Source organism: Nelusetta ayraudi, unplaced genomic scaffold, assembly GCF_046127955.1.
Source record: "Nelusetta ayraudi isolate G7.1 ecotype Tasmania unplaced genomic scaffold, CSIRO-AGI_Nayr_v1 ptg000059l, whole genome shotgun sequence".
Taxonomy (NCBI): Eukaryota; Metazoa; Chordata; class Actinopteri; order Tetraodontiformes; family Monacanthidae; genus Nelusetta; species Nelusetta ayraudi.
This window is the reverse complement of record NW_027466109.1, coordinates 2,933,141-3,072,713: the sequence shown is the minus strand read 5'-3', so window position 1 is coordinate 3,072,713 and position 139,573 is coordinate 2,933,141. Positions and strand designations below refer to the sequence as shown.

The 139,573-nt window shown below is 45.2% G+C and overlaps 10 protein-coding genes and 1 non-coding gene across 35 annotated transcripts in view; 5 read left to right on the top strand and 6 right to left on the bottom strand.

Moving 5' to 3' along the window:
- Positions 1–9,691, top strand: part of tcf3b (transcription factor 3b) — a 24,414-nt gene extending 14,723 nt beyond the window's left edge. For 3 of the 5 annotated variants that reach the window (XM_076039417.1, XM_076039420.1, XM_076039416.1), the window contains 13 exons: positions 3,269–3,368; positions 3,451–3,548; positions 3,729–3,822; positions 3,949–4,007; positions 4,099–4,174; positions 4,389–4,450; positions 4,636–4,833; positions 5,240–5,348; positions 5,543–5,690; positions 6,017–6,073; positions 6,425–6,660; positions 6,776–6,927; positions 7,205–9,691. In XM_076039417.1, coding sequence (XP_075895532.1) covers positions 3,269–3,368; positions 3,451–3,548; positions 3,729–3,822; positions 3,949–4,007; positions 4,099–4,174; positions 4,389–4,450; positions 4,636–4,833; positions 5,240–5,348; positions 5,543–5,690; positions 6,017–6,073; positions 6,425–6,660; positions 6,776–6,921 — 1,383 coding nt within the window. In that variant the 3' untranslated portion in view covers positions 6,922–6,927; positions 7,205–9,691. The remainder of the gene's footprint in view (positions 1–3,268; positions 3,369–3,450; positions 3,549–3,728; positions 3,823–3,948; positions 4,008–4,098; positions 4,175–4,388; positions 4,451–4,635; positions 4,834–5,239; positions 5,349–5,542; positions 5,691–6,016; positions 6,074–6,424; positions 6,661–6,775; positions 6,928–7,204) is intronic. The other 2 variants (XM_076039419.1, XM_076039418.1) reach the window with 2 other exon arrangements.
- Positions 9,692–10,756: 1,065 nt separating this feature from the next.
- Positions 10,757–13,018, top strand: LOC142897251 (cytochrome b-c1 complex subunit 10-like). Its single transcript, XM_076039426.1, has 3 exons — positions 10,757–10,910; positions 11,767–11,906; positions 12,584–13,018. The coding sequence occupies exons 1-2, from the start codon at positions 10,849–10,851 to the stop codon at positions 11,885–11,887; spliced, it is 183 nt and encodes a 60-aa protein (XP_075895541.1). The 5' UTR covers positions 10,757–10,848; the 3' UTR covers positions 11,888–11,906; positions 12,584–13,018.
- Positions 13,019–13,106: 88 nt separating this feature from the next.
- On the top strand, positions 13,107–20,738 carry mbd3b (methyl-CpG binding domain protein 3b). 5 transcript variants are annotated; one of them, XM_076039423.1, is made up of 8 exons: positions 13,217–13,245; positions 15,737–15,802; positions 16,622–16,781; positions 17,281–17,418; positions 17,629–17,719; positions 17,804–17,981; positions 19,511–19,663; positions 19,746–20,738. In XM_076039423.1, the coding sequence occupies exons 1-7, from the start codon at positions 13,232–13,234 to the stop codon at positions 19,656–19,658; spliced, it is 795 nt and encodes a 264-aa protein (XP_075895538.1). In that variant the 5' UTR covers positions 13,217–13,231; the 3' UTR covers positions 19,659–19,663; positions 19,746–20,738. The 5 variants fall into 5 exon arrangements, with proteins under 5 accessions (XP_075895540.1, XP_075895538.1, XP_075895537.1 ...); XM_076039422.1 differs by having other exon boundaries at positions 15,734–15,802; XM_076039425.1 differs by lacking the exon at positions 15,737–15,802 and having other exon boundaries at positions 13,107–13,245.
- Positions 20,739–21,148: 410 nt separating this feature from the next.
- Positions 21,149–34,770, top strand: LOC142897247 (unconventional myosin-Va). The gene is made up of 35 exons (XM_076039415.1): positions 21,149–21,390; positions 21,894–22,004; positions 22,092–22,260; positions 23,023–23,167; positions 23,257–23,413; positions 23,506–23,649; positions 23,725–23,806; positions 23,880–23,987; positions 24,107–24,219; positions 24,343–24,611; positions 24,700–24,781; positions 25,542–25,682; positions 25,792–25,923; positions 26,197–26,280; positions 26,378–26,494; positions 26,594–26,691; positions 26,777–26,863; positions 27,228–27,548; positions 27,789–27,945; positions 28,064–28,303; positions 28,778–28,987; positions 29,104–29,197; positions 29,970–30,118; positions 30,230–30,436; positions 30,869–30,969; positions 31,063–31,180; positions 31,296–31,401; positions 31,489–31,614; positions 32,179–32,327; positions 32,754–32,840; positions 32,933–33,065; positions 33,152–33,437; positions 33,763–33,937; positions 34,030–34,110; positions 34,208–34,770. Exons 1-35 carry the CDS (start codon positions 21,364–21,366, stop codon positions 34,367–34,369), a joined length of 4,968 nt encoding a protein of 1,655 aa, XP_075895530.1. The 5' UTR covers positions 21,149–21,363; the 3' UTR covers positions 34,370–34,770.
- A 3,885-nt stretch (positions 34,771–38,655) lies between these two features.
- On the bottom strand, positions 38,656–79,014 carry unc13a (unc-13 homolog A (C. elegans)). Of its 7 annotated transcripts, XM_076039473.1 has the most exons (43): positions 78,612–79,014; positions 72,835–72,864; positions 72,609–72,708; positions 71,097–71,214; positions 70,229–70,352; positions 70,064–70,134; positions 69,856–69,910; positions 69,114–69,143; positions 68,500–68,692; positions 67,232–67,351; positions 64,781–65,593; positions 64,125–64,218; positions 63,170–63,216; positions 62,957–63,035; positions 62,166–62,240; positions 61,849–62,068; positions 61,180–61,407; positions 60,807–60,948; positions 60,189–60,358; positions 59,960–60,075; positions 58,590–58,753; positions 58,328–58,481; positions 57,742–57,810; positions 57,475–57,564; positions 57,252–57,386; positions 55,866–55,999; positions 55,565–55,650; positions 54,991–55,117; positions 54,790–54,886; positions 53,591–53,734; positions 53,347–53,424; positions 53,103–53,180; positions 52,849–52,937; positions 52,613–52,759; positions 51,672–51,795; positions 48,810–48,839; positions 47,559–47,615; positions 46,756–46,836; positions 46,529–46,676; positions 45,644–45,700; positions 41,293–41,385; positions 40,981–41,140; positions 38,656–39,107 (listed from the first exon to the last, which is right to left on the bottom strand). In XM_076039473.1, the coding sequence occupies exons 1-43, from the start codon at positions 78,631–78,633 to the stop codon at positions 38,819–38,821; spliced, it is 5,478 nt and encodes a 1,825-aa protein (XP_075895588.1). In that variant the 5' UTR covers positions 78,634–79,014; the 3' UTR covers positions 38,656–38,818. The 7 variants fall into 7 exon arrangements, with proteins under 7 accessions (XP_075895588.1, XP_075895589.1, XP_075895590.1 ...); XM_076039474.1 differs by lacking the exon at positions 48,810–48,839; XM_076039475.1 differs by lacking the exon at positions 45,644–45,700 and having other exon boundaries at positions 78,612–79,012.
- A 177-nt stretch (positions 79,015–79,191) lies between these two features.
- hmg20b (high mobility group 20B) lies at positions 79,192–83,944 on the bottom strand. Of its 4 annotated transcripts, none has more exons than XM_076039490.1 (9): positions 83,819–83,944; positions 83,359–83,461; positions 82,491–82,691; positions 82,097–82,217; positions 81,771–81,820; positions 81,621–81,687; positions 81,251–81,466; positions 80,875–81,007; positions 79,192–80,375 (listed from the first exon to the last, which is right to left on the bottom strand). In XM_076039490.1, the coding sequence occupies exons 1-9, from the start codon at positions 83,857–83,859 to the stop codon at positions 80,363–80,365; spliced, it is 945 nt and encodes a 314-aa protein (XP_075895605.1). In that variant the 5' UTR covers positions 83,860–83,944; the 3' UTR covers positions 79,192–80,362. The 4 variants fall into 4 exon arrangements, with proteins under 4 accessions (XP_075895605.1, XP_075895604.1, XP_075895606.1 ...); XM_076039489.1 differs by having other exon boundaries at positions 81,771–81,823; positions 83,819–83,943; XM_076039491.1 differs by having other exon boundaries at positions 81,771–81,823; positions 83,359–83,457; positions 83,819–83,927.
- Positions 83,945–85,387: 1,443 nt separating this feature from the next.
- LOC142897338 (elongation factor 2b) lies at positions 85,388–92,087 on the bottom strand. Its single transcript, XM_076039582.1, has 13 exons — positions 91,937–92,087; positions 90,493–90,707; positions 90,143–90,324; positions 89,695–89,903; positions 89,255–89,433; positions 89,051–89,156; positions 88,363–88,615; positions 87,992–88,187; positions 87,505–87,871; positions 87,070–87,423; positions 86,804–86,986; positions 86,529–86,661; positions 85,388–85,750 (listed from the first exon to the last, which is right to left on the bottom strand). The coding sequence occupies exons 1-13, from the start codon at positions 91,937–91,939 to the stop codon at positions 85,557–85,559; spliced, it is 2,574 nt and encodes an 857-aa protein (XP_075895697.1). The 5' UTR covers positions 91,940–92,087; the 3' UTR covers positions 85,388–85,556.
- Positions 88,694–88,761, bottom strand: LOC142897380 (small nucleolar RNA SNORD37). The gene has a single exon (XR_012928448.1). It is a non-coding gene; the product is annotated as a small nucleolar RNA SNORD37 (small nucleolar RNA).
- A 17,772-nt stretch (positions 92,088–109,859) lies between the features above and the next one.
- Positions 109,860–111,871, bottom strand: rxfp3.2b (relaxin family peptide receptor 3.2b). Its single transcript, XM_076039531.1, has one exon. The coding sequence runs from the start codon at positions 111,794–111,796 to the stop codon at positions 110,588–110,590; it is 1,209 nt and encodes a 402-aa protein (XP_075895646.1). The 5' UTR covers positions 111,797–111,871; the 3' UTR covers positions 109,860–110,587.
- A 7,331-nt stretch (positions 111,872–119,202) lies between these two features.
- On the bottom strand, positions 119,203–126,458 carry creb3l3a (cAMP responsive element binding protein 3-like 3a). The gene is made up of 10 exons (XM_076039384.1): positions 126,176–126,458; positions 125,644–125,799; positions 125,248–125,488; positions 124,587–124,720; positions 123,488–123,598; positions 123,251–123,357; positions 122,838–122,906; positions 122,543–122,627; positions 121,940–122,033; positions 119,203–121,159 (listed from the first exon to the last, which is right to left on the bottom strand). Exons 1-10 carry the CDS (start codon positions 126,194–126,196, stop codon positions 120,861–120,863), a joined length of 1,317 nt encoding a protein of 438 aa, XP_075895499.1. The 5' UTR covers positions 126,197–126,458; the 3' UTR covers positions 119,203–120,860.
- Positions 126,459–138,693: 12,235 nt separating this feature from the next.
- celf5a (cugbp, Elav-like family member 5a) overlaps positions 138,694–139,573 on the top strand; it is a 180,917-nt gene continuing 180,037 nt past the window's right edge. For all 8 annotated transcript variants that reach the window (XM_076039486.1, XM_076039488.1, XM_076039482.1 and 5 more), the window contains exon 1: positions 138,694–139,174. In XM_076039486.1, coding sequence (XP_075895601.1) covers positions 138,709–139,174 — 466 coding nt within the window. In that variant the 5' untranslated portion in view covers positions 138,694–138,708. The remainder of the gene's footprint in view (positions 139,175–139,573) is intronic.

Here is a 139,573-nt window from a genome sequence, read left to right as displayed (position 1 = left end):
GCATCAAGAGTCCTGCGGAGACGACTGCTGCTCATGTCCTAACAGCATTAGGTCTAATGTTGTGCTTTGAGTCACTGAAGCAAGTGTGGCATCTTGTCAATGGGCCCAGAATTCCCAGCAGCTGATGCAGCTGATGTTTGTGGTTGATGAAAACCACACATAGCTATAACCACTAGTCACCCTTTCATGTATGAATAGATGTATATACAGAAGTAACCTCAGTGTTTGTTCATTGTAGCTGTAGGGGGACGGGCATAGATTGTTTCAGTCTTGACAAGACCATGTTGCTGTTGTACATGTTTTTGACCAAGTGGAGTGTGTAGGATTACATGTAGTGTCATCCTGCAGTTCTCACACGTCATTAAATAATGAATACAGATAGATTAAATAGGAATGGTGAGGGAAATATTAAAGACCAGGTATTGAACAGCATTTATCAACACGTTTTTCTGCAAAACGTCCAAAGCACCTTGATTTGTTCTGGAGTCGGATAGCGGAATTCTTTAGTCAACTTCCTGTACGGAGAAAGTTTTTTGCTTTAGAAAATTTGGCACATGTGCTCTGCTGATCTTTTTTTGGGGCCCCGGCGCACGGATGAAGTGAATTTGAGAGATTTGAACGGCTCACTTGGCCCACATCGGAGCCACGGATGCATAATCTGGAAGGAGATGAAGTCGAGCATTAACCGCGTTGTGTGCGCTTCTCGCCGAGGATAAGGTTGCACAAAGTGCGAGCGCTGTAGTCTCGCCGCATTAATTACCAACGCTCGAGACGGCAGCGTGAGCGGCGGCGGCGCGGGCGCAGATCAGAGCTGGAGCCGCTGCACCGGACCTGGTGCTTGGCTGAGAGCGAGGCGTCTGAGTGCGAGGCGTCTGAGGTCTCCGCCGCTGCCCTGCACCTGCGGCGTTGCGGCTTCTCCTTTGCGTCGAGGTTGAGGCGCGACGTGTCAGCGAGCGTTGCCACAGTGACAAACCTCAGAGCCGCTGGCCGAACACGCCGTCTGAGGGGGGGGGTGGGGGGAGGGGGGGCCTTTGAAAGGCTCAACCTCAGTCATTTCCTGCTGCACGAACGATGGCCGCGCGGGTTTCAACGCAGCTGATGAGACGTGCGTGTGCGCGCCTGTGTGTCTGTGCGTGCAAGCAGCCGCGCATGTGTGTCTGTGTGAGAACCCCCTCCCCCACTCCGCCCAGCCCTCCGCCTACGCCCTCCGCCTCGCCACATGATGGCCTGGGTGGGCCTCCCCCTGTGAGTGACCCAGTTGTGAGGCACGGTGCTTGCAAGGCCTCTTAGCCCCGTGTCTGAGCCCAGATTAATGACTGCCGATGATGATCCTGTGGACTTCCCTCCCTCCCTCTGTCTCTCTCTCTCTCTCTCTCTCTCCCCCCCCCCTCCCCTTCCTGCATCTCCTCACCAACCCTTCAACAGAGTCGCCTTTTTCTCCTTTATCTGCTGCGCTCCGACTGCAATCGCACTGCTGATAAATCAGAAATTTGACAACTACTAGTTGCTGTGCTCCTCGGCCCGGCCTCACTGTCTAAACCACAGCTTTAGTCCCAAATACTGCCCACTGTCCTCCTCCCACAAGACTCAAACAAACTAGAGGGTGGGGGTGGGGGTGGGGGGGTCTCTTCCTGTGGCCCGGTGTAGTTTTAGGTTAGCTTGTTGTTAATCTTCAGTCAACCCGTGTTGTTTTTTTTTGTTTTGTTTTTGTTTTTCCCCCCCTCACCCAACGTAGGGACGTTTTTAAACGGTCATAACCTGAATTGCATTAAACCCCTATTAGTTGAGGATTTTACACTAGAAATCCCCTTTTCTTCCCGGGAATACAATTATCCGCCCGCGCCGCTCATTGTGCGCCGGGTTCCCATGTAGAGCAGCAGGATTCGCGCCACATTGTTCCGCCGTGAAAGAAGAACTCAAAAGCCCATTGTTAAATGAAGCCATCTCCATCATGTTTTCCCCTGAATTAACCGTGATCATTTTAAATCCCCCGTTTCCTTCACACTCCCCTGGCCATATCAAGCTTTGTTTAAGTCATTTAGATTACCTTCTCCCGCACCCACCCACCCCGGCCCCCCTTATCTCTCTGCCCATTTCATAAATCATCAGGGCCTTCATTTTTTACCCCCCCACTCCACCACCATCCTCTCCCTTGCCCCCTCGCCATCCCCTACCCGCTGCAGTCTCTCTCTCTTTCTCTCTCTTTCCGTCCCACTCTTTCTCTTCCTCCCTCTCTCCCCCTCGCTGGATCCCAGCCCCCATCCCTCTCCCTCTCCCTCTCTCCTCGCTCCCTCTCCTCAGCCCAGCTGCCTGTGGAGTTGGATGTGGTCCAGGAACAGGCAGATGGCTCTGTAATTAGAAGTGCATCTCTCCATTCCCTTTCCACTTCTCCCTGTTAAATCAAATTACAGAAAAAAATCCCTTCTCTGGATTAGCATTCTTTGCAGCATAGTCTCGATCCTCTTTTCCGTCTCTTCCTCTGGAGTGCGCAGCGGACGGAAGAGACGGAAAAGACGAGTGGCTGCCGATGGGTTTCCTTTCAAAAAAAAAAAAAAAAAAAAGGGAGGGGGCGACGGCGGCTTCTAAGGGACTTGTCATGTCCCATTTTTATTCTCCGGCTATAGAGTGTGGCGATGATTCACCTAAGATAGCCCTGCAACCATTTTGTAAACAAAACCTAGAAGGAATGTGCGAGCGTCGTCCCGACGATGTGGGATAGTCGTCGGATAAACACATCCTGTGTTTATCCCATGAAGAGGAGACGTTGCTAGTTTTGGGGGGTGTTTGGAGTGCTCATTGGCCGTCGTATGCGTGGGTGTGTGTGTGTGCGTGTTGGCTCTCTGAATGCACGGTATGTTTTCGAGAGGATCCCCGAGTGTGCGGCAGGGGAGGGGCTCTGATGTCACAGGGGTCCTTGGAGCGGAGGGGAAGTGCTCGCTGTGCTCTGGGATTGGAGCCGTCGCTGTGCCCAGCATGGCATGGCCGCTGTTCCCCCCCCCACCCCTCCCCCTCCACAGGCAAGGTGGAGGAGGTGGAGGAGGAGGAGGAGGCAGCAGCGCTGCCTTGTCAGACAGCAGACTCCCTCCTGCCATCTAGTGGCCTCGCAGGGATAGTGCGATCCAACTGTTTTCAATACGGAAAAGCAAAGGGATTGTTGCAATTCCAAGTTTTCTCTCTATCTGTATTCCCATTAAAAATGTGCTTGCTGAAGTTCGTTGGACGGACGAGCGTCGGGTTTCACTTTCTCCACATTTGCATGTCTGCGTAGGTGTACGCCTCCACATCTGGTGACGAGTATGCCAGAGACAATGGAGGATACCCCGGCGCGAAGCCAGGAGCCGTCTACCCCGCCTCCTTCTATATGCAAGGTACGCTTCAACACCACGTCAAGTCAAGTGACTTTGACTCCAGGCTTTTCCCTGACCTCTAATGTGCCTCCGCTTTTCTCAGAAGACCCCTGGTCGTCTGGATACTCAGCCATGCTGGGTAACTCACCCCACATCGGACAGCCAGGCTCCTTCTCTGCAATCAACCCCCAGGACAGGATGGTGGGTGGAAGCCAATATAAAATCTTAGAATATAAGAGGAGCTTAGCTTATTGTTTAAACTAAAAATACAATTATTGCAGCAAATCTAATAAAATATATTTTATTATTTTCGTCACTCCTCTCTATGTATTTGCTCTTTTTTCCTCCTGGAAGCGTCAATCTCTGCCTCTGTCCACACAGAATTATCCCCTGCACGGCAACGAAGTCAACGGCTTCCATTCGGCCCCGACCACATACAGCCACACACCGGCCATCAATGGGGAAAGCATCATGGGTGAGAAAGCCAATGAATTGATCCATCCGTGTTCTGTAGATAGAAATGGCTGCCGTCGTTGTCGCACCTCTTCCAAGAGAGGGTGAGTGACTGTCATGTGACTCGTCGTTGACTCTGTCTCTGCAGCCAATAGAGCCACCACAGCCGGCAGTTCAGGAGATGAAATCGGAAAAGCCCTGGCTTCTGTAAGTATTTAAGGAGCTTGCTGTTCACTCTAAGTCTTCAATACATTATGTGTGCACTAGAAATATAGATTGTTGTCATCATCTTTTGCAGATTTACCCATCGGACCACAACAGTAATAACTTCAATTCGGCTCCATCCACTCCTGGATCTCCTCAGGCCATTGCAGGTAGAAATAGTTCACCTTTAGCAAGAGATCAGACATTGAAGTGTTGTGTTTTTTTGTTTAGGGTTTACAATATATTATAAATGTATGGTTGGAACTGTTAGCGTGATTACCTGCCCTGCTGTGGTTGCTCCATAAAAGCAACCACAGCTCCATCTGCTGTCAAGTCAAGAAAACCATTGCATGCTTAATGTATTTTTAACTGTTCTTTCCGTAGGAGCTCAATCTCAGTGGCAAAGACCAACCACACCCAACTATGAGGGGCAATCACACACGCTGGTATGTTTAATATAAATCTGTAATAACTTGAACATTATTGCTATATGGACTCATCCTGTGTTTAAATGCTTCCATATTCTTCAATCAGTTTTGCTGAAACCAATTGTTACAGCTTGACTCAAGTCTTTTTCTTTTCTTTTTTTTTTATTTATTTTTTTCAAATGTATCCATTTTTGTTCCCGCAGCAGAGTAAAATTGAAGACCGTCTGGAGGAGGCCATCCATGTTCTGCGCAGCCACGCTGTCGGCCAGGGTCCCGGGCTAGAGGGCGCCCACTCAGACATGCACAGCTTGCTGTCCTCAGTGCACAACGGCGGCCTCGGTGGCCTCTCTCCAGCTTTCCCCAACGCCAGCCTGGCGCTCAGCAACAGACACCCTGCCATGGTGAGTCAACGCTTTCACCCCTTATCTGATTGTTTTTTTTATCATTTATTATTATTATTATTATTATTATTAATGCATAGACGTATCTTGAAGTAAAACTTGTAGACGCTTCTGAAAATTCACATTTTAAAGTGGAGATGTATGCAATAATTTTCTCTGCTTTTTTTCATTGGTTAAACTTAACTGTGAGGGTTAATATAGGGATCAAAACAGACAACCGCAGTTTCATTACACTTGTATCCTTCATAGCATCACTTGTTCCTCAGTGTATAATTCTTTGCCTGTTGGAACAGAAAACTTTTATTTTGTTTACTGATGAATACATTGTCTAAAGCACAATACTGTGTTGCATATGGAAGTAGCGGTATGTCTTTCCTTTTAACGTTAACCCAATATTTCTTTCCAGGGAGGGAAACACGAGGAGCCCACAGGCCTTCCACCAAGCAGCACTCTACTGCACGGTCATCACGCATCCGGACCCACACCATCCGTCGGCCAACCAGAGGGCTTTACCAGTAAGTCTGAGCAAATATTTGGTTCATAACAGCACAAGTCTATAAGTCTTTAGAAATATCTTATCTTATCTAGAAATATAGTCTTTGTGTCACAACTGTTTGCCCAACGTACACACCAGCGCAGGTATAAAATCTTTTCCCCACCATGAGCTGTCGCAAAGGGAAAATTCTCACATTTCTGGGTTTGCTTGCAGGTCTCCCTGGTGGTTTAGCCCGCTCCACACACTCCTCCAGCAGCTCAGACATCAAAAGAGAGGATAAGGAGGATGACGACAACTCCTCTGTTGCAGACAAGTCAGAGGATGAAAAGAAGGACAGCAAGGCAGCGCGGATTCGATCAAGGTAAGTCACTCCCGTCTCTGTCTCTGGGCTGAACAAATTAATGGACTAAAGAGAAAATACTTTTTTTTTTTTTTTTAAATAAATGTTCTTACTTAAAGAAATAAAGCCTTGACAGCATGTTGACTTTACAATTCTGGAACCAAATATGCAAAGTATGACATTTATAGGGGAGCGCGAGTAAAGCACATATACATTTGGAAAGTAACTGGTGCAAGGCTTCACATGTCGTCTGTTCTGTGTGTCCGCTAGTCTGCTAGTCTTCTTTTGTTTTCTTCCTTTTTTCCAAAGTGTTAAAATCCCGCCTTTGCTTCATCTCACGTTTTCAGAAAGGAGGCGTTGGCCCTCCAGATGTTCTCTGCCCTCTCAGACCAGAAAGATGATGAGTAAGTTTCTCCAATGAGGGATCAATTTCTTGTGCTTTGTGGCCTCTTGCAAAAACATCACTCAAAGCGCATCTGACCTTGCGACAACCGCGCAGCACCCAGCATGCGCATCTTTGATTCGTACAAATGCTTTGCGCTACTGTTATTGCATTTTCACCAAAATAAAAAGAGAGCACATTTGGATGAGCAACCGTGATGTGGGTACGTAGAGGTGCAACTTCTCTGAATGGGTTCATCCTCAGCCCTGTTTTATTCCAAACCACCTCAGCTGTGGATGAATAACATCCACACTGTGAAAGCTTCAAACAAAGGAGCCAATAGAATTAACCTTTTCTTCTTCCTTTTCGTAAGCAGTCCAGAGGAAGATGACGAGGACCTCCCCCCCGAGGTCAAGCTGGAGCGTGAGCGCGAGCGCCGAGTGGCCAACAACGCCCGCGAGCGTCTCAGAGTACGGGACATCAACGAGGCGTTCAAGGAGCTCGGGAGAATGTGCCAGCTGCACCTCAGCCACGACAAACCTCAGACCAAACTTCTCATCCTGCACCAGGCCGTCAATGTCATCCTCAATTTAGAACAACAAGTCCGAGGTCAGTTCGCCGGCAGAGTGGAAGGAAGCCGCACACCGCATGGCTCGTTTTCCATAGTTTACTAAACCCCCCCCCCCCCCCCCCCATTGCTGTTTGTTGTCGTCTCTTCTCCCAGAACGCAACCTCAACCCCAAGGCAGCATGTTTAAAACGCCGCGAGGAAGAGAAGGTGTCCGGAGTGGTGGGTGAAGCACCCATGCAGCTCTCAGGAGGCCATCCTAGTATGGGAGGAGATGGCCACAATCCAGTTAGCCACATGTAACACCAGGTGAGTTCAGGCTTCCGCTGTACAAGTGTTTCGTGAGCCGTTACTTGTCGGTTATCACCGGCGGGATTGTTTATAGTCAAGTTGAACTTCGGCGACTGTCTGCATTATTACAGGCTCATAGCTATTTATTGTTTATTTTCTTCCAAATGTAGTTCATAGAAAAACCAAAGGACTAAAAACCATAACAGCCAGATGTCGACCGAACCAGGATTTTTGAAGACGCTGCTCTAGCCGAGGCTGTACAACAATTTTCTTTTTTTGTGGTTCTCTTTTCCAGATGTGGTGGTGTTTCCTTGGCTGTCAGAGGATGTGGCCTTAACAGATTTCTTCCACCCATTATTCTCAATGTGTGCGTGTGTGTGCGCAAGCGTGCGTGCGTAAATGTGGACATGTCTATGTATTGTCCGTTCAAGTTTCAAAAATGCACATTCACACTCTCATACACACACACATGCATACTGCCAAAACTGACACAGTCTGTTTGTCGCACTCCCAACCATGACTACAAGCTCAAATGTGAAGAACTTTTTTTTTCTTTTCTTTTTTTCCTTTTGTTTTTGGTGTTGCTTTGTTTTATACATGTACATTTTATCTCCTTTTTTTCTTGGTTTTCACAAGATGATGGAACACCACAGAACTTTATGTCCTGCCACAAATTGGGACTTCACACACTGCCAAGAGGTACTCTTGTGGGGAAAAAAAAGGAGACCTAAACAAACACAAATTGAATCTGAGATTTGTGCCTAATTGTTTCATGATGTTTTCTATTTGACATTTAAGCAAATTGCTTTACATGCGAGGAACATTTATTGTGAGGGATTGCTTATGTGTATGAGCAATTATTTTTTAATGTATGTCATTCCCAGCGTGATGGTACAGTCTTACATATGTTATGTAACCAAGCCTGTAGTTAAAGTTGAATTGTCTAAATTCTGTCGCCGAGCCCATATTTGAAGGTGAATTGCCCAAATTTCAATGAGCTACTTTCCCTTTTGTAATCAAATGTCCAAGGGAAGGCAGTGGAAAGGTAATAAGGGAAAGGTCAAAGTGTTTGATGGTCCAAAAGCAGCTAAAAAAAGACGGGATGTCTGATCCAGAAGTCTTTGAAACCTTGTTTCCTTCCACGGGGTATTTGGAGACTCGGAATATAAAGAATAGAAGACTTCTTCCCCAAAGTTTATAAGTCTTGTAGAGGTTGACGTTGTTGACCCCAAAACCATTTTTCCGTTTCGTTGACCACAAAATACAGAGTCAACTCAATAATCCCTCAAGACCCATGATTTTTTTTTTTTTTAAACATTTTATTACTATTTTTTTGGACTGCTTTATGAGCTAAAGCATGCATGGAAAAGACAAAGCACAGTTGTATAGGTGTAGGCTGGAAGTTGGTTGTCAACCTGCGCAACCTTGGTCTTGTATTAAAGCCATTTGAGACACTAGCTAAGTGATCAGCAGCACTTGGTGCTCTTACTTGAAATGGTTTACTGACAATGCCAGCAGGCTTAAAACAAAAAAAAGGCTGATGTTTTCCTTCTGAATTGGTGTTTGTTTTGTTTTTCATGCAGGGATCTTACCAGTTAGCAGACTAAACTTGTGTAACAGAGACCTTTTCCTAAACAAGCATTCCCACAGAAATACAGTCATCTTCCCCCCGAGGAAGTGTGTTGTCACTTTTCTACCTGACAGAACTGTGGCGTGTAAATTCACTTCATGCATTACTCTGTTTCATTTTTTCAAAATTAAATATATATAAAAAATATATATTTTTTGTTAGCCTATACATTGTAGATTTTTTACATAAATGGCAATATTAGTTTGAAGTCTAGAGTGTATTGTAGATGAGTTGAATAAGGGGATATTTGACATTTAAATAAAATTCTTCAAAAATAAAAAAAATCAAGACTAAACCGGGGGCAGTGGGGGGGAAGGAGTCGACGGATGAAAAAAATGTTAAATGCGTTTAGCATATTCTTTATTCCAGTTTTAGTAGTGAGGCTTACTAGCTATCCAGACCTTCCCCCCTCAACCCCCAGACTTTTTTGGTGGCATGTGGATAGCGCTTGTGCCACAGTTCTGATTACGTGTTCCTGCTCCGACGGTAAGGAACAACGGAAAACTGGGAAGGGATTTTTATTTTTTGTCTTGGACCGTAATTATGCAACTGGTTTTTGAATGTAGCTACGACACAAATGTCTACCAACTTCTAGTTTTCATTTCACCCTTTCTATTAATATCTGTCAGCAACCAAGTGGCTCTCTGTTTGCGGCCTACTTTTGTAGTAGCCTGCATGTTTATATGCGAGGCAGACGTCTGTATTTGGTTGTAAGGTGATGGGTAAAACGGAGAACAAAAACAGTGTTATTGTGATGTTATTCCCATGTCATATCATATGATGAATGGTTTCTGCAAACACGTAATCATGGGGAGGGTAGAGCATTTTGTGTGTTAAAATTTCTACGGAAAGAGATGAAGAAAAAGACCTATACAAATCAACAGTGTGGCCTTTTCATTCTCAAGACTTACGATGACATGATGGGAGAGTGATACCTTATCAGTGCCTGAACTTGTATTTTCATTTTTGAGACAGTTTTATTTTGTGAACCATATCATTTCATTTATCTTGGAGATTAAAGAGGTACTTGTTCATTCCCCCACACCTCCTTCTCCCAATGTTTTTGTTGTTTCAATTTCAGGAAGAGGTTTAATCGGTATAAAGAGATTTTTCTTTCAGTGTACCTAGTTAAATAAATAAATGTTACCTAGATCCTAAGTTTTTATTTCTTTATTTCCATCTCTTCAACTTGGGTTGCATATGTCCAAACTGCTGTGTTGATTTCATGGGACTGGGTTCTGGCATACCTTCCTTTGTGCTCCATTTCATGGAATCGCTGACATTTAAAGATGAACTGTCATAGTCATTGGCACCGTAACACGATACAATGTTTTAATCTACAGCGTTTATGCTCCATAAATTCTACTATTGGAATATCTTCATACTTTGTTTAGTCTCTACATAGCAGAGTGCACTATATTTGCTGCAGGGAATCACATATTCTTTCATATTCTCTGGAATATGAAAAACCTTGTTTTAAGATTTAATATTAGCCAAAAAAAAAAAAGTTTTAAATTTTTATTGTGAATTAATACAATAACTAAAACCTGATGTCATTCAGCATTGTTGTAATGTACCATCTGCCTTCAAGCCGTTATTAGTTATTTTAGGGTGTGGATGTGTTGACAATTTATTAACATGACCACAAACGGAAGGAAATAACTTGTTTCAGTCAATTTTAAAATTTTACCAACTGAATTTTTGTTGCTGGGACTGATTTTATTTTGGTATAAAAGACCATAAATAAAATCACTTGTTTTCAGTAATTCCCAGGTAAGCACAGTACTAATTAGTCCACCTCACTCTGGAGGGCTGAGAATGACCTGACAATGTGTCATTGTCACGGTAGATTTGACCTTTACATTGTTTTGGCATTTGCATATTGTATACGTTAAAAGGGAAAATAAAGGTGTACTTTGTTATAAAGGGTACATTGTGGTGCGGAAAATCGATTTTATTCATATTTGTAATTTGATGGCAAGAACATGCTGAAAACATGATTTAAAAAAAAGTAGAGTTTTCGACATTGAGTTTTTAAATGAGTATCTTTTTACAACCGCGTTTCCTGTTGTAGTTGCGGCTGGATGGTGGCAGAACACAGCACGGTACAAAAGAGAAAAAAAACGGAAACAAATTTAACTGTCTTGTTAAATTTGAAGCCGTGGCCTGAAACGACCCTGGGCCCTTGCGCGCAGCTCATTCGTTTTTATGAACAGGCGAATGACGAGGCAGCCCGGCCTGAGGTCCTTCACAGCCGCCACCGAGAAAACGTTCAACTCCACTCAGTAAACCTCCGCAGCAAGGTCAGGATGGTCCAAAAGATTCTGAACAAAGTCGTCGGTGCCAAGTATATCACCATTTTAAGGGCGTGGTAAGTCAGTTCATTAACAAAGCTTTGCTGCAATTGTAGGAATACGTTTAGAAAGTCTGCTGTCACGTTCCAAACGAAGCGACGAACGCCTGTGTCCTTCTGTGTGACCCGCTTGTGTTACTAGCTAACATTAGCTTAGCACCTCTGTTGTTGCCTAAAATTTTAGACTAACAACGCTCGTTGGCCAGTCTTACTTTCTAAATAGAAATACATAATGAACATTCAGGAATAAACTCATTAAAGTCATTTAAATTGACAGGTTTTATTTCGTTCTGTTACTTTATAAACCAGTCTCAATGAGGACATCTCTAGCCAAACTTCTAGACTAATGATCTCTATAACTTTAATGAAACAAACAATAAGAACATGTTCAGGTCATAAAATGTTTAAGGAGTCATTCACCTTTTCTCTCCTCATAATTGGATATAATAAGGTTAATCCCCACCTCCTAGGCCACTGATTCCAAGGATATGCAGTGTTCTACTCATGCTACTCATAACATAGTCATATCAACAAAATGGTCATTAACAACGCGTGTACTTGCTTCCCGAGTACTTGTTTCTAGAATTGGCATTCACGTCTTTTAAAATTGAAGCCCTTTTCCTTAAAAATGTGTCTCCGGTGTAGATTGATTCTTCATTTGATATGTGAATGATTTTAGAGTGTAAAGAACTGAAGGAAGCCAAACTAGCTTGATAAACTTGCATATCAGTCAAGATTCGTGTTGCTAGCTGTTAATTCTATTATTGATTATTTTTAATTTGACCTAGATACGCGTTCAAGTACATATCTGTTTTTGCATGAAAGCTGTTAGTGACTTATTATTATTTTCTTTCTTTCTTTCTTTTTCAAATAGGGTGCCAAACATGGTTGCCTGGGGAACAGTTGGCGGCGTGGCACTTGTCCACTTCACAGACTGGCGATTATTTCTGGACTATGTCCCATACATTAAACAGAAATTTGTCAAGGACGAGTGAAATCCCTTACAACCACAATGTGAGTGTTGTGCTGCTAACCAACCGTAGACCTGTGTGATTTAGTTCAGTTGACTATTTATGAGCTTTAGCTCCACCCAGGTACTGTGATAAAATACTGACAGGTGCAGTCCTGGACTGCTGCTCCAATGTAATGGGACACTAACAACACACTGAGGTCAAACAAGGTTCTGTGAGAGCGGGAAAAAAAGAGAATTGTAAAGTTAAGGACAAGACAGGAATGCGATTGCATGATGCAAAGTTTCAGCAGCAGGGCTTCCATTGTCCTGTTATTGGTCAACAAATCATTGAAATGGCTTCTAATTCAAGTTGAAGCTGACTTGCTTGTATCGGGTAGTGTCTGTCCGATATTGAGATTCTTGTGCTCATTCTTGTCTGAAGCTTGACAAAAGAGTATTTTTCCTTTTTTGATAAGCAAGCCGTTTTCCAGCAAGTATATTATGAACTGATTCACAGTACAGTGATTTAAGTTATGTTAATGTAAAATAGGAATGTGATCATTAGTTAACTATTTTAAATATCTTTGCACATTGACTCTTAGTAATAATTATTAATGTGACGTTCCAACGACAACCAAGAGCACTTCTTAACTTTGTGTCTCCAACCCCCTCATGAAGTTTCACATTGTCACTATTTAGATGTATTGACAATAAATGATCAATGTCTTTCTGCTTTCAGGACCAGAAAAACAAAATGGAATGGGCACGTGGGTTGATTTCCAAATGGATGCAAGCTTGGAGGTGGATGTACTTGGTTTGAACATCCACACTGAGCCTTGTAGTAGTTTGGATCATGGATGTACTGTACAAATGCTGTTTGCTGACTTTTATTTAGCAAGAATAAATATTTAATTTACCTTGAATGTGTCAATTTATTCCACAAGATGTCATCTGTTGAATTAATGTTTCAAACTGCATGGTGAGCAGTTTATGAGGGAAAATAAAAAAAATCTATTTTGTCCTCAAGTGATTTTAATGCAAATGTGTGCGGAATAAATTGATCAAAACATGTAAGTGTGTGTGTTGTGTTTGATCACTGTAAATTTGATGCTTGTGAACATGACAGCCTGGACTGCACTCCGAATTATTTTCTTAAATAAAGATTAAGCCATTATTAAGTCTCGATATCTGTTTCTTTAAAACTGCATATTTCCCCCCTTTGCGCACGATCGCGCGCTGGTTTTGTTCATACCGTCAGCCAGACAGCGAAATTTACGTGGATAATGTCTTTCATTTTCTCCCATGGAAGGGGGAGGGGACTGAAAGAGGAGTGGGGAGAAGGGATTTAACATAGCGAGAGGCTTGAAAACGAGATTGTGTCTTCAAGATGGATAAAAGCAAGTAAGTGCGCCGTTTACGGGACAATAACTGCGCAATAAAAGGCGAGATAGCGGTTGTAAACGCGGCGTTCGATGCGCGATGTGTCGTTTTCGTTATACATTTAGCAAGTGCACTCGGTGGTCGCGCATTTGCACAAAAAAAGAGAGAGAAAAAAAGCGTCGCTCTGGCCTTCGGCTTTGGATGTTCGCCTTCATAAAAGCATTATTGCGACATGGCCCAGTTTTGCAGATTACGCCTGTTTTTTCATAGAAAACGGTTGTTACGCACGACACCGGTAGTGTGTTAGTCCGACGCAAATTCCTATGTCGCGTAGTGCAGATCATATGGTTTCTGCATTCGCCTTTCTCTCTCTCTCTCACACACACACACACACACACACACACACACAAACCCTCCATTAATGCATGACATGTTTGTAAAATGGTGCCTCCGCCTGAAATCAATGCGATCTACTTTGTTCATTCATAAAAGCCGGCTCTAACACGGAACGACAACGGGGAGCATTGTGGTGGTCGAAAACGACGGCGGCTCTCCGGTTTCATGTCGCCGAGCTTAAGACGTGAAAGTTTTCGCACGCCGTGTTACCGGAACACCGCAGGAAATTTGACTCCACCGGCGCGGTGATTTAGTGTGTGTAAATGTGAATATTGTGCGTCGGTCGTGCTTTGCTGTCAGCGGATCTACGCCGTCACCCTTCGCGCACTATTTGTATCGGCTGTTGAATTTATGTGCCCCATAGGTTTAACGTTGATGAGGCGGCCAGCCACCAGTGTCAAGCTGGATGGAAGACGATTCAAACATCCGGTTGGTGTTTCAAAACAAAACGGAAGACCGGACCACGAGGGTTTTAGCAATAAAATACGTGCAACGTAAAAAAAACAAAAAACAAACAAAACAAAAACAAAAACAAAAAACAACAACATTGCTCTCGTGTTTTGCTGCATGCTTTTGGGTACGGAAAAAATATTTTTTCTTTCGAGTTCATAGTAATTTCTTTTCTTTCCTGAGCTGGTTTGGCTGCACCGATTGAACTCGATGAACCTCACAGTCATATATGACCTGCACGACTTCTTACCTAGACGCATATGTTAAAGGGGCGGTACGAATCGAAATAAACATACATGTGTCATAATTACCTCCTGGAAACCTTTTTTTCCCTCCCAAATTAGTCGCGTTACTAACACTCCAACATTCTGAGTCAAAAACAGAGACAAATTAACCAATGAAAATATTAAGAAAATAGATAGATAAATAAATATTCAAGACTCAATCCAAGATGTATTTATTTTTGTCAAAATGCAAGCACAGCTAAATTTTGAGGAGTCTCTCGGCCTCTGCAAAAGGAAAAAATAGAAATATAGATGCAAGTTGTTCGAAATGTATTAGCAAACTACCGGGTGCAAGTTGTTCCAAATGTATTAACAAACTACCGAGTTGATCAATCACAGCGATGTGATATGTCTAATTGCAGTTACTGCATACGCTTCTAGTTAAAATGTACATCGTTCGTTCGGCCTCGCAATTATGCTTTTACGGCGAAGGACTCCGGCGGCGTCTTCCTGTCTTGAGCTCCGCCGCCCGATGCCCTAGATGTTATCCTTGCGGATGTAGTTGCCCCGGCGCCCCCGGCGCGGGGCGAGACTAGCCGGGCTGGGAGTGATGCGGCTGGAGCTCCGCGGCGGAACGATCTACGGCGCGACAAAGACGGGAGTTGCTGCTGTTAGCCGGGAGATCCCATTACCGAGGGCTCGTGTTGTAGCATGGTCCAAACAAAAGCGTAAGAGACGATAAGGCCTCGGAGCCCGAAAGAGGGAGAACTGAAATTATAATAATAACCACCGGCGCGTAGCCTCTTAAAAAAAAAACCAAAACAAACTCGCAGCGGACTAGTAGGGCGAGCCGCGGCGGTAAATGGAGAAGAAGAGGTGGGATTGCACGGCTCTCCCCAAGGGCTGGAAAATGGAAGAAGTGACCAGAAAGTCGGGTTTGTCCGCTGGAAAAAGCGATGTCTATTACTTTAGGTACTTAAACCACCGAGGGGCTTGTGTTCAATAAGTAGATGATGATGATGATGATGATGATGATGCACGGGACGGAAAGTGAACGGAGAGTGTGATTGAAGGAGGACCGTCGTTGGGGTGGAGGGGGTGGAGGGGGTGGGGAGGGGTGCTAGGTTTGTAAAGTTTGGGAGACGGTTCAGGCCACATCGTCGCGCAAGTGTTGGGATAAGGTTGCCAGCCAGCCAGCCAGCCAGCCAGCCAGGCTAGTTGTGGGAGTAGTGCTAGCGGCAGCAGTAGTAGTAGTTGTTGTAGTTGTATTAATCGCCGGACGCGGCCTTGAGATGAATAAACGCCAAACCTCCGTGTCTTCTTCCCAGTTGTTATTCCTCCTTCCTCCTTCCTCCTCCTCCACCACCACCACAACCACACTTTTTCTTCTTCATTTCCTACTGAAGTGAATCAACAACGCCAGATATGTTTTCATTTAGCAGAGGAGAAGAGCAAGATGAGGATCAGAGGCCAGACAGGGGGGAGGCGGGTCGGTTGTATAGTCTGTGGTAGGCCACCTCGCACCCTCCTACTGCTGTGTGACTGTTGCTGTGTGCTGTCAGACACGTGCATGACTATACTGGCACGCAATCCACCCATAGTTTGTTTGTACCTGCTGCTGTCATCGTCGTCATCGTTGTTGTTGTTGTTGTTGTTGTGCTCATCGCCTCTCCGGCTACCAGATATTGCTGCTCCTCGCCATGCGGAGCCCCCCCTACACCTCCTCCTCTTCATCATCTTCATCCTCCACCCTCCTCTCTCCTCCTCCCCATCCTGAGTCATCTCTCTTCGGTCAAGTGTTTAAGTGCTGCCATGTTTGGTTTTCATCTTCTGACATCGTGCTTCTTCACTTCCGCTGCTCAGTTTTTTTCGAGGCTGTGCTGTTGTTGTTGTTGTTGTTGTTTTTACATCGTTTACATGGTTAATTCCAGTCCAGCTGCTGACAGTGTGAAGTGGTGCAGCTTACTTGGTAGGACATCAGGGTTTAGGTGGGAGTCTTCCATCCAGGGTTGCATCCATCCCACCGAGTGATGTGGTTCTCAGTGCCCAACTTGAATGCGCTCCGTTTGCCTCTTGACCTGTTGCATGTTGTGGCTCTCGTTTTGTACTATTCTGTTTGGTGTGGGTGTGAGTGTTATTATTTTACCACAGAGTGACTTGTGTCCTTTGGTCACCTGCCTTCATCTCTGTTTGTTTCTTAGTCTTGGTGTCCTATTTTTTTGTTTTGTTCCAAGTCTCTTCTTGTTATTTGCTCTTTTATATGCATACACACACAAAAAAGACGATTGCGGTAATGTGTATTTTCCTCTCGTCCACCGACCCGCCAGTCCATCTGGGAAGAAGTTTCGGAGCAAGCCTCAGCTGGCCCGTTACCTTGGTAACCAGATGGACCTCAGCTCCTTCGACTTCCGCACGGGGAAGATGCTGATGAGCAAGCTGAACAAGAACCGGCAGAGGCTGCGCTATGACAACAACAACCAGAACAAGGTGAGACAAAAGCGGCAGACAGAGCGGCGGCCGCCGGTTCCAGAATAGAACCTGATTCCAGGCGGTCGTAGAACTAAATGTTTGGTTGGATGTTCTGAAAAAGTTGCATTTCCTGTTTGCGCAAATAGCTTATGTCATAATAATATACATCAATGCAGCAGTGGCTGTTTTGGTACAAACAAATAACGGTATGATTACATTTTATTTCAGTGTAAGACACCCTGATCTGAGAGTCCATTGTGTAACATTAGAAGGGATTTGTTGGCAAAAAATAGAGTAGAAAATATATTGGTTTGTATTTAGTGAGACAAAGTCACCAAAAACCAAATATGTATGTGTGTGTTTTGGTGATAGTTGCATTGCTGGTATGAAGAGCTGTTGGTCTTGTGGCTTACTAAACTATGTGCAGTTGGTGACCACGTGACTGGACGCTCTTATCTTGGTCACGTTGCACGGTTGCGTTCCCCCTTCTGATGCTCCTCATCCTCGTGTTCTCCAGGGCAAACCCGACCTGAACACGTCGCTCCCAGTGAGACAGACGGCGTCCATCTTCAAGCAGCCCGTTACGAAAGTCACCAACCACCCCAGCAACAAAGTCAAGACGGATCCTCAGAAAGCGGTCGACCAGCCCCGACAGGTTCGCTCGCTGCTCCGCGTCAGCCGTCATCTGTCACGTCTTGCCCGACGCCGCTCACGTCCGTAGAACTGGAAGAACCAGAGTGGAGTTCAAATGCGTCAAAAAAAAAAAGAGAAGCTGCAGCCAGTTGTTGCTTGACTTGTCTTTGTCTTTTCCTTTCATCTTTTCCTCTCGCCTCAAGCTGATGTTGTCCTCTCGGTTTCCTCACAGCTGTTCTGGGAGAAGAAGCTCAGCGGGCTCAACGCCTTCGACATCGCAGAGGAGCTGGTGAAGACGATGGAACTGCCGAAAGGACTTCAAGGCAAATTTTGCCCATTTTTCAGCTGTAACGGTCACCTGTTTCTTCACTGTCGAGTTTCCTCTAACCGTCCGGTTGGTCTCTCAGGTGTCGGCCCGGGATGCACCGATAAGACCCTCCTGTCGGCCATCGCCAGCGCCCTGCACACCAGCGCTGCTCCCATCACTGGCCAGCTGTCTGCGGCCGTGGAGAAGAACCCGGGGGTGTGGCTCAACACCACCCAGCCGCTCTGCAAGGCCTTCATAGTCACCGACGAGGACATCAGGTTGGCGTTCGCGTCTGCACACCCATTCTGTTTTGTCCGTTTACTGTGTTTGAGCCTGATTTGTTTATTTTCGGGCCGTCAGTGTTAACACATTAATCGTGATTAGTTAAGTGCAATCCATAACGCATACTTTTTTTTTTTTTTTTGCACTTTATTTCTAAGAATTTTCAATTAACTTACATCAAAAAAGGAACAACAGGACAGTGACCAAGACACACAGTAATAAGAAAGTAAATGACTAAAACAACAGAAAAAACAAAACAAAACAAAACAAAAAGAAAAGAGGGGGTGAAACAGTTTTTTCAAAGTGTTACAATGTCCCAGCAGAGCAGTCTCGGGGTCAGGTGTTACAATGACATTAAAGGTCAAAGAAAACCACTGAAAAATGAGGGACCAAAAGTTGTGTAGTTTTGGACAGGTCCAGAAGTGATGAACAAGAGTGCCTTCCACTGCATCACATTTATTACACAGTGGAGAGAGATTAGAAAAGATTTTGTTCAATGGGACTTTAGAGTAATGTAGTCTATGAACTATTTTGTACTGGATCAATTGGAGTCTTGCATTAATTGAGCAAGATTTAATATTAGCTAATACCTCATCCCATGATTCATCCTCAATCTCAATACCCAGCTCACCCTCCCAGGCTTGTTTTATTTTAATTGTTGACGAATCCACAGTACTTGAGAAGTCACCAACTGTTGCTGAGATTAGGTGTTTTGCTTCGGGAGGGCCTAGGAGAGACTTGATTAAAGCCGTATTTTCGGGTGGTAATTCATGTGACCCAGTAACCTGTCGGACGTAGTGCCTCACTTGTAAGTATCTGAGAGAAATAGATTTTGGAAGGGAGAATTTGGACTGCAGTTGTTCAAAGGAGCCAAAGTGTCCGTCAAAATAAAGATCTTTTAGACGAACAATACCCAAGCTGCTCCACTCTCTGAATGCTTTGTCTGGAAGAGATGGTATAAAAGCATGGTTCTGCCAGATTGGAGTGTTTACAGAGGTGTCTGGAAGCCCACAGCCTTTCCTAATTTGATTCCAAATCCTTTGAGTGTTGGACAAGAGCAAAATGATCCTTTCTGTAGACTGCAGAGGGCCTTGTGGAAGAGAAGAGGAGAGCAGGGAGAGAAGTCTTGCCGGCCAAACTTTTTTCAATGGCTGTGTTAATTTTTTTTGGTCATCGTTCACGCCCGACTCGAAGCGGCGCGCACCTCCACTGCCGGTGTGAACCCGGCCTAAGCCTGTTTGTCCCTTTTACTAACCCATAGTTAAAACTGCCTTGCAATTCAAACTGCAATTAATTGCAATTAACTATGAAGATTCTGCGATTAATCACGATTAAAAAACTTAATCATTTGACAGCCCTGATTCATTTATTTATATATTTTTTCCCTGATTTGCTTGAGCCATCATCATTTTGGCATCCTCACGCCCCCCAACTGGAACCCATTTAGTAGCACCAGCCTCGCACGGTCTCGTCCGGCCGCCACTGCCCGCGCTTAACCACTTCCTGTTGTGTCTGCCACGTGCAGGAAGCAGGAGGAGCTGGTGTACAGCGTGAGGAAGAGGCTGGAGGAGGCGCTGATGGCCGACATGCTGGCCCACGTGGAGGAGGCGGCCAGCGATGGCGAGGCCCCGAAGGAGGAGGGCAACGGCAGCGAGGACATGGAGAGCGTATAGCACAGGTGGGCTGGCGCGCAACCTCAACTCAACGACGGATTTGTTTTTGTGAATACGATCACCAACTCTGATTTTTAACTTTTGTAGGGTTCAAAAGGCTTTCGTCGACAGCCAGCGCAGCTCGGAGACCTGAGCATTAGGAGCCCCCGCAGCAGCCCCGGCCCACCTGATGACCTGACCTTCCCCCCACCACCAGCTGGAGCCCCTCCACCTCACTCTCGCTCCCCTTGTTTGAGCAATAGACCGGCAGCGTCGGCCAGATGTCTCTTCTCCTGAAACTCCACTGGATCGAAACCTCCACGCGGATTTCATCACATTGCATTTTTTTTTTTTTAACAAACTGACTTTTTATTGAAAAAAAAAATTGAAACGAGATCAAACGGACTTGCTAAACATCAAAACAACTTGCCTACACTCTTCAATTCAGTATTTGTTGATATTTTCCTACACAAAAAAAAAGCTTTGAGCAGATTTGTAAATTTTCAGACAATCATGTCGACTCTCACTGTTTCTATTTTTTTTCTTTTTCCCATAACGTTCAATCTGGTCTGGGTTCTTTTGTATCGTCGCGGGCAAATTGAAGGTGAATGTTGTGAATTTTTCGACGTGTCTCTTCCCTGAATCTTCTGATTGGCAGCTGCACAGATGTGACTGCAGAGGGAACACCTCAGGGTTGTTAAAGTCAGTCCAGGTGCCAACCTGTTGATACCCGTACAGATGGAGATGCGGCTGTCCCGATTCCATCCACTGGAGGGCGACACAGTTCAACGTATCTCGCGTGCTGAAGGAAATAATTCCCTGCCCTGTGTGAGTGTGAGCGCGTGTGTTACCCTGTGAGTCAGTATCGACCAAAGAGGAGACATGTCCTTGTAGAGGTTGTGTGTAACTTTACATTTAGCTTGAACCGATTATCCTTTTCTTTGGCTATTGTACGGCTGATCATTGTAGAAAAAAAAATACAAAGGTACACTTGATGGAGCAGGACTGGCACCTTTCTGATGTAGAATTTAATGATGTTTCTAACTCATTGTCATCATCGTGGTTACTCTTATTAAAGGTGCTTACTGATTTGAAACACTGCTCTTCGGTGCCAAGGCTGTTGTTTCCCTCATGTTTTGTCCACTTTTTTTTTTTTTAAAGTCACATGCAGCTTCCTTTTATACCTGCACACAAAGTTGATGACGCAGCAATTGAGTGATACTGTTTTTTTTCTTGTTTTTCTTTTTAGCCATAATGTTGATCTATGTGTCCAGTCAAAGTCACGGAATTCCCCTTGTCGATATTAGCAGGCTCATTGTGTGAAATGGATTTGATTGTATTGTTAATATTAATAATAATAATAATTAAAAAAAAAGTTACAACAGTACATCCTCCTGCCACCTCCTTGTCATTCATTGCAAAGTGTTGGAACCTGCCTTTTTATAGCGTGGCTGGAACAAAGTGCCGGAGCTGAGTGAGTCACACACACACGGCGTGCTGACTTTGGAGAAAGCCCTCTGGCTGCATCCTCCCGTGGATTAACTGTTAACCCAGCGGTCCCCGTGTCTTGTGTGTCAGCCTGGACAAAGTGCATCGCACCGTCACCCGGACACTTGGAGGCTTTTGTGCCTGATGTGCGGAGGATAGTTCACAAGTGTCTGGCAAATGCTGCCCGTTGCACCTTAAAACTTCAGCCATCTCTCTGAATGCTCTAAAGTTTGTCGGCATGGCTTCGCTGGAGCTGTACAGCAAGGTGAGAACGCCTCCGCTTTGTTTGTTTTTCTCTGTGTTTGATTTAATTCATTGATTAAATCTATGAGTCTCTGCTGCTGGATCTTGAGCGTTGTGTATCCGTCAACACTCGCCACATCTTGACAGCGCTGACCAGTTAAGTCCTTTACTGCTGCTGCGTGTTCTTAACGACATATTAAAAGATCTGCAGTCCACGATGCTTTTTTAAATTTGTAAAGTTGGCATGCATGAGATTCATCTGTAAAACATAAGATATCTTCAAGCAAAATGAAATTACGTTTAAAGTCGACCGTCTAATCCGTGTGAGCGGGATGCAGTAGGGTGACCGGAGTTAATTTTTAACACCGTTTAGCAGCCTTTTTATGCTGATGGGTGTCAAATACCTGGTGGTGGGGGGAAGGGAGAGAAGGAGCTGTTGTGTTATGTAATGAAAAAGTGCAGGTGCAGAATATTACGCATGCTATATTTTTGGGATACAGCCTGCTTTTTTGTATTTTTTCCTAGGGAGCTACTGTGTGGATTCCTGACCCAGATGCAGTGTGGGTGTCAGCCGTGCTCCTGCAGGCCTACAGTCCTGGAGAGAAACATCTCAGTCTGCAGCTCTCTGATGGAAATGTAAGAGGTGTAAACTAAAAAAAGAGAAGTGATTGCTGAGGTCTCCACCCAAGTCTCCACTTCGCTAACTTTCCTCTCCACTGCCAGGAGGTCCACTACCCGGTGGGAGCCGCCTCAGACCTCCCACCGCTGGGGAACCCAGACATCCTGGAGGGGGAAAACGATCTAACTGCTCTCAGTTTTCTCCATGAACCTGCCGTCCTGCACAACCTTCGGGTTCGATTCCTGGACTACAGCAGCATCTACACCTACTGCGGTGTGTTAGGGGTCCAAACCTGCGTACAATCTAAACAGACATGTGCCAACGGCTGAGGGCTCCTGTGCGCTTCTGTCCGGGAGGTTATGGCTCGTGATGTGAATTGTATTACTGTGGATCAAAGGTTGAAACCATGGAGGCTTCTCCCGCAATGCCACTGGTCTCACACGTCACCTCTTCCAGATCTTTATCTGTTATCACAGACTCCAGTGGAGCAGTCTAACAATGACGTGAAAAACTCCATAGAGCTTCAGAATATGACATAATTAGCCCTCTGTTTACAGCCTGAGTTTTAGCTACTGGCTTGGAGTAGTGCTTTGCTGAACTTTCACCATGTCTGTAGGGTGCTAAAAACTCAAAACAAGGTGGCAGCCATCAGAAGCAGGAACAAATGGCCTGGCTGGGGGGGGTGGTCATTAACTTGAAAGAAGCAGCTGTTCCCTTTGTGACATAACAGAGGGCCATTTTCATCTTTGCCAATTTAGCTCCTTGGAAGCCGAGAACGTAAAAGAAGTAAAGAATGGACTTTTGTCATTTCTTAGGGAGTTCTTCTTCTTGATAGACCAGAGACAGTTCACTGTTTGACACCAGTCATCTTGAGCCTTAATTTCCACTCTCTGCAGTCATGTGTCACAAGCAAGTGATCCACACTCTGCCCCTTTAACTTGAAAGTTGAATCTTACAACAAAAAAATTATCTGATCAATACTTTAATCATAAACTTCTAGTTCATATCATTAAGTCTCTCCTTCCGTCCCTCCAGGTATCGTGTTGGTGGCCATTAACCCCTACGACCAGCTGCCCATATATGGAGAGGAGGTCATTGACGCCTACAGCGGCCAGGACATGGCTGACATGGAACCTCACATCTTCTCTGTGGCTGAGGAAGCCTACCGCATGATGATCCGGTAGGTCCTCGCTCGCTTTGTGTGTGTGTTTTGTTTTTGGGTTGATGGTCAGTCACAGGTTGGTCAGTCACTGTTGTGTGTACGTGCAGGGAGGAGAAGAACCAGTCCATCATAATCAGCGGGGAGTCCGGCTCTGGGAAAACCGTCACGGCCAAGTTCGCCATGCGCTACTTTGCCGTGGTGGGAGGAGCAGCGCAGCAGACCAGTGTGGAGGAGCGGGTTCTGGCCTCCAACCCCATCATGGAAGTAAAGGACCCGTTAGTTGCTTTTCACCACGGCGGGGCTTTGCACACTTCTGTTGTTCTTGAAGGATGAGTGGCTTCCCTTTGTGTGTGCAGTCCATCGGGAATGCTAAAACCACCCGGAACGATAACAGCAGCCGCTTTGGGAAGTACATCGAGATCGGCTTCGGGATGAAAGGAGACATCAGCGGGGCAAACATGAGGACTTACCTCCTGGAGAAGTCGAGGGTCGTCTTCCAGGTGTGTAGCCGACACTGGACCGAAAACAATCAGTGTTGAGAGAAATGTCGCGACAAATACTCACGTGTCCGTCAGGCATCAGCGGAGAGGAACTACCACATCTTCTACCAGCTGTGTGCAGCCAGGGGCCTGCCTGAGCTGAGGGCCTTGAAGCTCAGTGAGTCCTCCTTCCCTTCGATCTCGTCTACAAGACATCACGTATTCTGATCACCGCAGCCCATTTCTTCCAGATTCACCTGAGAACTTCCACTACACCAGCCAGGGAGGTCAGATGACAATCCCCGGCATTGACGATTCAGTCGACCTGGAGCGCACTCGCAATGCCTTCACCATCCTAGGTCCGCAAAAAGTCTCAAGCCGTTGACTCCAACTAGAACACATCGGCTCCTTCAGAATATCTTCTTTTCTTTGCACTGCGCTTGCACCTCACTGACATCACAGCATCTTTAAATTGCAGGAGTGCAGTCGGACCAACAGATGGAGATCTTCAGGATACTGGCTGCTGTGCTCCATCTCGGGAATGTCAACATCGAGGGTATTGGAAGGGATTCTGAACGGAGCTCAATCGATGTAAGAGGTTCATTTACATATCTGCCACAAGTCTCCTTGTCAGGTTTTCTATAGTCATTCTTCTGTTCTCCTTCCAAACATTTCCTCCAGAATCACCCCCAAGTTGTTGTTGTTTCCTTGCAGGCAGACGACAGCTCCCTGGCCATCTTCTCCAAGCTGTTGGGAGTGGAGAGGTCTCAGATGGCCCACTGGCTGTGTCATCGCAGGCTGGCCGTGGGCGGCGAGATGCTGGTCAAACCACTTCCCGGGCAGCAGGCGCTGGAGGCCAGAGACGCACTGGCCAAACACATCTACGGGCAGCTGTTCACCTGGACGGTCCAAAGGCTCAACTCTGCCCTGCGTGCACAGAGGGAGAAGCCCAAGTCCTTCATAGGAGTGCTGGACATCTACGGGTAAAAAGTCTGGATTTCTCTGACTTGGACAGAGCTGAGTGTCTACATGCAGCGTGAACCTAGCGAAGGGTGTTTTCTGTCTGTGCAGGTTTGAGACTTTTGATCGCAACAGTTTCGAGCAGTTCTGCATAAATTATGCAAACGAAAAACTGCAACAGCAGTTCAATCGGGTGAGTCGAGAACATTGTTGCTTTTCTGTCCTTGATTGAGTTGATGTCAAACTAGACAGACAGTTAACATCTGGGACAATCCAATGAAAATGAAGCTTGGAAGTTTAAGGTTTTTTACTTGTTTCATTGTATTTCCATATTGAACAGTGTAGTTGAATCCACTCTCACTTTTTTTTGTAAAACTGCAGCAAACATACAAACAAAATCTAATTATCATCACTCTTCACAGTATTTCCATACAATTCAAATGTTATATATGTATATATGTATATACATATATATATATATTCAAATGTAAAAGCTAAGTAGCAAACTATGGTTAGCAATTCTTAAAAGTAATCAAAACTTCACCAAACATGAAATTATTCACCCCGTCACCATCCCAGCATCATTGGACAACAAATAAGCATGTCAGCATCTACTTACAGGCATATAGTTTCCAAATATTGCCATCAGCAAGAACATGAACTGCACACACAAACTCCGTCACAACCAAAATGGAGTGCCAATAATGGACCAAAACCAAGTACAGCTCCAGCACAGTTGCACTGTACATTTGATCATGTTAGAACCATTTTAGCCATTGAAATGACCTTTTTACAGCTGAAATCCAACCTATTCGTCCATTATGATTATTCACAATTGAGGTTTTCTTTCAATCTTATTCAGATTCCAGGCAAAACACTTAGTTGAATCCTTATGAATAATCACCAAGGTTTATTTATTTTTATTTTTATTTTTTTTTTACTTTTTCTTCCAGCATGTGTTCCAGCTGGAGCAGGAGGAGTACATCAAGGAGGAGCTGGCCTGGGACACCATCGCCTTCAGCGACAATCAGCAGTGCATCAGTCTTATCGAGGGCCAGCTAGGCCTGTTTGATCTGCTGGACGAGGAGTGCAGGGTGAGTGAGTGGTGCAGCTCAGCAGTTCGTACAGCGGGCAGTCACTTTAGCCGCTATATGTTCAAAGCACCGCATCCAAAGGTTGAACTCATGTCTCTGCGATCATCAGATGCCCAAAGGTTCGGATGAGAGCTGGGTGCAGAAGCTCTATGACCAGCACCTGACCAGCAGGCCCCACCCCTTCTTCCGCAAGCCTCGCATGTCCAACAGCGCCTTTATTGTCGATCACTTTGCCGACTCTGTGAGTATTGAGAGCCAACACGCTGTGCGGAGACAAACTATGCTATGAGCACAACTCATTAGATCCACTGGCAAAATTTGGCTGAATGCTGTTTCTGTTTGACTCCTTGCTTCCTTCCTAGCTTTAAAATGATGACGAGACAGAGGTGATAAGAGTTTGTTTGAAGCGTCAGTTAGCTGGAAAGACTTTGCAAAACCTGGCTGACATAGCATAAGTTTCTTGTGTTTTATATTGATGATATTTAAAATATCATGCACTTTTATTTTTTGACAGGTGCAGTATGAATGCGAGGGTTTTCTAGACAAGAACCGGGACACCGTCTTTGAGGAGCTCATCAACATCCTCAAAGCAAGTCAGGTACTGCCTCCACGTATAAATATGGATACACTTCTTTGCTTTTGAGTGGGACTCCTCGACGGTCACTCACCGGTGCGTCTGCGTGTCTGTGTGTCAGTCTGAGCTGGTGGCCGAGTTGTTCCAGCTGCAGGGAAACGTGCCCCCTGTGGCCAATGGGAGCGTTCGCACAGGAAAACGAGCCACCAGAGAGCACAGGCTGACGGTGGGCTTCCAGGTGAGCTCTCACAGTGCCATATCTGGTGCAGCTGTTCAATCGTTTTTTGGATTGACAATTCGTATTATTACATTTTGGCTCCGTTTTGCTGCTTGGCAGTTCCGTCAGTCCTTGCAGATGCTGATGGACACCCTCAACAGCACAGCACCTCACTACGTCCGCTGCATCAAGCCCAACGACCTCAAGGAAGCTTTTTTGTATGAAGAAAAAAATTCAGTCATCTATTTTTTTTTTATTATTATTTTGAAATAAATGTTTAATCTGACTGTGTTGATTTGTCAGGTTCGACCCTCACAGGACAGTCCAGCAGTTGAGAGCCTGCGGCGTGCTGGAGACAATCCGCATCAGTGCTGCTGGATACCCGACCAGGTCTTCACCTCTCAGATCATCTGCAAAACTCTCATACAGACAAGTGAAATAATCAAGACATTGTAACAAAGGATGAGTTCACTTCTGATTCATGGTTTAATGAGGGATTATACACAAACAATGTTGGTTTTTCATTCCATTTGATGCTAAAACATCAAAACAAAAGTAGTTTGTTGTCATACATATAAATACATATATATGAAAAGTAAATATTAATTTAAATTTCAAATTAAAAAATGGTTGCAGATTTTTTGTTTCCTATATGTGTAAATCAGTCATTCTGCATATTAATAATTCAAATAGCCAGCATGCTCAGAAGATTTTGACATTAAAACTCAATCTAACATTGTTCCTTTTTCTCTAGATGGACATATGAGGAGTTCTTCATCAGGTACCGCATCTTACTCCAGGGCCCCCAGGACCAGAGTCAGGCCCAGGCTCTGTGCAGAGAAGCTCTGCCAGAACTAATCCCGGACCCAGACCAGTACTGCTTTGGAAAGACCAAAGTGTTCTTCAGGGCCGGTCAGGTGGCTCTCCTGGAGAGGCTGAGAGCTGAGAGGCTGTGCCTTGCTGCCGTGATCATCCAGAGTCGGGTCAGAGGCTGGCTGGCCCGACTCAGATACACCCGCATCTGCTGGGCCACCATCACCATCCAGAAGCACTGCAGAGGAGCTCTGGCCAGGCGGTGAGATGACCTTCAAACATCTATTTGATTTGGTCTGATCGGATCTGGTCTGGTGTGGTCTGATCTGGTCTGGTCTGGTCTGGTCTGGTCTGATCTGGTCTGATCTGGTCTGGTCTGGTCTGATCTGATCTGATCTGGTTTGATCTGGTCTGATCTGGTCTGGTCTGATCTGATCTGATCTGATGTGTTTTCTTTTTGTTTTAATACGTCTCCCATCATCCTTTGCTCTGTTGGCTGCAGCTTGGCTCTCAGCCTGCGCTACACCAAGGCCGCCTTGGTGATTCAGAAAACCTACCGCATGCTGGTGGTCCGACAGCTGTTCCTCGTGATCCGAAACGCCACCCTCACCATCCAGGCTTTCACCCGAGGCACACTGACACGCCGCAGATACAGAGCGGTCAGCGTTCAGCCCACACGCTCACTCACCACCAGCCAAATTAGAAACCCTGCCAGCTTGATTTTCTTGTGTTTGTAAAGTAGAGGCCAATTAAACCCCTCTAACTCTCCTCCCACAGTTTTTGGCGGAGCGGGCGGCCGTGCTGCTCCAGGCCAGGGTCCGTGGGTGGCTGGCCAGGCAGGCGTACAGGCGCGTGAGGGCCGCGGTGGTGCTGCTGCAGTGCTGTGTGCGCCGCAGGGCGGCCAGGAAGGAGCTGCTGGGGCTGAAAGCCGAGGCCCGCTCGGTGGAGAAGTACAGAGAGCTCAACAAGGGCATGGAAGTCAAATTGATGCAGCTGCAGCTCAGGGCCGATCATCAGGTGGGTGGCGGCCGGCGCACGCAGCCGCCCGAGAGCTTTTTGCCACGTCGGCGCATGATCTGACTCTGTAGATCGGGAGAGAGATAGAAAGACGGTTGATTTGTGGGAAAATGTTGTTATACATTTCCAGGGTTCCCATGGTAATGAAAAACTACAACACAGCTAAGACCAACACAAATACTATGCCTGTATTTGGATTGTTTTAAGCTATTAGCTTAGCTTAGTTTTGCTTAGCTTCTCTCTTTTTTGCTGGTACTCTTTAGTTGTTGGGTTTTCATTGTTTTAAATATCCCGTACGCTTTCACTCATAATTTAAGGACTTTGTGTTGTACTGTATTTGTGGAAGGGTGTTGCCGTACAAAAATGTTTTTTTGTCCATGCGTCCCCAAAGTGCAGGATACATGATGCTAAAAGTGTAAATAATCCTCTTTATTTCACTAATGAGGAGGCGACTGAACGTGTTCTTGTGTTCAGACCAGAGAGAGCGCAGCGCTGAGAGAGACCCTGCAGGCGGAGCGGCAGGCCTCCGCCACCGAGCTGCAGACCCTGAGGGCAGCGGCGCAGAAACTGGAGGCCAAAATCAAAGAGAAGCCTCTGCCGGCTCCCGCCGTCAGCGAGAAGGAGCTGGAGGAGAGGAAAAGAGCCGAGGAGAAAGCTGCCAAGGAGATCCTCCGGCTCACAGAGGTCGGGCCGCGCGCATATTTTAAACCCAGTCTGCCTGGAAAACACACTTTTTGCCCTGCTGTCGGACTCCGGATGAACTTTGAATAATCTCCAGTTTGCCCTCGTTACGTCTCCAGGACGTGCAGACGCTGCGGGAAGAAAAGGAGCGTCTGGGTCACGAGAGAGACGAGCTGTCTGCTCGCCTGCTGGAGCAAGAGAAAACACAAGAAGGTAGCGTCACACCGCGGTCACCACCAGGTGGAGCACTTTAGTGCTTTAAGGCAGAGTTCCCCAACCTTTTTTCTTTTTTTTTTTTTGTAACAACGGCCCGGTTGAAAGTGAGACAATATTTTCACGGACCGGCATGAAAATTGTGGTATTTTCTAAATATAATAACGAACGTGATTCCACTGTGTACACCTTTGGAACTTTTGAAGGCTTCATTGCCACATTAGAAAGATGCAAGTCGCATGTTAAGCAGAGTGGGCTTGTTGCGTAGGAGTCTTCTGTCGAGATAATGATAAAATTGCTCGCTAGCTTGCTGGCTCGTGGGTTTAATCTAGCGGTAATGTATCACGTGATCGGGACAAGCGCCTTGACATGCGTCAAGAGTTGAGCCATAGATGGATGTAATTTAGAGAATCCGGTAATTTTTTCACAATAAAGTTGTTCAGACTAAGATAATAAATAAAACGGAATTAATTTAACGGAAGTTAATTATTCTTTCTCTGACCCACGGACCGGGGGTTGAGGACCGCTGCTTTAGTTTAGTTTAGTTTTTATTTTTGCACAGTTTAAAAAGTATACAACGAAACAAGATAACAAATTATATGTAGTGCAGGGAGAGGCAAAAACAAAACAAAACCCAAAAGGCTTTTTTGAAGTCTCCACCTAAAGTAACATTAAACAATTAAAAAATTTCAAAAGTTATGAGAAACTTCCAACTGAAAATGTGCAACAACTAAGCCTCAGTGTCTTTGTTTGTGTTGATGCATGCGTGCAGAGCGTCTGGAGCAGGAGGTGTCTCAGAGGAGCACCGCTCTGAGGACAGAGCTGGACGAGGAGAGGAGGAAGTACCAGGGTCTCCTGAGAGAGTTCACCAGGCTGGAGCAGAGATACGACAACCTGCGGGAGATGAATCAGCTGGCTGAGGTGCCGCCACCACCACCCACCACCCATCACAACACTCTGAACTGATGCAGACAACACCATGAGCTCCACTGCTTACCTGTCTGTGGGTGTTTCCTTTTATTTTTAACCCAGCCCGCATCACCGTCAGCCCAAGGCCACAGGAGGACCAATTCAGCCCAGAGTGTGAGCCTGGAGCCTCTGTCGCCGCAGTCCCTCACCCCCCTCTCCGTCTCACCCTTCCCCTCCGCCTTCCCCTCGCCCGAGCAGCAACGCAGGATCAGCGTCACCTCCCCGCCACCGGACAGGAAGCTGTTTGCGTGGAGGAACGAAGGAACCATGGTGAGACATCTCAGGAGGAAGACAAACGAGTTCATCACAGTTACAGTACGATGGGCTGTGCTGTCGATTGTTAATGAGCCACTTTTGCTCGCATGGCCCTTAACAACAAGTCTAATGTGACAAAAGTGATTCACAATAAAATCAACAGAATAGCATGCATACAGTAGAATCAAGGAAAAACTACAGAGAAGAAAAAGAAACAGGGCATTCTCAACAAAGTAGTCTTAAGCCTGGGTTTAAACAGTTGTGGTTGAATAGCAACAACATCCATGTGGAAAGTCTGGGTGCAACAGCAGAAAAAAGCCTCCCTGTACCCCTGGAAACTCCAACAGAAGTTGGTTTTATTGGTCCAGAAATCCTCCTTTCCCTCCTAACATCCTGAAAAAGAAGGCTGTGGCCGTTTCAACGTTTCAAAATCGTGTCCACTATCAGGAGCAGCTGATGGAAGTGATGGACGTGGCCAAAGTCCCGGCCGTCAAGATGAAGGGAGAAGACCTGGCGCATGCTTACGATGCCGTGCGGGTGGCCAACAAGTCAGTCTGCTCTTTTGCAAACTTTCTTCTCACCTTTTCATTTTTTCTTTCCCCTGTCTGACTTGTGCCAAACTCTCCCTCTTATGTGTTGAGGTTTCTGGAGAGCCAGCTGCGTGGCCAGCGCAGTCAGCAGGAGGAGAGTCTGAGAGCGCTGCAGGAGCAGGCTAAACAAAGGGTCTCTGGTTCTGCCTCCTCTGATGAGCAGTACCAGGTACATGAAGGAGATGAAGCTGGAATAAAACTCCATTTGTCCCTTAGAAGTTTTGCAACTTAGTACAAAAAGCGCTCAATTCTAAGTTTAAGATTGAATTGTTTTTGTTTTTCAGGACCTCCAGGAGCTGCTGGAGGCCAGAGAGAAAGAGTGTGTCCAGCTGAGGCGAGAGCTGAAGGAGCTCAGGAACACCGTCTCACTCAGAAGACTCCTGTCACACGGTAGGAGGAGTCCTCAACAGTGATTGAAGGGAAACGCAGCCGGGTTCTCATTCTCTTGGGTCTTTTTTTCCCCTCTCCCATCCAAAGTTCTCCCATTAGCTCTCAGCCCAGCGACGGGCTCCGGTCCCGGCCAAACCAGGCAGGGAACAGTCATTGGTTTACTGGAGTGCAGGAAGAGAGATGAAACCAAACTCATCAAGAACCTCATCACAGGTGGGACTGAAACCTACTGGGTTCTTTCTTCTGTGTTTCCCCCCTCCCTGCTGCGCCTGCATTGACTAAATCTGACCAGACAAACAGAAAACCGAGCCACGGTTTCCCACAAATACCACTACAACAGACCCACAGCCAGTCAAATCAAGACATTGAATGACATTTTAACAAGCTGATCGAAATTGTTCAGTGTTGTGTTGATTTTTTTTTCAATTGTCACATCTAAACCCCGCTACTCCTCAAAACCCAGTTTATTGGCACAGTCATATTCTGACTGACTGACAAATTGATTTTTACTTATATTCAATCATAATCTTTAAACAATAATTAGGTTACATCTGTTAATCATAATAATGAAATGATTTTTTTTGATTATTTGACTCGTCCCCGAAACATAAACCTTGGAAAACCGCTGCCCTAAATATTCAAATGAACAAAGACTTTTGAAGAACAGCTTGAAAAAGTTTTCATGTCGGTAGAATCACTCGGGCGGTCGGGCGTGAATTATTTAGCGTCGCCGACCCGTCTGCGGTTAACCAGCGTGACCTTCTCCCTGTGCTGCAGACCTCCGCAGCGACGTGGCCCTGTCCCTGCCAGCTGGTCTGCCCTCCAGCGTGCTCTTCCTGTGCATCCGTCACGCCGACTGCAGGGACCAAAGTCAGGCCCAGTCGCTGCCGGGCGCTGCAGTTGCAGCGATGAAGACGGCGCTGAAGGTGAAAAACGCAACCCCACGGTTTGAGTCTTAGGAATGTTTTTGTCGTGAGCTGTGTGTGTTCAACTCTAACTGCGGAGGAGATGTTAAATGAGCCCTCATCCTGGACTCCAGTGAAGCAGCCTCACAGGATCTGCGCTCTTCTGTCTGCTTGATTATGGCTCATAATTCCAAGTGTATTGCCGTGGGTCAAAGGTCAAATCAGACAGGCTCCTCCTACAATGCCACAGGTGTAAAGGTCCCAGTTTACCTATTTTCAGTTTGTTTGTTTTTTTTCCATCGTGTTAATCCAGTGAAACAACTTAATCATCCAGCTCAACTGCAAACAACGCCTGCAACTCAACTCCTGGATTTTTCTCTCATTGCTTTGCAAAAGGTCTAATGGAGTAGAGTCCTACTGTTTCCTGACTAGTGTTTCCACCTGCAGAAACACAACAGTGACGTGGAGATGACGGCGCTGTGGCTGAAAAACGCCTGCCAGCTGCACGACCTGCTGACCCAGCACTCGGAGCAGGTAGAGTGACGACGCAATGACCCCTGACCCCGCCGACCCGGCATCTGAACTTTCGCTGCGCTAACATCTCGTCTATTCTGTTCGCTCTGCAGACCCTCGACTCCGAAGAAATTGTTCCTTTGAACGCCGACACAAGCGAAGTGCTGCGCGTCTTGAGTAACCTCTGCATCCAGGCCCACCAGCAGCTCATTCGCATCGTGGAGGATCGTCTGCAGAGCATCATAGGTGGCGCCGCGTCACACCTCCGATCATCACACTTTTTATTTTTTTTTTACATTTTCTCACCTTCTCCCACCCTTATACTCTCTCAGTACCCGCTCTGCTGGAGAGCGAGACCATCGGTTTTTCCAGCTCGTCTTCGAAGCTGGTTGCGTCCAGGAAGCGAGCCAACTCAGACCCCAGAGTGGTGGGAGGCGAAATGGCGTCGCTCCTGAGGGAGCTGGGAGCTCTCCACGCAGCTCTGACCCGCCAGGCGCTGCCCACCATCCAGATGGAGCAGGTTTTCCACGAGCTCACCTACCACATCGCCGCCACGGCTCTGAACAACCTGCTGCTGAGGAAGGACATGTGCTCCTGCAGCCGGGGCATGCAGATACGGTAGAGACGCACCCGCAACTCTTTGGCTTATCAAGTTTTGAATTGCCTTTCAAATTTTTTACGCAAGTAAGTTAATAATTAATGATGATTATTTATAAATCAATGGAATCAGCTAAATTCTCCAGTTTAGTATCAATAAGGTGCGTCTCTCTGTTGATCAGTTAATACGTCAAGTTGTTGTAGATCTGTCTGAAATTATATGGAAATACATTTGACATATTTTAATTAATAATTGATTCATTCATATTGTCACATTTCTGCTGTTGTTCTGCAAATAAATGAATATGCCAGGTTACTTAGTAGCATTTTTTGTCACGTCTCTCAGCTACAATGTAAGTCAACTCGAGGAGTGGCTGCGGAGCCGAGATGTGCACGCAGGGGGCACTGTTGATACATTAGAACCCCTGATTCAGGCTGCGCGGCTGCTGCAAGTGGCGAAAAAGACTGATGCTGACGCCCAGGACCTGGTCCTCACCTGCACTGCCCTGTACAACCAGCAGGTGGCTCACCGCATTTCCCTACCTCCCTCACTAGACACAACTTCTGCGTTGGCCATGTCACACAAACTGATGGCATCTTGTTTGTGTTACAGGTTGTGAAGATTCTCACTCACTACACCCCCCACGGTGACCTGGATGAAAGAGTCACTCTGAATTTCATTCGGACTGTCCAGGTATTATAGGCTGTTGCAACACATATCTTTAGTAGTTCAAACGTGTGTGTGTGTGTGTGTGTGAGATGGTTTGACCCACTTGTCTTTGCTGGTGCAGGGCCTCCTGAAGGAGCGGCCCTGGGGACAGGCGCCACAGCTGCTCATGGATGTGAGACGAATGTTTCCGGTAACGTTCCCCTACGTGCCTCCTCCCACCCTCCACGCTGACCAGCTTGTCATCCCAGACATCCTGAAGATCTCTTTCCTGCGCAAAGTCTGAAAGCCCCCCTTATAAGTTTCTTCACCTGTGGAGCAAACATTGAGTTGCATGTTATCCTTTTCCTCCCATGATTTTAGATGAGTTTCTATAATATTTCTAATGCAATTTTTTCTGTAGAAGTGCAAAAGGCTTCATGGAAACTCAGTAGTTGCAATACGCAGTCTGTCCATTCAGTGGCAGCAAATCTCCCACTGTAAATTAGTGTGTGGTGTTATTTTTAAAGGAGTTTGAGTACTCTTCAATGCGAAAAGATTTATATTTGGCCTCACCAGTCTAAATAGCATTTCATCTATAAAATAGAACAGAATTTCTTTGATTTGTATTCATAAAGTTTCTGATTGCTGTCAAATAAATGGAAGATGCTTCACATCAATAAAGAAACAGATGTCTTTTTCAACATATGTTCTTCTTCCTCTTCTTCTTCTTCTTATTACTATTGTTATAGTAAGGGATGATTTAATTTGCTTAAATGTGGTTAAAGAGGTTGATGGTTTGACTCTGCTGACTCCTCAAGGGAGGATTTGGGCCAATCATTGTGTTAGAGACGACGTACTGTCGTCAGAAACTCCACAAGGTCTTCACGACTGAGGCACTTCTCCCACCTCATTTATCTTGATATCTTTTGCTGAAGGACTTTAAAACAAAACAACGCTCATAAGGGTCGAACCAGCAACCTCTTGGTTTACAGTCCATGCTTAAGTTAAGCATGAAACCAGATGATACGGCACAAAAACTCAACACACTGTCTTTTTTTTCCCAGGAGCCCGAAAATTGAAAACATGGGCAAAACACACAGGGAAGACTGTTCTATGGTAGTTCAGCCTGAAAAAGAGCGATAGATAGCAAAATCTCAACATGTCCGAAAATGGAAAAAAAGTCATACTATCCACTGTTGTTTTTTTTAGGCAACTCCTATTACTATTGCTATTACTTTTCCATAACAGTTTACTATTGAAAAAAGTGATATGATGCAAAATTTCAACTTGTCCGAAAATGGAAAAGGTCATACTGTTGTTTTTTTTCGGTGGCCATAAAATTGAAAGTCCCAAACCCACCCGAAACATGTAGGGAAGAAAATCCTAGTTTGTCCGAAAATTAGGAAAACAATCAGTCAATCGTTTGTTGTTTTTAACTCCTGTCCCGTTCCGCTTGTTCCTTCCCAATCTCAGGCCAGAGTAAAAAAAAATTCCTGACCCCTCCCACTTTTGGTAAATGTGAACAACTCCCATCCCACTCATATTCGGAATGACCTTGAGTCCGTTAACGTAAGCCATTAGGAAGCCTCGTTTTACACAAGCCAATGGGAAGTCTTGTTTTTCCTTTCTTTTAAAATTGTAATTGCCTTGGTGGCCTTTCACAAAAGAAAAAGTGGACAAAAAGTGAGTTTTTCCCATTTTATTGGAAGCAGAACACAGTGGGACTGCAGTCCCAGTCATCTCCGACCCCCAATAATAACAGCCAGAATAAAAAAAACAAAACAAACAAACCCAAAAATTAGAAACATTTCGTGTATAAAAAAAAAAACCTCATGCGAGTACTCGGTACCACTACACGTCATCATCAGTAATACATATTTATATATTCACAAACATTTGAAAAATAGAAAACAATAATGGGAAATATCAAAATCAAACTAGACAACCAACCATTGGCATCAAACATCAAATAAGTATGCGTGCTGGCACAATATACATTGTTTTTTGTTTGTTTTAATTGTTCCTATCATGCACCGTTTGTGGAAGTACAGGACGTGACGCAGCACGGCGTGTGCGTGCTCCGCTCGCCGGGGACGGCTCATGCACCTTTTGGTCCACCGTGTGCTTTTTGTTGTGCTTCTAACATCTACCTTGGTCCTGAACTTCTGTGTTCCCCCGTTTCTAGACAAATCAAATGTCAACACCGGACAAGCAGTGGAGGAATCCCAAATCATCATTGTCGACAGCAATAAACAAAGAAACACACCCATAGAGATTGTTTTCGTGGCATTTTTTTTTTCCAGCTATGTGACAGTTTTGTGGACCCGCTGTTTGAAGTTATCAAAAGACGTGTGCGGAATTCCTCTTGAATAAAAGACCTCGCACACACACCAGAGAGCGACGCATGTTATGTTAAGATTGGCTGTTTGTTTTTCTTCTTTTTTTTTTGCTTCTTCTACGACTCATTTTTGTGCAAAATCTCTTGCTATTAATCTCCAGCTCACGCTCGGCCCTCCTCCTCTGTCTCTTCAGCTACATACCTTGACTGGGTGTCAACAGGCCCTTCAGAGAGAGACGGAGAGACAGAGAGAGAGAGAGATAGAGAGACACCCAGCGCAAGAATTCAAGTCTACAAAGGAGCAGCAAACCTTTTCTTTTTCTCTCCCGCACCACCACCACACCTCACTCCCCTGATGTGACGCTGGCGCCCAGGTTTTTTACAACACTGGAATCAAAACCCTGTCCTTTAGAGCTCCACATTCATTCCCTTCCCCCAGCGAGAAGTTCCGCAAAACAAAAGAAACCCCCCTCCCCCAGCCTCTGGTCCGCTCCACCGCAGCTGTGATACTTGGCCCGTTACAATAGAGACAGCAATAACAACGCATCGGACAAAACGTGTGTGCTGATATCGAGAAACCCACGATGTAAACATTAGAAGACTGCTTTGAAGAATGACTTGTCTACACTGGTTTTCTTTCTTTCCTAATAGATGCATAGAGTTCAGCTTGTTTTTTTTGTTTTTTTTTGGGGGGGGTGTCTTTATCAATGGAGGACACCCTGTGATAGTTACACTTGACTTGACTTCCACACAACTCGTCATACAAATGAATGGAGACGTAAACCAAGCACAGATTTCTTGTTTTTTTTTGTTTTTTTTTATGAAAATAGAACTTGAGCTAGGAGATATTTTAGTAAACTGAAAAGACACCCCGGAGTGTTAGGGAGGGAGGGGGGAGTGTTGCGAGTGAGACAGCGGGTGCACAGAGGACCCGTGTGCTCGCTCTGCGTCTGTCTGCTGTTCCCAACTGCTGGACCTCTATGAGGAAAACGTCAGTGCCAGACTCGGGTGGAGCTGGATCTGCAAGCCCTTAATAATCTGGAGGATCAAGGATCCCTTGAAGGAACGCAGGTGCAGCAGTTTGTGCACACTGTTGCTTTTGCTTCTTTTCACCTTGGAGAAAATTACTACGAGCGTTTTTGATAAATGCCGATTTTGTTTTTTGGCAAAAACGGTCCGATGAAAAGTAGCATTCGAAATTCAACTTACGGCACTCCAGCGATGGAAAATCAAAAAAGACAAAGACGCAGATGTCGGATATGACGTGTGTGTGTGTGTGTGTGTGTGTGTGTGTGTGTGTGTGTGTGTGTGTGTGTGTGTGTTCGCTTCCCGTGAGTGCGGTGGCAGGTAACAGGCAACACGGAGGGTCACACGATGAGGTCGACGTTTGAGACGTTTCTTCTGCACGAGCACAAACTCAGACACAGGAAACACAGGCACGCCGCTCTCGCGCACGGTCCGGTACGCTGTGCGGGAAAAAACGCAAGCGCCTCCCTCACAACTCCCTTTGCAACAGCTGCTCATTTTAAAAAAGACGCGCACAAAAAAAGCGTACGAGGGTCGACGAGACAAAAGGCATTGGAGGTGTCGGTCGGGCAGTGTGCTCTGTTACAGGGAAGAGACGGACGAGCGTTCCACTGATATCATCCTGTGTATAAACCTATGCTATGTCTTTCATATACTATTAAATAGACTGTGATATAGATATCTATATATACTTTCCATCTTCAAATCATTTAAACAAGATAAAAAATAAATCTGACAAAAAATAACTAAGTCCTGCTTCGTCCCCATTCTGTGATTCCCACCTGATATTTGGAATGTTTCAACACCTGGCGGCCGTATTTGTTTGCGGTCAGCTGTTTTTTGGGGGGCGGTGGGGTCGTTGGTTGGGTTGTGCTTGGGGGCTGATCTTGGCATATTTCGACATTGTGTTGGCACTTGCGGCCCTTTCTCTGAGTGCATTCAGATCAGGGAAGGGACGAGACAAACCGGGAACTCGAGGAGACGAGGCGGTAAAAGGCAGTGAGCCAAAAGTTCCAAAGTTTCTCACCGTGACCTGTCGAGTGTGTGAGTGTATGGACAGAGAGGGAGAGGGAGAGAGGGAGGGAGAGAGAGAGAGAGAGAATGGCAAAGTATGGCATGGCTGAGCTCTTCGTACAGACAGAGGAGAGCTGACATAATGCTGTCTGATTTAAACTCTATGCAATGTGTATCAAAACGATGGCTGACAGAGTGTCTGCAGGTGTCTGTGCCCTTTCACACTTGGAATGAATGTATTTACAGCGCTGTGTGGTGTGTGCTGACTGTCGCTCACACAACACCGGATCAACAAGGCAGTGGCTAGCAGTGGCTCAGGAGGAGCTGCGGTTCGCACTGGTAGTAGCGGGTAGCGGGTGGCGGCGGCGCCATCCCTTAGCCGCGGCCCTCCTCGGCCGAGCGCTGGTCGGACTTGAGCTTGACGAACTCCTTGGCCACGTCGTCGTTGTTGCGCTGCGAGAGGATGCGCAGCACCGTCAGGCCGGTCTCGTCCATGTGGATGCGCTTGCCCAGCGGCAGCCAGCAGGCCACGCTGCCCTTGGAGGCCACGTCCTTCAGCTGCAGCACAGCCATGCCCACCGTGCGGTCCTCGCGCGCAAAGCAGTAGTCCTTGACGCACACCTGCAGCTCGTAGCACTCGGGCCCCACCTCGCTGCTCAGGGTGCTGCAGTTGGAGGGAAGAGAAGGCGCTGACTTCTCGTGTGCTCGCATATCTTCTTGTTTCAGATCAACACGTCGACCTCAACCTTCGCTGATAGATGGTGTTCAGACTCGGCCTGCTGTATCTTGGATGCTAATGATGAGGATGCTGATGATGCAGATGGTCAGTTGAAGTCCACCTAATACTCATTTGCTCCAGTGTCTCATGTCCTGTGTATTTCCTGTTTTATTTTGAAATCTGGTAATTCTGTTGTCAGTGTCCTTAGTTTTACCTCCTGTGTTTATTTCTTGATGTCTTCCACCTGTGTCTCGTTGTCATCCCTGCCCTTGATTGCTGCCTTACTGTATAAATAGTCCTTCGCTGTGTCTCAATTCAGGGTCTGCATCCTTGAAGTTCGCATTTTGAAAGGAAGTTGCGTCATAGCACTGCGTGAAGGCTTGTCCCAATTCCCAAGGGTCCTTAGGACGCTCAAAATGCGTACTCGGAATGCGCCCTCGTTTTAGCCGATTCCGAGGATGCACCGCTACTATCCTTCGCGTACTTATGTATCCCATGATGCTTTGCGTACTGCTGCAAAGTATCGTGAGATCTTGGGAAGTCAGCTGAAATTAGCAGCATGTACTGGTAAAGACACTTCATATAAATTTAAGTATTGAAATTTCACATAAAATATGCAATTTTAACATTGGGTTTTTATTTGAATATATAACGACATTGTTAGATGGCGAACCAATGGTTAGCTTGATGCTATAAAAACGCCACTTCCGGGGTTGGCCAGCAGGAGGGAACGGCGGTGACGCAACGAGGAAATATGCCGAAGGCTAAACTGTCCCGTGTGGTTACGGGGAGGCGGGGTTTGGTCCGTCCTTCTAGGCTGGGTCCTCGAAGAACGCTTCCTTCAGACGGAGGACACTCGGTTTGAAGGGTGCAGACCCTGAATTGAGACACAGCACTTGTCTCCCTTTGACTTTGTGGCTTCATGTGTCATGCGGTTCCTGTTCTTGCCACAGTGTTCAGTTGCTTTCAGGTCTGTTGTTCATGTGTTCTCTTAGTTCCTCGTTGTTTGACTTTCTTTTGTACCTGCCTTGTCCTTTTTTTCAGTTTAAGTCTCTTGATTTGGTTTGGTTAATTTTTGACCTTTATGGACACCCTTAGTTTGTTTTCTGTTTATAGTTTAAAATAAATCTTTTTTTTGTTTGCAAAAACCAGAGTGGTCTGCATTTGGGTGCTGTCTCCACGCTCACGTTGTGACACAGTGCTGTTGGGAAACACGGCCAATTTGCAGAGATTACTAAATCCCATGCATTAAATCTCAAACTCCTTTCAGCACCGGTACAACGGAAGCCAGAAAGCACAATTGTGAGAAAAGCAGCAATATATAAGTTCTATATATTATTTGAGTAGTTGTATTCCATTATATTGACACTGGGTGGAGTTCTTACCTCTTCTTGACTCTTTAGAAGTACATCATAAATGAAGTTCATGATAAATGGAACAAAATAAATGGGTAATTTTCTTTCTTTTAATTTTTTTTACTTTTTGAGCGAACTACCCTAGTGATATATATTGTTTTGTTTTTTTGATGTCATAGTGGAAACACTACAGCATTTGCGCTAATCTCATTAGCACCAGCCATTGTTTACTGCCTGTGGTGTTTAAGAGCAGCTGTGTGAAGGTTGTGGAATTCAACCAAATTTCAAGACAGACTGAAAACGTTTGCAAATAGCAAATAGCAAAGGTTTTTGTAAGATGGACCGAGGAAAACAACCACAGAGTTAATGACTGAACAATATAAAGACCTCTCCTTGCCTACGTCCTCCGCACCACGGTTTTCCACACACACACTGAAGAACGACCCAGGCATCGGTTTACTCACAACGTGAAGGTTTCATTGTACTTGGGGGCCCAGCTGTTGTTCTTGGACTTGGTGGCATACTTCCTCTTCTTGTCGCTGAGGTGAGGGCCGATGATGTACACCTCCACGAACGGCCGGAAGATTCCCTGCGTCTGCCACCTCAGGTCATTGGCTGCCACCACTGATGCAGGAGGGAAGTGGGACAAAACGTCAGTGGAAATTAAGAGAGCAAATGATGTAAAAGAAAAAAAGAAAAGAAAAGGAGGAGGAATTTCCTGCTCGTCGTCTGTGTGGGAAAAAAAAACCCCGTTAAAACCCAGTAAGTTTCTTTACCTTTGACGGTGACCTTGTGCTCTCCAGTGTTGGGGTGAGTGAAGATCTCCACGTGAATGGACACCTCGCCCACAGCGTCATCCACCCCGGAGCCTGACAGAGTGGAGAGACAGCACGAGACTCCTTGGGTGTCTTTTAACTTGGGGAAACGTGAGCTTCCTCTCACAGAGCAAACAGACGCACGCAAACCACCGGTGCTACATTCTCCTCCTCCTGCCCAAACACGATGCTACTCACAGACCAAATCCAGTCCGGTGTATAAACAGACCGGCAGATAGCAACACTGAGTGAACAAAACTCGCTTGTTTTCAGTTAATTACGTGTTACAGGAGGACTAGAAATGAGCCGAGTGACCTGCGTGTGTGTATTCTGTGATCGGGACAACCAGTCAAAGCTGCTATGAGTGGGCTCTGCTTGTTCGTATCGGTAATGCTTGCCATTCACTGCAGTGCAGTGCACCTGCAATACACTTAGGGAGGAAAACAAAGAAGCCTCTTCAAGTAGTGAGAGGTGACTACGCACTGGGGTCTGAATGAAAAGCGACTATCAGTGTGACAGTAGCTGCGTTTCTATTACACCTACAATTGCGCAAAACCTAAATATTGCAATAAAAAATGGAAACACCTACATTTCGAAAAAAAAACTCTCAAATATGGCTAAAAGGTTTTTTTACGCTCTCACGCGATGGTTTTTCAGACGTGTCAATAGAGGTATATCGCAAAAGTGTAATGGAAACACTTATTTCCGCGTTTACGCGTCACCTGACCAGTTCACTTGAAGCGAAAATGGCGCGTTCCGTTTTGACGGAGGCGGAGACGGATTTTTTTTTTTTTTTTTTTTTTTTTTTTAACAAGTAATCAAAGAGAAAAATATAATAACCATTCTTGACAGGAAACAAACGTAAACAAACAAAAGCGAACGTAATTCTCGTAAATCTCCCGGAACGAGATTGTACGAGAATTACGTTCCGCGAGACAAGTTTTTTTTTTTTTTTTTTTTTTTTTTTTTTTACGAGAATTACGGCTTACACGCCTTACGCCTTTCAATGGAAACACCTGCCAATCACAATTGTACTTTCTCGAAATTTTAGAAACATTGCTTTTATTTTGAGAAAAACTGTAATGGAAACGCAGCTAGATTGACTGAAAGCCAACAAGACAGGTAACAATTTGGCTGCAGCAGTGACTTGTCTTTTCTTTTCTTTTCTTTTCTTTCTTTTTTTTTTTTTTTAAAAATGAGCCCACGCATAGATGCAAGATGTCTCTTAGGATGCAGGATGGTTAGTGCGAGGCAAAGAGAGAGAGGTTGGAGAAGTGTTCCCGCCACCTTCCCCGGGACCGGGTTCAGGCCGGGTCATGCTCTGATGGTTTCTGATGGACGGGTGGACACGCCCACGCCTCCGTCAACACTTCCACCCACGGGCACGGCCGGAGGAAGGACGAAGAGGGAGAGACGGAGGGAGCGCTCGTTTCTGGCCGCTCTGGGCCAGTAGGAGGGTTGAAGCGCTGAAGGCTGAGATGCATATATGTATGTTTGTATCTTATCTAGTATTTTATTTAGCTCGTTCATCTATATTTCAGGACGTACAGCCAACTGCTGGTCTTCCTACTGTGTGTCTTCTTCAAGAAAGGTTCCGTGTTGTACAAATGCTCACATCTTTTCATTTTTCAACAGCCAGTCGAAAAGCCTTGTGTGGTAAAAAACACACAAAAAAAAACAGACACAGCCCTTTGTTTAGTCTGCTGCAGAAAAAAAGTGCTTCCTGATAAATTCCGCATTTTTAGAAGGGGGCCAGAAGTGCTGAAGGTGGCTGCAAAGTGGTCTAAGGGAGTGAAAATAAACACCTGTCTGGTGGTGTTGTCACTAATCTGCAAGAGCTTGACACACCCCTTTGTGACATCACAACAGGCTGACTCATGACTCAGTCCCAGTTAACTATTTCTGACAAAACAGTGAAGGAATTCTTGCAGACAGTGGGCCACATCTCTGCACCGTGTCTGTCTTTGAAAAATCGTCCGACATCCCCGTGCATTTCCAGGACACGGTGACAGATGGACATTCATTTTCAGTGTTTTAATTAGTGTCTCCAGTCTGTCAACAGTATCTTCCTGCGGTGTGTACGTGCGCGGTATTTTTTCTTTCTTGTTTTTTGTAAGCAGCCACCCACTAAACAAGGTGTCTGTGGGAGTTCGACAGCAGAGTGTTCCTGGCAGGCGGCTCTGGGCGTCTCTCCAGGGAGCGCCACGAGTCTGACGGCGGCGCTGCCAGCAGGAGCAAAGAGAGCAGCAGCCGTCCATCTGGCCGCGCCTGCTCGGAGGAGACGGAAGCGACGCAAAGAATGAGAGAGAAAAACTTTGCTGGCGGGGAGGCTGAAGGACGTGCCAGGGGAAGCAGGCTTTTCTTTCTCAAATCATGGCGGGACCATATTGCAGAACCTTCACCGCAAGACCTCAGCGTTCACCCTACTAAGATGTGACCGTTCCGGCGACATACAGTTGCGAAAAACGGCTCCCAAGTGTACAAATGAACGACGAAAAGTTTGCCCAGTTCGTCCTGCTCTAATCACCTGATTAGGGAGAAACTATGCGCTGAAATCTGCTTAACCGCCTGCTGGTCACAGTCGAGGACGTCCTGCAGCTGGCAGCCAAGCTGAAAACAAGGCAGCTTTTGCTTGTGCAGCAAAAGGAATCCTGTTTTAATTACACCAGAAGCAAAAAATGTGTCTGGGAACCGTCTCACCGTCTGTAAATACAACAAAAATTCCAATAAATTAAAATTCAATAACCTGTTGGCAATACAGACCTCAAAAAGGTCAATGCAAGACTTTTCACATGTCTGCACATCATAATCTCTAGTGTCTCTGATGATGCCGCTCACTGCACTTCCTCACTGCAACCCTCCGACTGCGCTTATTGCTCACGCCGGTGAGTCGTCAGTCGGAGTTCACGGAGCGCCGAGGCGCTGGAGCTGAGCAGGAACCCGCGTCACTGCTTTGTTGAGCGAGTGTCAAACCCTTTGACATTTATTCCAACCGACGGCAATCGCGTCAGCTGACCGGAAGAGCAGTTTCTGATTGGCTTAGCAGTGTGGGGAGGCAAAAAGGGGGGGGGGGGAGTGGGTGATGAGCTGAGCGGCCTGTCTCATCACTGCTGCAGGGGGGCGGCACTGCACGTGGAAGCCAACCATCAGTGTGTGTTTGTGTGTGTGTGCGTGTGTGTGCAAGTGCGTGTGGCGCTTCCTCTGAGTTGGCGTGTCGTGATGGAGCAGGCAAGGACAGGGAGCCCTCCCAGACAAACCACAGCCAACGGGCCCTGGTCATCCTAAGAAAAAAAAAATCCATGTCGTCTCCATCAGCCTGTTTCTATTTTGCGCAGCGCGGGAGGTGGCGAGCGGATCGTCTTCCTGTTTTCCAGGCCAAAGACGGACACACACACACACACACACACACACCAACGCATTTTTTCCCCCAGCAATCTCCACTGCAGGACTCTGCAGCCACAACCAGTGTTGTTGGGATTACTCCATGAAAGTAATCCAACTACTGATTACTTGTCTAAAAAGTAATCTAATTTCTTCTTTAACTACTTTCTTTAGTAATCAATTACTAATTATTAATGACTTTAGTTCAAAAAGATAAAGTGACAGTTGAGAACGTCCTGTTAACTGCACATAACATACAACAAACCAAAATATTCTTTGATTTAGATGAGATGAACTCAAAATAATGTCTGTATTTCCAGCGCACACACACACACACACACACACACACACACACACACACACACACACACACACACACACACACACACACACACACACACACACACACACACACACACACACACACACTTGTCCCCTCAGGCCTCTCTTGGGTGACATCATGCTGGAACCCGGGATTCCTGTGCATTTCTTCCTTTATGTCTGATGTCAGCACATCATGCTTTGGCGTCTGCCCATACATACAGCCCGCCTGTGTATGTATTGAGTGCAGCTCAGCACACGCAGACATCAGTGTGCGACATTACATGCATGGATGCATAAAGTCTATGCCTCCACTCCGGCGGTGGGCGTACAGAGGATACAGTATGTGTGCAGAAATGCAAGTGGGGGGAGAGTAGCAGAGTAAAAGGGGGGTGGGGGGGTGTTATGTTTTGTCCGTTGCAGTTGCTTCGCTCTGTTGGGATGAATCTGAACAGGCGGGGAGTAAAGGGAGGGGAGGGGGCGGGTTTTCGAGATGCACATGAGAGAGAGGGGGTGGGTGGGAGGTGGAGGGAGTCGGGGCTTCTTGCTCTGGAGGCTTTGCAGCGGTCCTGGGGTGGTGACCCAGGTCCTGAGCCGCAGTGCCACATACCCTTGTCTGGGTAAACATCCTCACTAGTGGTGAACCTCACTCCCTTCCCGCCGAACACTGGCCCACAGACGGGGGCAAGGAGGAGGGAGCGGACGGAGAGAGGAGAAACATGTGGAGAGATGAAGTTTCCAGGGGGTTAATTATTGAAAAAAAATATATCGTAGACAGCAGAGACACAGACCGACGTGAAGAACTCTTGTCCCTGCAGAGTGAGAGCATTCCGACAGAGTTAATATCTGTTTAGCTTCTCTTTAATCGCACTTTTACTTCTGAAAAATGTGCATGTGCGCCCCCCCGTTCGTGTTTTCGCTAATTACATTTTTAAAATTACAATCCACTCATGTGGCATTTCTGTGGCGCCCAGGGACAATGTGTCAGCATCAGCGCTCCCACAGATAATGATGGTTGTTAAGCAGCCATGTGATGGCAGGACGGAAGCCGAGCAGCAGAATCAAAGGAGCGCAAGAAAAGAGGGGGTGGATATTTATTTCTTTTTTTCCCCTTTTCTTTTCAAATAGCTGTCAGATCATGCGAGGCGCAGCCCCTGCGCTTTTCTGGTGGTGGTGGTGGTGGCGGTGGTAGGGGCGGGGGTGGCGGCTGAGAGCGCGCTCTGCATTTTCAGAGCACAGTGGGATATAGAGTGCAGCTGCAGCCTCGACTTGACGCCCTCGCAGATCTGTAGGACCTGGGTTGAAGAATAGAGAGCTCAGCTCTCTCTGCGTCTTGGAAACCCCCGACATTAACCGGAGGATCGGACGACGTGGAGCAGAGAAAAGACGCAGCGATATATATTAAGTGGAAAATAATGAGAATCAGAAATTCCTCCTAAGACGCAAGAAAAAAAAGGGATGAGCGCCTGATGAGTCGAGGCTGAAAAGCGGTTACCTTGTGCGTTCTGTGACTGAACAAAGGTCTTAATGAGTTTGTCGGTGGCCTGCGTGTACAGGGAGAGGGCGTAGTGCAGAGACAGAAGGTCAGGGCTCTTCTCCAGGAAGGTCTTCTTCAGGCCCACACCGCCAGCGTGGAAGTATTGCTGAGGAGACGGTGAGAAGAGGGAGAGGTCAACTCCAGCCGCGGGTCGACTCCGCGCGTGTTCACTGAGACGTGCGCACCTTGATTGTGTCGAGCGCCAGCTCTATGACGGCGCACTGCTTCGGCGTGAGCGCCTTGGCCTCCTCGCGGACCATGTGCTCCTGAGGGCAACGACAAACAAAGGAACAAGAACATGAGGTGGCATAATAGATCACAAAGATGCACCTCGTGGTAGTGCTGGTAATATATGGCAATACAATAGTGGTAATTACACCAGACCAGAACAGCTCAGTGGTCTAGTGGTAGAGTGTCATAGCAAAGACTGTCAGATTGACAGGATGATGGGTCAAATTTAATGCGAAATTTGACCCATTGGGTTGTGACAATCACTGGGACTTAAACGTTTTAATTATAGCACCAGAAGTGGGGATGATGAAGATATCCACTACTACTACTACGACGCATATGTAACACATCCAAAAATAATTTAGGTAAGTTACATAGTACTTGAATAACAAATATGGTGTTTGCTACTTTTTGTTAACTGTAGAATTCCTAATGTTAAATGTTTACATTGAATTTGTTCTGATGTGATCAAACTAAAGTTCAAAACTTCATCCTTGACTAGAGCAAACTACAGAATGATCTTGACATTCAAGAGAGTCATGAAGATGAGGAGACGATGCGGCGCTGGCTAGTTAGCTGTCGTGCTAACATTATTTCACAGAAAACACACTTGTCGTGCGAAGGCAGAGAAGGAAGCAAAGACGACCCAGGAAGAAGCAAAAGCAATAATACTGCAACTACTACTAATTCTAATACAAGACAAACAACAACAAAATGACCATACAAGAAAGTAACAAATATGAAAACATTTTTGCACCTTGAGTTTGGACAGCTGTCCCAGCTCCTTGGCAGCATTGAAGATGAGCTGAGTGCCCTGGAGGAGAGAGAGAGAGGAGGAAGAGGAGAAGGAGAGAGGGAGGGAGGGGAGGCGGAAGGAGGTGGAGAGGGCGTCGTTATCGTGGAGGCGATAGTGGGCAGCAGCAAACGGCTTAGTGTCACACAGAGGACGCCGACGTCTCTGACACTCCCATTCATAAACACTCACTCTAAGCCGCTTTACGGGTGTCACTGCACTTTTGTTCTCCCTTCAAAAGTGCCACTATCGCACTTATCTGCAATCATTTCATTCTTCCGAAACATTACACGCACAAACAAAGTGAAACATTTTTGTGAGAGAGAGAGAGGGGGGGGGGGAGTCGGGAGGAAGGGGGTTGGGGAGAGGATGGCTCAGCTCATAGTCAAAGGGCAGGAGAGGAAGAAAGTAAAGAAAGAGAGAGAGAGAGACAAAGTCGTGCACTCGTGGACGCACACAGACACAGTCACACGTTCGCTGGAGGTCGTTTGGAGAGCGGGTGTGTATATTGCCTGTCGCTTTTTGTCGACGCCGTGTTTGAGAGTCGACCAGATTTGGAGGTGGTGGCGGCGGCGGCGGCAGCAGCAGCAAAGGGCCGCTGCCCTGCAGCGCTGTCAGAGCCGCCCGAGTGTCGAGTGTCGCGTCCCCAAATGCATCACAAACTGCCACCCGAGTCACTTTGGCTGGGTTAAATTGTGTCCGAGTCTAGCGGTGATTGTCTGTGCACGTTGTTAAATACGCAGGCAGCGTTGTGCACTTTATCAGCGCAGCACCAGTCAATCAGTCTTCAAAAAAAAATAATAAAAAAAATAAAGCGCAATACTTTGTTATTTCGAAGGCAAGTCGGCTATTACAGCGGCAAACTGTTTTCCTCCGCGCCTCCACTCGAGCGTAAAATGCCGACTGAACTCTGTTGTCGTCTCGTTTGCGGTGCGTCAGAGCTGCAAACACCCGCGGTGGAGTAGATGACCCCGTGGCGAGGCCCGGAGCGTAGGCGGTTACTGCGGCGGCAGCTATACAAAGCTCCATAGAGGAACACAGATTCAAAAATAAAAAAAAGTAAGAAAATAAAAAAAGCGAAACAAAATCAATATTTTTTCCACTGCTTTGTGTGACTGTCAGGCTGAGGGAGAGAGACAAAGACACACAGAGAGATAGAAGACACAGAGGAAGAGGGGGACAGGACACATTGATCTTAAGGGGTTTAATCCTTACATCACTGTGAGAAGCACTCTTCAGCCTCCCCTGGAAAGAGAGCATGTGGTTAATACTTTGAGCGCCGGCCGGCAGCCCCGCAGTTTCTGACTTCACTTCCACTCAGTATTAGTTAGTAGCGTTTTACACTGATAAACGTCCCCACGTGATGTCTCACTAGCAGCAGTGCTCGGCTGCGTGTCTATGCATTTCACATTACATCGTCAGATGACATCATCGATCCGATCATTTGCTACAATATGGGGTAAAAAACTCAATGAGAGCCCTCAAGATGCACCTTAAATCTGAGAACACAACAAATTTAAGTAACTGATTTGGAGTCTTTTGACTTATAAAGCTGCATCTTTTCAGGACATATGTAGCTAGTGCTGTCTGCATTTCTCCCTTTAAGGTGAAAAATACCACTTCCTGTCAAGTCGACTAGGCTAAATAATAAATAAGCATAACATCCTACAGCAAAAAAAGCTAAACCTCAATTTTCAAGACACATCACAAAACATTTTTTTTTCATTTCTGGCAACATCGGAATCGGACTCTGTGACAGAGGTCCATCTCAGTGACAACAGGACATGGAATCAAACCACGACAGACCGACATGACAGGTCTGCACAGACAGACACTACACTACAGCACAGTACAGTGTTTATACTGGGCCAAGACTGCAGTGTCCAAATAGGTCGGATGCAAGCAACGAAACCCACAGTGGGGTGGTGCGAGGGAGGGGCAGGACACAGTTCATACATGGGGAGGGGGATGGGGGGGTGGGTGGGGGTAGGGCTGGGGGGGGTGGAGGGGGTAGCAGAAACCAAGCCACCGAGAGATCAATCAGAGTCACCCCACAATGCATGAAGAAGAAACAGTGCAACACCGGACGCAAAAAGAGAGGAGAGGAGCTCCACTTCCTGTTTGAGGAGAGTGTTCACAGGAGAGGAAAGACAGCAGAGGAGAAAGGAGGGTGGTGAAGTAAGAGGTAGGAAGGAGGGGAGGGGGGCGCTGATTGGTGGAGGCCGTTAAGGGGGGAACCTACTGGAACCAGTCAGCAATGCACCATGCCTCTGTCTTCTCCAGGAGAGACAGCGTCAGGAGGAGGAGGACAGTTGAGGGGGTAGAGAGAAGAGCGGGGGAGGGCAGGGGGAGGAGGTGGGAGGACGATCGCAGCCACATAGAGCGGAGAACCAACCACCGCGTGGGACGGGGACAGACAGACACACACGCAGGAGCGCTGTACTTACAATCATCTGTGGAGGGAGAGCGGTGGGAGCGGGATGTAAGAGTAGTCACGACAACGACCACGACGACGACCACGACGACGACAACAACAACAACAACAACAGCGACAACAACAACAACGACAACAACCAGAGAGAAGTGTCAGTCAAGCTTGCAAAGAGCCCCATATCAGTCAAGTAAAAACAGGTGAGGGTCCCCAGAGATAAAAGCAGGAGGCCTGGACCGGGCGCCAGCAAGCTGCTGACCATCGAGGGGCCGATATATACTGCAGGAGACTTTCTGAAATACAACAAATTTGCTCCAGTTCCAGGATGTTTTTTTTGTTTTTTGTTTTTTTTTAAACAACCATGTGACACTATTTTTTAATTTTATTTTATTGATCTCTATCTTTATTTTTCACCCTGTGCTCTAGTGGAATTAAATAAATTTAATTGCATGATTAAATTTTAAAAAAAAGGTCTCTGGATCAAACATTAAACTGAAATCCAACCATGGACTTAGCCATGTGTTTACAGCCTCCTGCCAAAACACGTAAACATCTCTGTGGGCTTCGGCACCCCGACTTGAGCGGGGCACATCTGCCCTTTGTGACATCACAAAGGGCAATGGTGGACATTTCACTGGCATGATAGAAACACACGTTATTGTTAGCAAACATTTTGCAGAGAGAAGTTTATCGTAATCTGGGACCTTTCAACACCCAACTGACATCAAGTGAAAAAGTTAATAACCAGTCCACAGATCATTGTTTCACGGCTCCTCGACAGTGACACCTTACATATTCTCCTTCCTCTGCAAAGGGCGATAGAGTCAGCAGGTTAAAGCTTCAGCCGGGCAGTGATATGAGGCTCTTTCATCGATAGCCACACACATATAAAAAACACATATATCCCAAACGAAAAGAAAAGAAGCGGCTGCTTTCCAAAATGTGTGATTCTTTTTGAATAGGGGCCAGATTCTGAAGAGGAAGAATCATAATGGTCATCATAATTATATATTTAAAAAAAAGGCCAAGAAAAAAAACTACTACAGTGTTGAGAGTTACTCATAAATCAGGAATCTCTCCAAGTCATCTTCTGGCTGACACACTGGAGAGCAACCATGAGCTGGTGTTGGAAATGATATGGTGCACTCCTCCTTTCTCTGTCGCCTTTCCCACTTTTCTCTATTGTCTTGGATGAATGAAGGCACTTTGGGCAATGTTACAGTTGATGTTTGCGCGTGTGGAGGAGGGGAGGGAAGGGGGGGCGGGGAGCGGCGGGGTTTCAAAGTGGAAGGATGCGCCATGGATGAGACGCAGGACGACTTTGATCAGGCTGTACTCGAAGAAGAAAACGCCCGCCTCTGCGTTCCCTCTCCCCTGCTCATTGCCTCCTCCTCTTCCTCCTCTTCCTCCTACGCCGACTCGTGCATCTCGCCGGGCTTTGCATCTTTTGCAAATATTTGTCCTGCTGTCTACCTCACTTGAATCTCACCATGGCAACGTTCGCACCAACTCAACTTACCCCACTGCCACCCCTCCCCCCGATGAGCGCGGCAGCCTGTGCGTCTGTGTGCTTTGCGCGCCATTGTACTTTTTTTTTTTTTTGCTTTTGTATATATATATATATATTTTTTTTTTTTGGCTCTCACCGTTTGGTCTGTGAGCGGCGGCAGCACGATGGTCTTCTCCATGGTGTTCATCACCAGCTTCCACAGCTCCTTCAGCACGCGCTTCAGCACGGTCTTCTCGCAGATCTTGGCAAACAGAGTCAGGCTGTCGGTGGAAGTGGGGGGAGGGGGCGGGGGGGACAGAGGGATGAAGAATAGGCAGCAGGCAGAAGAAGGCACATTATGTTTTCTTGCCGTCTGGCGTGAGCAGGGAAAAAAAAGAAACAGAGCCGACATCAAACGGCGCTGAGCAGAGTCGTGTCACTACTTCCTCGAGACGAGTGAGGAGCCGAGTCGTACTTAACAACGGGAGGAAGAGCAAACGCCTTCCGAGAGAGTTGCCTATACACATACATATATATATATATATACACACACACACACACACATCTATATATATACACACTTATACACATACTGTACATATATTCACATATATATACACACAATACATATATATATATATGTATATATATATATATATATATATATATATATATATATATATATATATATATATATATATATACATTACATATATATATATATATATACACACACACACACATACATATTTGTACACACACACACACACACACACACACACACACACACACACACACACACACACACACACACACACACACACTTCTTAAAATGCATCACAGTTGAAATGTCATTCACTAACCATTCATACATGTTTCAAGCACCAGTGCAAACAAATCCTTGCAAAGTCGAAAAAAAAGCTCCTGATGCCCTCCATCTTTTTTCCGTTAAACTCAAACTCATCCGCATCCTGATGTGCACGGCTATGACTGAAGTTTAACAAAGCTTCACATCAATTCAAATTAGACGAACAAACAAGAGCCGTAACAATATTTAGCTGTTGAACTTCCAGACAACACCGTCAAACGCTGCCTCACTTGCTGTCCAGGAACTCCATGATGGGCTGCAGGACGTTATCGGCGTCCTGGGCGACGCTGCTGGCGTTCCCCACGTTGGCGGTGCCTTTCACCTGAGCCAGGATGTCTCCCATCTGCTTCACGTTCTCCTCGATGTGAGGCTGGAAGCTTCGGGAACAGGAGGAGATGCAAACAGTGAAGTCTGGACGCCACAACGCCGAGGAGTAAGTTTTTTTTTTGTTTTAGTTTTTCTATACCTGACGGAGAAAATCCTGCTGAGATCGTCCATGACGTTGTTGAGTTTAACCTGCAGGTCTTTCAGGATGTCGCTGGCCTCCTCGCACAGCTGAAGAAGGGGCACAGAAACACGACGGCCCAATCATGAAAAACACGTCCGAACGGCTCAACTCTGACTCATAATAGACTTGGAAGAATCTAAATGACACAGTGAACAAACTCGAAGCGCATGACGGCAGGGGAAAAGAAGGGTAAAAAAACAAAACCCACGCACATCTTTCCCACCCATGGCTTCAAACATCTTCTCCAGTTGGACTCTCAGCTGCTGGATGTTGTTGATCAGGATGCAGGGCTGCACACAGAGAGAAAAAAAAACATCTGTTCAGAACAGGAACTCTCTATCAGCACACAGCGGGCCGTGACAAACGCTTTCATTTTGGAATATTGAAACAAAAATTATTTCTTAAAAATGAAATTGTTTCTACCGAAGAAGTGGACTCCTGTCTAGCTCCACTCACCACTTTCTCCATGCTGACGTAGTTGGCAAACAGCTTGGAGATGATATCAGCATAGGACAGCAGCACGTTGCTAATGGTCTGAGGAAGAGAGAGAGAGATAAATCATCTCATATCATACCTCTAAATTAGTTAGCCCTCTGTTTACAGGAAGTGAGGGATGAGCTTTTTGCATTCCAAAGTAGTTCCATGATGTTTGAACGTGATTGAAAACAAACAAACAGGAACTCATGATTCAAATGCTTACCTTTGCAAATCTTTTCATGTAGTGGCCCACTATCTGCGGGTCAGGACACTCTAACTTTCTGATGATCTCGAAGCTCTGGTTAAGCTGGGAGAAGACGTCCACCACGGAACAGGAGAACAGAGCATGCTCTGAGGTCACCTGGAACTGTGGGGGCGAGGAAATGTGTTGGAAGATTACAGGCTGGAAATAGTTTGATGGATTTTCTTTTTCTGTGGGTAGCAGGTGAGAAACTTCTAGCTGGCCGGACGTTGGGTCTCAGCACTTTGAACCATCAGATGTTTCAGTAAACTACAGCTGTAATATCTTTCCTGGAAGAGTGGAGCCGCACAGTTCGTCTGACAGCCATCCAGTGACGCAGGAGCTGCTGCCTGTCTACCTGCAATTGGCTGCTGGTCGCCACCAGGCTCCTAATTGGCTAAAGGTGAGTGTAAAGGTGCTCTGCCGGGAACCTCTGCTAACGAGGGGAAGGCAGCTCCCCAACAGTCAAAAGGTCCGGAACAAAGCCATTAAAATCCCATGTACTGCTGCCACAGAGCCTCCTGGAGAACACGTGCAGCTCAAACCTTGTGTCTTTGAACCATTAAAGAGTTGATTTGGAAAAGGGAACATCCTCTCAGCTCAGGATCTGCAGTCGACACACTTTTGCCGCAAGCCTCAGTCTTTCTGTAGTGGAGATGCTGCCGAATCGGCTGGTGGAGCATGATGGAGGGCGTTCAGCCTTCTAGTTAGTTTGGATGAAGGGACTATGGAGTATAAACGCCCAATCACTTAAAAGGTCTGTTTAGCCACATAGCAACCGCTTTAAAGCCTTCTATTAGCTATGAGAGGGGAAATTAGCCACATGTGACTGCACATAGCTGTGTTTCACCCAAATAAGAGGTGGGGGTAAAGCCAAAGCATGTCGTCCGCAGTGCTTCTGTTTCGTAAAAAATTGCTGCCGAGCTTCGGTAAAAAAAAAGATGCTACAGCGGGAAGCCATGATGCTAGCTGCTTTAGCAGCTGCTAAGCTTGCAGTCACTTTCTGGTTGTCTTCCTCTTTCCAGGCAGCTTTTGCTCTTATATTTTGTCACAAGCACAAGGAAGCTGCATGAAATTGCTGGACCGACTGAATGTGATTTTTCTCGGAGGCCGGCAAGATGGATGAACTACATCCCAAGTGCTTCTAGAGGTCCTTCTCAAGGAGTGACATGAGCCTTTACCCCGTCTTTTTTGTCTCTCTCCAAAGCGCCGTGCAGGAAATCTCGAGACACCTCCTCATTTTCATCCAGCCACTGAATGACAAAAGGCTCAAACCACCTACGGAGGGTATAAAATATACAACAACATTAAACACGTAACAAAAAAAGGCCACAATATTTTTTTTTTATCATTGTTTTTTGTCTTGGTGAGACGCTACTCACGCAGGATATTCTGGCACTCTGCTCTTAAAGAAGGGCAGATCTTTGCAGTACTCGTTGTACAGCCACTTGACCTTGAAGTGCAGGTTCATGTAATCTGCGCTCTTGCACAGCCGATTCTTTTCATGCTCTGAACAAAAACAGAGAGGAGAAATGCAGGCATGAAAAACATGGTTTCTAAGGTACGTCTCCTGCAATCAGTTTAGTCTTGTGGACCACAGAGAGACATCGACTTCAGGCCAAATACGAACAGACTCCCTGAACATAATCAATGATTAATTACCCACAGAATTTTAAAACACCATATAATCAAACACCAAAGAATCACATACATTAAAAAAAACAAAAACAAACCCAAATTAATCAAATTTTAATGCAACCGTCTGGATCTGCTTAATATTATTTTTTGGGTGAATTTAGACATTCAGGGACTTAAAATGTAATTAAAATGCAAAGTGGCTCATAAAGCAAACCAGCTGTTTGTCTCTTTAGAACTCATGAAGCGCTGAAACCATCATTTGCCTGATTTTCAATCCATGTCACAACGAGGCTCTGCGCAATACGGATGTTCACTCACCCTCCATAGCGTACTTCATATCCTGGGCAAACAGGTTCCACATCACCTCAGCGCTGATTTTACCCACGTTGAGCTCCTGCGGAAATCTTGATTGGGGAGAGAAGAGGAGACGATTACAGTGCACCTCTCAAACAGGGAGGGTATGTGAAAGGCAGAAACAGGATAAGAGCCCTTGAGAAGCGTATTTTTGGAGGCGCTGACAGGGAGCGGAAAGAAGGCGAGTGATGAAATGGTGCAAAACTGGAATGGCACCAAAAAGGCAGGGAGATTAAAAGGAACATGTGGCAGTGCAGGAACGTACTGGTTGAGGCAGGGAGTGTAGGAGTTTTTATCCTCCTCGATAATGGAGACGATAAGCGTGATGAGCTTGGACCAAAAATCCAGGTTCTTGATGCTGGGTCCCTGCTCCTCTGGAGGCACGGCACCCTGTTTGGCCTGGAAAAGCAGGAGCACAACGAGAGTCAGAGCAGAGTGAGAAGATAATTATGGGCACCTCTGACTGCAGATGTGACCTGCAGACTCAGACTCAGGTAGACGTTAAATACTATTAGCACTGCACATAGCCTTAAATAGGGTGTGCAATGATTAACTGTTGGCTAATAATGTAAATATTTTTTAATCATGGAGGTTTATTTTACATTGTTTCTATGCTGTTGATAAAAAATCTGCTCATTAAAAATCATCAAAAGCAGATGGAACTGCCGACTGTGTGGACCGCCTCTTTGAAATAGCTTCTGATGTGAAGATAGAACAGAAAGAAAAAACCAAACAACCTCGCACAGCAGGTTTTGAAGAGTGAAAAATGATTTGGCAAAGATTCAACAAAATGTAGAAACACCCGTAAGGATGAGCCGCCTTTATTCGGAGCGAGAGACGCGCTTGTTTTGAAATTCACGGGGGAGCTTAAATGTGCCCTAATGAGGATTCAAAGCAGCCTCTAAAGCTCCCCGTAGGATCCGAGGCGGCGTGATAGATGGGAGGATGGAGGAGCGGCGGGCCTGCCCAGCCGCTGGAGTCTCGGAGGATGAAGGAGACGCCTGCAGAGGCGAGAGAACGGGACGCGACACAGAAAAAGGGAAACCGACGGGCCGCCTTACGAGCCTTCTCGCATAATTATGCACCGGCGTGGAGAATAAATCAAGGACGTCTCTCTTTATAATGGTGATTTATGAGGCGAGCTGCCGGCAAACTTCAGAATCGTTAGAACGAGTCCGTTCAGTGAGTTCGGCCGCGGTTCACAAGGCTTGTTCCACCCTGAGACAGCGGAACAAATCAGCTCCAGACTGACAGAAGGAAACACATTGGCCGTTAACAAGGAATATTCTGAAACATTAGATAATTTCCACACCACAGCCGTTGTTTATTTATTTATTTTTGTCATTTAAGACCAAGATTTAAAAAGAGAAAGTGACTATTAATCAGTTCTTTTGACAAAACCTAACAACTAACACAGGACCACTGATGATGATATTTAAGTTGATAAATTCAGAGGGAATCTTTGGTTTCAGGCACAAAACATAAAGTCATAGTACAGGATCAATAGCTGCAGGTTATATGATACTGCGGTACCGCAGCGGCAACACTCATAAGGCTTGTGGCGACGCTTTTCTCTGCTGAGAGTCAGAGACAAGCGCAGGCAATTCAAACTCGCCTCTAAACTGATATTCAGTGACTCACTGCCTCTTACCGGGTCGGTCTGGTACTCTCGACTGTACAGCTCGTGGCAGTTATTGAAGATGTACTCGTAGGTGGAGTTGAGGCAGGCTTTGACGCAGTCCTTCACCACCTGACTGGCTCTGGGTGGAGACTGAAGCTCCTGGACCTGGCCACACAAGCAGATGATCTCTTGTTAGCGTAAAAGTTTTGACACACAGACAAACCCAGAAGAACGTGAAGTTCAGGGATGGTACCTTCATCCTGAAGAAGGTGATACTGGTGAGGAGGTCCACTGTGGATTTCAGGTCCTGCAGCCTCTCAGGGCTGCTGGCTGGAAAGTTGTTCTGCAAACCAAGATGAATCTATAGTCAGCCTATACATCCGCCATGTGGCCCCGCAACACATTCCCCACTGCCGACTCTGACAGTTTGTCACTGCGTGGGCGCGCTTCTTGCAACGGGCTGTCGAAGGACTCATCGTCCAAACAACAAGGTGAAAAGAGGTAGGAGGAGGACTCTTACTCTGTACATGGACAGGTCAATCCTCAGAGAGTTGTGAAGCTGGTCCAGGAGTTTGACGAACCGCTCTTTCTGCCGGGGGACGAGAAGACGCGAGTCAAGTCAAGTCACCTTTATTTATATAGCACATTTACAAACAGCTGGGCTGAACCAAGTGCATATACATGAGATAAAATTGACAGGATAAAAGTGCAAACAGCAAGAAACGTGCAATAAAAAACAAAAGTCAGCAGAACTCAAGCGGAACTTCTAAACCATACCACGTAGGGTGACTGGATGACTTAAAAAAGGGGTCAATCAGAGGTCCTCTGTGCCAGTGAAGACAGGCTGAAACAGCAGGACTTTTTTACTGCTTTTTTTGATGGCTGAAAGTTTTGCTGAACGCAGATAAAAAAAAAAAAAACAGGCACTCTCAAATAAAAATATTAAAGAGGTGCAGGGCCCAGACAATTCAGTCAAAAATAAAAATAAAAATGAAATATGGCTTCAGGTTTATCTGAACCCGGAAGAAATATCTGGCTAGACACCTGCTTGGCAACCTTCAGTCATCAGAGCCTCTGGGTGCTCACAGTCTCTCAGATTCACTCACCCCAAAATTGGAGGCAGCGAAGCGGTCGGAGGCGGAGACGTTGTTAGTCGCCTGGGTGGTGTGAGCGTAGTAGGCATTGATGTTGGCCAGCAGGGTGCTCATGACGGCCGGTACACCAGGGCACATGTACTTAGACGACAGGCAGGCAAAGTGACTGCAACAGAGAAAGAGAGAGAGAGAGAGGAGAAGGGACAGTTGGATGGACACGAGAAACACAACAGCGACGGTCAAAGGAGGCAGAGACGTGAGTGGCCGACCGTACGTCATGGCCTGGTAGATGGACTCCACCCCGTAACGCATGGCGAACTCGTCCACAATCTCCTGGGGGGTCTCCTCAAAGTACACCTTCCAGGCGTCGTCGCCTTTGGCGTCAGGGATCTTCACCACACCGTTGTTCTGGATATCAGTGACGTAGTGGAAGAGGTTCTAAGGGGAGGAAGGAGGTGGAAGGAAAGGAAAAGAGAAGGCAAAAATACCGTAAGAACGGCTTAAAGTTGGAGGAACATGGCTGGAGAAATGTTCATGAATTCCATCATGTGGTGACAGTGCATTGACACATCTCCTCGTCTATTACCGAACCCCTTAAACGTGCATTAAAAGAACAAAAAACAAAATGAAACAATACAAAATCTGAGCGTCTCACAGCGTCTTTGCCGATTACCTTTAAACGCTCCACCACGTCTCCCCAGGAGCCATTAAACTCCATTTAAGGACAATGTGAGGTGCCGCTGTCACGACAACTCGACCATAAAGCCGCTGTGAAACACTCCGAGCCGGCCGCGTTGGTTTATGGCCACTTATGAGCGGCAATAACAGCGGGCCATTTGTCTGTTAAAGTTCAGCTAACGCGATCTGTCGAGAAATGGGCCGAGTAATGAGCCTGTTTGCGAGGCGGCTCGAGTGCCCCGCCATCAATCAGTGGAGATTTCTGCACACGGCCGCAGCGCTGGTTGCCGCGTGTCTGATGCATCGAAGAGCGGGGAAAAAAACCTTGGCAGAGTGCCTTTAATTCAAGCCTTTTCTTTCAGCACAGCTCATTTGCGGGACGGCGAATGGCAGATGGAGACGATGAGGCGACGCAGAGGCTGGAGAGGAATTACCACAATGGTCAAATACTGTTCTGCTGCTCCTTTTCTCTCATTGGTTAAAAAAAGAGAAAAATCACTCTCATACAGTGAACAAGCTGTATGAGTCTGTTAGATGCTAATAGGTTGAATAATTGGCCTTTTGAGTAAAACCTGAGGCACATGTATGTGTCAGGAGTTCGGAAAGTTACATCTTATAATTAGTATAATTTGTTCTAATGTGACCTACACAGAGTGAAGAAAATAGTTAAATTGATGCAGAACTAACGACAAGTTAGTAATTACCCACAAGGCTTTTGATGGTCTGACGCCAGATTATATAAAAGAACTTTTAACTCCCTAAAGTGGATCCATTTGCCTTCGACCTACCGATCAGAACCGATGATAATAATAATGTCTTTGTAAAATTACATTGTGCTGATAGTGATGCTGCAAAACGGCAGCATGAAGTCTTATAAAAGGGGCCCCATGGACAAAAGCAGTATTGTGATGCAGCTCTTAAATGCATGTGTTTTTGTAAATTGTTTGGCTTATGCTTTGAGCTTACCTCATGCAAACAGGTGTACTGGACGTGATACGGCGCGACCGTCTCCTCTCCTTTGATCTCCACGTTAATGTGCATGCGGATGGCTCCAGACACGGCCGATTTGTCCGTGCGCTTGTCTGCGTAGAGCGACGGGACAAAGAGCCACGCGGTCAAATTGTTCTGGCACAGCGCCAAGACACGGGAGTAGACGGAAAGAATAAAAGTAAAGCGTCGCGGGCACTGGACTCACCCAGATTGTACCACACGTCCATCTCTCCGCTCAGCGTGCGGACCTCGATGATGGTTTGGCCCAGGAAGTCGTCGGACTCCCGCTTGAACTTCTGCTTCACGCGGGACTTGATGTCGTCGTCCTCGTCCCACACTCGCACCTTGATGCGGTCCGAGGAGTTGTGGCATTCGCTGGAGGGGCGGAGCCACACAAGTCAGCCACAGCGGCGAAACACACTGCTCAGAATTATTATGATGACTCATTTATTTTCAAAAGTGAGGACCAATAAAAATGACGCTCATACAGTTGGAATGAATTATTGTTCAGCTCCCATTTGCTGCGATAAATAGCTACCCATGCATTCATTTCACCTCAGTAATTGGGAAACATGATGTCCTCATTACGCACAAAAGCATTTACTGATGCATTTAAGTAGAGGAGGATTGTGTCTGGGTACAAAATGATTCCAACTTAACGGGCAACAGTTTACAACGACGATAACTGGGCAGGAATGTTTACACTTACACCGCTGCAACATTTAATTAGAAATATATGAAGCACATTTACATTTGACAGGATCGTGCAGTTGAAGGACATCTTTTATCAATCGTCCGTAACCTCCAAAAGGTTTTCACTCACAAGTTAAACGTCTCCTCCCAGACTGGGTTGAGGTTGCCGTAGATGGTCTTTGTCCTCTTTTTGGTTTTGCCCACTTGGACGGTGACGTAGGGATCACTGGAGCCGGTTTTGTCTTTGGCTTGAAGCCCCTGAGCGCACAGCACTGGGAGGAAGGGAGCGGAGAAAAAAAAACAGAAAAAAGGATAAGCCACCATGTGTGCGCGATGACCCTAAAACCGCACGTCCTTCTGCTCTACTGGCCTACAATCGCCACCTGGGCTCGCTTCCCTCAGCTGCTCTAACAGTGTACAACATGTGCGCGTCTCCTGACTCGCCCTCCGCTGATGAGGAGGGTTATTTTTATTCACGTAACTGTATTTGAACCGCCTCTCACCTGTGATGCTGATCTTGGCCGACCACTTGGAGGTGCCGTCCAGCACGCTCTGCTTGATCTGCTTCATGTGGGTGACGTGCGTGGCCTTCACCACGGCAAACACCTCCTGGATGAGCTCGAAGATCTCGGGTTTGTTCCTCTCGCGGATCTTCATGCGGTCCTTGAGAACCATGATGATGTTCTGGGTCCGGTCCTCCGCCCCGTGTTTGGAGCTCTTCTCAGCGGCTCCTGGTTGGGGGCGGAGCACAAGAAGCACAGTGAGCAGCGCCTGAGCGGTCTCTGTTATCTGTTGAAGGCGACTTGTATCACGGTAAGAAGAAACTGCTATGAGAATACATTTCTACTGGTTGGAAATGGGCACTGAGACCTAAGAGATGGTGCGGTGCTGGGCAGGCAACCAAGGTCATATAGTTCTATAAATGGCCAGCAAATCATAGTGAATGCCTTTGAAAACATTACTTTGATAAAAAAAAAAAGAAAAGAAATCTAATGTCGATTTACTTTTTCACTGTAGCAACACATTTCAATGAAAACCAGTAGATCTTTCAAATGACTTTAGCCCTGTCCTTTGGTATTTTATAAACTGTGTAGGCAAAAGAATCATTTCTAAAGCCCACATGTCTAATTTTTTCAAGAATCAAGGCAAACGGCAGACAGAACGCTGCTTACTCTGCAGGCAGTCGGCGTTGAGGAGATCCTGGCACTTCTCGTGGCACTTGACACCGCACTCGGTGCAGCGCATGCCCTGGCGAGCGATGCCCCACAGCAGCCCCTCGCACTCATAGCAGTAGGTGGGCGTGGTGGCGGTCCACACCTCAAAGTTGTGTGGCGTGGTGCAGGAGATGGGGTATATGAGAGCCTGGAGGGTCTTCTTGTAGACGTGGACCTTCTGCAAGGGGCGCGAGAGAGGAGAGGGGCAGGTGTGCTCAGCAGGACCTCAGGGAGGATCCGTCTAAGACGTGAGTTTACAAAGACGAGGAACCAACCAGTTCTTCGTTGTGTAGGGTGCTGGACGTCAGAGCCGACGTGATGCCGGCTTTCCTGGAGTTCTGAACCAAAGACTGGACAGAACAACAACAGACTGGTCAGTCTTTTTCAGCTGCAAAAATCTTTATGAAAATCACATGGGGACTTTGAGAAAAGGTGTCTGGGCAAGCCGTGCTGCCCTGAATAGCCTACAGGTGATGCCACGACTTACGGGTGGGAAATTAAAGAAAAGGAAGGCAAGAAGTTTTAAAAAGCAAAGAGATTTACTCACCATAGCCTAGGGCAATGCAGTGAACAGATGAGAGCAGGCAGAGGGGAACATGATGGTAAATGGGGGTTGGGGTAGAGAAGAGTGTGGAGATTAAGAAAGGCCCAGGAGATGCTGAGAAATGATGCAGTTGTGTGTATCATGTGTTTAATGTGGTTATACAGCCTCTTAATATAGGGAAATTCTAGGAAAGTAAACTTAAAGTTTAGCGATTTGATTAAAAAAAAGATCCCATCAATAATTTTCAGACACTCTTAACACAAACACTGTTTGGTCTTTCTTGTAAGAGAGCAGGGAAATCCATTTCCGACTACCAAAGGTGATTGAACAGTGGCCTAAAATACACGGACAAGGAGAAAATAATAACAAACGAGAAAAAAAAAGCAATTTCCACATACAAAGGGCCGAGCAGAGCGGGGACTTGCTCTTATGAGTTAGCCAACTGTAGATCGAACTGACGGACAGCAGGATATGAGAAGCTTAGTCATTGGGACACTTAAGCAGATCCGCGCAGAGACTCACCAGATCTCTGACCAGGGGCATCGCTTTCCTCTTCCTGAGGTCTGGCATGCTGTCGATGCTGTAAAGAGCACCACCCATCCTGGAGATGAAAAAACAAAACAAAACAAACAAAAAAATCAGTTGTAATCTCCGGTGGGAAACCCACTCAAAAAAGATCAATTAAGATGTCGAAATGGCACTCATGGATTTTGAAGCGGCGTCATGTTTACTGACCCTGCTGATAAGAGCAGAGAGGCGATGCCGACACTTTCTCCTCTGGCCTGCGGTGGTGGGGAGGAAGAAGAGTTGATGAGAAAGAGAGACAAAAAGCAGGAGAGGGCGTAGGAGAGAGATGGGATCGGAAAAAGAAAACAACTGACAGACACGTGAAGGAGTTTCTTGGAAAAGGGAGGCTTTCGTTCTGACTTTTACGGTCAACCACGATGATTGCGGACGTGCACGGATGACAAACGGGCAGAGCGGGAAGAGAAGCGTGGAGTGAGGAAAGAGAGCGATGGAGCTGAACAATGTCTTTCTGAGAAACTGTGGCCTTTCCGTCTCTCTGTGTGTGAGACTCATAGCAGAAGCGGATGAGAGCCAGATGGCTGTCCGCACGCTCCTTCTTCTAATTCAATCTGCTGTGTCGTGGAAAGACATGTTCTTTGTCAGTCGGCCGGCTTCAAAGGATGACATGGGAATGAAACTGCAACTTAACTCGATCAAAATAAATAAATAGAATAAAATAAAACCAAACAAAAACATACGGCCGGCCACACCCACCTGAGCGCCCGCTCCGGCCATGGGTGGTCAGACTGGACAACATGCAAAATCGCGCTATGACGATGGCAAACAACTGAAAAGAAAAATAATCACACGGCGGTGACACACAGCACAGGGGAGCGAACAAAAGCTGAAGACTTGAATCCACAGCATCAGCCGCAAAACAACAAGGAAAACATGACTGGACAGACAGATAAATGAGTAAATAAACAAAATGAAAATAAAGAGCAGGAAGACATGCAGGGACTGGTGGGACACTTCAGCCAGCTGCCACGCTCACGACGGCTTAAAAGCAGAATTAAACCACCGGCTCAGGCATTTACCCAGAATGGCTACGAGCTGCAAAAAAAAAGCACACCTGTGTGCACACAAGAGGCGCACGTTTGACTCACAAAGACACAGGCAGTACCTCTTGCAGCTGTAGTCGCACTCTGCTAAAAAGTCGGAGCCAGTTGGCTTTAGCTCTGGCGGGACCGGGTTCCATGATCTCCCTCTTTGGGAAGCTACAGCAGAGCGACAGTTCAGGAGACAGCGGTCAGTGAGAGCCGCCCAGGTGAGCTACAGTTCCTTCTCTCCAGGAAAGAAAGACACAAACCACAGTAATCAGAGGCCCTGAGCTTCAAAAGAGCAACATGAAGGAGTGAGTCCTAGCACATTTGCTGCAGTGTTTCATCGTAGTACCTTATACTGACATAAAGCTTGGTGAGACACCTCCAACTGAGATGACCCGAGTTACTCCCGAACCTCGAGTTCTGCTTTCTCGCAGCGCTTCAGACGTCTCACTGTGGCCTGACCCACAGTGAGACGTCGGCACACCTGCTGCTCAGAGAAACAGGGTCGTGGAAGTAACCTGCAGTTTTATTGACAAGACTACTTTCTACTTTCTCCAAGGCCTGTTTGCTTTGAAAGATCAGTGACCCTAATTAGCGCCATTTCAGCGTCTAATGGCAAATAAATAAATAAATAAATGAATGAATAAATAAAAACTAAAGAAACTATCGTTAATTGCCACCTGACTCTCGCTCTTTGTGTGTCGGAAGGTGATTGTGTGTATTGAGTGTTAACCTGGACACCGGCGGCGGCGGCGGCGGAGGCTCCTCCGGTTTCTCCTCGACAGCCGGGGGGACGCTCTCCGCTGGGAGGCTCGGCTCAGGGAGTTTCGGCTCCTCCGGCAGCGCCTCAGACTCCTGCAGAGGCTCCAGGGGTTTGGACTCTTGGGCTGAAAGCGGCGGCGTTGTCATACGGGTCGGCGAGGAGGTCGCGGAGCGATCCGCCTGCGCGGGCTTGAACGGCGGCTTGACGGTGGCTTCCGCGCCGAACGGCGGCATGACGTCCTCCTGGGGGGCCGGCGGCGGGAGCTGGTCACCGGCCGGCCGCTGCTGGTGCAACGACGGCTGCTTCTCCAGCGGCGGCCTGGCGGCGGACAGGCTGTCAGGGGGCGGGACCATGGTAGGAACGTTGCTGGTAGGCGTCGGGGTGTACGGCGGCTCCTGGTCCTCGCTGACCGTCCCGTCCAGAGGATACATGTCCTCGTCTTCCTCATACGGCATGTCCTCCTCGTCTTCATAGTTGTACTCGCCGTCCTCCCGGTAGAGGTCGCCTTCCTCGCTGGCGTACAGCGCCCCCTCCTCGCCTCCGTCTTTGAGGTAGCCTCCCTCGTCGCTGTACATGTCCTGAGGGTCCTCGCCATCCCAGCCCGGGGAGTCCTCCTCCTCCTTGCCGTAGCTGACGGAGGAGTGGCAGGAGTGGTACGAGTCGTTCTCGTCGTAGAACTCCGAACCCCGCAGGCTCTCGCCGTCCCCGGGGACAAACTCCTCGCTGAGCTGGGAGCTCCCCCGGCTCAGCTCGCCCGACGAGGCGTAGCGGCTGTCAGAGGGGCTGAGGTGTGGAAGGGGAGGGGAGAGGGGGAAGACAGACAGCCGTCACACGAGGACACAAGCAGGTTCGAAAGCACAACTTAGGCGGGTCCCACCATCAACGGTGAGGGTTTTGTGGGGGCTACACATCCGGGAACTTGTGTCGGGGGCCCGGGAAAGGTGACACTGATAAGTGATGGATAGGTGATACTGAATGGCAACAGGTTCGACTTTTATGCTAGCTAGTGAGAAAACTCAGGGCAGGAGAGGTGCGGTATCCGGTGCCAAATGTAAAAGTTCAACTACACGTGTCTAACTGCTTTTTGAACACTTTGTGCTCTTTTCTCACATTTGGCTGAATTTCCTGAGATTTTTCTCACGTGTAGCTACTTTTCTTCACATTTAAAATACAAAAGAAGTATCATATATTGATTTGAAGTATTGAATATAAATGAAAATGAAATGACAAAATGATAAGTCTAAATGTAAGTGAGGAAAATGAGCTCAATGTGAAAAAGTGTGCTATATGTTCAAATTATATCAGGTAGAAATGTGTTGTGTGTTGAACTTTTACATTCGGCACCAAATAGTGTGGTGCGGGTTATCTCAAGGAGGATCAGGACTATGTCACTGATGCACAAGCAGATTGACAGAAACACTCAAACGCACACAGGTACGCCTACTGGAACCAAAGGCAGCGTGGCTAGCTGGTTTGGCTATTTTGTCACACTGACAAAACAGGCAAACCTCATCGAAGTTCGAGCTTGAGACAAATGTGAAGAAAACAAAGCTCTTTCCAAAACGCACAGACACTGTGTTTGTGCCACTTTTGTTTACACCCATATCTTCATAATTAGTAGCAGTTCGTTGGCTGGAGGGAGAACACTTCATTATGACTTGACTATGAGGAAGATATTAAAAAATCATTAAAGACTAAATCGACATTATGAACGGCAAAGGCAGAATTGTCGCACAACTCTGATCTCATCTAACACAAGGAACGACAGACGGCAGTGATGAAGACTAAAGACAACGTCTAATGTCTCGCTGTTGCTGTAGGTCCCCACGGCTGGACCGAACGTGACCTGCTGCTGTCTCACGAGCAAGATGGAAATTGTGTGTAATTATCAAGTGTGTGACAACCCGCAACAAGACAAGAGCTCGAGTCTTGTACACAGGATGAGACTTAATAGCAGCCTGTCGCCAAGACACACGAGCACACGCGCACACACGCACGTGCTGTTATACAACGACTGACTTTATTGTCTTGGCTTGTTATAAAAGAGCACACACACACACACATACACACAGTTGCCCAAACTTCAACCGCGCACCCACATACTCACCACCACCTTTGGTGGTGGTGAGTATGGCACACCATTTGGAGGGGAACTCATTTGTTAGTGTTCATCAGGACCACAGTAAAAATACAGACAGTAGGACCAGATGTTGTTTGTTTGTTTGTTTGTTTCTTCAGCGGGAAATATTATAGTGTACAAATACAGAGAGAGGGCAGGAGCGCATGCACAATGCAAGCACAGCGAGCGAGGAGGACGGGACAAGTCCACCACTGACGTCACAGCGAGACGGAGTCACAGGCCGGAGCAGGAGGAGGAAGAAGAGGAGGAGGAGGAGTCAGAGAGGAGGTACAGAGACCCACCTATCGGACAGCGAGTGCCTACTGTCTAGAGAATACTGACGACTGGTGCGGCGGCTCGAGCCCGAGCCTGAGTCGATATCGCTGCGCCCGTTGGTGGCCGAGTCTAAACTATCATAGGGTCTGGTCGGAGGAGCAGGAGGGGTAGAGGTGGGGGAGGAGGGAGGGAGGGAGGAATGGAGGGAAGAGGTGGAAGAGGAGCGTCAGTCGAGCTCAGTCACAAATCTGTTGGAAGAGAAGCTCTGATCACACCGAGCATCTGCGGCACCGCCAGGGGACAAAGGATAGGTTTGCATTTTTACCAGGCTGACTGGGAAGGGGGAGGTGTTGGGAGGACACTTTTTTTTTCTTTTTTTTAAAAAGTTGTCATAATTTGTCTTAAACTCTGCTCTTACAATATCTAATAATCTAGACAAATTAATTTGAATTGGAGTGTTTCTGCTTCTCTTTCTTTTGTCTTTTTCATTTGGCCTTTTTTTGGGGGCGTTTGGAAGAACAAAAAAGTTCCAAAGCGTTGTACCTGAAAACCGAATAATGTCACTTAAATTCTGACAAGCGGCAAAGAAGGAGATAATGAACTAGACTTGATTAGATTCTATTTCCGCAACCTGCATCTTTAAATCGACTAACTGTAAGAAGCGTGGCTTATGAACAGACTTGGCAAAATGTGAACCTATCCTTTAAGTCTTTGCATATAGACGTGGTAAAGTGAAAAAAATCACTTTAAACCACCTGAGTTCATACAAGTATTCTATCATTTGTCTACGTAGCGCATGACTTGCAAGGTTCCGGGTCTAAAACTGCTGAGAAACACGTCACGTCCGGTTCTTCATTTTTCCCTCAGGTCACATGGGGTTTATGATTGCTCACACGCTCAACGTGCACACAAAGATGCAAGTACGCACGCACGCACGCACGCACGCACACTCACGCCCGCACGCACGCACACATGCACACATGTACAACGACCACAACAGCCTTCTTTATACATGACCTGTATACAAGAACTGTACGCCTCAGCGTGCTTGTATACAACTGAGGCGAGGGTCATTCTCTAGAGGGGGAGAGCACAGTGGGACATGTTACCATGAAAATACAGAGAAACACAACAAGGAAGCAGGGGACTGAGACTCTCTCAGGACTTTGGTGCTTGTTCCTCGATTGTACTTAAGCCAAAACAAAACATCTGCCTTCTCCCCCGTCGACTGTCGTGGCCAAACTGATGGGCAAAGGAAAGCTGGCGGCTCTTCAACCGCGGCTGCAGCTGTTACCTCATGGCTCTGTGGTCGTAGTCCATGTCGTGGATTTCGTCACTGTACTGCCCGTAGTGCTGGTTCCTCATGGGGTACTGGTGCATGGAGGCATTGGGCTGGGACGTGGTGTAGAAGGGGGGCGGGATACTGTTACTGGTCTCGCTGCGGTAGTCGCTGTCCCTGTCGTCCACGGCGCTGTCCGGGTCCTCGTCTGGCCGCACGGTGACACGGTGAATCAAACGGCACAGAGCTGGTTATTGTTTTTTCAAAACTTTTTAAAGGTTCAAAAAATGTAATCGTATCATTGTGAGATGATCATTTTGGCGTCAATGAAAGAAAATGTTGAAAAAGAAGAAAAATGCTGAATGATGAAATAACAAACAAAACTACAAATATATCTTTGGGATTCTCACAAAATAGCTGTTTTTTCTTCTAAGCGTTAGTATAGTGAAGAAGGTGGGGAAGATATCCAATTTCTTTTGGCATTGCTCAATTCAATATTGGCATTGTGACAAGATGTGTGGAGCATAACAGTGTAAAGAAAAAAGTCAACTACAAAATCAGGAAATAAGATTAGACATGGAGACTAGACAATTGAAGGCAATGTGCAGAAGTGGATGAAAAACACTTACTTTGCTGATCTCCCCACAAACTCCAATTACCTGCAAAAAACCCCACACAATAAATTTATAATAATGAAATAAAAAACAAGAATTAATACGATTTGGGCCCCAAATTAAACATATGTGCTGGTTGCAGGACCAAGTAAACATCATTATAACAACATTAGAATATTCAGAGCTCTAAGAAACACTTCTTTCTTTGACACAATGAATAAAAGATGGTTAATTTCTGCAGAGGTTTTCCTCAGTGTGTCTGGACATATGCGTGAGTGTAGAAATGCACAAGGTTGCCGCAGAGCTGTGGAACAAAATCAGCTTTTGTGCATGCGGCCTTGCCGCTGCTAAGTAACATGGAGTTCGCTCGCACAGACACACTCACACAAGCAACGGGGATGAGAAACAACCGACCGGTCCACAGACTCACACTCTGCACGCTTTAGTCCAAACGCTCCCTGTGTTATCATCACCAGACAGACAGCGGTGTCAGTCTGTCAACTCCAGCGTGTTGGCTGGCATCGGTCACACAGCTATCACCTACAGTACACGTCACTCTGGTGTTTACATGAGCCTGCTCGCATGGTTTGTCATATTGGCTTTCTCTCCCTCCATGCGTGGCCTCGTCCATTAGCATCATTTCTGCCACATGTCTGTTCGCGTTCTTGCCATGAGTGTGTGTGACAGAGCGAAGAGGGGTGAGGAGAATGTGGGGGGGCTCCAGGCCAAGGAGAAAAACAAAGTGGCGCCAACTTACAGCACTGTGTTGTTGGCGCATGGAGAGGTCGCTCCTGTTCTTCTTGATAGGCATACTGAAGGCACAAAGAAGACGATAGTGAAAATAACTAATTAATCACTTTCATTGACAGCTGTGTATTGTAATTATAGAATGTGGAAGATGAAAGAGAGAGGTTGGAAAGACAAACAGCAGGGGGAAGAGGGGGAACTGGAAATTGTAATCTTACATCTTGATCTTTCATGGCGTTCAGTTGTTCAAGTTTCTTGGCCCAGTATCTGGCCTCCTCCTCCGGGATATCTGCGGCACACGATGCAAACACCCCAAACTCAGTGCACACTGACATAATTCGAGTAAACACCTCTCGTCTTCGTGTTTGAAATGAAAGCCGAACCTAGTGGCAGTTCAAAGCGGGTGTCGAGCAGCAGCCGGTGAAAGGTCGGGTCTTTGGTTCCACAGATCTCATTCTCAGCCATAATGGCATTGGAGTCCAGCGTCAGCCACTGGCCCGGGCCCTCCTGGGAAGAACGACAGAATGAAATTGGGACGGCAAAACAAGACTTAAAGGGGCCACGTTGGGCAAAATTCCCTTTGCCACTGTTTTTTTTTTTTTAGGCTATCTTGACTCAGCCGCATGTCAGGGAACTGCACGCACATGAGAAAAGCCCATTCCTCTTTTTTACGGGGCCTGCTTTTCAAAGGGAATGTGCTAAAAACGTCCAAAATAATCCCTTTGTGACATCGCAAAGGGTGCAGCCTCCCAGATCGGGGCAACGCCATGTGCTGGCTCCACCCTCTTGGCCCCCCACTTCTCAATCCCTTCCCACAAGACGGAAAGAGCGGCAAAGCATCAGACCCAGCAGGAAACTAAAACTCAGCATTTTTACAGGAAGCTGCAAACAGAGGGCTAATTACACAGGTTTCCCGAAGAGACATAGGGACCCTCATAGGAACTCACTGCAGGAGGATAAATGCCTCGGTTTGGCGAGAAAGAGTTTATTTGTCTTGCTCTCGCTCTCCATGTTGCCTCCTACCTACTAATGTTACACGTAATGTGGAAATAGCACACACAAAATTAAGATGCAGCCTCATTCCATCACTGTGACAGCTTTCATTAAACGAACATGTAGTGTGATGCACTATAAAAAGCCCACATGTTGATGAGGTCTTTTAATTATTGCCTCATTCATCACTCAGCGTGCATGTTTGTGTGTGTGCGCTCGTGCCTGGTGGGACCAGAGAGTCGGTGAGAGGCAGCGTACCTCGTTGGACTGCCTTATGCTGCGCAGGGGTATCCATAAGGTGCCCACCATGGTGTCCCAGATCAGCCCTTTGTTCCACACCTCCACCGTCAGGCCCAGATCCAGGCGGTTTATTTCGCTGGGCGGCGCGGATGGCGGATCAGGGAGAAATTAGTCGGGGGAAAGGAAGCGGAGACAGAAGTCAGATAATGCAGAGAGAGTGAGAGGGAGAGAGAGAGTGAGTGAGTGAGACCGGGTAGTGCTACAGATGGCGGCGCGCACAGAAATGCAGTATGCGCCACCGGGAGCTTAAACCGGGATGATGGATATGCGCTGCGATTCAATCTGCTGAGGGAAATGAGTCACTCTGCATGAAGACGGGCAGGCGGAGAGCAGGTGATTGTCAACGAGGCCACTGGCAGGATGCGAGAGGGAGAACAGATATAGGGCGGCGGGAGAGGCTGTCTGTGTTACTGTATGACGAACAAGAACCACTCATTATTCCACCGCCCCCCCACGCCCCTCAACCCCCCACCCCCATAGACTGCACACACAGCAACGGCCTGCGCCGTACTGTGGAGGGGACGGACTGTCGTGGACAGGCGTCCAACGGTGCGTCATCTTGTGTCAAGTGAACCTGAAGAGGAGAAGCAGAAGACGACCTTTGATATGGAATTGCCTCGGATTGGTACATAAGGAAAAAAACAACTGTGTTGAGCTGTGTTTGGTCAACGCCCACGAGGGAGATTTTCAGCACTTTCCCATAAAGAGCCTCTGCACCGGCTGTGTGAACTCTGCAGTGCCGGTGCTGCGTTGCCCCCTATGCCCATTACCCCCCCACTCTTCAAAGACGAGAGGCAGGCAGGAAGTGGGAGGGCAAAAATAACTCCATCATAGACAGATAAATGTCACCGCGGACCCTGTTGCACAACAGTCAGTGTGCTGAACAACCGCGGCCCCCCGGAGAGAGAAAACAGCATTATTAATACATGGGTTGTGGGGCTTTTATCTACCAGTTTGAACAGTTTTGGAACTGTGTCATCCTAAATTTATGAACAGGAGTCAAAAAAATTTTTTTTTTAACTGTTTAAACTCATTTGGCATTAACCAAGAGATTGTGGATCATCAGATAATATTTGATAGCTACACTGAAGTGAATTGTAAATCTATGGGTTCCAGGCCTCGCGCCTCGCCCACTGCCACTGTTTGTGTTTCTGCAAAGCGGCAAGTTGCCCAACTGCCCATCTGTTTACCTCAAAAAGTGGAGCTTGATTAGAATGTTCATTTTGAAACTCTCTCCAGTCTCCACCTGTGTAACTGAACTGTAGCCACATTCAATATCTATCATTTGAAAATATTCCTAATCAACTACAAGCATCTACAGTACAATTACAGATAGTTTGAAAGTGAATGCCCAAACACTTCTTTTGACACTTTTGACACGGTTACAGTCAAGTCACGTAAATCACATTTTTTAATCCCCACAAAGACATTGTAGAGGGAAAAGGGTGGAGCAGGTGGGGCGTCACTCACAACATAAAGTCCTGCTCCCAGCATGGCTGGCTGCCTCTCACGGCGATGGTCGTGCTCTTAACATTCTGCACCTTCAGGGTCACGTACGTGTTAAATTTCTCTGCAAAAAAAAAAGTGCAAGCGCAAAAACATTGTTAGTCATGCTGCTGTTTACAGGAAAACATCCTAATTTTGGCATCCCCCCCAAAAAAAAGCAAGTGGATGACGCGCACGGGTCACAGCTCACCTTGTGGTCCATCGAGCTTGCCTTTCTTCACTGCAAGCACAGAGAGAAGATGGATGAGAGGGTTAATTCTTATGAAGACGACATGCATGAGTTTTTGACAGTTCTGATTTTATCATTCTACTCTCCCACTCAGTCTCTTCTTAAGTGAGGTCAGCCTTGGACTCTGCATGATACGTCAAAGTTTTAATATTAAGGACTGCATCCATTTTAGTGAAGAGACTGCAGGGATCTTTGGGGACACACCGATGGTGCTGGTGAGAGTAACATGTTTTAATCGTATCTGAATAGTGTGATACTGTATGTGTACGGACTCCCGGTCTGGTGGACCACGGGAGGCTCCGGGGCAGCACTATGGACTCTGCCGCATCTGGCAGGCATTGCCTCCACAGAGGGACTTCTGGAGGAACCGAGCTGACTTAAAGGGAAAAAAACAAACAAAAAAAAAACATCCTGTGACGTCAAGAGTCTTTTCATTATTCATTCAAGCCGGCACCCTGCCGCTTGCACAGCATCCACATATTCAGCAGTTGGCTGATAATATTCAGAGCCGGGCCTCTTCACCCCCGCCTATTTCCTCCCATCAATCGATCAATCTTTATGTATTATAAAGCACCTTTTATTTGGGAAGATCTAGCGCGCAGTACTTTGCAAGTTGAAAGCAACCCTGCGCTCTCATCTCACACACACACACACACACACACACACACACACACACACACACACACACACACACACCTTTTGTACGTCAAATATATGTTGAATTAGAAAATGACGAGGTGTTGAATCCAGCAAAACTCATAAGCAAATAAATGAATCAGCGATCTCGTACAGCACGTGCAACAGTCATCACAGATGAACTGCCTCCAAAAATAGCACTCCGCCCCTCAAGCCCCACCCATGACAGAATGCTTAGCTCTGAAATATTTGTGTGATTCATGGAGGTGTCCTGCCTGATGCAGCTTCTGAGCCGACTTCAAAGTGAAAAGCTCCCCCTGCTTGCTGAAATTCTGGCTGCTGACAAGGCGCCAGGCTTGCCCCGAGGGAAGGAAGACCCCCCCTCCGACTCCCCAAAAACCCAAGGCACTCACTACACACACACACACACACACACACACACACACACACACACACACACACACACACAAACGCGCACACACACCTAACAAAAGAGCTATCGCAACGAGCCGCCTTTTTGTCTGAAATAGACAGAGGGGAGAAAAAAAATGACAGATGCACCTCGCCAGCGCCCTCTTCCTCTCACACGACACACTTGGTCCCCTCCTTAGACAGCCAGTCATCTGCCGCCTATACCGCTCTCGCGAGTCGTCAGCCTCCCACTCTGCGGAGCTCTTCCCCCTGCCATGTGGCGAGTGTGCACGTGCGCTCCCCTTCGCAGCTCTTTTTTCTCGTGCTCCATTAATCTCTCCTCGCAGCCGGATGTGGGCAGAGCGAGCTGCATCCCCAACACTAAAAATAACCACTTCAGTGTGACGGGGGGTGGGGAGGGAGGGTGCCTGGAAGGGATGGCGGGGAGCAGGATTGGTGGTGGGTGGGTGGGGACGGGGGTACAAGAGGAGTTGGGGGTTGGGGGATGAGTGGGGGACTCTTTCAGCTCGCTGGCACCAGATTTAACTGCAGTTACAGCTCAAGGGGAAGGGTGATGGGGAGAAAAAAAGGAGTGTGTCCTATTTTTTTTTTTTTGGAAACCCACATAACCCACAAAATGTTGAGTGCATGCCTCTGTAGTTGTTGGGCACAAATTGCACAAATAATTTATCTAGGATCCTGGGGGAGGAAGATTTTCTTGTCTGAGCTTTTCAGGATGGGAGCTAAATGTAAGGAGACAATTCTAAAGGCAGAGGTGGCAAAAAAGGCCAATAATAATAAATGATGCAAACAACTCAATAACAGATGGATGGATATTTTGCAGGGAGGGGGAGGGGCTTGAAGTACTGCAATTACTTCATGGACAGACAAAAAAACCCACCGCACAGTGTTGGTTATACATTGAATACACTAAATACAAAATGTCCTCAGCAAAAAGATCAATGAAGTGGGCATCAGAATGAGGCATAAAGAAGAGTGTAAATCTGAACAATTCTCAAACTGTTGCGGATCCACTGGGATTTTCGCACCATCAAAGCCATTTCAGAAGATGGTCTCGAAAAGAGAAAATATCCAGTTGTGGAGGGCCTCAGGGGTCACAGGTCAGACTGGGCAGACTGGCTGTAGACCAGCGTTTCTCAACTGGTGGGTCATGACCCAAAAGTGGGTTGTGGAGCTATTTTGATTGGGGCACGGCTTTGTGGGCAGTTTCCTCCTTTTTTAAAAGAGGTATTTTAATATATATATATATGTATATGTATATATATATTTTCTCTATAAATATTTTCTCTATAAACATATATATATATATATATATATGTATATATATATATGTTTATAGAGAAAATGTTGGGCATTTATTTTGCAGGATACACAATCCAATTCAATAATTTCAATAATTTATTTACTAGACATAAGAGAAAGTGGCTAGTTTTTTTTTTTTTTTTGTGGAATAAATGTAAGATCTGTGGATAAAAGTTGTGTTGTGACATCATGATAAGGAAAAAAATGTGGGTCCTGAGACTCCACCAGTTGAGAACCACTGTTGTAGACCATATAAAGGCAGCAGTATGTCAGATAACCACTGAACGAACAACACCTCCTACCTCCAAAGCCAAAATACTTTGGAAAGAGTGAAACAGCTAAAGCACAAGTTCCAAACACATATACAGGACATTATGGCACCTACTCTTCGATGTACAGTATACTGAGGAGCGCAACACAGCACTTTGCATATATTTCCATTAAAACACTTTCTTTTTTTGTGGCTCAACACTTCCAGACTTGCTGCAACCCTTTTTACAGTAATGAAGCGTTGCGTTTGAAATGGTAATAAGCCACAGAAGCAAACACACTGTGGCGTGCCTCAAAATTACAGTGAATGCATTGTTAATGCTCTCTGTTCTCCTCCGTCTGCTTCTCTCTCCATAATGATCTAAATAGATATGCAAAGTCTGAAAGCAATAGTTTCGCCATTGTTCTGCTTGAGCCCGCGCTGATGGATGGCTGAGTCAGGTTTCCTCACCTTCCAAACATCCCACGTAACCCCCTTTAACACACTGGCCTTTAAGATTTAAAGGTTTATTTTGCTCAAAATTAAAATTGCCACCTATTAATGGCGAACCAGGACACTGGTGACTTTTTATAATTCACAGTGTGGTAACCATGGAAAGCCGATCATGACCAAGTAGTAGGCAAGCCAGTATACAAGCTGCCAATCATGGGGTTAATCTTGTTGTTTTTACACAAATTGTGTTGCTGCATCCTCCAAACACGAGCACACGTGCAGGTAGTGTGGAGACACGTTTCTTTTGAAAGAATGTTTGTCTTCTGGTCTTAGCCTTGGACAACAGACTTTCGTTTCATGTTTTTTTTTCTCCCCCTGTAACAAATCTCAGCAGAGTTTCTGTCGCAATTGAATTGAGTATGTCAATGGGTAAAATGCGTTTTCAATTACAATGTAATTCTAAATGAGCTAAATATCAGGCTCAGCTGTATTTGTGGGTGGTGTGTAACAATGCTTTGCAGAGGGGTCATAAATACTTCTCTTTTGAAAACAGAGCTGATAAAAAGATCCCCCAGCACTGGTTTTGTTTTACTGTCAGACTGTGTGAAATAGCACCTGACAACGTGAGGTGACAGTGGGCGCAAGAGTTTGCTGGTTCAGCTTCTGTCACTCTGTGAATCATTTCAACAGCCACATTTAGCACTGTGACAGATCACAGTACAACGTTAAAGTTGACTTGGCAGAGGCACGGCACTAATAAAACAATAATAATAATAATAATAATAATAATAATAATAATAATAATAATAATAATAATAATAATAATTAACTTTATCTTCGTAGCACCTTTCAAAACAAACCGGGACAACCCAATAAAAGACATATGCTTCAATAAAATCCTGATAAGCTCCGCCCCTACTGTTATGGTGTCTCGCTGCCAACAAGGGAACAGAATTAAACGTATGACACATATTTCTTATTCTTCACACAACCACAATATAAAAAGAAATAGACAAAAATAGAACCCGATTCATATAGCTGTCGGCCTATATTAAAAGGCGCCATAAAACCAATGACCTGAAAGACCACAGAGGGATTTGTGCCAGCAAACACTTCAGGGCATAAAGGAACCACCAACAAGTCTGAATTTCAATGCTGACATCCGTGCCAATGGCAACAGCACAGGTGTCAACAACAACAACAATGCAGCCACTCCATATAGCATTCAAGCCCAACTATTGCCAAGAGCCTTTCTGGATGAAGCCAATGAGGCTTGACTCCTCCAAAACAATGCATGGTGCAATATTATCCCTAACTCCCTTTTTTCCGAGTGTTATGCTCCTGTATTACTCCAAAAATTGATTTACAGGCCCCTGACATGATTTTCTTTTTAAAATGTAAAATTTGACCCAGAAGTTCTTACTTTCTCTCATGTCACGCTTAAAATGAACAGATGTTCGAAAAGAATAACGGTCCGTGTTTCAAGTACAGTAGATTCATGACACAGTGAAACCATCTCATTGCTAAAGGCAGTGTGAATGTTAAATGGGTAATTAAAAAGGGACACTTTAAAAAAAAAAAAAAAAAATCCCTGTCAGGCTTAGACTTTGACATTATTGGTTGATTAATCACAGGGCTTTTCCAGAAATACCCATTGTGTTTACATCAGTTATGTTGAGCAGGTTTCTTTGAAGACAGTTTACTTTTAAAGCCTAAAAAAAGATATAAAACAGATGATTTTTTTTTTTTAATGCAGCCTTGAACTTCAGGAGCTTCTAATTCAAATCTCTTGGAATATTCTCTATTCATCAAAACAAGCGGCACTTGTGAGCTTGAATGTGTTTCCTCCACGACTGTGAGGGTTTGTTGCTGCTCCACGCCTATAATTGTGGAACATTACTCCTGAGTCTTTTCCTACAAGTTTGGTTGCACTTCATGGGACAACTTCATAGCCATATGTCATATTGTCATATGGGACGAGTACAATTACAAATGCGACGGTACAATTTATTACTCGCAGAAAGAGCAATATTGCCGTCGGCGTCATAAGAAGGAAGGGATCATAACCACGTGACTGAGATAAATCCGAACCCTATCAGCTGCTGAACACGCCTTTATTTCCTCCCGCAACTATGTGCACGAAACCCGATATAAAACATCTGAACCGGGGATGACTTGTCAGTCACGGGCTGCCCCTCACACCGAACTCACCGGAGGCTCGCCCTCCCGTCAAACAGGAGAAACTGAAAGTGGATCAACTCTCGCCCATACTATGTTTGACAGCAGCTGCCAGAAACCGTGGCAACGCCTCCTCCTTCGATTGATCCGGCAGTAGCTCTATCAGGTTATCATATAACGAGAAAAAGCGAGGGTGTAGTTCAACAAAAATAAATTGGCAGCACGTAGAAGTGCTTTTTTTGATGTGAATCATAGCGAAACACCAGGTTTGAATTTAAGAAATCAATCAAGTTTTCCTTAATAAGAAACATTTTCATGCAAAATTTGTCTTATAAAGATTTCGCTGGTTACTCTCTTAGGTAAATCCCCAGTTAGCAGGCAAAATGCGAACTATATGACGGCTCAATGAGCCTCGTATACTACTGCATTTTAAAAGGAAACGGCAAGTCGTGCCGAGGCAACGGACCAATTCCCCTCCCCATCTTACCTCCAACACACAACAATGACATCTCTTATCTTCTCCTATGGCACTGGCTCCAGCTTCTTCAGCCTTCGTGATTGAAACCGTGTGTGCAGCCGGATGCAGCAGGTCGGTGGGTCGTTGATGCTGGACGGAGGAAAAACCCTGGTATCGCCTCTTCGGGCACGGCCTGGTCTGGGAGCTCTCGACTCGAAGGACGGAAGGCAAAAATTCACACGGCCGCGGAAGAGAACGTCGGTGAGCCGGTCTTCACTTCGCGTCTTTTTCTTCTAAATTCCCAATGACGACTAAATCTGACAGTGTTCTCGCCCCCCGCCTCTCAGCTCGCTGCTCCCCAACACACAGCCATCTTGTTCAGCTTCAGCACCACCACTGATGTGGACAGCGCCTGATGCGGACGTCAGGGCGGCGGCGGGTTGAGGGGCGGAGCTTCAAACCACATGATTTTTTTTTTTTTTTAAACTTATCTCGTTGTTTGCACTCGTGGTACCTCACGCTAGCTGCATCTAAAGAGTCGCCTGTAGTGTTTGTAGATAAAAACGTCACGGAGCCCATAGCATCGGAAAATAAGCAAGAGACGCACTGGGAACTTTAGCATGTATTTATTTATCAGCAGCAACAATTTTGATCGCAAAGCCATGGACCACCGTCGTCGTCACGACACAAATGTATTTGAACTCAGGTTATTTCCCCGTTCAGATTGATGGTCAAGTCCGTAAGGAACTGATCTAATGAAACAAAGCGAACAAACAGCTCCCTCTGCTGGACGCACTTCGTAACTCACTCCACTACTTCAAAGTAGGTCTACATGTGAATGAATATACCCCGTCGTTCGTCATGAATAATAATAATAATAATGATAATAATAATAATAATAATAATGATAATAATAATAATAATACAAGTGAATTTAACAATTTTAAGAAGGTACCATCCCACTTTCCTCCATCACATTTTCCCACCACATAATTAGTTCCAGTACTACACACTAAAGGTTCGAAACAGAAGTAAAGGTTGGAACTCTGGGACGTTCAGTGACAAGACACTGTCTTGATTTCTGCAAATGGGAAACATAAAAAAGAAAAAAAGACACCGCCACACCTTTGTAAAACACATTGTCACTACAGTTTAAAGAACAAGTCACAAACGAAATACAAATGCACTTCTCAAAATATGTGACATGACAACGAGTGTCAGTTTATCATCCTATCACCATCAATATACTCTCCTGTAATATGTAGCATCTTTTCTGGCAAACAATCTGAATGACAAAACCATAGGTGCACCCACCTACTCACCTACACCTCACCAAAAATGCCAAATGGAAATAATAGCAAAAAAAATAACTGGGTTGTATTAACTTGCCTAATATAGAAACAATAATGAGACAAATTACAGGAGACATGCAGCCTGCAGTAATTTTCAAAACCACAGAAAACTCAAAATGTACTGAAACAAGCAATTCAGAAGATAAATTAAAAGGTGTTTTATAAAAAAAAAAAAAAAAATAGACCTGTAAACGCAATTTGCTCCATACAGATTTACACTGACAAAAACTCTCACTACATGAATACACAAATACATACACATGTTCAGAGAGAAGCAGCCAGTAGACACAAACTCTTGGCGTGAGGTATTTTGGAATTATTGTACCCTTGCCTTAACTCTCTGCGAGTTATCCACAAGCTAGGTTTTATGGCACTAGCTGGACTCTCACCAAGGCCATCAGGAACGTGGGCCTGCCAGCTGCAGTCTTCTCATAACTTCTCACTGGCAAAACAAACAAAAAGCATGCGGTTAGAAAAAAAAGGTAAAAAGAATGTTGGAGCATGGCAACTAAATTGGAGACCCTTTTAAGATCACATGTTTATGTTTGAGAAAGCGGTATGACAATAATTCCATTTTGAAATTAGTCTGGGAGGATCTGATAACCAATGATTCTTTACAGTACTATGTGCAAATGTTTTTAATCGTGTACACAAAAGACAAAGATCTGAGAGAGCATTTAGGAACTGTGCATTGTCTTAACACTTTAAAACAATAATTTATATTCACATAATCAAAAAAATAAAAGCTCCCTTAAAGTCTGTTCTCACATTTAGGTGCTTTTTTGTAGCAAAAGATGAAATTGTGTACGATGCTATCAGAATAAACAAATAAAGACAGAGAGTTGGACAGTTTGAGCAAAGAGGAATACCTCCTATCTTTCCATTGTGATGTGAAAAAATACATCACATACATGAATGACTGGCAGGCAGAATACAGTCACCTGTCTACATGAGAGAGGACTTCACGCAGCTGGCCGAGCAGGGCCCGATGCTTATGGGGATTTTCTTCTAGGACTCCACTTAGACGAGTCAGGTAGGAATCCAGATTCCCAGGAGAGGCTGTCTCACCAGTCCCTGTTCAAGGACAACATTGCTTCATCATCATCTTCAAGTGTAAATGGGTTATTGTCATTAAGACAGTAAATACAGAATGTTCTTCTGGGTTTCAGATAAAGTGGATTTTTTTCCAGCTGCCTACATTTTAAAGTTCTTAAAAAAAAAGTGGTGCAGGATAAAATTCAACATTTGATAGACTGCAAGAGATTGAACTTTAAATTCCCACTTGCATTTATTGTACGTTTAATACAGACAACTGACCAGGCAGAGGAACTGATGACAGGCTGGCAATCAAAGTTTGTTTGATGGCCAGCAGATGCTGATGAAGAGCTTGGGTTTTCTTTTCATCCATGCCCAGTTCTGCCTCCAGTCGCTCTTTAGCTGTGTACATGTCTTTAATGTGTCGCTGGAGGACAGCGTTCTGCTCTTCAAACTCGATGTTGGCCTTACGAAGCCGTCGCAACTCGGCCTCTCGAGCTAAAAACACAAAGAGGCAAAAATCAGGCTTAAAATAAAAACAAACACACAAACAAAACACCAGTGGTGTGTAAGTGATCCATCATACATATATGACACAAAACAATCATCACAGTCTAGGATCTTAGGAAGGTAGGCCAAGGGTGTTTGTTACCTTTGTTCTGATCAAGGAACTCCTCTGTGAAGATGGGAATGTCAAATCTGCTTGGGAGATCAGACGCCTAAAGAACATGGGCAATATCTTAGTCTAATTTAACAATGAGACTGTAAATTATTTTTAATAAGACATAAATGAGTTATTTACCTTTGATAAAGATGATTCTGAACTAGCGCTGACGATGACAGATGCAGTGTCTTCTGAGAGACAAATTTATGAACATGTCAATGAGAGAAGAATTAATTAACTAATGAGTAATTAAACATTTGATTTGTCACTGCTGAGCAATATTTTGGTTTGTCATTATGGGCCTCTGAAACATGCCGACTGGCACACCAGTTAGCCAAACAAACTTACGATGTAGATTAGCACAAGAACATGCAGTTTATTGACCCGAGTCAACTTTCTACCTAAAACAATGCACTACTTTGACATTATTGATACAGAGTGTATATGTTATATGTACATGTCACCTTTCCTCATCTTCTTGTCCTGTATCTTAGCGCTGGTGATCTGATAGGCTTCAGTCTGCTGATATTCCTTCAGCTCCTGGGCATACTGCATCTTCTCCCGCTCTGCCTCATCAAGGTAGCGCTGCACAAGCACACATATACAGAGGGGAAAGCTCTGTTTGTCTATGTGCATACAGAATTCACAACTACCAAGCAGAATAAAGCTGCCTCTGAAAATAGTCTGGGCATCATGTTTTTCATCTTGCCAGCGGCCAAAACAACCAAGACACGATTTCACTTTGCAAATGGCTTAGAAATAAAGTACCATCATCAAGCCAGTGCTTACAGCAATGTTGCGTACAAAACAAACATAGCTATAAAGATTAAATGTTCACGTACGTAACCTGTTGCCCACCTGTTTATCATTTTGGGCTAATCGTGTCCACTCAGCTCCCAGTCTCTTTGTAATTTCTGGAAATGGTAAATCCGGGTAGCGGGCTCGCATGTGCTCTCGACGTTCGTTCAGAAAGCGGACGTACCCTGTCACTGGTGCCTTGGGACCATTAGGCAACACCTTCTTTCTTTTCTTTCCCTTCGGCCAGCCTCTCTTCTTCGGCTGAAGAGACAGAACAACACTGCTGCATAAAAACACTTGCATCAAGTTGCATCATGCAAACTAATGTTAACAGTATATGAATTTAACAAGAGCGCAAATAAGAAGGTAAATGTACAAAGGCATTTTTGGTGTTGGTCCACTGACCACACATGCTGTAATAAGACCTTTTGATAGTTTCTTATGTGAGTTTAATCTTAATATAAGACTGGGTTAAATGTTGGGTTAAAATACCAAAATCTGTTTGCAGATGCTTTTCTCTGGATTGAACGGTAATAATATGCAGATACGCACGGATGTACGTTCTCAAGTAGAGTAACGCTGTGAGACAAAGTTTTTAAGTTGGTTGTTTCGTAATTATCACAACTGTGTCCAAAATAATTTTTGTTTGAAGCGAAATCTGGCACGACAATTAAAGACAATACTAGAATAATTGTCCGAAACCTTTGCTTCGCCCTGAACTTTGGAAGTAAAACTGTAATGCACGGGATTTATATGGCAGAATCAGATTATGGTAGACAATTCCTTTTCTTTCTTTTTTCTTTTTTCTTTTGACACGACAGCTATAATAATATGAAATTCCGAAAATGATGTTCAGCGAATCAGTCATATGGCATGCGGGCTTCTTCTTCAAGAGAGGAAATCCAGTGTGTAGCGCAGCTGCACAAACCTCCTCTGGCCGTTGATCTGCTGAGTGCGAAGCTTTGGGCGGCTGTGAACCATCGCCGTGCTCCTGTTTGATCCCTCCCATGGTCTTCGCCTCGAAAAACTGACTTTGTCAAGCGCAAAATACGAGTCAATAAAGGGATATTTGTGGAAATGAAGAACAATAAAAGCTGCGAGTGGACAATATTTTGGCTTCGGTTTCCTTGTATTGAGAACTGCTGCGTAGGCTAAAGGTACTGCTAACAATTCCGTCCGCCTAACTGGCCGCACTACGCCGTTGTAACAAAAAGAAACTGGGTGAATATTAAAGGCCTGTTCCTCACAGCAGTGAATGGAGAGAGGAAATATTTACTCTTACATCCTCAGTTTACAAGGGCTGCGTAGTTTTGCTACAGTAGTTCATTTTTTTCTTTAAAAAAAAAAAATTGCACCTCTACTTTTTTAGGATAAAAGTCTCGACTTACCCAATGATTATTTCCTCGGCCAAACAGGAAGCTAATGCCATCTATCGTCTGATTGGTCGGTACGGACAACCACGATTGGACAGATGAAATAGTCGCGCTTCAACTATCCAATTGGACGCAAGAGGCACAAAGAAACATTTGTAAAAAAAAAAAGAAAAGAAAAAAAAGAGGTCAAACTTGCATAAACCAGGAAAAGAAAAAAACGTGAGTGTGCATATATATATATATATATATATATATATATATATATATATATATATATATATATATGTGTGTGTGTGTGTGTGTGTGTGTGTGTGGACACACACGTACATAGGTACACACACGTACTGGCTTATACCTGCCTTATTTAGTATTGGTATTCATCGCCCTCCAGAGGTCATAGTCCCAAAGTGCAACTGACAGATTTTGTAACCAACTGATCGAGAACTTTGGGTATTTGAGGCAGGAAAAACGTTTAAAAAACATCACATTACTTCTGAATTTCTTTCTCTCAAACTATAATTTTCCTCTGGTTTGCTGCCAGCATTTGATGAACAAAGCCATTTAACAAGTATTCGGGTGAATTCCAATTCCTCCCTTAACCTTCAATCTCAAAATTGCGCGCTCCCGCCAAGTGCACGTGCTGTCCCGATTCTCAGAACGTCAAGTTGAGGGACAAGTTTAAGGGCTGTATCGCCCTCAATAATGAGATTCTCGGGCACCACCCTTGGGAGTAAGGGCTACCCAGAAGGCATTGTGTATTTTCACCAAGACATCTTCGAAAGAGATGACGATGAAAAAAAAAGCGAGCTACAAATGGAAGTATTTTCTTAGTTAATAAAGATATAAATATTACGACACCATTTTATTGTCTTCATTTAAGACTTTAAAAAAAAAAAAAAGGATTATAGACATCGTTGTTGCGTAACTTTTTTTTTTTCTTTTTTTAAACTTTACGATGTTTGTCAGCCGGACCGGCTTCACGTTACTTGTATACCTCGTTGTGTAGCTACGGAGGACTTCTTTTCCGTCTTCTTCATCGTTGCCCTCTTGGCAGACTGGACGTAGCTTCGGCCTAAGGCCGCCCCCCAGTCTTACGACATATCTGCACTCAAGGGGTGTCCCATTTCTAAGTCACAAGATAGCCCTTACACTTATTTTTGAGGGCCAAGGGCGAGGGTTGAGATTGAGGAAGGAATTGGCCCTTCCTCACTCTCGGGCACAAGGCAACAGCAATAAGACTGGTCATATAGAATCTTTTACAGTTTGCTGAACGCAACACTTTTAGACAGAATTTGCAGCACCTTTTCATTGTATCTGAAGTAGTGACATTTGACATCTAAAGTTTCAATCACTTTAAAACTAATAAGTGCAAGAAATTCACGCGCAACAGAAATCACTTAAAAACTAAACTTAAATATTTTATATACGCACAATTCAAACCACACTGCAAGATTAGACATATTTACTCAAGTTTACCATTCCATCAGTCATTATTTCCCAAACCACAGTATTAAAACAAAAATGGCACTTTATCATTTCCATGAAATTAGTAAAAAAAAAAAAATAACTGAATAAATCTGAAACTTGTTTCCATGTATTTATTGTTTACAATTTTTGTGGTAATTTCTTCATTGTCAATCCTTTAAGCCAACAGTGCTCACTGTGTTCTGTACAGTTTGGTCAACAATGTGTGTATACTTTATTTTTATAAGGAAGGGAGGAATGGGGCAGGAGTCGTGCGAGTCCCAGGCGTTTACAATTTATCCAGGTAGTTTTCCAAGGCTGGAACACCTTCTTTGAGACCCTTACGTTTGCGAGTCTCCATCACAACAATAGCAGGCTTGCTGGTGGGTTCCAGTGGGTTTCCTGGGAAGACCTGCCAGTGGTCAAACACACACTGTGGGAAGGCCTGGCCACCAGTGTTGGAACGGAGATCAGCTGTGAAACCTGGGTAAGAGTTCACAAAATAAGAGTGTGAGGGTTGCAGCAGGCGCCTCAATGGTGAGAGGAATGATAGTTTCTCTCATAAAAACAGTATGTGGGTTTAAGCTAATTTGAACCTGGACAGATTATTATTTTCAGCTAGATATGTGGCTCAAAACAAAGGGACTGACTAAATCTACAGTTTGTGTTTTAGTATGCATCTAGGTCTGCAATCGGCTATCGGTGTTACCATACACTACAATTTACAGTAAAATAATACTTTCTACATCAAAGAATACGATCAATTACAATCAATCTTTTTCAGCTCTTGCCAGACAGGGTGTAGGTCAGACCTCGGAAAAGTACAGCCCGCAGGCCACAGTCGGCCTGCTGCGTGTCCCCGTCGGGCCCGCGTGAGGCCAGTAAACAATAAACGCAATCTACTGGTCGATCACAAAGGTAGTTTGGCTCGATCACATGGCGAGACAGTCGCGAAGATACGTCCGCGGAACTACGCCTCAACCACCACAGAGGGTCTGGCATGTCAGAATTGATTTCAACACTGTTCATCTACGGCCATGCATCTTTCAACGGTTTTAGATGCCAACTACTTGTTCCTCCTCCTGGTCGGGATGGAACTTGTAATGTGCTCCCTCCCGACCAAGCGAAGCAACGTGAGTGTAGAATTTTTACTGTTAATGAGATACATTACAATTCAAATTCCACAAAACATATTGGTGACTTTAACTTAACAAACTACACTTGGCACTTCAGAAGACTCGTCTCAGTAACACAATCTTACCAAATGACTCCATGACAGGCAGGTAGGCCTTAGTAAGACGCATGGGTGTTCCCGATATAGCAACTTCCTCAAACACATGACCACGCCTCCTGGTCAACACGCCATAGATTCCACCCACTGCTTCACCAGGACACTGTTCCAAATAGAAGAAAAAAAACAAAGGTTCACCACCATAATGCATACACTTTCTCTACCAAGTACACGTTTGGCTGCATTTGTTTTATGAATTATAGTTTATAGATGCTGACAAATCATTTGCCTTTGCACGCACTTACCTGGATCTCAACAAGGTAGACTGGCTCCATCATTCTGGGTTCAGCTGTGAGCTCACATGCATACAAGGCTCTGCGAGCTGTGGGAATAATCTGGCCACCACCACGGTGAATGGCATCTGTATGCAGGGTCACATCATGGATGTCAAAGCGAACAGCTCGCATATTCTCTTCACAGAGGACACCCTAGGAAACATAATGGCACTTGTCAGTCACTTGCAACTGTGAAATAAGATCAGTTATAACATACATTAGTAAATGAATGTTACCTCCTTGACGGCCCACTGGAAGCCAGCAACAACACTATCCTTGATTTCATTCAGATACTGCACTCCCTTGGTGACATCCACCAACAAGTTAGGACCTGTTCCATCCGGTCCAAAGCACCAAATCTTTCTGGCCTCTCCGACGTCCCAAGCATGGTTGTCAGCAAGGAAACGGGCACGTGCCTTGAGTTCCTGGCGGGGAGCAACATTACCCTTCTCGATGTCCTCTGCCAGACCGTCTTCAAAGGGACGGGCCTTCATGAACAAACGGTTGTGCTTGTTGGGTGACTTCGACAGGCACATCACACTTGACTCAGCAGAGACCGTCTCTCTGTAGGACACCACTGGGTCAGATTTCTGGAAAGAGAAAAATAAAACACTTTGATGTACAAATGATCCGTGGGTGTTACAAAGTATGCTGATTAAGAATCACCTTACCTTAAGAGGAATGCAAGCATGATCCTCCTCCAGATCTTTCAGGCAAATCTCCAGATGCAACTCTCCAGCACCAGCAACAATGTGCTCACCAGACTCCTCAATGATGCACTGAACCATGGGATCGGACTTTGACAGACGCTTCAACCCTTCAACGAGCTTGGGGAGATCGGCAGGGTTTTTGGCCTCCACAGCAACTCTCACTACAGGGCTGACGCTGAACTTCATCACCTTCATGTTGTGCGCATGCTCAAAGGTGGTAATTGTTCCAGTCTTAACAAGGTACTGATCTACGCCAACAAGACCCACAATGTTACCGCAAGGCACATCTTCAATGGGCTCAATGTAACGCCCCATCATCAGAATGGTCCTGGCACAAAACAAAACACACAAAGTAAATTATTGGTTTAACTTTTTTTTTTTTTAAATCTACTTCACACAACAGAATTAGACTACAAGTCATTAACTTTTAGTAAGGAGTTTAACCAACCTCTGAATTGGCTTCAGGAACAGATCTTCCTTCTTTCCAGGAACATAGTTGGGTCCCATAATGCGCACTTTCAACCCAGTGGAGACGGAGCCAGAAAACACACGGCCAAAGGCATAGAAGCGACCCTTGTCAGAGGTGGGGACCATCTTTGAGATGTAAACCATCACGGGGGCCTTGGGGTCACAGTTCTTGATACCTTAAAAAGGAAATAAAAAGAGCAATACTAAATATGTGTACAGTATAGTATAGTAGTATATAACAGTACAAACTGACTGCGTCACTTTAGAAAATACGACCGACTAAATATGGTAACAGCAGACAGTCACTGCAGAAGAAGATGAGCAATTATACAAGCTAGATAAGCCATTTACCCATAGCAGCTTCATCATCAGGAGGTCCTTCGTAGAGCAATTCGCATCGGTATTTCTGGGCAGTGACAGGTGAGGGCAAGTGGATGGTGATCATCTGAAGAAGAGCTTCTCCAGCAGGCAGCCAGCGACGCATCACAGCCTTCAGCAGAGGCTTGCCCTCCTTTTCCTTATCCTCAGTATCCAACTTGATATCCAGCTTCTCCAACAGCTTTGCAGTTTCATCCTTTTTGAAGTTCATGATGGCATCGAACACCTAAGGAATGAATTCTTTCAAAGTTAGTTTGACTCAAAGCAATAAAGGCCAAATGACAAAAAGATTTATTTGTGTTCTGCTCAGACTTTGATTTGTCATCACTGATGACTCAGGTCAAAGTGAAGAATGATTAAGTCATCATTTACAGACACAAAGTAAGCAAGAATATGTCCATACCATTCATGAATAGATATTGCATTGTTCAATAAACAAGCATACTAGAATACATACAGACTTTTTGTTTTTTTGAACAACACCCTGAAACAGCTTAATGATTTTTTTTTCTGGGTCAAGTTAATATCCCTTATCCCACACTTATTACCACTGGCATACTATCAGGCTAAATGAGTTTAACACCTTATGGGTTGATTTGTGCACAAAAAAAGTGCTTCAGTCAATATTAAGACAGTAAAATAAAAATCACTGTTTTCTTACCTTGTAGATTGGATCAAGGATGAGAGCAACAAAGGAACGGGGAAACCTGGCCCCGTCAGCGCCAATAGAAGACTTCTCAAACTTTCCTTTTTTTGAGTCAAAGTACCTGAAAAACAATAAATAAATCTTATTTGGCTACATGTTCCATTTATTAGCAATACTCTGCTGTCTTGTATATGACTGGTCTCAGTTAAAGAGCATTACCTATCGCCCCACAGTTTCTTCATCATGTCTTCTACTTTCTTGCAATGCTCAGCAGCGGTCATTTGGGTATTGCCCTTGGCAGCAAACTTGGCTGCATACATCTCAGCAAACTGCTTTAGGGTGAAGGCCCAACCATGAAGTCCAGAGCCGAAGCCAATGGTACCAATGACGGGGTCAACCTACAAACAAAAATAAATTAACAGGGCAAAATGCTGCAACTCATTTGGATTCTGAAGTGAAGCTACTCTGAAATTTGTGTTTCAGTGATCTTGTAATTTTTTGTCTCACAATACACAGCCAATAAATTGTAAAAGTAGACAAATGCACAAGGACATTGAGGGCGCAATTTATAACATTTAGAGAAATTTTCCAGGATCAAATCCAACGTTATACTACTTATGTCTGTACTTAGAAGTCCAAGAAGTGTTGTGGCCACTCACCATAATATCACCCATGGGGTTTTGTTCATCTGTATAAGTAGAGATGATGACATTGACTGACTCCACAATACGCTGGAAGGTTTGGTACAGGTCTTCAGGCTCGAGCTGCAGTTCCAACAGGGCACGGTCCATCTTATTCATCATAAGGACTGGCTTGATACGTTCTCCAATGGCTTGACGGAGCACAGTCTCAGTTTGGACACAAACACCTGATGAAGATGAAGAATGAAATTTAGTGCCAAAGAAGATTTTCAGGCTTGCGGAACAGAAGACAAAGCAATACAAGTTCATACATTAGCGGTCAAAAATTCTCAGTGAGAAATATTTGATATTTAAATTCTAATTCTAATCCTTTGGATTAGTGTTGCTACAGTAATAAAATGATTATGGTAAATTTGATAATGTTAAATTATGCAAGCTTAATGAGGTTACTCTGATATGTCCTTACCAGAGACACAGTCCACAACCACTAGGGCACCATCAGTTACACGCAGGGCAGCAGTTACTTCAGAGGAGAAGTCAACGTGTCCAGGAGAGTCAATCAGGTTAATCAGGAAGCCATTGCCTTCCTTGGATTGCTTGATGAAGGCCAAGTCATTATCTCCCAACTCGTAGAAAAGTGAGATGGCGCTACAAATAAGATCATACTTAACGTCAAACGCCAACAGTAGCTTGTAACTGTAACCAAAAACTGATAATTAACTTTGCTCTCTTTAAAATAGCTTGACAGAATTTAAGTATATTCAAAACGTGTTACTGACATAACTACAAATCAAGCATTTCTGAAAAGGTACTTACGTAGACTTGATGGTGATGCAACGTTCCTGCTCATCTTTCCGTGTGTCGGTGAAACGGGTTTCTCCAGCGCGGGCAGAGGCGATGATACCAGCCTTTGACACAAGCGAGTCGGTCAGAGTCGACTTTCCGTGATCTACGTGTGCAATCACGGACATGTTGCGGATGTTGGCCTTCTTGTCCATGATGGCACGGATCTGGTCGACGGTAAAGTTCACCTGAGGCGATGCGATGGGGAGAAAAAGGGAGTCAAGAGGATTGACAGACAAAAAAACCCAACCAACGAAATATTTAAGACCAACAGGGACATGAAGGTACAATGATTCACAAAAGAAAAAAATATACAAGATTGTAGCCAACAGTGACATGTTTTATTCATCTACTAGAAAAGTGTTTCCAAACTAAGGTTGTATTTTCCTTATCCACAAATTAACTTTTTGATTGAATTCCCTCAGCTAATGCCAGGCAGTGACTGACGTTGCTTGGATGGGCCGGCGGTTTAAAAACTATTAGGATGATCGGGTGACTACCCATATGCAGCCGGGTGACAAACGATATATGGAATACGAAATCCAATTTAGATCCGCCATGCCAACGAATTAAAAACACGAAATTTGCTACAAGTAAAAAAATATCAACGGTTTTGGCCCTATCGAACAAGCAAATGCTGTGATAGGGCGTTGGGTTTCTGCAGTCCGCATCGTTCCAACTGTGGCGTTGATAAAATAGCGACATGACGTTGGCAATTTTATAAATAATCCCCAACCGCATTTAACGTGTCTGGCGCCATTAAAGCCAGTATAAGGTGAAAAATACTCGATCGTGCCCTACCCTGCATGATATTGCAGAAAAAACATGTCCGTATCAACAGGACACGTGTTCAGACTTTGATAACTTGCTACATGCTAACGGTGACGTGATAGTTAGCTCGCACGAATGCGAAAAGCCGGTAAACCAGCACACCGACTCGTAGATGTCTGGCATGACTATACACAGCAGTTATAACATGGAAGCTTATTTGGGACGATGTACCGCAGCTTTAAAATGTGATATAAATGTTTATTTGGTAGCTTTCAAGGTAAGAGGAATAGCTCAGGAAGCTACATTTCTCGTCAAGTGCGACACCGTTAGTTTGTCAAAGTTCAGCTATTTTCTACCATAAATAATTCGGCCAGATCGTTATGCGACCATTCCAAACGACACTCTGAACCGATATACCGGCAGAGAAACTGAATAATTTGACGTATCGATGAAATGTCTCAGTTTGAATAGGGCTGACGTTGCCATTATCGTCGGGCTGCCATTTTGATCAAAGCGCTACCCTGAAAATGTCACGGCGATTACGTGGCAGTCAAACAAACCCTTCTGTGGCGTTATTTTTTAGCCACGACTCAAGTTTGTCAACACTCTAACTCAAATATGACCAAAAAAAGATAAATAAACTTACCATTTTGACGGATGGTTTTGGATTCGCTTAGCGGCGAAACGACACGGGGAAATTAACGCTGCCCACCTTCCGAGGGCATAGGCAGGGAAGAGGCCGCTGACGTCAGAAAACCGTGCTTTATATGGCGTGCGTCAGGCTCGTACGTGCTGACGTAATGACGTGAAAAATGCGATACGCTGCTGACGCCGAAGTACCGTATTTTCTTGCTGACTTATTACCTCAAGAAAAACTGAACTGTAAATAAAGTATGAATGTAAAACAAACGTTCAAATGTGCTGTTTGAATACGATAGCAAACCTGTGTGCCTAATCTAATTCTATGCTCTTTGAGTATCGTTCCAAATGTTTACGCAGCATGTCTCTCGAATGTACAGCTTCTCTTGTCTTATTTGGTGGAAAAACCGAATGTGATTTATTTCTCCTAAATTCTTGTCCTGAACCACACGCCATTATCGTAATTCCCTGTTTTGAAACAGGCCTGCAGCAGTGAATGGGTTCAGCTCTCCACAACCCAAGTGTATTACTGTCCTCAGTGCTGCAGTGACACAGCCGTTTGTCCTATCTGCTTGTTGAAGCCAGTCGCAACTCGCTGGAAGGTTCACACGTATTCGTGCCATTGTGGTAAATTTATTGGACCGATCATAACTTGCTGCTGCGCCGGGCTTTCATGTGACACAAAAAAGTGCTTGTCCACTAAATACCTTTCAGACTGCACGCGATTTTACACTACTACTACCACCACCACCACCAACAACAACAACTACAATAATGATAATGATAATATACTCATTTAGACAGATAGTTACATAACCATACACACATTTGCAGATTTGTCTATCCATGTGGAAATCTGTTATTATTGTGGATGTTATTACAGAGGCCATTAACAAGCACCATGCAATGAAAACAATATCCATAGCAAACAAATATTTCAATAAACTATTTTTTAATATGAGACTTTCATGTGTTTATTATCGAAAATTAAAGTGATTGTCGACTCAGAAAGTAAATATGTATACATTTGTCTATGCGTGAGTTTAGACTTTTAATGGACACATAGACATATGATGGAAGGTAGTGGAGACAGTGGAGTCTCTGCCGCGGTCAGATTTGATCGTGTCTTGTTCAAACTGTCCAGCAGATGGTACCCCTGCTTCAGTGAAAGCTCCATCTGTCAACGTCACAGTCCTTAAAGGGGATAATTCAGCAAAAACTGAAATTTCACAAATTTTCTACTCACAATATGTTAACATGTTGTGACATTTTTTTTTGAATACATCTTTTTGGGGTTGCGTTGTTAGCTATATTGTGTTTCAAAGCTTTTGGATAAAAAAACTGAAAAAAACCCAGCATTTGTTTAGTTAGCTTAGTTTTTATTATTGTAAAATATAGTTTTTATTGAAAAATACATTGGGAAAGGATCAAGACAAGGGACTTACTGCATTGTTCACACCACTCAGCTTTCTAAGTCATCAGTTGTGTTTCAAGTGTTGAAGTCATCGTGTGGTTCATGTTAACTGACTGAGTAGTGATAAAAGGATCCAGCTGGGTTAGATATTTGAACCACATTTTGGGTGAAAAAAAGTCCAAAAAGGGGAAGAGGAGAAGATGAATTCTGTCTATCTCTTGTAAGACAGGTCCCACTAATCCTGAGCTATTTCATCTCAGTGACCATTATCTGCCAGGAAAAAGAGCTCAAAGTATTTTCTTTGCATTCCAGCAATGTGGCGTTCAGATGTGTCTATGTGCATATATATACACAATCAATGTAATTTATTTATTTATTTAAAATGGACAGTGCACATTGATGAATATGTACAGGTAAATGTAAATATGCCATAATTGGCCAAAGGTTACTTTCCATCTGCAGTCCCTGGAAGGTCAGAAGAAATAATACAATGAGAAATACAAATGAAAAATACAATACAACATATTTTGTGCTTAGTTTTATACTTCTTGATAAATATGTTAGTTTTTCAATAGACTAAATAAAAAATAATAATTCTGAAACACTTATTTTGCCGTGGCAGAGTTTTGAAGGCAGTGTATCGGACATGTAGCCGATAGACTGCCGTATAAATAGATCCCTAACGGATTCAAGGGAACTGCTGGAGATGACAGCTGGGCTGCCTTGGCTGTTATGCCTCATTGACACAAACACAACTTAAGTGCCAACATGTTTATTTAGGGGTTAAGACATACAATGTGAAGGCGTTGGTTAAAACAAGAGCATGTTGATGAATTTCAGTGGGGGATCTTGGAGAAGTTTTGCTTTTGGCCGCAGTCTGAATGTTGGATTTGACCCACAACCAAGAGAAAACACATGGCTGGATAGGAAAAAAGATTATTTTTAAGCGAGGGACGTCACAGCCGTTGACACATGCACACAGTCCTTGGCTTCCTTGTCAACTTTGTAATCACTACTCCTGCACTGTGGACCTCCAGTGTATTATTCAACAGCGGACCTGAGAAAAACATGGAAAAAACACACAGTTCCACAGTCTACATGCTTATTTTACCTGCACGGCAAGAGTAATTCAATTTGAAGCAACTTCCACAAGTCTTCGCCAATCTGACAGAGACACAGGCCAGGACTGATACTGCTGCCTGGGTATGGTTGTCATGGATGACAGAATCATTGCTGCCCGGCAGTCATTACTCATGCTTTCACAGTCCCAACGGGGGAGTAGAAACCAAAGAAAAACTGTGTTTTTGTTTTTGTGTGACTCTTTTTACAACTATTTTGGCATTTTGAAAAGATAATAAGGTGCAAGCGCACACCTGCCTCCCCACAAAACAGCTTCATCATTCATTGTTTGGGCTCCCCGGATTCCGACGACTGGTTCGCTCTGTTTCTGGACTGACTAGAATTCTGATTAAGGTGACTGCGATGTTTACACCTCGCCACTGTGTTGCAATTTAGCATGGAGAACAGTCTTACCATGAAGGTCGGCATTTCTCTGTAGTTTCCAGAGGGAGTGCAGTGAGAAAGGCAATCCGTCTCTTCCAAAAGGACCTCTGTGAAATCTTTCAAGTGGCAATGAACAAAGGGGATGTAAAATGTTGTAACATTGGGAAGATCCTTTCAGCTGTCCAACTGCTTTTTTCTCACTCCATCAAACCTTTACAAAAATGACACTCACAGCCATTCCAGTGGCCTTTTCTCCTCAATGTGTGTTTCCAGCGGTAGCATGTATCAAATGACGCAACCTGCACTTCTAGGGCAAATGTCCGATATACAATTTTGCTGACGTAGACAGTCAAGGTTACATTCATGAACAGCCTGCGTACCAACAAAGATTCATTTAAAGTCTTTGTTGGCGATGGTGTTGGCACTTTGAAAGAATGTTGACCGTGAAAGATGTAGCGGTGATTGATTAATATCTCTTCAAAACCAGTCAGTTATGAGGACATTGCAGGACCATAGTTTATATTCTATAACACTGTTTGACCCACTCATCTTGTTTAGCTTGTCATTTCTTTGTGATCTTTGTCACCTTGGAACAAGTTAACATGATGATGAACACGAAGTTTAATGCGGCTCTTTAATCTTTATATGAGTATTTCAAGGTAAACAGTATTTGAAGCCTGGCTAAAGTGCCATAGACTAATGTAAACATATTGAAATAAACAGATGTGTGTTTATCATGTTGCTCATTCAAAAGGATAAATCTACCCAATGACTCCAAGACTGTGAAAGGGAACTGGTGTGTTGATAACACAAATAAGGCAAGTAGAAAAAAAAAATCTGGTGGCATGCAGACCCGTGAGTGTGTTCCTCATTGCTGTATTTGAGACACATTTGCCCATGATAATTATCTGTGCATGAAACACACATTGCAAAAATTCTCATGTCAAGGCACCGGAAACCTTGGCACAGATGGATACAAATTCAAAAAATAACAACCTAAACATTTAATTTGTGAGAGTTAGTGCTGTGCATTTAGCAGTTCAATCACTTGCTGTACAGCCATTTGTCCTTCATGGCAGCTCATTTAGTTCATGCTCAAATCCTATTTGAGGGCCATCAGCAGGTTTCTTCCCTACATTCCATGTCTTCTCAGTTTGGCTGTTTTCTTGTTTACTTGTTCTGGATGAGAAATTACCGATGACTTCATCTGTGTGTTAGGCTGTATAATGTCTGGGCTGCAGCCATTTGTGTAGTCAGTCTGGTATGATCATTTAGCTTTTTGGTCCTGTGTGATAAAAGTTTAAACATTTTTTCCATTTACCCTGTCCAGCTCAGCTTGGCTTTGTGTACATGGCACACAGCTACATTGTCAGACAGAGTGACCATATTCTGAGAACCCAAAAAAGAACAAGCACCTATTTTTTGCCACAAAAAAGTCAGAATGTAGCAAAAGAAAAGCCAGAGAGAAGAGGCGATCAATAGAGCTCAGTGCATCATGGGAAGTCAGTGGCTATCATATTGTTTCTGTTCTCCGCTTCCCTCACTGCAAAAGCTTAGCTGGGTTTCTGAACTTTGAACGCACAGAATCCTCCTCTCATCCGTCTCTGTGTTGGGACCCCTGAGGTGGCTGTCTCGAGCACGCCAACAAGCTTTAATCGCACAGCCACAGCCTGTCACGCTCCTCTACTGTTGCGTTTGAGTGTCTGATTGATTTTAAAAGGTAGATGGCGGCTGTGGTAATTGCCGCTGCAACTATCTGTCCCTGTTGTGCCGGATGAATAAAAATCTCTGAGTGACAGGCACCTGTGATGGAGACGATTTATGAGCCTGCAGCCTGATGGTGTGCCATGTGCGCTTTACTTTTGCGCTGGAGATCCTTCTCACTTTAAGTGAACAGTTAGTGGGAATTGCTTGCGAATTGTCGGTGAGCGTCAGCGATTCACCTTTCTTTAATATTCCACATCTGAGGACTCATGGCACTGTGATGGAAATGTCATAATGAAGAGAGCTCAGGTGCAGAGTTGAACTCTGCATCTGAGTGTCAGGACGGTGTTGTGGCCAGTCTCACCCAGTAGAACATTGAGTGAACAACATCAAGTGCATCTTTTGAAATCAAAGAGGCCACAACAGCTTTCGGCGCCATTCAATACTTTTACACCAGGGCTCAATTTTTGACAAAGTGTTTTCACAGTATCCAGTCTTGTAACAAAATACCATCTTTCTTATGTCTTTGATATATATTGCAGAGACAAATAATGCCTCACAATATGTTTACTGGTGGTAAACACCTCTGCAAACTGTTGCAGAGCCTGTTGCTGCGGTAACACACTCTGTGAAACTTCCCTGGTCGACGACAGGTTTTATCCATCAAACCCAGAGTTTCTGTCTGTCACCTCCCTGAGGTGCTGCTCCTCCCCCAGTTAGTGGCACACTTAACTTGCACTGTTGCAGAGTGTTGCCCTCATTCGGAATAAATTTCGATGGTTTGATTTTGGATCCTGTAAACGAGTAGGCTGCTTGAGGTGTTGTTTAATTGTGCCTGATTATATATGACTACCTCAGTGAACTACAATGTTGTATTACCAGTGATAATATATCTGAAGTCTTATCTGCTGGATAAGTATCGACGAGTTTACTCAAAAGAGCTCTTGTAATTATGTTTTTCTATTTCATTGTAAACTTTTCCAAAACCTATTTTCTTTCGCCTGAGGAGTTCTGCCAAAAAAGTTTCAGGTTCATAATGATTCCAATTGTTTTCACCTACGTGTTTGCCTAGTTAGATGACAAACAACATTTATATTTAGTGAAATTACTCAGTGGTGATTAACTCCCACTCCACTTCTCTCACTTTTGTTCCTGCAAATGTATTTTTCTCACTCTAGCTACATATTCAAACTCACAGTGTGAACAAATGACAATGTCTTGTTCCAGCCCACTGAGGTACGTTTGGCTTCCTCTTGTTGATAGTTGCCATGGTGACTCGCATGTATCGTTAATGTGGACTAACTCAAAATTGCTGCAAAGTGGAAACGCATAGTTTCAGAATATATAAACTCAGTTTCTATGCGGAAACTCTAAGTTTAGAATAATACGCAGAATGCAACATAAGCACTGTGGCGAAGCTAATAATGGTCTATCCATTTTTGCATGTGGGGGCAGTTGAAAATGAGGCATCTACAAAAGGTCAACCGACTACTTATCAATCCTGCATAGTGAAATTAGTCTGACAGTTGGTGGCATTGACAGTTCCTGTCCACACAGGAACATTTTTTGGTGGAAACGGTGAAGTATCAACTGTTATGGACTTTCGTCCATATGGCAACTGTGTTTTGGGTCCCCCGAAACGGTATTTTTTGATAACGGGTCCCAGAGTGGGAAAATCTGACAACGCCGTTTCGTCGTTTGTCACATCGTTGCCATCTGGCCAGTGAAAACGGCTTTTCCTTGTAAAATGATGACGCCATCGCACCGTCACTGTCATGTGACTGGAAAAAACAAGGCATGCAATGCGGCAGCAGCGGCGCAAACTTTTGTAATTCAGTGTGACACGTAGTAGTAATTCCACCTCGGCGTCGGTCCACACAAGAGAGTTTTTTTCCTTCCACTCGCCATTGCTTCTTTTTTGTGCTTGGCGTGTAGTGGAAATGGGCTTATTTTTATATTCTGGGTCCGTTGGCTGTGTCAGCGTCTGTTAACAGCGCCACGTTTCGGTGTGGCATACGCATTACATAATTTTCACCCACCGTTCCGTTTCCATCTGCCAGCGTGTGGACGCGACTTTTTTCAACCCCGGGAAAGAAAAAAAATGGTAACGTTCCCGTGTGGACAGGGCCTAAAGAGAGGTGTGTTCTTCATTTTAGTGACACGATTTCCAGACATAATAAAATACAGCTATACGATGTGGCCTCACACATTTTGTTTACTGACTCATTTATTCATTCATTTATTTCTTTTGAGTGGCATTATTCTCAGTGCTGCCTGCAGGCCATCAGTCACGTTTGTTCTCTGCTACTGTGCGTCAGTGGCCCTGCAGGGACCGGCAAGTGAAACTTCATTGCTTTTGAAGCCCCCAAGATACCAGTCTGCCCGAGTGAACTGCTACTCTCCCAAAGGATCCAGTGTCACGTCTCCAATTCCTCGGTGGCCCACCTCCTGTCTGGATCATTACGTCACGTCGACCAAAGAAAGGCAACGCAGTGATGTCCAGAGTGCTTCCACCCCTCTCCGTGAACCCTGTGAACCAACACATCAGAGAGTGCACTAATACATTTCCCTGTAATCCTCTCCTCTTCACAACTGAAATGCAGGTTTTTAACGTCCTGCCAGTGTGTTGTGTCCTACGCTGTTCAACCTACTGCTTTCTACAATATGGCCTGATGAGAAGAAAAATTGTCATTTATAGTGATCATATTATTCTTATTATTAAACTGGCAGACATGTGGTGACTCTTCAGGAGATGCTTTCGTCACGTAGAAAAAGCCTAAACCATGTACATTTCTCTTCTTGTGTTCAAGAAAGCGTTGGATGAAGTGTGTTTGTGTTACATTGTAAATTGTGAAATGTCACAGGCTGGAATTAATAAAATACATCTATCCACCTTTAAAGAAAATAAAAAAAATAAAAGCAAAACAAAAAATAACAATCAGCATAATCATGCCAGACGTTTTTACAGAAACAAACGGACACTGGTATTACTGGTGAAAAAGCTTGGATAAGCACTTGGATAAACAATGCTAATCATCACAGGGTGTTTCACAGCAGAATGGGTGCACCACTGTTGATAAATGGGGACGCAATCGATCCCTTGACACCGCAACAACCATTGATTAAGTGTTGGCAGTAACAAGCTTTCCGCATAACATTGCTGCGTGCTGACAACATTGCTGGATGCAGGCTTTAATCATCGCCAGCCCTCCTCAGGCTCGCTCACAGAGCGGCCAGATTATATGAGACATGCCTTGGTGGCTCTTTCCAGGGTCACAGCGTGCAATGTGTGAGGGAAGGGTGGAAATTGCTCGCCATCCTCTGTGGAACGCAGCAATTTGTATGATATCGCAAAGAGTTCACTGGGAGCAGCAGTTTCGCTTTTGGAGACGCTGAGACTGTTGGGATGTAGGTGAATAACTTGCATATAGATTAAACACACATTAACGTATTTGCTTCTGGGAGTTTGTCTTCATTGTTATGTCATGATGTTGATGTTATGTCCATCAATGAGGTCTTCGTGGTACGACTCACCTTTGGTCAGTCGATAATGAAAGACCACTGAAGGAACTTTGTCAAATCACCATTGGTGTATGTGAGTATGAGTGAGTGAGTGAAGGAGAGGCCAGTGTAAAGTGCTTTGGGATACCGTGAAGGTGCTGGAAAGCGCAATATAAGTGCAGTCCATTAACCATTCCATTCACCATATCCTCCTCAGATTACGAAGTTATACTTTGCAGGAGGTGAAAAAACAATCGGTTTGTTCCCCCAAGCCCAATTTTTTTTCTCAGTCGCTTCATCGTTCTGTTTTTTCAATTCTGCAATTCCGCCTTGAAATAATCCGGTTTCTGTTTTCGTGGAAATAGAGCCTGATGGTGGTATTGTATTTCATCTTCAGCAGGTGCCAGTCACAGACATCCATTTTTGGAGTTTGAGCACAGACCCACACATCACAGATTAGTGGAATCCTATTAATTACAATCTAAAAACATCAACATAGCTTTTGTTTACCTTTTCAAATTAATTCCCTTGTCAGCTTTTTCCTGCCTGCTTTATTTGTGCTGCTCATTTTCTATTTTTTATGACGGAGCAAATTGTAATCTGAAAATCCTAAACATAGAAACAAGTATTCCCTCCTTTTTCCATGTTGTCTAGATCAGAGGAAGGTTCTTCAACGGTCACACCACACAAGTTTTGTGAGCCCTGTCTGATTATCACTGTATCTGACAAGACGTGTGCTTTAAAAAAAAGATATTAACATTTATTTGAAGGCCAACACACCCTTGCAGGGTTGACAGAAAGCCGGAGGTTGATCTGCTGAGCAAACGCTGCTCATCAAGCTGCTGCGGCGTCTCTTCTTTGTAGCAGCCTGCCCTCCATCCTGAGTTCAAACTGAGCCAAGCCCCGTGCGGCAGCGCCGGCTCCGGTTCCTCTCTGTGACTGAAGTAAAAACAGAGCGCTCTCCAGGCACCATCCCTCTTTGGAGATAACAAACAACCCCGCTACAAAGGCATACGCAGCAAAGATGACTCGTTTGTGTTGCATGAGATCCCGTAAACTGAATTTTTAATCCCAGTGAAATATTTTTGTGCCAGCGTGCGTCTGCTTGTGTACACACGTCCCATTTGTTAATGTTGTCGTGCTATACATCTGTATGGTTTTTCGATCTAAAAAATGACTCAGAATTGCTCTTCTTCTTCTTATGCTGCCGTTGTTACCTCACACTGACACGTCTACTCGTCTGCTGATTACTCAACACAACTGACAAATCCTCTGCCGCTGAGGAATTGAGAAGCATTGTTGGTATGATGCCCAAGCGCTGACAAATACCCCAATGGAAAAGCCCCAAATATTCTTATATAAGGCCTTTAAACTTCTTGACATAATGTTCTAATTCTTAAAAAATTGTAGGTATGCTGCAGGTATATTTTGCAGTCGCTGGTGTCAGCAGAGAGGGCCACCCCCTCCTGTGCAGCACCTTGCAAGGCCACAAAATAGACCGTTTCTTCAAACAGCCAAATCAACTTTGTTTTACTAGAACATTTCCCACTATATTTTACTGAAATAATCCCACAGAATTTACCTTAAAGACATTTTAATCTAGCAAAGACTTTGCTTCTGCCTGCACCCTTTCAGGTACATTGCCTAGCTGAGAAGTCAGTCTTTGTAATGTAACGAAAAATAGAATTTGACTTACACCTGTCTTGTGAGGAAAGAAAAATTCCATTTGCTGTGAAAAAAAAATCCTGACCCACATTCCCATCCACTAAGTCTTTGGGGGGAAATTGTGAATCATTCCCTGCTTGAGTCGCCAGGATAAAGCTCACAGAGAGTTCCGTTGTCTCCTGAAAGATAGAAAAATGTGTTCGATGGTAGAGGTCTGCAAAACTCAACAGCGCATATGTCATCAAAAATTAAATGAGTGCTTCAATTTATGATTTTTTTTTTAATATTTATATATAATTCTGAGTTCTGGGTGACTCTATTATCCTGCAAAAGTACTTTTAAGACACATACTGGAGGACAACTCTCTATTAGGTCCACCTGACCCACTACTTGTAATAGCATATATCTATCCAGACAATCACTGCTGACTACTAACAAGGCGATAAGATGGCCAGTTAGTTTGCACACCCAATTATAACCTTTTTTTTCTTCAAAAAAATTATGAATCTATAAATAAACAACCAGCTGGACGCCACAAGAAGAAAAAGAAAATCCCCCATCCGTCAAATCTCCATCTGTGCTGCCTCTAAGCTGATGCTGGCAAACATTCTGTCAACATATACATTCTTCTGGCTGCAAAAATATGACTGCGAGTAACTAGAACATGTTTAATTACCTGTCAGCATTGCCAGCGTCTAGTTGTGAACACAATGGCTTGACTGTGCCAGTAAGTGGGTCAAGACGGAACATGTTTTATGAACAGGGAGTGAAGATAACCTCGAACACACTCAACAGTCTTTTAATTCTGACTTAGCAGCTCGCACAAATGAGCCATGCAACAATTAGGCCTAATGACGGCCAGTGTGCTCGCCGGGCACGAGCTCAATATAAATTGCCTTGGACTTTCATAAGGTGCCGCGTATAATATTCAGGAGGATTTAAAAAGCTTTTTTTCCCAGATAGCTCGTGAGGCTTTTCAAGGACATTACTCGGGCGTTTCAAAGTCAATCCGACCATATTCTTATACCTGCAACAGGCAGAGGCAGAGAGCTCTGGTGATGGACGACAACAGTGCTGGCCCTCACCCTCAGTATCATAACGCAGCAGCAGCAGCAGCAGCAGCAGCAGCAGCAGCAGCAGCGGTGTTACCATTGTTTGTCCCTTTTCCCAGATATTAGATTTGGCCCCCTCTTTTAAATAATGAGTCACTTACGAAGCAGGAGCATTAGCACACTTAGTTGTGCTCTATATAGCGCTAAAGCACAAATGAGGAGTTAAACTGAAACGTCGGCTGTTTTCCCATCACAGACTAAAGTATGTCACAAACTAAAAGACAAAACTGCAGGCGCTAATGAAGTCAGGTTTGAATAAGGCGATGGAAATGACACACACCAGGTGTGTGGCAGACGAGGCACTGGTATAAGACCCTGCTGTTGTTATCACTTTATTAGCATCGCCAATAAAAAGATTAATGAGTCAGTCATTGACACGAGGTGCAAAAAAAAAAACAAATGACAAGATGACAAGGTGTTAAAGGCCCGTGACAGCCGCGCCTCGGTGCATTGAGCCCGACGTCAGCTCTGTTCTTTTCGTCTCGATGTTGTGGTCGATGAGCGATAATCACAGGATGACAGTCCGTGTGCTGGTCAGGCGCGCTGTATCTTCAGCTTCCTTTGTCTTGACCCAGCCCTCATTACAGGGCCAAGACGGAGCAGATAAAAAGCAGAGGTCTGGTTGGTATTTGGTCTAATCTCTTTTCCCCTCCTGGCTGGCCGTGATCGGCGGCAGGCAGGGAAAAAGGTCAGCGGCCCCGAAGCTTTTTGTCAAGGGAGACCGTTACCACTCTCCAAGGCTCCAGAAAAAAATAGTGATTTTTGGCTTTCATGTGGCTTCAATAGACGAGCCTCAACCCAATTTAGAGGCAATCAAGGCGACGGCTTCCGTTTGTGATAGACAGCCAGCTGTGTCACGGAAATGACAATCATGAAGGAGAAAGTGCCGCTTTGTTTTAGTCTAGTTCTGTGAAGTTACTAGTCACCATGTGGCCTCTCCAAACACAGTTACAACGTATGGAAAGAAGTTGTTTTCAGGGGGCTTGTTGCCTGTTTTTTTTCTTGAACTTTTAGAAAAATCAGTGTGCAGTCCGCCCTTTCTGACTGGCCTCCACCTGCCTTCCTGCCTGGGTGGGACTGGCTAGTTTTGCTCACCTCAACCACTGGAAACATTGGCATGAATTGTTTGATACTGGGAGTGGCCTGGAATGCAAGGACAACTCAGATACTTTTCCCGCTTAAAGCAGTTTCCCGCCGTCTGGACCGTCACACCTCACACTTATACACACAAACTACCCTCAACCTGTTTACTTTGAAAGCAGCCAAACTTGAAGGTTCTGTTCTCTTTCATTCTGCATCAAAGGATCTTCACCCTTCCCCTTGTCTCCACCCCAGACTACCTGTTGCAGCACTGTTACATTTTGTACAACCTAATCCTTTTTTGCCCTTCAAAAAAAAAAAAAAAGAAGTCCTAATTAATAATCATCCTTACTTTTCAACCCTTTACTGTCTTGGCAATCAAGTTTTTTAATAAAAAAAATATAGAATTTAGTTTAAACGAACTTTAAGATAAAAATATGAAAATAGATTCCAGCCTTTTTTCCAGCCAGTTTATAGAAAGTTTAATAGGCAGAAAAGGTGCAAAGGAGATGAGATCAAGGCAGAGGGTTAAGTTCCAGTAAGCAGTCTCTTCAAAAAACAGATGAAGGTGGATACACGCTAGATCCAGTAAAAGGCAGCCAGACAAAAATGGGGTAATCCAGGCAAATGGTCAAACTGTAAATGATCTAAACACTGGAAAGCTTGCTCAAAGGGGAAACAAAGACAACCTGGCAAACACTACAAGGCTCGAATGGAAACAAGACACAGGTGGAACACAACAGAAATCAATAACAGGTGAAACTAATTTGGGAACAGGAAGCAAAACTATAAACCCTAACAACAGGAAAACATTTCATAATAAAAACGGAAATACTCTGACACAACACAGAGCCTTACGAAAAGTAGCACCAAATTCTTTCGCTTCAATTTCAAGCAGACTACATGTCACATGGTGGCACATTTCTCTGCACGCTCAGGATTGGAGCCTGAGCTCCATGCTGAAACAAGGTCTTCCTGGTGCAATTTCAGACTTGATTTTCTTGCACATTTTCAGAATGAAAATTGTTGCAGAAGGCGGTCGATGACGCACATAGGGACGATTTTGACTGAACACGAGGGCACAAAAACTGGAGTTCGATCCTGCGAGCACAGGATGTGCTGTAGGAAAAAGAAACAAAAAAAAACTCAGCCTTGTTCTGCACAAGAGAATTGCAGTTTATTGTTCCAACAGGTCAATGTCTCCGAGTGGATTCACTGGCAGTGGGTGTTGACGTCACTCAGGAGACAGAAAAGCATGCAAGGATAAAACAAAAGGTGTTTTGCAGAAAGAAGAGGAAGACAGACTTCTCAGAGAAGATGCCTGACCATGTCCTCGAACCCGAAAAAGAATTTGATGCTGCAATGATGTTTTTGAGTACGGTGGCCAAACACAATACGACTGCCTAATGAGCCTTAGTTGACGAAAACAGCTGCAGGTATGGAAACGACGCAAGTTGGAACGATGCAACTTTTTGTACCTTGTTTGGACTTGTGTTTGTGTTTGTGAATTTGCATCGTTTCCATACCTGCCGCTGTTTTCGCCAAGTAAGGTGCATTAAGTATTTGAAGGTGCAAACTGTAACGGTTTTAGTTGGATGGAAGTCAATAAACAAACCACTGCTGTGTTTTCCTTGACTTAGCATTTGCATTTATGTTCACATATTGTGCCTCCACATATCTACAATAGTCCAGAAGGTGGATCTGCCGGAGATTTTTTGTAGTTTTTTTTTTTTTTCACTCTGGCATCACAGATGGTTTGAGAAGACGTGAGATCAGTTGGGACGGCAGCAGAAGGGATTATCGTTGTTCTCACCTCGCTCTGTTCTGGGGCCACTTTAACCCAAAAGGCTGCTTGGTTAAATCGGTTTCTTGCTGAGATCACAGCCTGAGACCAAACAAACTGAGTGGAGGACTAGGAGGGGGTAAAAACTGGCAGAATTTAAATCAAGACACGAAAGCGGCGAGAAGTGAGTCTCATCTGGAGCCACTTACAAGTCAAGAAGCTGGGAACGGACAGGCAGAGGGATAGCCAGCGGCTAGGCTAGCACTCAGAGTGCTCACTGAGATAAGTAAAAAAAACATTCCATTAATAATGCATGTTGCAAGTAGGAGTGTGTGACTGGATTTGACTGGAAAAGCAGGACTCTTCCTTTAAATGTTTAAAAAAAAACGTCTTGGAAATGAAAACAACTCACGCTGAGAGAGCAAGAGAGAGGGAGAGAGCAAGAGATAGAGAGAGAGAGAGAGGGAGAGAGAGAGAGAGAGAGATAGAGATAGAGAGAGAGAGAGAGAGAGAGAGAGGGAGAGAGAGAGGGAGAGAGAGACGCCGCTTTCAATCATTAATGAGTAATGACCTGGATACATTTTTTTCTCAAGTGAGTTGAAAAAGTGGTTATAGTATTGACAGAGCGAGAACGTGTTGCCGGTTTAGAAGTTCTTTTCAGGAGAAATGAGAATGAGTTTGACAATAGCTCAAATATTTAACTTAAATGATGATGAAAAATGTAGATGTATATTTACAAGGAAACAATTAGAGACCGGAGAAGAAGCTGGACACACGTGATGCATCCATTAAAACATTCATCTCAAAGTAGCACACGTGACTTTAATTTCCTCTTGAATTAAAACAAACCTCGTGTGATGGATTTAAATTCACTTTCTCTCTCTCTGTCTTTGTCTCTCTATCTCTCACATGCGCATGTACACACCCACCCACCCACCCACACCCACACACACAAATATGTCTTCAAGGGAACAGTAATACGATCAAAACAACAATGGGATTTAATAACAAACTGGAAGAATGGATGTTTAATCATGAAGACTTGTTAAAGTGCCCTTGCTCATTCTGCCATCAACCTGATTACATCCCTGTGCTGTTCTTTATTTGTTGCATTACTCTCTTCTGATTGAACTACATGAAGTGAGTTTGATGTCATTCTCATCCCGGTCTTATTTTCAAAATTCTGATGTGGTTTTTCCTCTTTCATGCGGTCTCAGTCCTTCTCGGTCGTAGTTCTGGCAGCTGCTCCTGCCTCTCGTGAGCTGTGCAGCGTCCTGTGCAGCGTCTATTTAACTCTTTCAGGTACGATCAATTGATCTGTATGGAGCCTCTCCCATGGGAGCCTTTGATGGAAAAAAAAAGTGTGACATTAACGCACTAAGTGTCTCAGCCGTTTGCGATTAATCCCGGGCTTCTCCGACAGGGTCGCCTCTGCATCCATACAGCCGGCGCTTGTGTGTGCCTCATTAGGGACAATTAAATATTCTAGCGATGCCAATGTCATTAGGCCATCTTTGGATGCCAGGGAAAGGTCAGCACTGAGGGTGTCTCCTGACCTTATGCTATTGCTTCCTGTTTGCAGGTACGAGAGTGAGTTCTAATGTAAAGTGTCCCTCTTTCTTTTTTTTTTCTCCCCTTTTTTTAATGAAAAGGCAGCAATCTGCTGTTATGGCAACGCACTTCTGTGAGGCACTTTAGTTCTACGCGGGCCAAGGTAGACCGGACACAACGCGGCTCACCGTGACCTCTTGAGGATGAATGCGAGCGCTTCTAAAGAGAAACACTGCCTCGATTCTGGCAAATGCAGCGAGTAGAAAGACCCACCAGACTGCATGGCAATAAAATGCGCTAAAAGCTCAAAGTCTTTCCCCCTGCCTTGGTTTTACTGCCGTTCAGCCGGCTCGATGTGCGTCATGCACGGAATGTGACGATAGTGAGATGAGGGAGTAAGGACACACACCCCGCACAGCCCGCTCACATGACAGAAAATCAAAATGGTAACAAAAATGGTAAAAACAACAACAACAACAGAAAAAAAGCCAATAACACACCCCAAACTCACGGTGACCTTTTCTTTTTGACAGCTTTGCAAATGAATTCACACTGGAAGTGGAGTGTTTGGGTGTGGAAATTGTTTCCGAGGTTTTGGCGCTCGGTGCTGAAAAGACGAGCTTGACTAGTTCTATTTGGATGGCAAGCCAACCTGCTGGGGGTCAAGAGTATGTAATTATAATTGTGCGGTAATTGTTAGTACTTTTCTTTGCGGGAGCTTCTAGCCACGCACACACACTCACACTCACATTCAAGCCTGCATGTACACAGAGAGCGATAAAATGAAATATAGGTCAGGTGTAATTTAAAGACAGGCAGGTATTTTATTTTTCACTTTCAGGCTGATGCCTGCGGGGATAGGAAGACTGTTACGGAGACGGAAACTGTTTTTCTCCACATGATAGGATTCTTGATCATTTCTATGGAATGGTCAGCTTTAGTGTGTGATGGAACAATGCTGATATTTGTCATGTTTTTGCCGACTAAAAACCTTTTGACTTTAAATCAACAGGTTATTTTGGTGCAAATTTGATGAAACCTGTAGAAATGCAATTCAAACAGTTTCACTAAGGGGAATTTAAAGGTTTATGTGAGGTTTTTAGCTGTGCGGGTAACTAATGAATTTAAAAGGTGCACTCCTCTGGGGCCTAACTACATAACTACAACCAATTACTCCTCGCTGAAACACCTGAAATCAATTAATACAAGCCCGGGAGCTATTCACGTACCTGCAGGAATTCAGCAATTCAGTTTTTATGACACTGCACTGCTGAATTTCATTCTTTCGGCTGTAGCTGCTGGCTTGCGAATGTTTTCACTGACAGACTTAGACAGTAAACACAAAATCTCAATCACAAAATCCGAGTTGCGATGGTCCTGATGTGCGGTGAGTCCTTTGACTGAAGCCTCAGCACTTTGTTTGTCTGGTGAAAAAGTCCAAAACTCACAGACGTCGTCTCAGTGCAGCGTACTTCTAATCAGTTGTGACTACATTCTACTCTGTCAATGCGTTAATAATTTGAATTTAATTAATAAATTTGAATTTTAATAACTGCACTATACTCTCCATCAGACAGCAATAATAAGGGCAACACCACCAGTCAATCTGATAGCACTTGGACTGGGGCTCTCTGGCAATCAGATTATTTGTGCAGCGCACGGCTGGTTTGTTGTCAATGGATGTGGTGCTGCATGAACACAGAATGAGAAGATTATGTCCCATGAATAACGAACAAACAAACAAACAAATGAGTGAAGAAATAAATAATTGAAAACTCTCATTCAAAATGAGAAAATTGTAGACGGCCTCTGTTTGTGATTTGCGGTACTTCCGCCCAGGGACAATGTTTTTCCCACTCTTCTGACTGCTCTGCTGCTCTTTTTGATTCATTTTGCATCAAAATATGCTCTCATCACTGGGTGGGATGCAGTAAGATGAGAACTATTCATTTCTTCTTGACATCTTCTTTTATTATTGTATGGCAATGGCACAACAAAAAGCAAAAAAACAAACACTTGCCCCATGTAAATAATTGTACTGCTGGTCACATTCTCAGACCGACTTCCGCATTTTCTTCCTTTTACACGAGTGTTTAATTCAGAAGAAGAAGCAGCGGGGACATCAATGGGTTCTTTATTGGAAAAAACAAAGAATAAATAAAAAATCTGAACAAACCTGGTTCAAATATAATATACAGATACACCCACCTGCGAAGACCAACTTGACACATTGTTATTATTACTGGCACAGCTACAGAGAAGCTCTACACACATATATATCAAAATAAAAAGAAACAAAAAAAAAAGACACAAGGGAATTTCTTCCATTTTCTTTGCAAACAGTTGGCTGGTGATGCAGGTGCGTAAATTGGCGTAGAATCACTTCAGCGTCGACTCTCTGTGTCTGCCTGAGCAGCATTCACCTCATCATCTATACAGGGTTGTTGCGCTGAACTCTTTGATGCATTGTGTGAACTTGTCTTGCCCCGACAAAAGGGAAAAGAAGGAGCCAGAGTTATGTTTTTGCACCTTTCAGTCTCCATTTCAGCCATGAAATTCCTGTGTTAACCAATTTTGAAAAAAAAAAAAAAAGAAAAATCCAGCCTTTTCCCCCCTTCACCCACATTTTACTTCCATTCTGAGCTGATTACATGATTTTTTTTTTTTTTTTACATTAATACCACAGAAACTAACTGGCACACTGGACCACCTCATCTTTTACACATCACAATTTGTGTTCTTCTTTCTTTATCAACATAAAAACCCCCGCAGGCTGACTTTAGTGTCACACAGAGTGGCACAAAGATCGTCACTTGCACTCAGTCGCAGAGCTTCACCGGCACGCTAGCGTGATGCTAAAGTGTTTCCAGTCGTGCTGCTCCAGTCGCTGCTGAGGGTCACAAATTTAAGTAGGGTCATTTGTGTCTGCACGCTTCTGCTCTCATCATCCATGAGTAACACTTATGCCTGACATATATACATATTTATGACTAATTACTAAAGAGAGCAGCGGCCGCTGACGCTGGGCGGTGCGGAGAGAGGGAGAGAGCAAGAGAGGGGTTGGAGAAGAAGCGTGAGTGTAATTGTACGACAATTTTACACCAATTGTCTGCAGGGTGATTCTTGGAAGTTGCAGAGGAAAGTGGGCCACATCCCCCCGGGTAGTCCGTCTAGGTTTGACTGTTTTCAAAAAGCCAAAGATAAAGTGGAGAGTGCAGACTGAGTGCTCCACATCTGGCCAACACGATCCAGACTTCTCTTGTTATTTACAGCTCAATAATTCATCCCCGCAGCCCCCCTGCGTCACTGCCTGTCCCAGCCCGGCCCAGACCCCCACCAGCCGGCTCACACATCCATTTGGACCAGCACCAGGACGGGCGGGGCCTCAGCCACCTTGGCTTTGCGACGCAGCAGGTGAGTCAGTCGCCTGAATGACGGCGTGGCGTGCAGGAGCAGCTCCTTCAGACCTGCGCGGAACTCCCGGCGGATCAGGCAGTAGAGGACGGGGTTGAGGCAGCTGTTGGTGTGCGCCAGACACACGGTGAGCGGGAAGGCGTAGGCCTGCGCGTTGTAGAAGGCCTTGCTGAAGGGAACCAGGTCAAACTTGATCAGCACCCCCCACATCGTCAGCGCCTGGTTGGGCAGCCAGCACAGGAAGAAGGACAGCACCACGATGACGATGGACTTGGTCACCTTGGAGCGCCGGCTCTGACGGCCCTGCTGGATCTCCGGGCCAGCTGCGCACGTGACGCGGCGGCTGAGGATCAGGCGCAACAGCAGCAGGTAGCAGACGGTGATGACGACCAGGGGGATGAGGAAGCCTAGAAGGACCTTCTGCAGCTGGTAGAGACCCAGCAGCAGCTGCGGGTCCCAGCTGCCCGACTCGGGAAAGCGCACCAGGCAGAGCTCCTCGTCCGACACCTGGGCGCTGGTGGAGTAGATGGCGTGCGGCAGCGTGGCCAGCACCGACACGGCCCAGATGCCAACGCTGGTCCACTTGGCCCGGGTGGCCGCTGCCCGCCGGCTGTGCATCTTCAGTGCCGAGGAGATGGAGTAGTAGCGCGCCACGCTCATGGCGGTGAGGAAGAAGACGCTGGCGTACATATTCATGGTGGTGACCGAGCTGACGATCTTGCACATGACGCGGCCGAACGGCCAGCGGAAGTCCAGGGCAGTGTCTACCGCCCAGAAGGGCAGTGTCAGGACGAACTGGAGGTCAGTGACGGCCAGCCCCATCACAAAGCAGTTGATGGACGACTGCTTCTGCCGGTAGCGCGAGTGCAGCAGGTAGAGGGCCAGCACGTTGCCCACCAGCCCCAGGGCGCAGACCACCGAGTAGACACACGCGATCATGGCGCGCACCAGCAGGCTGGAGCTGTCCCCCTGCAGCTCCACGATGGAGTCCCGGGCGAGAAGCTGCAGCCAGCAGTGCAGGGACAGGTTGCTGGCCGAGCCCCTGCTGCTGTAGTTCCTGGACCTCTCCTCCTGCAGCAGCTGCTGCTCACACGGCTCCGCCGGCGCCAGCGCTTGAACCCCGGTCTCGTTCAGCTGCATGGTCGGCTTGCTCGCGTCGTCACCTCGGGCGACAAAAGTTATACGCCTCCGCGTGGCACTTATGGGAGGTGTAGGAGGAGGGGTGGTAAAAGGATTTGCGCAGACGGCATGGCGAGGCTTCCCGCGGTCTCCCTGTCAGCTCGGGTCTCCGCCACGCGCGCCTGCGGACGCCTTCTCCTCTCTCCCAGGTTACCCCATACTCCGCTCCCCGCGACTGTTTGGAAGCGTGCGCGCCACGAGCGTTTATAGGGCTCTCCACATGAGCGCGCATCTCTGCGCTCTCCTCGCTCACCAGCGCTGGCACCGGGGCTGTGCGCGCTCCCGTAGACGCAGCAGCAGCATCATCAGAAGTGTGTGCCAGCAGCGCGTCCGTCAAGTGAAGCTTAATGCGTGATGACAAGACGGCGGCGCCACTCGGATCATCGTATTTATGCTGGGAGTGTGTTTACGTGTTTTTGTTTGCTTTTCAAGCTTTGGCGCAGAACGCAAGGGGCTTGCGCGTAATTTGTGCGGGGAAAAACGTTTGTTTGTTGAGTGTATTTTTTTATTTTATTTTATTTTTTTAAGAAATGCGAGAGGAATGACAAAAAAAAAAAAAAAAAAAACTGTGTCGAAGACATAGTTTTTTTTCTAGGAACAAACACTCGATGACGAGGAGGACAACGTGACTCCTTGAGCACCGTCTGTGGTTGTAACAAATCCCCTGGTCGACACTGCCACGCGCATTCTCATTGCACGAGGGAAGAGGAGTGAAAAATGTCTCTCTTTAAATCCACAATTTTAAGATCATCCAGAAAAAAAACGTCCTTCCTGAGACTAATTTATTATTTAATGTTCTCGTGAAAAACAACCCTTCATATAAATACAGAAATGAAAAAAAATCTCAATTGTGCTGCATTATGTGGGATCTCCTGGTTTTCTGAATGATATGCAAACTGATCGCTGTCAAGAAATCGCTTTATAACGTTGAAAGAAAGTGAAAGTATTGCAAGTGTCTGGAAGCAGCTCTCTGCGAAATCTCCAGTTTAGAGCAAATTAATGAGGCATGACTGGATGGTGGAAAAATTAATCTGCACAGTTTAATCCGTTGCAACCCACAGACTGCCATCTTAACACCCCTTAAACTGCAAAAAGTAAGAGCCCTGACACATGCCTGCTTAAATGTTCTGCACCTTCACATCCTGAATGCAGAATCACCCTCGACTGGCGCTGCTTATGAAGCACCTGGTGCGTTGATCTGTTGAAGCAACATTGTCAGTTTTCTTCTCCTTCCAGCTTTGACGGTCCCAGTCTCGTGTTAAAGCTGATTGAGATGCAGATTAAGCCACATAAACATGCAGACAGGGACGCTACGAGCTACTCTTGAAAACAAGGAGAGAAAACCTCAGAAGCAAATGTGTGCTTGTAATGTAATTAGAGGCTGCGGGTGGAGAGATGAGTGTGGATGACTTTTAGAGGAGAAATGGCCTTTGTAATTTCCTCCAGGAAGGCTTTTTGTCAAAGGTTTTGTTAAACACCGGGTCACTGCTGCTGGCCGCTGGGCAGTAGCTCCTGTCAACAATAGGAAGAGCTCTCGACAAATTGTTCAAGTGGCAGGTAAAATAAAATGCAGTGAAGGTGATGGAAGGACGTTCCAATCATCCTGCTATTTTCCTTTCTTCGGTCACTTTCTATGGGCTCTATGTGTGAAATATTTGGGAAACTTTCCATTCGGAGTGGCAGGTTAGTCTGAACATGTTGAGAAGATGGTGGCGACAGAGTGAGCAGGTGATGGTCTAATGACGGTTATTTGCTTTGAGCTACACAACGAAAAGGAGGCGGGCTAAATTCACAACCAAAGGGGCCAATAGGGGATGCCAAAAACGAGAGAAAAAAACATATATATGAAAAGAAATCACAACATGAAACAAACTAGAAGACAAGTTGAAACTGTCTTTGTCAAACAAAACAAAGTGGAAAATAAAGCCTGAAAATGGTGAGGTACCAACAAGTAAGTGGACTGCACTTCTGATAACTAGTGCTGCAAAACAAATGGACTGAAATTTAGCCTAATGAAAGTTCTCGCCTCAATCAACGGCATCCATCAATGCATCCATCCCTGCATCTACAGAAAACGCCAGAGCAGGCTCTTTGTCTTGAGGAGGCTCAGGTCCTTTGATGTCTGTGGGGAGATGCTGCACATGTCCTACCAGTCGGTGGTGGCAAGTACCATCTATTACACTGCTGTCTGCTGGGGAGGCAGTGCGACAGAGAGGGACACCAGAAGGCTTGATACGGTGATCAGGAAAGCCGGCTCAGTGCTGGGAAGGTGCCTGGACTCACTGAGGGTCGTGGTGGAGAGGAGGATGCGGACCAAGCTGACTGACATCATGGACGATACTAACCACCCCCTCCACCACACCCTGATGAAGCAGAGCAGTAGCCACAGCGGGCGGCTAACTGCGCTGTGCTCGAGGACTGAGCACCACAGCAGATCCTTCGTCCCTGCGGCCCTCAGGTTGTTTAACAGTTCAGTGGAAGACAATGGTCACCCTTCCTCCCACATTCAGTGGATATGAAACAAGTTGAACTCACTTGCTAATAAAATCCAAAAGTAACTCAAATAGCAGCTTTGGTGGCTTTGTTGCTAGCATCACATTACAACCAGTGCTGACCGGAAACTACCAACCATCCTGAGATTTTGCCGGAACTACGTCATCGTCTCTCATACATAGAGCCTATTAAGCAGCAAACCAACAAGAGGCTTGGACACAAAGTGAGGAAACCTCCCATGCAGAGTCTGCGGCCACGCTTTTCTCGTCTCCCCACCTCCGACTGCTGCGGGTTAATTTGTGGGTGAGCTGCTTGTCACACCAATCAGGTTCCAGGTGGAGATCACAGAGTCGAGCCGGAGGAACGCAGACCACACCAAACAAGGAAGGATTGCGAGTCGGGGAGACCGTATCTCGATGCCAACGGGGCAAAATAACCAAAAACTTGATGATGTGACTGATTATGCACCACGTTGTCTTTGAACTCGCAAACCTGTGATTGCCCTTGGTGAACATTTCTATCCCAGAACACCAGTAAGTTTGGATACGAGGAAGCAGGACTGAGTTAGTGTCTGAGGGCTTTTTTTTTTTGTTTGCTATTTTTTCAAAGAAGCAAGAGATCACAGGGTTCGGCTGAAGTACAACCCCCTATTGACTCTAAATCAGCAGTTGTTAGTGAATGTCACGGTGTTCCGAAGATGCAGGGTCTCTCATGATTGATGATCCCTGTTTTTTTATTCGGCGAGGGAGCGCGCTGATTTTAAGAGGAAGTGTCTGTCTGACTCAGCTTTTGGCGGCGACCCCTCTCTTGACATGAGATGCCATGAAAGTAATTTCTCCTCCCTGGACAGCCACAGCTTTTCCGACAGCATATGGAGCGAATGGGAAGGGAAATGAAGACTCGCAGTCAGGGCCACCTTGAGGATGATTAGTGTTCCGCTGTCAGACAGTCGTCTGGAAAACGCTCATCGCAGGGTGATGAACTTCTGCTTGGAAACATTTCTTCAGAGACAGAATTCTAAAGGGCCATTTGAATGCAGCTTGAAAGACTTAACCCTCAATGTTAATCCTCAGTTTGGAAAAAAAAAAATCTCAAATATTAAAAAAGGCCCTTGGTTTAATGATTTCCAATTCATCCTCGTCAGCAAGTGCTATACCAAAAAGTTGATTTTCTTTTTAATACAGAATGTTTAACAAAATACAAAATTACAAAAAACAACATCTTGTGAATTATTTACCCCCTTGTGAGTCGATTGTTGAGTTAAGAAATGTGGTTTTCTTCTTTGCATTGCCATTTTTAGGTTGTTTTTGATCAAGACATAGCTTACGCTAAAAGCTTACGCCGACATACAGACTAGTGCCATTGCCCATGGCCATACAGCCTGGTCATCTGGTTATATTGACCATTGCTATGGCACAACATAAATTAAGGGCTACAGCTGGCGATTCGCTGTAGCTAACCGTATTGGCGGCAACGCAATCGACACACAAACACAGTTGCAGGCGGCATTTTGCTGGTTGTGCCGACAGCAACGAATGACTGCAGCTGGCGTATTTGCCTTCTTCTTCTTCTTTTTAAGGGGCGATCCCATTTCAAAGTCACAAGACAGCCCCAAAAGCTTGGTTTTGGGTGCCACTTAAATTGAAGGCTTGAGGCTTGAGGGTTAAGTCGGGCCTCTACGTCCACCACTATGATGACGGACATTATTAAAGCAACTTTGATGCAGAGGGTGTGAACTCACAGTGTTGCGAGTGCGCACAGAGGGTCACCGTTTGAGCTGTAAAGGCTGCGCAGACTGAATTAAGCCTGCCACAGCACCGACCTTCCAGCGTTAAGGTCAAGTGATGTGTTATAGCGTTCAGAATCACAGACCTCTACATGGCTGTAATCCCTTTGACCTCTGACGTTTCTGGGCTGCAAATGCTTGTCTGCTTCATTGCTGCTTTGAAATTGGAGGCAGGTACTGAAATCGATCTCTTTACGCACACTGTGTGGGCCAGGAAGACAAGACAACTGCTTGAAAGCATTGCAGCCATTTAGCTTTTTGAAACTAGTGCTTCATTTTGCCACAGAAAATTGGAGATAAACCAGCCCAGTGATTTAAAACCCTGCGCCTGCGGGGATAATTGACTTTAAACATCTGACCGCTAATCCTGCAAACCACAGGTGTTTAAAACAGACGCGACCTGTCTGACTGACCATTTGCACACCGGGCTAGTCAGCTCACTCGGCTCACTCTCTCCGCAGCACTACCAACGACATGTTTGCACAAAGCTCTGACCCACGGAGTTTGAAAGGGTTCAGAAAATCACAATACTCTTGGCCCCTCGTTTGTGTTTCTCACTTACTGTGCCTGCCTGCCTGCCTGCCTGCCTTGTTTTCTCAATGCTTTGATCCTCTGAATTTCTGGAACATGTTGTCGTCCCTCCGGGCAATTCCAGAGACTGTGTTTATCAAAGAAATCACAATGATTAGCAGAGAAGGCACGTCCTATTTCCCTTCCGGCACACGGAGCAACACACGACGACCTGCGTTTGGCTAAGCTTTGACATTCAGCTTCAGGTTAGCAGTTTGGACAAAAAGACTTTGAAAGGGTTCGAACTCACAATCCGACTGTTTGCGTGCCTCTTTGCAAGCCCTCTCGCTCCGTGGGCTATCCCTGTCCTGAGATGGCGCTTTTGACTTTCGCCCAAGGGACGTCTTGAAAAGCTGTTTGCCCGGATTCAATTTGAAAAGGTTCAGTGGATGTGACATTTATTCCGTCTCGCAATCATATTATCCCACGAGCTGTTGATAAGTCTCCTCTTCAGGGATGGCCCCCATAGCGATGCCTCCATTTGTGTGTATCGCCCGGCAGAATATGCGTGTGTGTGTGTGTTTATTCTCAACAGCATCCAAACACACTTTGTCATGCAGAGTTGCGTCCTAGCAGATGGGATTTATCTCCCTCTCTCCCTGGAATTTTTGCATCTGCGAGCCTCGGTTTTAAATTCTAATCTTAATCCGTCAACAACAATCCCAGTAGAAAAGCTTCTGCCTAATTTGTTTCTGGAACATTATAGACGATGTCATTATGTGTTTTACTTAATTAGGGTTCAAGAACTGCAATTCTCAGAGTTTTACAAGAGCGCTTTTATGTGAGAAATGTACAATATACTGTATATCGTAACATAATAGTCAGTTGCAAATCTGGTATCCTGCTGCTGCTTTCTCCTCCAATATTTGGCTCTTATTCTGCCCACAGCTCTGACATCATATTGAACACCGATGCATTTACATCTGTGTTTATTTTCTGCCTGTCGTCCTTTTCACACTTATTTTGGATTTTGCCATCTGAGCCAGAGTTTGCTGCTATGTTTTTATTTGAAGTCTGCGATCCACGCCACCACTGTGATGCTGATGAAATCCTGCGCGCTGTCTTATTACATTAGAAGAAAATACAGCAACGACGAATGAACAAACAGGGGCAATATATTAACATTGGACACAAGATTTATGGTCGCAGGTTTGCCACATCTGCATCAATACATGTGTTTTGTCAAACTTTCTGTGGCTATTCCATGATGATTGAAAGAATTTCAAAAGATGAAAAATTAGTTTTATCTTTGATAATTTTACTTTTCTTTTTGTGATAACTAATGAAAGTAAGAACGAACAGTTTTTAAAATTGATCTAATTAAGAAATCTTTATTTTTAAAGTTATAACTGTGAAATAAATTCAGTCACTCCCAGTTCAGCTACGGGAGGATATTTGTGAGAACGCCTGAAGATGTTGAGTGGGTCTTCAATATCTGACATGTAACGTGTGATTGGGCAATCTCGCCCGACACTTTCTGTGCTAATCCGAACCTTGTTTGCGAAGAGAAATCATCCGTGCACAATGTGGGCACAGCTTCCAGTTTGTTCAGGGAGACGAATAAGGGGATTAAAAGTGGACGGCACTTCAAACCGGCTGGAAAGCAGTGCACTTCAAAGGTTAATCTGTTTCGCCATGAAAATAAAGTAAACAGAACAGCGTAAACATTTTTGCTATCTTGCAGCAGAAATAACATTCTATTATTTAGCTGCTTTGTGTTAATCTGTTTTATATTTTATTATTATTGTTAAAATTCCACATGCACACTGGCTGTCTGTCTAGGGACCTGCACGCATGAAGAGATGCATAATGATCAGTGTGACACACTTTATGAGTCACTGCTGTGGAAAACATGGACAAACTGAAGAACGACAGTGAGGTGAAGTAGAAGACACTCTCCCTGATAGTTCCAGGTTATTGATTCAGCCGACAGCTTTCAAGCTTAAGGTCGAGGTTCCCTGCTTTAATTATCCTTTTACTCCTTTGAAATTGAAATTAAAAATGCAAAAAAACAACTCTCATAATGAGGAGGTTTCGCCGTGTTTAGGAATCGTCCGGCGCCCACAAGTTAAAGAGAGGAAAACACATTTTTCAGATTAAAAAAGGCAGACGTTCTTTTTGATAGGCGTCCGTTTGACAGCCGCGGCTCCCTCGCGGCTAGCCAAGAGTCAGCAGACACCAATTTATGTGGAGAGGCCTCGTGGCTCCACGGGGATTTCTTTCATCAAACGATGGGGTTGAGGTCCTGCTTAAGTGCTGTCACAAAAGAGAGAGGAGGACTTTCACCCTGATTAGAAAATAAAGTGAGGCCTGAAAGGTGAGAGGAGGCAGAAGGAGTCAAGCAGGTCACACAACAACTTTGCACAATTGCAGGAAAAAGTTTTGAGTCTAGGACCTGAAGTATCATCAGAGACGTTACTTTTTCACCATATGATCAAGTTATATTTAAGTTTGTTTGCTTCAGTAAGTCGTTGTACATCATTCATTTTTTTATTTAAAAAAAAAGAAAAAGAAAAAGAAAGCTCTTCAGGGCACACAGAATAATCCCTCATTAACTCCCTCGCCAAAATGAAATGGGTTTTACATAAAAAATAGTACTTGTTTCAGGCGAATGTGATTACATCTTTTGTTCAAGCAAAAGTGGAAACAACATTAGTTCAGAAACATTATTAAGTTATTTCCCCACGCAGGCCATTTAATATTATCTCAACAAATTATGACCTCAAGAGATTCCTCCATAATACGCTGAAATTAAAAATAAAAGTCATAAGGCCTGAAAACATAAGTCTAGAAGTGTCCAGTGCTTGTTTTCTTTTGAATATAAATTAAACATAAATATAATAACTAATAATAACAATGAGAACCTAAACTGTAAGCATGGCGCTCAAGTGCCAAGTAGCTAACATTAGGGGATTGGAATAAAAAAACAAACACTTTTCTCAAAATTGCTTTGGTAGAAACGTTAAACAATTGTGAAGACCAACATCTCAATGTTGGCAACACCTGAAAACTTAGAACACCGTATCTCTCGCTACTGGCTTTGTAATTGTCTAAACAACACAAAGATCTCCAAAGTTAACAATATTTTGCTTTTTTTTATTAGGTTAAAGAAAGCAAACGCAATTCCTGAGTTGCTAAAACTACAGTTAGCTGCTGGCCACAACCAAGATGCTAAAAAGCCGCTACTTTTCAACGGCTGTAAACAAATATTGTACATAAAGTTAATCTCTCTGTGAGGCCTTTAGAACCCAAGCAGAAATAATGCTCCAGCTGCATACACTGGCACTTGCACTAAGTGGAGGCTGATGGGAGTTTTGATTGACAGAATAGTGGCAAACCGCAAAACTCAAAGTAAAATACAATACAAAACAAACAGATATTTTCCTTCATTTAGGAAGCACAAAGTGAAGCATGTCTCACAGTGAATTAGCATCATCTGTTACCTATTAGCATGAAAGACAATAGTGGGTCAGTATTTACAGTGGGTACATTTCATCATGAAAATCAGATGAGAGCTGACAATGTCATCGACTTCGGCTCCAACTAGCCTGGTTGTTTTTAACAAGTGAAGCACATAGACTGGTTGAGGGTTGGCCGATCAGTCTGAGTCACAAGATAAGAGCTCATGTGTTCCACCTTTGGCCCAGTTTTTGTTCCGGATGACGGCAACATTTTTTTTAACATTACCTCATCAGGTTGAAGAGCTGCCACACTCACACAGCGGATGGTAGCACTGCGTTTTAAATCGGGCAGATATTAGTTTTAGTCACTTTCAGATTAGATGGCATCATCCGTAAATGAACTTTCTAAAAAGCTATTGAATCCCCTTGATTAAGAGTTGCTGCAAAGATCCTTTCACACTTTACGCCAGTGGATCAAAACTGCACACATGATCAGAGCTCTATTCAAACGCATTTTAAACTCGTTCACAAGCCAATTTACACTTGTTTCAACACCCAGCGGGAAAGCATAGACAAAAAAGACAGGCAACGTCAGATTCAAATCTATCAGATATACAAAGTACAAAAAAAGAGGAAATTAAAAGCTAATTTCCCTGTCTGTGTAAACATCAGCCCCAGATATTTTCCTGCTCGAGGATACCGAGTTCCAAGAACTCACATGGTGAAAACTCCTTTCCTTCCTTTCATTCATTATCTTCTCTTCACTTTTTCCCCCTCACATGCCATCAGCGTGCGGCCTCATATTGGCGGTTCCCCGGGGATCCAAGGTCACCGTCGCTATGTGGCCGGTAATTGGGTCTATGTGGAAATTACCCATCCTATCTTCCTGGCTGCTGTTTTGGGGCACCGACTGAGAAGTGGACCGGTCCTGGTTCAGTTCTAGCTTTCCTATTTGCGCTGTAATATCATCCAGCTCCCACTCTGCTGGCTCTGCTTCGTCCACGGCGGAGAACAGAGGGTCGGAGACGTGCAGCGCGTGGGAATCCTGGAAGTTCTGCAGGGTTCGTGACTGGACTGTGTGAGAATGAGATGCAAAGACAACCAAGCTGGTGTGTTGGAAATGGGTTTTACATAAAAAAAAATAGTGTTGGAAACTTCAAGTTTTGTTTAAAACTAACCAAAACCACTCTATAAACCTCAGACAACAATATATTTAGCCCTCTGTTTACAGCGACCTGCCAAATCACCTGGACCTTCCACTTTTTTGGAAGGGAGCAAAAACACATCCATTGGTGTGGACCAAACGCCAGGCCCAGGGTGTTTTCTCTGACCTTGGAAAGTTATCAATGCCCTTTGTGACATCACAAAGAGTTCAAAACTTTCTGAAAGGTGGAGCAAGCAAAAGAAGTAAAGGACAGACTTATGTCAATTCTGGGGATTTCACAGACTGTGACTGTAGACAGAAATATGTTAATTTTTGCAGATAAATATGCAATTTCATGGGGCAAAAAAAAAAGTATTTTCTTGTCTTCCAGTGACCAAACAGGCAACACATGTACGAGTCGGTGATGACGACTATGATAATGATGCTGTAATCCGCCAGAGGCTGCTAGCTGCAGAGTGTTAGCTGCTACCGTAGCACTGGCTGCTTGCTGGCTGCCGTCTCTGCTCTTTACACTTTTAATTCAGCAGCAAATCCTCAGACAGACAGGCGGATTTTCGGGGAACCTTTCATGCGTGCGGCGTGTGAGAGTGCACTTCTAACAAGGCCCCAAGCCGTGGCACATAGGTGTGGGATTAGCTGCCTGGTAGGCACACACACAGCCCGGCTGCGCTACCGGGAGGGTTACTCACTTCTGACTGGACTGAAGTCTCCCTGGCTGACCTCGTTGTCAGACAAGGGCTTGAGGCTGGGGAACAGGATTAGGGAGAAGGACAGAAGGAGCACCTAGAGGAGGGAGAGAGAAGTGTCACGCCGTGGAGGGTCTGGTGGTAAGCGCAAAACAAAATGCATCATTTAGACTCGGAGAAAGTCGTCAAATGAAAAATCTGGCACGCTTTTAGGATTTGGATTGGATTGCAGTTTGGATCGTCTCCTGTTGAGTATTTGGCTGGCAAACTACTTTGTAAAGAATAAAAAAACAGGCACAGGTGTCGTTTTAATACACATTATTTTTATAATGAAGTGCTGCCACAGGCCCTCCATCAAACTGCACTGCACTGATCAAAGACAGTTAAAATAATAAAAATAAAAATTGCTGTTTACTCAGCGGGCGTCTCATTAAATCAACCTTTTTTGATGGCCAATTTGGCCCTTTTACTTCTCTCCATAAACTGTCGACCACATCCAAGTGCTAGCTGGCCCAACATGAAGGTGAATTTGTGTAATGGTTATTTATCTGGAGTGGCTGGACTGTGGTTTGTTTTTTTGCGGTCAAACAGAGAAGACAGACATACCAATACACAGGTCCCAGTCTGGGCCGGCCTGTTTGATGTGTTCATGATCAGAGCCTGCAGCCTTCGCAATTGTTCCATTAGTGACCTGCGGTCAAGAATGAAGACAGACAAAAAACAATATATATGACCACTGTCAGACAAAGTGTACAGATCAACGAACGGCTGGAGGCGACTGGAGGGCGGCGCTGGCAGGTTGGAAATAGGGAGAAATGTCACAACGACACACAGAGGCGGAGATCTCAGAAGAAGAATTGTTTGGAAATGAAGAGCCAGGTCTCATTTTGAAATCTCTCACATGTTGCGCTTCTCCAGCTGGGAGACTTTCCTCTGCAGCTCCTGGTTGTGTGCGTTGCAGGTGCTCATCCTGGAGTTGATGATAACAGAAGAACAAGGACAAGTAGCTCAGCTTTTATTTCCAGGCTACGAAAAAGACATTCGTTAAAGAAAAAACAGCAAAGGTGCCGCATCATGCGCAGCCATCAGATTGTTATTTTTCAGCCCAGACTACACTAGTGGAGCCTAATATAATCAATTATCCAAAATCAACTCTAAAAACTTGCACATTTTACTTTGTTGGACCTTCCTGGTGTTTTGAACTGATGCTATTGTAATTATCACAAATCCATTGGAATTCAAGTCTTGTTGTTACAAAACATCGGGAATAAAATTCTGTTCAGGAACTCAGACGAACCACCACGCAGCGCTCACCTGCTCTCCAGACCGTCGATATACTCCTTCTTCTTCTTCCTGCTCTCCTGCGCCGACTGCTTGTTGCGAATCTTCCGGCGTATTTTCTTCAGAATCCTCTCTTCATACTGGCGACAGAAATAGCAGCGGGTTTCTTTGTGAGCCTTCACGGAATTTAAAAAAAAAAAAAAAAGTTTCGAGCCGGCGGCGGCCAGGTTGAATGTCCTCGGCACGGACGGCGACGTGCTGTGCTGCTACCTTTGTGAGAGGCAGCTGGCTGGGCAGCGTCACTCCTTCTTTTGCCAAAAGCTTCTTCTCATCCTCGTTGAGAATCAACTCCTGCATTGACTGCTTGGCAGGGTGAGGGACCTGGAGGTGTGAGGAGAATTGGAGTATTTCGTTCAAAAAAGTTGGCATTAGCACATTTTCATCCGAGATTTGTCTTGTAGTTCTTGAGCAAAGAAGGCTGTCACGACACATTTCACTTTGGATTAGTATTCATAATTTCCTCTGTTATTCTCACATATATTTCAGTTTATCACATCATTAATCCATCAAGGAAACAACAAAGTCAAGACCCATCAACCACAACCTATTATTATCGGAATTGGAATTTCCAGCTTTTCTCTTCTGGGATGGTCTGTGCCTATTTATCGGTTGTAATTTGTGCTGAAAGCGAGTCTGTATGATATTTTCTACGTGTCAGACCCATGATTATCCGGTGGCTGATCATGAGTGCCCTGCCCTCGTTCAATGTCAGCTGAGATCTGACGCATCCATCTGCCAAAATTCAAACGATAAGAGGGCAGCTAATGGAAGGCTGCTGTGTCATAAAACATCCCTCCGAGGGAAAAATGCATTTTGGTTATCTTGCATGTTTGCAATCTCTCCCCCATCCTCGGGCTGTTGAAAACACCAAAAAACCCAAACACTTATTTTTATTTTCACTCTTGCCACCATCAAAAATTGAGGTGCCCGAGTTTGGCTTGTTCGAGTGGAGAGTTTGCAAAAGACATTTCAATGCATGATGCAAAATTTGCAGAAATCAGCTCTAGAGTCCCTGTTTATAACGCTTGAAAAAGAAAACTGCAGAAACCCAGAGAAAGCGCACGAACAGTCACAAGCAGAGGAAATCACGGCAGGGTGCAGGTGCACAGATCTTCTTCCTGTGAACACGAGATAGCGAGTCAGTCTTGCTCTCCCCAAGGCCTCGCAGCTCGCTGAACGCATCAATTGAGTCCCAACACTTGTTCTCGAATACGCACACACGCACGCAGTGGGTGCATGTGCTGGCTCACACCCAAACAACAGGTGAGTCTGGGAGTTAGTGAGCACATGAGCCAGCAGACCAACTTACATGTTCCGGCGTGCCAGACAGCAGCAGGTCCTTGACGGTGAGCGGGAAGCCGGAGGGTGGTTGGGGCCTGTGAGCATCCGCCTGGTACTCAGCGTCTCTGGTCCTCGTCACGGGGAAGGCGCACTCCCAGTCATCTGGAAGCACGGCAGGCAAGCAAAGAATGTGCAACAGTGACTGAACAATGTGACACCAGCAGGTTAGAAGCAGAGGCAGAGAGAGAATGAGCGACTTTCACCCGGAGACAAAGTCTTGAATAAATGCATAAAGCGTGTCGTGATGTGCTCAGCATCTGCAGCCCCACCAGTCTCCCAGCAGCACTTCTAGCCCACCGTGTTGAAATTAAATAGGCTGTTCCAATATTTAATCAGTGAAGCAGATAAATTAGGCTTCCCTCTCCATTGAAAAAAAAACGGTTGTTCTCTTTTGTCCTCTGAAAGATATTTTCATTGAACAGCGCAATAATTAATTAATCGGTGCCAGACGTGCCGGGATTAAAAAAAGGAATTTTAGATTTTAATGAGGCAAAAACTTGAAATATTGAAAAGTTTTTGACTAGCACGAACCCATGAGGACACTTTTATTCGCTTTGCTGACAGGAATGGCTTTGGCTGCCGCTGCTGCTGTTGTTGTCTTTGTTGTTGTTTCCTTGAGTGTGACTCACGGAGGTCAGTGCAGCCGCCGGCCCCCAGGGCCGCCTCAGACTTTGGCCCGAAACACTGAGCATCCCCAGACGGGCTGTCAGGACGCTGGGGGCTGTCCATCTGGTCGGAGGCAGGGTCCTCGCTGATGCCGCTGTCGCTCGGGGACGGCGACCAGAGAGGTGAGCCCGACACCGAGTCACCGCCCCCAGTCAGCAGGGCGCTGAGGAAGTCGCCGTCCGTAGGGGCGCTCTGCTGCAGCACCTGCCGGTTGATTAGATGACAACAACAATGACGACAACAACAATAACAACAAAAGAGACAAAAGACGGGAGGGGAAATGGCTGCAGAGAATGTTAATCAGGTGGAACATTGTGAGGAGACGATGAGAAGGATTTCCTCCCTTGGGTCTCACGCACGTTTGGCTCCTGCGGCGTCCAGGTGTGATGGTTTCCATGGTGTCCCGCTGCCTGGTGGCCGAGGTTGCCAGCGCTCTGATCAAACAACCATTCCAGCTTCTCGCCTCCGTTGTTTTGATCAAACAGCCAGTCAAGCAGTTCGGTGTCATCGCACCCCTGGAATGACATCCCATCGTACATCGTCAAACTCTTCCCACTCGTGGCAGCAGGGCCATGAAGATTTCATGATGCTGCCGCAGCTGCGGCTCCTTCCCGGAGCCGTGAACCTTCCTCTGCACATTGTGCAATACATTATGGATCCTCGGTCTTTCTGGTTATTCCTAAGTATGGACATATTGCCTCTCTGTCACATGTCCATATATTTCTTTCAAGACAGAATTTAACATTAAGATGGAGGCAAATTCAAGATTTGATAAATTTTAACCGTCCCTTTTCAAACCTGAACGTTGCTCTGTTGACGAGGACCCACTAACCCACAATGGACAAACCAAAGCAGAATTTTAAAGAGCACAGAGGTCATTGGGTTATTTACCTGATCATGGTAGTAGTCCATAGTTTCCTGGCTCGGGTGGCGCGACGAAGGAACCCCCCCTAAGGCTTTTGAGAAGCGGCCAAAATGTGGGACCAGGTGGGTAGTTTGGTAGCTTTTCGCCCAATTGAGGACACTCTGTACTGTTCTTCTCAGCTGTTCTTCAGAGCTCCAAAGTTCAAACTCCAACACAACACGCCCAAGCAACTGGCTCGCTCTCTCCCTATTGGCCCTGGCTGAGATAAAATGTCCCCGGCGGCCGGGAGAAACCAAACTGTAGAACTTGAAGTGTTCAATGAGGTCATAAAGACTCCTCAGATGTAGAAACCCCCCTCCCCCCAATCCTCAAAAGGTCAAAGTCTGCCTTTCTTTTTATTTGTTCATTCGATAATTCATCGATGCAGTGGCAGCTCTGACCTTTCACACAGATCCGAAACACCTCAAACACCCACTGGGTTAGAAAACAAACAGCTAATTAAACTGTTCAAACTTCCAATGTTGATATTTTCAGAATTTACTTTTTGATTGTTAAACACTTCAGCAGGATTGTCATAGCTATACTGTGGCCTCATGGTAGGAAAATAAAAGAGGTTCGAGGATAAAGGATTCGATAATGCTGAAATATGATGGAACTGTCAGGACGTCGGCTAAAAATAGTTGCACTGAATAAACTGGAACCTTCTCTATGGCCTTTGTCCAAAATTTATTTATTTATTTTTTTTCGTACATCAGAAGTATTGAGCAGAGGGAGAGTCAGACCACGGCCATCACTCAATTGGAATTTAAATTAAAAGGCCCCTTTTATCAATAGAAGATGCATGCAGCACACTGCGGTTCTGACATACACACACACACACACACACACACACACACACACACACACACACACACACGCACACACACACACACACACAGCAAACCTCCAACAGGCTGGTAGTAGTAGCTTCCCCCCCTGATGCTTGTGGACTGAGGTAAGATGCAGCTAAGAAAATGAACACCAAACAGATAAGAGCAACAGATAAAAGGAGAGGAGAAGGACAGAGCCCAGTCCACCCTTGAGTGCAGCTGAGAAGCAAAAAAACAAACAAACCAAAAAGAAAACAGGGAGGATTTTATTTTACAGGTGACAGCAAAAAAGGCCACTGGATCATAAGACAGACTAATAGGGGAAGACGTGGCGGCGATGAAGTCATATAAACGTCATCCTGGTAAAGACAATGACAGACGTACATTTTTCAAAAGATTAAACTATCTGGTTGTCTACAGAGTGTCCAAAACTAATGACAGGAAGTTAAGAAAATTATGAAGAGCAACTCTCCCCGTAACAGTTTTTATTTCTGAGAAAACTTTCTTGAAAAGTAGAGAGTAGTAATTAACAATGGAAAGTAAGAAAAAATCACTGTCTCTGAGTAACTTGCGTCAGTGCTTCAGTGCCGTTGAATCTTGTTTATGACTTACTTGGTAGAGACGATCAGTCGGGGAAACTGCATCGATAAGACAGGGGAGATAAACAGGCAGGAGGAGGGGCCGAGGGGGGGGTCACATGACTTGAAAGCAAGTGACAGAGAAATCTTGAGAAGCATCAGATGTGGCCAGGCAAGAACGGCTCTCGTGGCGGCCTTTAAATGGAACGCCACATCAGATTTCACCATGATGACAAGATCATTTTGGGCCTATGCCGCGCAAATGTTTTTGGTTTTTTTTCTTTCTCCCTTTTCATGTCACAAATCGTCTGCTGGTATTTCATAAAAGAGGCATGTAATCCTTTTGACTTTATTATCTGATGGAGGATGGTTCCAAAGGTCAAAAGTAACTGCGATTACCGAGCTGGGCTGAGCCGAAAAGAAAAACACAAGCGAGGTGAGAGAGAGAGAGAGAGAGAGAGAGAGAGAGAGGGAGAGAGAGAGAGAGAGAGAAGTGGTGGCGGTAAACAGACAGCGAGTGTAGAACCGCAGTAAACAGATCAGGTCAGACCTGCTGGCCCCAAACTTTGCGTTTCCTATTGACTGCGTTTTCTGATAAAGACGTATGCTTCATGTGCGGCTGCTTCTCCCTGCTTATCTCTTCCCTCTATCAGCTTTTGTATGTGTCTGAATGCTGGCGCTGCTTTCGCTGCTCTAATGTCAATAACAGCACCGGTATAGTGCTTTTAAACCAAACATCACGGTATGATTGCCAATTAACCTCCATTTTGACGCACGTTCTCCAGACCACATGACAATATGCCCTCAGGAAAAAATAATATAACACTGCCCAAGGTTGTTTTCTCAGAATCAAAAAGAACAAAGTGAAAGAACAGCAATTAGCAGCAATGATTGAACAGAAACACAGTACAGACTTCTATTGTCATTTCATGAAAGATATATGAATGTCTTTTTTATTGCCTAAAAGCAAAACGAAAACAATGAGGAAACACACATTCATAATAAATCACATGCAAAAACAGCACAGTTTATGAAATGCAACTAGTGACAGATCGTTTCTCGGCCTTTGGTTAGTAATCAAGCTTGACAAACAATGGAAACAGAATCATTAGATTTAGCAGATCCAAGAACTGTCATATCCCCAAGGGAAGGTTTCCACTCCAATGTGTCATTTATTCAAAAATTGGGTGCAAAGGTCACATTGTGACCCGCCCTGAAATGAAAGCTGGTGGGGATGGTTGACATGCAAATGACTGCACTAAAAAAGCCACAACATCGACTGAGATGTAGATAGATGCGGGAGAGCAAATGCTAATCGCTGCTAATCACTGCGGTTAAATGTCAGCCTGACAGGCGCTGCCAGTGCAAGTGCTCATAGGTGGCACACGTGCATAATTTTGAAAGGGGCAAAGATCCCAGGAAATAATTAATTTTCCCATGGAGGAAACCAGTCAGAGCCATGAGGAGGTCGTCTGACACAAGAGCATGAAACTGACTCTGCAATTGGTTTAACACTGTAGTAATAACATTGATATACACAGTTGATGACAACTTTTAAGTCAGGTTCTCTCGATTCGACTAGGACAATTCCAACCTGTTAGTTTTGTTTTAACACTATAATCCTCTTACTGCTCTCACTAGGGGATTTGTTGGGCGCATGGAACCACACACCTCGTCCTGATGATTCTAAAGTGGCAATTCAACACACAGCGGGATCTGACACGTGGCTCCGTGCGCCGTTGGGCTTTAGCTGAAAAGCGCCTCAGCGTCGTCAGTCAGCTGCTGTGGCCTGGACCGCACTAACAATGATGAAAAAGGGAAGAAAGTGATCCTGTCCTGACTGCTGCAGGCGTTGTCAGAGGTCAAGGCCAGCGACTCCTCCCACCCTGCTCTCGCTCAGTCAAATAAAGCTGTGCCTAATAAAGTGGCCAGTGAGTTCACGTAGATGCACTGGCCAAGACCCTGTCTACTACTGCTACTATTTACTTGACAGCAGTTTCGATTGTGTGACTCGACTGCATTTGAAATGATTTGGGGAAACGCACTGCTTTGCTCAACAGAGTTGTTTCAAGTTTCCAGCAAAGATTGAGAAGAAAGTCCAATTCATAGAAGTGCAAACTAATTTTACAACAGATTACATGAAAATGTCTCTTTTGTCAATATGAAATAAGAGAACGTTGGTGTGGTTTGCATTTCTGACCTTGTAAAGACGCCACAATATCCTGTGTGGCTCACACTCAGGCTGCTGGCAGGCAGGAAAAAAAAAGAAGAAGCTGCAATTCAATTTCACCAAGGAAACTGAAATAATAACTCACTGCAGAAACCAGAGTGGACAAACATGACAGACCAGAGCTCCACTCGACAGGAGAAGCTGTGGAGGTCAGCAGAGTCCCAGCTATAAGCGTTTCCATTCACTGTGCTTAAAGTTCAACAAACTGCTCCTCTCCGATTTCTCGTCTTTCGTTGCTTTAGTGTCCAGATTTAACGGCGTGCCTCCAAACATCGTGCTGTTCTCTGACATGATCCCACGTTTGCGTTAGGTGCGCGCTGGGCTTTTTTGCGAGACGTTTACGAGCGACTGACGACGCTGACAGCGGCTCCGTGAAACCCGTTCAGAGCTGCTCAACTTTGGCGGCCCAGTGAGGGTTTGGCCTCGGCCTGCTCAATTCTTGACTTGCTACATCAAACCCACACGGCCTTTGTCTTCAGGACTCGTTTTTAGAATCCTCACCGCTTCCTTTTTGACAGCACGACCTTTCTTTTCAATTTCCTGACATTTGAAGCTATCAGGGAAAAGTAAACAACACACCGCTGAAAGCCGCCGCCAGACTGACAGCCAGTGTGCTCTCAAGTTGCATCGGTGTCCTTGGTGAGGTGGCGACGTGTCGACGAGTGCTTTACAGACACAGCCACCGTCAACAACTGCCCATTCACAAATTACAACCAGGTAGAATTCATTGTTATTGTTGTTTAGTAAATGATAGGGTTTTTTTGTAAGGTCTGCCAAAGAATCTTAGGAAAAAGCTAGGCAAAAAAAAATAACAGTCTTTCAGACAGAAATGTCAATGCCATTGAACAAACAGCAACAACTTGCCTCCCAAGAATTCAAAATAAATGTTTTTCGGAGGCAAAGAACTTTCTTTTCTCTTCTTTTTTTTAACCTATTCTCACATTTGCAACCTTCCCACAATCATCAACAGAGTGGTTTCTCTTTACCGCTCGGCTCCTTTCTTTAACAGTGTCAGTGTGCAGGAGTGTTTGGGCTTGTTCAGGTTTTTTTTTTTTTTTAAAACCAGTAATGCTGAAATTCTGCAATGTGCAAATTGCAAAATAAAAAAAAACCCAACAACAACTAAATGGCTATAAATAATGCATTTAACACCAGTGTCTTCTTTGTTGCTCCTCCTATGTTAATATAGCCCCGTTTTCTATGTGAGTAAATATTGAAATGACGACACGCCATTAAAAAGAATTCAACAGAAAAGAAAAGAAAATTTGTCATGCACCGCACGCGCACACACACACACACAGTCTGCTTCTTAGAGTTCATCAGCATGTCAGCGCAGATAAATTAATCTGCATAATATCTCTCGACTGAGGTCATCATCAAGGCTGCATGAATAAGGCTGCCCTGAGATCATCTGTGTGATGAGAGGTTTGTTGTCATTATATAAAATAACGTGACAAAATTACAAGTTGCTGCTCCTTTGTGCTTGATACAACAAAAATATAAACACGGGAGATACAAACACGGCAATAAATAAAACAGTGCTTGAGAGTCAACAGTCAGTATGTGCACAGTGTGAAATGCTTCTGCCGCTTCTTTTCCCACTGGCATGAGGGAATTTTTTGTTTTCTTGGATTTTTTTTCAATACAGTTCGTATACTCAGTGAAATGCTCGCACATTTTTTTTGCAAGCACGATCCTCTCACCTGCTTTCGGCAAGTGCAGGTCCCACTGCATTATTTTTTAGAGCCTACTGCAATACAAGGTATGGGTGGGAAAATAAACACTGTCCTCCCGAGGGTTGCAAACAAACAGACAACTTCTGGAGTCTCCGATCACCAAGGCTGCGCATGGTGAGTGAGTTTTGTTTTGTAGATTTGTCAGCTGCAAATCCGCAAAAAGCTGCTGCTGCTCGGTGCAGCACGACCGTGCACCCCTTGTGATTTGCTGACTTGCCCTGTGGCCTCTCGTTCAATGGGGAAACAGCCATCCCCTTTTGTGTCGCTTCATGAGGAGGATCAGTCCACATATCAGACGACTGTCAGGCTCTTGTACTGAATTGTGGCAAAAAAAATGGTTTGAAAGCATTTGCTTGCGTGCAATGTAAGCCATTTTTACCGGTTCAGGGAGCTTCCAAAGGCTGCTTAACAGATGTTTTTTTTAATTGCACAGAGGCAGTTTATCAAGTCTTGTTGACTGCTGGAGTACCCAGCAGGCTGTTGAGTTATGGGACGTTATTCTGTACTGATAACTCAGCCTCCCAGGCTGAGTGAAAAGTGGACTCTGCTAGTTCGGACAACACTTTGGCAAAACTTTTGACGTTTATTGAAAAAGGAGGCTATATGAATAACCTGGACTGCTGCTGGGGCTGTCTGGGCGAGTTTAAAAGCATCTCTTCTGAGTCCGCCCCCATTTCACCAGCCAGCCAGCATGCATATTAACAAAGTCTGGCAAGGAGGATATGGCTCACACCAGCTGTTGGCCTTGCGTTTGATAATTGAAAATACTGAGCCGTACCGACCAGATTTCAGGGTGAGACTGGGTTCGAACACATTTTCTCAAAGTCCCGGGTAAACTTGTGTCAGATCAAACCGTTGCTGTCTAGCTCCTGGACGTGACATTTAAAGGTCATGTCCACCACTGACAAGTCCCTCAAGGGTGTGCACGTAGGAAAATAACCTTTTGACATTGCAATGACTTTGAATGTTAAACTTTGCATTCACTGAAGTTTTGACCAAATGAAGGTGGTGCAGGAATAGGTCCTTGGATGGACTTGGATGAGTCCTTGCTGGGGCATGGCCTGTGAGCACGCCGCAGGGACTGTGACATCCCACCTGAATAGTAATGCCTGAAATCTCAGGCGTGGCCGAGCTTAAGAGATTCTGACATCTGGGAGACTTTGCTCTCCTGTCACATCGAGGCAGCATGTGTGCCGAGAAAATGAACCATTCGTTTTCTTTTGCATTTTTTTCCCCCCTCTCTTCTTAAGCCCACAGCAATACGTGGACCTTTGCAGTTTTGAGATGCGCTGAGCAACAGGTGGAATGGATGTCCCGTGCTGGCCCTGCGGCAAACAACTCTGGAAGGAAATCGAAATCTGGCAACCCAAAGGGAATGTTATGTTGTGGCGCGTTTGCTCATTTGTTTCTCCTCCCGAGTGCTAGATGGTATTTGTGACTGTTCACCGCGGTGCAAATTACCCTTTAACTGTGCTTCACACTCCTCCCCAATGCAGAACACCTATTGGCCCTTGGTTTTTAAAAAAAAATGTAAAAAACAGGTGCTGACTGGAATCTTAAAACCATTGCACGCTAGAGTCCACGTGAGATGAACAGGAGCTAGCATGTAGCTAGCTAGCAAGCACGTGACCAGACTGTTACGTCGCTGGGCCCATGCGGCGTTTATCGATTGTGAGTCGCTCCGTGCTCAATTTTGGATCGTTTTGAGTCTGCAATTGCAATTACATGTGCTTCACAGTTGGAGAGCCCTTTGTGCACGCATGCGCTCCAACAACAAGTGTAAATATAGTATTTAGTCCAGAGGTTTCCGGTTTTGAATGCCCCTGTTGTGTTGCTATATGTATAATGCCTCAGCGCTGTCAGAGTGCAGGTGCAATAAGGAGAGAGCTTTGTGTACACTGAATGCAGCTGTCATTGAAATGGTGTCTCACGTGTCGTCTTTCAGTCCCGTTTCTCCAGCATAGCTTGATTAAAAAGCTTTTTTTTTTTTTTTTTTTCATTTATTTCGCACCTCAGTTCTACAGCTGCAGTGCTGGAGACACATCCGGTCCAACTTTCTTCAATGACCTAGAAAAAAGCAGAAAAATAATTAAGGGTGGAAAAACTGGAGTCGAGGAGATGTGTGGGAGGAGTGATATTTCCTTCCATCCATGTCTCCTTGAGGCCTAAACAGAGCAGCTGCTCCAGCAGTGCTGGCCAGGGACGTCGCATCTCTGCTTGAAAATACCATCCCACTCGCATCCTCCCTCCTCCCCGCGGTAAACCAGGGTTTCCTAAAAATGATATCTTATGTCGTGAAGTTTCTCAGAGCGGCTGGTTTTAGTAACGTGCTCGGAAGTTGTGCCGAGGCGCATGCAGCCAAAGCTGAGAGATAACCAGTTGAATGCGCCGGGGCCAGATATCCTGAGCTGCTTGGCAGCTTCAGTGAGGGAATGATTTGTGTCGATATGGATTGTGAAGAGAGAGCCTGATGCCTGAGAGGCAGCTGAAGGCAAACTGGCAATAATTCATCAGGTTCCAAACAGCATCCCTCCCCTGACAGGCCAGGGGAAGAATAACAGCGGCACACTGCTTCTATCTAGTGGTCACAGCAGGTAGGTGCACTATAGACCTCAGGTCACGTGTCTGGGATCTAGCCGTACAGTCATGGCTGGCAGGAACCGGCAAATGAAACCCAATAATAATAATAATAATAATAATAATAATAATAATAATAATAAAAACATATGTTTTTAAAATTGATGCAGTCGTAAAAACACTAAACTGGTGTGTTTTATAATCAGGCAAAAAGCATATTATCCCAAAGAAGGAGTTGCATTCCCCATGAATCACTCCCTCTTTCCTGCAGGTTGCAGGCTACCATGGATGGTTTGGCTAAAAGTACAATGTTTGTGTTAATGATTCTCTTGGTCAGAATGAACTGCGATGCTCCTGGGTAACTTGATCTGCTTGATTTTTCTCCTTGCAGTCTTGGAATCCAGTGAGTGGATTCAGACGTCAGCAGCAAGAGGTCATGCTGGGTCGCAGAATCCCACCAGATGCGATGTTGACAGCAATTGTTGACTACTAAAATATTCAATGAACTGTCCCTTTTTCATCAATCACCGAAGACCACATATTTATTCATGGCGGAGCCCCCCTCCCCTTAGTATTTAAGATCCTTTTGAAATGAGCTCAGCGGCTGTTTCAAACTCTTTTTCGAGTCCATTCAGCACCAGTGGATTTGACAGCTTGTCACGACGTGTGTCTCGCATACATAGAACCTGGACACGTTTCTAATGGCTTCATGTTCTGACTGGAATTAAAACTGTCAGTGACAGAGTGTTCAAAAGCCTGAGTTGTTTTTTTTTTGTGTCCCCTTTCGAATTAATTGTCAGCAGAAAAGGAATTTAAAATACAAATGTGGTTCCCGTTTCCACTACTCCTTTATATAATGAAAGAAAACTTCCTCTGCTTTCCTCTCCTGTCCTGCAGCCCACTAGCTGTACTGTCAGACCTTGGGCGTGTAGCTCCCAGATAGCTCAGCAGGCTCTTATCACATCTCATCAGCCTGTTAACGCAGTGGCCCATAAAAACTGTCTCCCGTCTGTGATATGCCATCACCACATCACACCCTAATTTTCTCGAACAACACCTCGCAGTCGAGCCGGGCCCCTGGCGTGCTTCGCAATGCATAACCAGGGTGCAGCGGCGAATTGGGCGCCGAGGGAACGACCTCCTTCGACTCCGCGCGCCTGTTAAAAAAGCGCTGCTACACTCGCTGACTGTCGGCGCTCGCGGAGACAGGAAGCAGCGAGAGTGCTGCTCCTCTTTCAACTTCCCCCGCGCCCAGACGCTGACTGACTCTGGAAACTGGAAAAGCATATGGCCAGTTTAATTGAGTGCGCTCGCTCGCTCGTTTCGCCTTCACGGTGGAGTGTGTGTGTGTGTGTGTGTGCTCGCGCTGCTGTGTTTGCACAATACGCGAGCGAGCGATTGGCTGCCTGGCTGGCTGGGCGCGAGGATGATGTTGAATTTGGGTAATTAGGAAGCGTCTGGCTTCCCGTCTTTACTTTATGTCTACCAGTGCGCGCGGAATGCAAAAAGACTCCCACAGCTCTGCTGCTTGCCTCTCCCTTCTCCCCCTGACCTCCTGGGGCATCCCCTCCCCGGATTTCCGGTGCTGAACAGACTGAAGCCTCTGGGGTAAGTTGGTTCCGGGCTGGTTAACAAGCGGCAAAATAAACGCCGGGTCCGGTTAAATTCTATGTAACTTTTTTTTTTAGTTTTTTTTTTTTTTTTTTTTTTTTTAGTTCGGCGGCTAATAGTGTGACCTTTATTGATTTCTTGTCTCAGCCTTCAGCTCGGCAGAGCACTAATGGCGTTGGTCAATAAAAAAACCATGAAGTGGAAGCCCCCCCACCACACACACACACACACACACGTGCGAGGCGAGCCACGTCCCTAAAAATAGCCCCCCGGCCTCCCTCAGCGTCTCCCCGGCCGGCCAGTGCCATGACAACTCGGTGCACTTACTCAATAGGAGTCCGCACCGCGTCCCTGTTTTTTCTTTCCCCCCGTCGCCACAAGTGTAATGCAAGGCTTAGCTAACACGCTGGGCCACCGGCTGAACTCCCATCCCTGCCAAGTCCTCATTCACTGGGTCCAGACACATCCGGCGAGCACCCTGCCTTTTTCAATCAATACACTTCTTTCTTTCTTTTTTCACCTTCTTTTTTCTTTTTAACGTGATGAATGGTGGAAGAAACAGCCCCGTGACTAATCGACTAGAAACAGCATTTTGAGAGAGAAAGAGAGAAAGAAAAAACCCCTTTGGCTCGCAAGACACTCTGGGATACAGTTCCAGAGAATTTATTTATTTATTTTTCAAAAAGTCTTCAATGAAAGAAAAAAGTCGAATTTCTGAGAAGCTGCCACCCACTGTTTTATTGACCGGTAATGTGAATGTGTACTTTCACTTTGGCAAAGTCCCTACCTCTTTATATACCTTCACTTCTTGAGCTTTGGAATATTTTGAGCTTGGTTCAATGTTGAGGACATTGTCTCCATGCCACTTCACCTCACAAACAAACAAACAAACAAACCACATAAATCTGAAGGTTACTTTATGAAACCTGCTCCCAGAAGCTTGCCGGATGCCCTTTGGGTGCGAGTGTCTCCTTACGTCTAGTTGCTGAATTTAAAATCAAGTGAGGCAGCTGAAGGCGATCCTCTCCCACAGTGATGCAGCCATTTGTAAGTCAGCGTACTGGAAGGGGACCCCTGTGGTGCCGAGCATCAGCGGCAAGAGATGCAGCAGCCACCAGCAGCTGCTGGTATTGATTCACCTCATTCGACTTGAGTCCGCTGTCACGGACTGTATATATCACTTCATCTAATTCGCTGTTAAAGAGGCTGCAATTTGAAATCTGCCAGCTGTTATCTTGTATAGTTAAAGGTTGCGGCACCGTGGGGAAGTTGCTCCTCTGATTGTGGTCTGTGGAAACTGTTCTGCCTGTTGTTGTCCTAAACACCCCCTAAAAGTTAAATGATGCTTTTATTTGCGATGCATTTAGATCTGTTGAGTGTTTAGAGTGCTTTTGAGAATGTCTGCAAAGAAAAAAAAATAAGTGATGCGCACAAATCCCCTCTTGGGGGATCTGTCTGCCCGCTCTGAAAAGTACTTACAGTAAGTCTCCTAATTGTGGTTAATGTTTGCCGGTCCCTTGACTCCATCCAAGACGGACAGTAGATATACAGCATTTACTTATAAATAGCTGACTTGTCAACTGAATTAGCATTCTCTTTACAAACATTCTTGCCCATATAGAGGCAGATAAAAGAAGCGTTCATTTGTAGAATGAATTTCTTTTCACAATTTTTCAATCAAACATTGTAAAATCTGAGTTTTTTTCCTCTTAAATGAAGGAATTATTTTATTATATTCAGCTTCCTCTTCTTCACATTTTTCAATTTGTGGATAGTTTAATGTGGAAATATTAAAATGAACCTTGGCAGTTCAAGAAGTTTTGGAAAAAGATCCAAATCGGATGAAAAAGAATTGCAATGTTTGGAGAGTAGACTTGTCCTTGATTGTTGTGATTTTAAATTCACAAGTGTCTTTTGTGCTGCTACCTTTAATTTTAATCTGCTCTGTGTTTGCAAGACAGTGCTTCCCCCATTGCTAGTGCTCAAGTTTTCTGTTTTAAAAAAACGTAGTTACGAATGGAAAATGCCAAAGAAGAGCATTTAGATTTTAGACAGAGTGAGCGTCTTCAGGGCTTTACTTACTTTTTGTACCCCATTCTGTCAGTGAACTGACCAGAAATGCAAAAGGTCCATTCTTTACTTTGATTTACTTCCATCCACCCCAGAAAACTTTAAAACGTGCAGTTCTGGAAATGGTTCCTTTGTGGTGTCAAATAGGGCCATTTCAATTCCAAATGTGTTGAATATCCAACAAAACATCAGTTTTGGCAGAAAATCTTAAAGCCTGACTTTTTATTGAAGACTGTAGACAGAGGACCATTAAATAAGGTAAGATGAGCCCTTAATATTCCATAAATGAGAAATTAGCCGTTTATACAGCAGCCAGCAGTAATTTAGATAGGTCTTGTGCATGCAAAGAAATATTGTACATGCAAAATAGAAACACTATGAACAATATGAGCAGGAAATTGTTAGTGCGGCTTGATAATAATTACGTGCAGTTGTTGTTGTTGCAAGTGGAGACGGGTGTAAACAATAGGCTTCAGCGTTTCTGTGAGGTGTGGATGTGTTGCACAAAACTGCCCAGTCATTTCCAAAAAGCGTTCACACACCATACACTCCACGGCCTAGGGACCAGGTTGCAGTACTTCTTCTTGAACACTGGGTGTCGCTCCAGAGCGTCTAAAAATCGCTCCTGCGACCACCCCCTACCCCCACCCTTCCCATTCGCCTTGCACCGTGTGTGCACGCGTGTGCACGTGTGTGAGCATGTCTTTGCCTACGCGCGCGCGTGTGTGTACGTGTGTGTGTGCGCGCGCGCATGTGTGTTGGAAAGAAAGTCAGCCTGGTTTCCAGCTGAGTGCTTGCTCTCCCCGTGTGTATGTGTGTGCATGCGTGCGCGCGTGCGCGCGTATATGTGTGTGTTGTCATTATTATCCACTATGCTCCCAGCTCAGAATGGCCAGATTCACTCAGACTGAAACAAGAAGGCAGCAGCATCAGCAGCAGGAGCAGCAGCAGCAGCAGCAGCAGCAGCATCCTCCACCACCACCACCACCTCCTCCTCCTCCTCCTCCTCCTACACCACCACCACCACCACCACAGCAGCCTCAGCCCGCCGCTCACCAACCCAGCCTGGTTTCCACCGGACCGGGGACACCACCACCGACACAACCACCACCACTTCTTCTCCCACGTCAGCACCAGTGCCCGCAGATCACACTCCCGAAACCCATGAACGGGTCAGAACCCATTTCAATTCATCCGGAGAACGGCAACATGAAAGACCAGGATGCCATTAAGCTGTTTATCGGGCAGATACCGCGGAACTTGGAGGAGAAAGACCTGAAGCCGCTCTTTGAACAGTTTGGGAAAATCCACGAACTGACAGTTCTCAAGGACCGATACACCGGCATGCACAAAGGTAACGTGTCGACTCTCCCACGGATGCCATATATGCCTTATTTCTAACAAAATTCTCATTCTTATCAACGTTTTTTCTTTTCTTTTTTAAATCTATATTATTATGATTATTATTTTTCAGGAGCAATGTTCTTAAGTAACATCGCACTTGTTCTCTCGTATGTATTTGCAAATCTTAGATCATATAATAAGTTGAATTTCTTTGAGCGTCATTGTTTACATGTTTTATCCTCACATTTTGATCGTTTTACCCACTACCCTCTACATTTTATATACCGGGGCACACGTACGTGACGTTTCAAAACGCTTTTATTAAAAAGAAAACCGAAACCCACATCTCATCACTTACGAGTGCTAGTCTGCCCACGCTCGCTATTTTATTGTTCCGAGCACAATCTTC

Bases quoted from the DNA above. Each gene is read 5' to 3' on its own strand.
- unc13a (XM_076039473.1), bottom strand. From the start codon at position 78,633: ATGTCATTGTTGTGTGTTGGAG. The intron at 71,215-72,608 runs GTGAGTGACGCC...CGCGCCGCCCAG, and splicing joins TGGGAGCAGGACTTTATGTT to CGAAATAAACCGCCTGGATC. The intron at 53,181-53,346 runs GTGAGTGGAGCT...CTCTGTGTGCAG, and splicing joins ACGTCAGCATGGAGAAAGTG to CCCTGCATCCTGATCAACAA.
- mbd3b (XM_076039421.1), top strand. From the start codon at position 15,157: ATGGAGAAGAAGAGGTGGGATTGCACGGCTCTCCCCAAGGGCTGGAAA. The intron at 16,782-17,280 runs GTGAGACAAAAG...CGTGTTCTCCAG, and splicing joins ACAACAACAACCAGAACAAG to GGCAAACCCGACCTGAACAC. The intron at 17,720-17,803 runs GCAAATTTTGCC...TTGGTCTCTCAG, and splicing joins ACTGCCGAAAGGACTTCAAG to GTGTCGGCCCGGGATGCACC.
- creb3l3a (XM_076039384.1), bottom strand. From the start codon at position 126,196: ATGGACTACTACCATGATCAG. The intron at 124,721-125,247 runs GTGAGTCACACT...CCGTGCTTCCAG, and splicing joins CGGCGGCTGCACTGACCTCC to ATGACTGGGAGTGCGCCTTC. The intron at 121,160-121,939 runs GTGAGTAACCCT...ATTCTCACACAG, and splicing joins AGACTTCAGTCCAGTCAGAA to TCCAGTCACGAACCCTGCAG.
- LOC142897247 (XM_076039415.1), top strand. From the start codon at position 21,364: ATGGCTTCGCTGGAGCTGTACAGCAAG. The intron at 30,437-30,868 runs GTGAGACATCTC...GTCCACTATCAG, and splicing joins GGAGGAACGAAGGAACCATG to GAGCAGCTGATGGAAGTGAT. The intron at 32,841-32,932 runs GTAGAGTGACGA...TTCGCTCTGCAG, and splicing joins TGACCCAGCACTCGGAGCAG to ACCCTCGACTCCGAAGAAAT.
- LOC142897251 (XM_076039426.1), top strand. From the start codon at position 10,849: ATGGTCCAAAAGATTCTGAACAAAGTCGTCGGTGCCAAGTATATCACC. The intron at 10,911-11,766 runs GTAAGTCAGTTC...TTTTTCAAATAG, and splicing joins ATCACCATTTTAAGGGCGTG to GGTGCCAAACATGGTTGCCT.
- rxfp3.2b (XM_076039531.1), bottom strand. From the start codon at position 111,796: ATGCAGCTGAACGAGACCGGGGTTCAAGCGCTGGCGCCGGCGGAGCCG.
- hmg20b (XM_076039489.1), bottom strand. From the start codon at position 83,859: ATGGCATTAGCTTCCTGTTTGGCCGAGGAAATAATCATTGG. The intron at 81,824-82,096 runs GTGACATGTACA...TTTGTCTCTCAG, and splicing joins GGACAAGAAGATGAGGAAAG to AAGACACTGCATCTGTCATC. The intron at 81,008-81,250 runs GTCAGTTGTCTG...GTCCTTGAACAG, and splicing joins GTCATCAGTTCCTCTGCCTG to GGACTGGTGAGACAGCCTCT.
- LOC142897338 (XM_076039582.1), bottom strand. The intron at 86,987-87,069 runs GTAACATTCATT...TATGTTTCCTAG, and splicing joins TCCAGTGGGCCGTCAAGGAG to GGTGTCCTCTGTGAAGAGAA. The intron at 85,751-86,528 runs GTAAGATTGTGT...ACTCTTACCCAG, and splicing joins GCCTGTCATGGAGTCATTTG to GTTTCACAGCTGATCTCCGT.